The sequence below is a fragment of the Oncorhynchus kisutch genome, linkage group LG15, assembly GCF_002021735.2.
Source record: "Oncorhynchus kisutch isolate 150728-3 linkage group LG15, Okis_V2, whole genome shotgun sequence".
In the NCBI taxonomy this organism is placed as follows: Eukaryota; Metazoa; Chordata; class Actinopteri; order Salmoniformes; family Salmonidae; genus Oncorhynchus; species Oncorhynchus kisutch.
In genome coordinates, this window is record NC_034188.2 from 64,688,063 (window position 1) to 64,823,811 (window position 135,749).

General features: G+C 42.7%; 6 protein-coding genes across 16 annotated transcripts; 3 read left to right on the forward strand and 3 right to left on the reverse strand.

Moving 5' to 3' along the window:
- Positions 1 to 11,893: 11,893 nt before the first annotated feature.
- On the reverse strand, positions 11,894 to 22,302 carry LOC109905688 (P2X purinoceptor 5-like). The gene is made up of 13 exons (XM_020503207.2): positions 22,171 to 22,302; positions 21,775 to 21,938; positions 21,270 to 21,420; positions 18,964 to 19,035; positions 18,765 to 18,840; positions 18,563 to 18,659; positions 15,039 to 15,134; positions 14,706 to 14,847; positions 14,351 to 14,481; positions 14,132 to 14,225; positions 13,961 to 14,026; positions 13,559 to 13,644; positions 11,894 to 13,445 (listed from the first exon to the last, which is right to left on the reverse strand). Exons 2-13 carry the CDS (start codon positions 21,921 to 21,923, stop codon positions 13,337 to 13,339), a joined length of 1,269 nt encoding a protein of 422 aa, XP_020358796.1. The 5' UTR covers positions 21,924 to 21,938; positions 22,171 to 22,302; the 3' UTR covers positions 11,894 to 13,336.
- A 44-nt stretch (positions 22,303 to 22,346) lies between these two features.
- LOC109905689 (uncharacterized) lies at positions 22,347 to 45,951 on the forward strand. 8 transcript variants are annotated; one of them, XM_020503209.2, is made up of 12 exons: positions 22,347 to 22,676; positions 41,587 to 41,727; positions 41,922 to 42,096; positions 43,779 to 43,868; positions 44,335 to 44,385; positions 44,532 to 44,600; positions 44,819 to 44,845; positions 44,963 to 45,169; positions 45,304 to 45,351; positions 45,443 to 45,556; positions 45,649 to 45,678; positions 45,752 to 45,951. In XM_020503209.2, the coding sequence occupies exons 1-12, from the start codon at positions 22,500 to 22,502 to the stop codon at positions 45,805 to 45,807; spliced, it is 1,185 nt and encodes a 394-aa protein (XP_020358798.1). In that variant the 5' UTR covers positions 22,347 to 22,499; the 3' UTR covers positions 45,808 to 45,951. The 8 variants fall into 8 exon arrangements, 5 of the variants coding, with proteins under 5 accessions (XP_020358798.1, XP_020358799.1, XP_020358801.1 ...); XM_020503210.2 differs by having other exon boundaries at positions 22,361 to 22,676; positions 41,543 to 41,727; XM_020503211.2 differs by lacking the exon at positions 22,347 to 22,676 and adding an exon at positions 40,360 to 41,248 and having other exon boundaries at positions 41,543 to 41,727.
- A 1,493-nt stretch (positions 45,952 to 47,444) lies between these two features.
- On the forward strand, positions 47,445 to 54,139 carry dhx40 (DEAH (Asp-Glu-Ala-His) box polypeptide 40). Its single transcript, XM_020503213.2, has 18 exons — positions 47,445 to 47,611; positions 48,629 to 48,828; positions 48,976 to 49,121; positions 49,325 to 49,444; positions 49,601 to 49,837; positions 50,309 to 50,375; positions 50,464 to 50,595; positions 50,786 to 50,885; positions 50,981 to 51,067; positions 51,154 to 51,336; positions 51,453 to 51,533; positions 51,758 to 51,915; positions 52,031 to 52,145; positions 52,257 to 52,365; positions 52,482 to 52,576; positions 52,656 to 52,725; positions 52,845 to 53,073; positions 53,349 to 54,139. The coding sequence occupies exons 2-18, from the start codon at positions 48,651 to 48,653 to the stop codon at positions 53,468 to 53,470; spliced, it is 2,229 nt and encodes a 742-aa protein (XP_020358802.1). The 5' UTR covers positions 47,445 to 47,611; positions 48,629 to 48,650; the 3' UTR covers positions 53,471 to 54,139.
- A 74-nt stretch (positions 54,140 to 54,213) lies between these two features.
- Positions 54,214 to 59,024, forward strand: rrp8 (ribosomal RNA processing 8). 2 transcript variants are annotated; one of them, XM_020503214.2, is made up of 8 exons: positions 54,214 to 54,396; positions 54,644 to 54,766; positions 54,925 to 55,216; positions 55,307 to 56,231; positions 56,392 to 56,521; positions 56,634 to 56,740; positions 58,319 to 58,415; positions 58,504 to 59,024. In XM_020503214.2, exons 2-8 carry the CDS (start codon positions 54,662 to 54,664, stop codon positions 58,618 to 58,620), a joined length of 1,773 nt encoding a protein of 590 aa, XP_020358803.1. In that variant the 5' UTR covers positions 54,214 to 54,396; positions 54,644 to 54,661; the 3' UTR covers positions 58,621 to 59,024. The 2 variants fall into 2 exon arrangements, with proteins under 2 accessions (XP_020358803.1, XP_031646677.1); XM_031790817.1 differs by lacking the exon at positions 54,214 to 54,396 and adding an exon at positions 54,417 to 54,468.
- A 97-nt stretch (positions 59,025 to 59,121) lies between these two features.
- Positions 59,122 to 105,917, reverse strand: dnhd1 (dynein heavy chain domain 1). Its single transcript, XM_031791428.1, has 43 exons — positions 105,371 to 105,917; positions 105,052 to 105,240; positions 104,727 to 104,930; positions 104,410 to 104,520; positions 103,951 to 104,107; positions 103,507 to 103,758; positions 103,162 to 103,305; positions 102,841 to 102,973; positions 102,392 to 102,627; positions 102,019 to 102,262; positions 101,612 to 101,769; positions 101,368 to 101,493; positions 100,921 to 101,197; positions 100,706 to 100,833; positions 96,619 to 96,817; positions 95,992 to 96,083; positions 95,643 to 95,871; positions 90,117 to 90,242; positions 89,800 to 89,897; positions 86,374 to 89,689; positions 86,094 to 86,223; positions 85,805 to 85,997; positions 84,461 to 84,743; positions 82,358 to 84,191; positions 79,421 to 79,659; positions 78,995 to 79,184; positions 78,604 to 78,706; positions 75,131 to 75,280; positions 74,708 to 74,899; positions 74,248 to 74,498; positions 69,571 to 69,835; positions 68,965 to 69,391; positions 64,884 to 64,994; positions 64,335 to 64,511; positions 63,956 to 64,134; positions 62,703 to 63,740; positions 62,411 to 62,582; positions 62,200 to 62,322; positions 61,400 to 61,625; positions 60,896 to 60,987; positions 60,473 to 60,622; positions 59,639 to 60,261; positions 59,122 to 59,528 (listed from the first exon to the last, which is right to left on the reverse strand). Exons 1-43 carry the CDS (start codon positions 105,778 to 105,780, stop codon positions 59,148 to 59,150), a joined length of 14,358 nt encoding a protein of 4,785 aa, XP_031647288.1. The 5' UTR covers positions 105,781 to 105,917; the 3' UTR covers positions 59,122 to 59,147.
- Positions 105,918 to 108,195: 2,278 nt separating this feature from the next.
- si:ch211-149e23.4 (uncharacterized) lies at positions 108,196 to 120,946 on the reverse strand. 3 transcript variants are annotated; one of them, XM_031790818.1, is made up of 15 exons: positions 120,774 to 120,946; positions 118,366 to 118,695; positions 117,658 to 117,966; positions 116,384 to 116,677; positions 116,098 to 116,254; positions 114,122 to 114,291; positions 113,516 to 113,803; positions 113,217 to 113,369; positions 112,925 to 113,089; positions 112,325 to 112,609; positions 111,674 to 111,836; positions 110,757 to 110,917; positions 110,480 to 110,555; positions 109,169 to 109,202; positions 108,196 to 108,975 (listed from the first exon to the last, which is right to left on the reverse strand). In XM_031790818.1, exons 1-15 carry the CDS (start codon positions 120,838 to 120,840, stop codon positions 108,814 to 108,816), a joined length of 2,814 nt encoding a protein of 937 aa, XP_031646678.1. In that variant the 5' UTR covers positions 120,841 to 120,946; the 3' UTR covers positions 108,196 to 108,813. The 3 variants fall into 3 exon arrangements, with proteins under 3 accessions (XP_031646678.1, XP_020358805.1, XP_020358804.1); XM_020503216.2 differs by having other exon boundaries at positions 112,925 to 113,084; positions 113,206 to 113,369; XM_020503215.2 differs by having other exon boundaries at positions 112,925 to 113,087; positions 113,206 to 113,369; positions 120,774 to 120,945.
- Between the last annotated feature and the right edge of the window lie 14,803 nt (positions 120,947 to 135,749).

Genomic DNA, 135,749 nt, shown 5'->3' on the forward strand with positions numbered 1-135,749 from the left:
TTACATACCACAATGATTCCAGACAATGTTGGGAGTCTGAACGGCTGCTGCTGAATCACTGACCAAACTCACCAAGCCTTCCCCTCAATCATAATCACCATGGCCCAAAGCCTAGTTACATTCTATGTCTGAAATGGCATCCTATTCACTACATAGTGTACGACTTGACCTAGGGTCATAGTCAAAAGTGGTGCACTATTTCGAAAGTAGTGTGCCATTTTTAATGCTAACATTCTTTCGCCATGTTGGTTTGTATTAGTTTTAAAGAATCATGCTATTTTAAGGTTGTGACAAAATAGTGGTCTGCTGCCCTCTAGACAGTTGTAGGAACAGAATGTGGGACTGTGATGTTAATGGTGCTGGTGAGTGTTTTTGCTCCACATAAGTGGAAATGTGAGATGAATGGCAGTGGTGTTATTCCAGCTTACCTATCCTTGAACTATGCTTTGCACTAACATTCCCCCCTAACCAAAATAAAGTTTGCATTTGCAAAACTGATACCTTTTTATTTTCAGTTTATTTTATTTGTAACAGCAAGGCTTGAGATGTCTATGAAACGGGATTTTCAAAGGATATAAAAACATTTCAAATAGTCATTCTTCTATGTCAATTCATGGATGGAATGAAGTTAAACACTTCCAATTGTTTATCATTCCCAAACATCGATTATACATTTATGGATTTGTTGACAGTCTAGAAATAATATCCAATAGTCATATGGTTGGTGTTCTAATGTAAGATTTGACAGACACCAATGCAAACATGTCAGAAATCACCATCTAGGGTGTGTGAGGTTAGGTAGGATGAACTCAAGACTCCAGAGCTCATTGATGTGGAGCTGCGGCGAGTGGACAAGCTAAACCTTTTCAGGATAGAGCCATCTCCCTGCAAATACAAATGTCAGCTTGAGTGGATATGGTTCTGCTAATCATTGTTGCCTCATACTGGCACCTTCTGTAGCATACTGGACAACACCTCTTTATATGTATATTAATGTATCGAATAAAAGGCCAATACAAATATAGTAAGTATTCAAAAAATGAATAGTTCAGATTTATTCGTTTGAATAATGGACTTGAGCAGATGAGGAATAACCTCCGTTAGCTCTACAGATCTGTTTGTCACCATACATAGGTGTTATGGTGTGGTCTGATGGCACACGAGGGTGTGGTCTGATTATGTCACAGTTACCAGGATCCTCCTTGACTATACCCAGGTCTGTGTCATTTTTCCCAATTTACTTCCTCAACTCTAAACATGTATAAAAATACTTAAGGTCACACCTGCAACAATAGAACCACTGTAGTCATTGCCTAATTAAGTGATAATGCCAGAGAAGCTGGTGTTTGAAGGATATATTGGCACAGTTGTTGTTACCAGCAAACCGTGCCAATATATCCTCCAAACACCAGCTTCAAGGGCATTATCACTTTTATACAAAGGGTTTCCAACATATTCAAATAATGACTGACATATTTTCATTGAAAACGTTATTTGTATTATTTTATTCATACTATTTCATTCATAAGATATAGTCCGGACACAAATCTAGGGTTGCTACCCAAGCCGGCTGGTCGTTCGTTCTATTGGTTCGGTTGCCAGAGACGCGACCCAGACTTTAATTATTTTTGTTCTGTATCTATGGACAGGACCCAGTCGTTTGTTCTGAATGTTCCATTGTCATACTGGCAACGTCCTTATCGCTGGAGATCAAGTTTAACAATTGCTGGGCTGGTGAGACAGTGGATTGCGCAGTCAGATGGAACAGAGTAAATAGGCATTTTAACGTCATAGATTTAGCCTGTGGTAATTTGTGGGATAGACACTGGCTGGAATGCGGTTTTAACCAATCAGCGTGCAGGATTAGACCCACCTGTTGTATAATCTCACATACAATACCGGTCAAACGTTTGGACACCTACTTATTCAAGGGTATTTCTTTATTTGTACTATTTTCTACAATGTAGAATAACAGTGAAGACATCAAAACTAGGAAATAACACACACGGAATCATGTAGTAACCAAAAAATTGTTAAACAAATCCAAATATATTTTATATTTGAGATTCTTCAAAGTAGCCATCCTTTGCCTTGATGACAGCTTTGCACAATCTTGGCATTCTCTCAACCAGCTTTATTCACCTGGAATCCGTTTCAATTAACAGGTGTGCCTTGTTAAAAGTTCATTTGTGGAATTTATTTCCTTTGTAATACATTTGAGCCAATCAGCTATGTTGTGACCAGGTACAGGTGGTATACAAAATATATATACTTTTTTAACCTTTTATTTAGCAAGGCAAGTCAGTTAAGAACAAATTCTTATTTTCAATGACAGCCTAGGAACAGTAGGTTAACTGCCTTGTTCAGGGGCAGAACGACAGATTTTTACCTTGTCGGCTCAGAGATTTGATCTCGCAAACGTTCGGTTGCTAGTCCAACACTCTAACCACTAGGCTACCTGCCGCCCTAATCCACTGTTTCATCAGCCCAGCAATAGATAGCCCTGTTTGGTAAAAGTCCATAATATGGCAAGAACAGCTCAAATAAGCAAAGAAAAACGACAGTCTATCATTAAGACATGAAGGTCAGTCAATATGGAAAATTTCAAAAACCTTAAAAAAAATTCAAGTGCAATCGCAAAAACCACCAAGCGCTATGATGATCCTGGCTCTCGTGAGGACTGCCACAGGAAAGGAAGACCCAAAGTTATGTCTGCTGCAGAGGATACGTTCATTAGAGTTAACAGCCTCAGAAATTGCAGCCCAAATAAATGCTTCACGGAGTTCAAGTAACAGGCACATGTTCAGAGGAGACTGCATGAATCAGGCCTTCATGGTCGAATTGCTGCAAAGAAACCACTACTAAAGGACACAAATAAGAAGAAGAGACTTGCTTGGGCCAAGAAACACGAACAATGGACATTAGACCGGTGGAAATCTGTCCTTTGGTCTGATGAGTCCAAATTAGAGATTTTTGGTTCTAACCGATGTGTCTTTCTGAGACACAGAGTAGGTGAGCAGATGATCTCTGCATATGTGTTTCCCACCGTGAGGCGTGGAGGAGGATGTGTGATGGTGTGGGGGTGCTTTGCTCGTGACACTGTCAGTGATTTATTTAGAATTTAAGGCAAACTTCACTATCATGGCTACCACAGCATTCTGAAGCGATACGCTATCCCATCTGGTTTGCGATTCGTGGGACTATCATCTGTTTTTCAACAGGACAATGACCCAGCACATCTCCAGGCTGTGTAAGGGCTATTTGACCAAGAATTAGAGTGATGGAGTGCTGCCTCAGATTGCCTGGCCTCCACAATCACCCCACCTCAACCCAATTGAGATGGTTTGGGATGAGTTGGACTGCAGAGTGAAGGAAAAGCAGCCAACAAGTGCTCAGCATATGTGGGAACTTCTTCAAGACTGTTGGAATAGCATTCTAGGTGAATCTGGCTGAGAGAATTCCAATAGTGTGCAAAGCTGTCCTCAAGGCAAAGTGTGGCTACTTTGAAGAATCTCAAATATATATATATATAAAAACACTTTTTTTGGTTACTACATGATTCCATGTGTTATTTCATAGTTTTGATGTCTTCACTATTATTCTACAATGTAGAAAATAGTAAAACGAAAGAAAAATAACATTTGTTTACCTGCAGTTGCTAGATCCTTTTGCTCTCTGGAAATATTTTCCGCTGTCTTTCCCATGAGGGTGATAAGCATGGTGGCCATAGGTGAGCACAATGTAGGATATGAGTAGAATCTAAAACAGTATAAGTATATAAGACGCAAAGGTTAAATTCAATCAGAGTACTACACACCTTACTCGGGGAAAAAATTAAATAACACATAAAATGAGCACATACCCTGCTCTTTACCCCAGAGCCAGAAAAATCTAATTAAAGTCTCACTATCAAAATAAAGGTCTCACAATACAGATCCCATGTACACACCTCTTTGTACTGGACCTGCTCCATGAACTCCAGGTCTCCTATGCCAATGGTGAACTTGAACAGTTCCATTGTGGTGTCATGACTGTCATATGAGTATCACAATGGATCAGATCAGCTTGGCAATGGCTGACAATAACCAGACCTTCTCTCACCGTAAATTAAGCAGGAGAGGACTTTCTCTCTACCCTCCAGTAATTGGCTTAAGGAATGTCCCTTTGTCTCCAGAGACATTTGCCCGCCCAAAACTCTCTAACGTCCAAAAAGTGGATAATGGAACAATAATTCTAACATAAAGAATGTGGGGAATGGTCAGTGGGGAGATGTAGAAAACTAATGTCATATTGTTCTTCATTTTGTGATGTCATTGAAACTGTATGGATGAAATACTGTAACTTGGAAAGGATACCCCCTTTATCTGTCAAATTTCCATCCAATATGTTGTGCATATGATATGAACAATGATGAAAGTATTATTGTTAAGATATGACTGTGATTTTAGGAGTCATAAGAGATAACTTCTAATCATATCCTTTACACATTAAGTAGCCACACCCCGAGTGAGGTCAGAAGGGTATGTCAGATGAACAGAGCCGTCCCTTAAGGCCAGAGTGCATAAAATGTCTTGGTAACGAAATTAACATTAGACCAGAAATGCGTAGGGTGGGAAGGTACATGTCTGAAATGGTTGGAACTTTGAACCTCAACATGAGGTGGTGAATTAAACTCACCTTTCTTTGAACCAGGAAAGACAGGGAGCTGCAGCCCATGTCTGAAGTGGTCTAAATCCTGACTATCAACATGAGGAGGAAGAGGCGACAAACTCCCCTCTCAGACAATCACTGATACAGCTGATTAGCTGTCCTGAGTCAAATATCTCACACTCTTCAAACCATCCCATCCTGCTACGAGTCTCAAGTCACCGTACGCTACTCTCTTCACCCCACTGGAACCATCGGTACAGCTGGCTTATCTTCAAATAAGCAGCTTCAGAAGCGAATGGAAGAGTGAACTCTGTAGTTCTGTTCAGAACTACACGACGAACAAGGGCACTCACAAGTAAATACATTAACCTTTTATAACTAGGGGGCAGTATTTTAATTTTTGGATCAAAAACGTTCCCGTTTAAAATTTTGTCACGACAAGATGCTCGACTATGCATATAATTGACAGCTTTGGATAGAAAACACTTTCCAAAACTGCAAAGATATTGTCTGTGAGTGCAACAGAACTGATGTTACAGGTGAAACCCAGATAAAAATCCAATCAGGAAGTGCCGCATTTTTTGAAACCGCCTCATGCCAATTACTCCTTATATGGCTGTGAATGAGCTACGAATGAGCTTACGTTTTCTACGTATTCCCCAAGGTGTCTAAAGCATTGTGACGTCTTTTTACACATTTATGTTGAAGAATAGCCGTAAGGGACCACATTTAGCAAGTGGTCACATGATGGCTCCGGCAGAAAATCTTGCGTAAAGTACACAAGTAGCCATTTTTCCAATCACTTCTTATGAGAAACCAATTGTCCCGACGGATATTTTACCGAATAGATATGTGGAAAACACCTTGAGGATTGATTCTAAACAACGTTTGCCATGTTTCTGTCGATATTATGAAGCTGATTTGGAAAAAAGTTCGGTGTTGTAGTGTCTCAGCCAAACGTGAAGAACAAACGGAGCTATTTCGCCTACAAAAGTAGTCTTTTTGAACATTTGCTATCTAACTGGGAGTCTCCTGAGTGAAAACATCTGAAGTTCTTCAAAGGTAAATAATTTAATTTGGTTGCTTTTCTTATTTTTGTGAAAATGTTGCCTGCTGCCAGCAGAGCCTAGCATAGCATTATGCCATGATAAACTTACACAAATGCTTGTCTAGCGTTGGCTTATTTTGAAAATCTGAGATGACAGTGTGATTAACAAAAGGCTAAGCTTTGTGTTTGAATATATTTCATTTGCGATTTTCATGAATAGGAAAAGTTTCTAGGGGTATTTATGTCCGCTGCGTTATGCTAATTCGTTTGAGGCTATGATTACGCTCCCGGATCCGGGATTGCTAGTCGCAAGAAGTTAACAAAAATACTGAGTGGAGGGGGAGTCAGGCCATTTAGGATCTTGAATACAAGACATGCGTCGGTGTATTGCAAAAGATTTTCCCAACTCAGGAGCTCATGCTTTCTGAGGATGTAACAGTGATGATGGCTATTGGGCTTCCTATCAAGCACTTTGAGAGCCTGTTTGTAGACAGACTGAATTGGTTTTAATGTTGTACTGCAAGCTTGGGCCCAACTAGTCAAGCAGTATGTTAAGTGGGGGAGTATCATAGATTTGAAGGACAGTTTTGCTACCTCTGTAGTCAAACAATTTCGTATAAATCGAAATATGCTAGGTTGAATTTGGTTATCTGAATTACCTTTTTCACATGCTTTTAAAAAGAGCGATTGGAATCAAGTATGATGCCAAGGTACTTAAAATCAGATACCACCTGGAGCTTCTCCCCTGACACGTAGACATCTGGCTTAGTAGCATCTGTTGCCCTCTTTGTGAAGAACAGTTTTTTTCACATTGAGATGCAAACACTGAGACACTTTGTAACCTGGACCTTTACAGTAGTGAGTTCTTGTGCAGCTTGTTGTTTGCTCTTTGCATGCACATATATCACTGTATCATCTGCATACATTTGAACTTCAGACCCAGTACAGACAGGAGGCAGATCATTAATGTACAAGATGGGGGCCCTAGTATTGACCTTCGGGGCATGCCCACATCATAGCTAAGAGTGGGCGACAGCTCATTGCTCACTGAGTTCTGCCTTCAAGGTATGATTTCATCCATCTCTAGGCATCGGGGGAAAAGTTTAACTTGGACAATTTTGTGATGAGAATATCATGGTTAACAGTATCAAAAGCCTTCCTTAGGTCCAGAAACACAGTCCCAACAACGGCCCCTTTGTCCATCTTAGACTTCACATTTTCCAGAAGAAAGCAGTTGGCCGTTTCTGTGGAGTGTTTCGCTCTGAAGCCAAACTGCATGGAGTGTAATGTGAAAGGGCTGTTGTTGAGGTGGGCAATCAGTTGTTCTGCTACACACTTTTCAACAACCTTTGACACCACAGGTAGTATACTAATGGGCCTGTAGTTACTCACATCAGCAGGGTCGCCCGATTTAAAGATGGCCGTTATTATGGCCGACTTCCATACCCTTGGCAACACCGAGACCAATAAATTTGTTGGTGACCTTAGTAATGGGGCCAATGAGTGACTCTTTGTAGTTTTTAAGAAAGTCCAGCCCAAACACATCTTTGGCTTTAGAGTTCTTTAGTGAGCTAATCACCTTGTTCACCTTTGACTCAGAAACCTCCCTTAGGTTGAGCGTCATTCACTAGCACTGAGCCCAAGAAACCAGTGGAGGTGTTCTGTGACAGTACCCTGACAGAGTCAATAAAGTAGGAATTGAAGGCTATTGCTATTTCAACTGCATCCTGTGCTAGGTTGTTATTCACCATGATTTCTAGTCTTTTTGCAGTGTTACTATGGTCTTTCCCTGTTAACTTTTTTAGATTCTCCCAGATCAATTTATAATTTCCCTTTGCTTCACCAATTATGTTCATAAAAAAGTTTGCCTTGGCCTGTCTGATTTCTTTCATCACCTTATTTCTCAATATGGTAAACCTACGTCTGTCATGCTCTAATTTGGATTTTAGAGCTATTTTTAGAGCATAATCTCGTTCTTTCATCAATTTCCAGATTTCTCCATTTAGCCAAGGAAGAGTGCTCTTTTGGCCAGGTTTGGATTTTCTTTTCTTTAGGAAACCATTTATTGTAGTCTGGATTGTGGATAGAAAAACTTGACTATCAGCTTCCACGTCTGTATAGGACAAGAGATCATTCCAATTAATTCCCTTAATTGCGTTTTCAAAATAGTTTAATTCACTCTTAGGTATTCTTAGTTGGTCCGGCTTTCTAACAGTAGAGAGGTTAAACCTGCTCTTAGACAGATTTCTGACTATAAGTGTCAGATTATGATCAGATAGTCCAGTAACCATATTGAATGATTTAGTCACTCTCTCTGGTTTATTACTGAACACCAAATCAATCTGTGTTTTAGAGCAACAAGTCACCCTGGTTGGCCCTCTAACTAGCTGTGTAAGGTCAAAGGTATTAGTGATCCGTTTGAGGGTTTTCCTACAAGACTAGATTCAAGGCATAATGTACAGACAAGGGTATGGTAGGATGTGAGTACAGTGGAGGTAAACCTAGGCATTGAGTGACGATGAGAGAGGTTTTGTCTCTAGATGCACCATTGAATCCTGGTGAGGTCACTGCATGTGTGGGGGGTGGAACAAAAGGGCTAGCTAAGGCATATTGAGCAGGGCTGGAGGCTCTACAGTGAAATAAGATCAGCCGTGATGGATCGGCTGGGCTCCGTGTCATCAGTAATAGGGTCCAGGCCAATTGGCAAAATAAGTATTGTAGCCCAAGAATTGGCTGATGGACCTCTTCGGCTAGCCGGGAGATGGGCCTAGCTCCAGGCTAGCTCCAGGCTAACTGGTGCTTGCTTCGGAACAGAGACGTTAGCCAGGAGTAGCTACTCCGGTAGCAGCTAGCTAGCTGCGATGATCCGGTGTAAAGGTTCTGGGTTGATATCGCGCTGTGCAGACTGGCAGGAATTGACCGGGCTGAGGCTGGCTGATGTCCGAGTTAACGGTGATGACCGCTAGCAGTGGCTAACTGACTACTAGCTAGTAACTAGTTAGCTGGCTAGCTTCTGATGGGGGTTCCGGTTCTAAAGTGTAAAAAAATAGCAGATCCGTACCACTTTGGGTGAGGCGGGTTGTTCAGTCCGTAGATGGAAATTGAGATAAAAAATATATACTAAATATATACGAAGAAAACGATATATACATGGGACGGGGCGGGACAAGACAAAACAGACGTCCGACTGCTACGCCATCTTGGAACCGAAATCGGGTGGAGCGAAAGTACAGACATGAGTAGGGATAGTGTTTGTGATTCAAAAAACTTGCTTTGTCTCAAACCTAACTAAAACCAAAGCAAACAAATGTTGACTTATTACTTAGTACTAACCAAAATAGAGTCCCAGCCTTCTATGGAGCTGGAAGAAGTCTCCACTGGCTTTGGCCTGAACATCTGTTCTTTTCTGTACCAGCAGCTCCCCAAAGTCAAAGCTCTTTCTCTCTATGGCCACATGCAGGGCTGTCTGATCTGCAGAGAAATGCCAATCAATCAAGCAATCAATAAATCAGTTATGAACAATAAATACCGGCCGTATTTAATGGGTAGTTCTAACATTTGCCCTTGAGCATTGTTAGATTTCTGACCAAGAATGAAAATGAGACACTCACTCTCTCTCTGACTCACATTTGAGACATCAGTGAGATTATTGGTAACTTCAAGATACTGTAGTAGCCCATTTAGTCTGGTTTCGTCTCCTTTTGAAGCTGCCGCAAACAAACTTTTCATGTCAAATGTCTTTGTTTCTTCCAAATTCTGGTCTTTAGTGAATATCAGAAGTCCATCTGTATTTTTTCTGAAATACAGTATATAGCACCAAAATTACACGTTATAAACAGCTTTGCTTTGAATCCTTAATTAGAGCGGATGAGCCTACTGAATTAATGTCATTACAGCAGGATGCATTTCTGGAATGTGTTTCGACTGTTCTTGTCTATTAATGTTCTGTACTGTGTAACACTTCAAGTTTTGTGTGGCCCAGGAAGAGTTGCTGCTGCTTTTGCAACAGCTAATGGGGATCCTAATAAAATGCCAAGAATACCAAAAAAGTCCTTCACAGGCAGCGTTGGCTGAAACACTCTTTGAAATTTGAGTCAAAACGTGTTGCAGTAATACATCCTGGTGTAATGTAATTGAATAGGGTGATCTACTCTGATTAATATATACATGTGCACTGTAAAATAATTATCCAGGTGATCAGTAAATTATACTTGAAAATATAATTAATTATTTTGACATCTTTACTTGAATATAATTAGTACTTTACTCTACTTCACTTGTTCAATCAACACCCCCCCCCCCCAAAAATGAATTCAACATCAGATAAATGTATAATCTAAACAACTATTTGTGTGTAAAAACAACAAGGAAAATTGTGTTTAACTTAACTCTATTTTCATAATATTTTCAAACAACTTAAGAATTTTAAGTTCTTCCAACAACTTGCCATGTGGCTCTGTTTTCAAAGAATTGTGGGTAATTGTGTTTTTTTTTACAATACTTTTACTCAATGTTGTATGCATGTTTGAAGAATGAAAAGCACATTTCTATATTAGTATCGAACTGTTTGTTATGCTATGAGGTGCAATGGATCATGATAAACGGATATCAAAACCATCCGGAAAATGTACTTTCAATAATGAGACCACCCATTCTCACCTATGTGAGAATGCTGTTCATTGACTACAGCTCAGCGTTCAACACCATAGTGCCCACGAAGCTCATCACTAAGCTAATGACCCTGGGACTAAACACCTCCCTCTGCAACTGGATCCTGGACTTCCTGACGGGTCGCCCCAGGTGGTAAGGGTAGGAAACAACATGTCTGCCAACGCTGATCCTCAACACTGGGACCCCTCAAGGGTGTGTACTTAGTCCCCTCCTGTACTCCCTGTTCACCCATGACTGCGTGGCCAAACACGACTCCAACATCATCATTAAGTTTGCTGACGACACAACGGTGGTAGGCCTGATGACCGACAACAATGAGACAGCCTATAGGGAGGAGGTCAGAGACCTGGCAGTGGTGCCAGGACAATAACCGCTGTCTCAATGTGAGCAAGACAAAGGAGCTGATCATGGACTACAGGAAAAGGCAGGCCAAACAGGCCCCCATTAACATCAACGGGGCTGTAGTGGAGCGGGTCGAGAGTTTCAAGTTCCTTGGTGTCCACATCACCAATGAATTTTCATGGTCCAAGACAGTCGTAAAGAGGGCATGACAACACCTATTCCCCCTCAGGAGACTGAAAAGATTTGGCATGAGTCTCAAGATCCTCAAAAAGTTATACAGATGCACCATTGAGAGCATCCTGACCGGTTGCATCACTGCCTGGTATGGCAACTGCTCAGCATCTGACCGTAAGGCGCTACAGAGGGTAGTGCGTATGGTCCAGTACATCACTGGGGCCAAGCTTCTTGCCATCCAGGACCTATATAATAGACGGTGTCAGATGAAAGCCCAAAAATGGTCAGAGACTCCAGTCACCCAAGTCATAGACAGTTTTCTCTGCTACCGCACGGCAAGCGTTACCGGAGTGCCAAGTCTAGCACCAAAAGGCTACTTAACAGCTTCTACCCCCAAGCCATAAGACTGCTAAACAATGAATCGGACAATTTACATTGACACCCCCCCTAATTGTTTTGTACACTGCTGCTACCCGCTGATTATTATCTATGCATAGTCATTTCACCCCTACCTACATGTACAAATGACTTCAATTAACCTGTACCCCCACACATTGACTCGGTACCGGTACCCCATGTATATGTGCTTGTTATTGTTATTTTATCCTGTAACTTTTTATAATTTTTTACTTTAGTTTATTTGGTAAATATTTTCTTAACTCTTTTTGAACTGCACTGTTGGTTAAGGGCTTGTAAGTAAGCATTTCACGGTTAAGTTTACACTTGTTGTATTCAGCGCATGTGACTAATCAAGTTTGATTTGATTTGATTAGTTAGCACCTGCGCGCCACTCTTGACAGAGTCATAAACATCAAGCTACAATGCTTGCAGCTTAACCTCCAGTTAGTGGAATGAGCACTGTGCTCAACAATTCCTGTTAAAGTGGATAGAAATGTAAAGTGATAAATACATAAAGCCATGTTTAACACTAAGACCTGATCAATGAAAGTAACTAAACAGAAAGATTAACAGTTCTGGATTTGATCAAATTAAGTTGGATCTTAGACATTTTTTATACAGGACTTAACTTTTAGTGTTTCACAAACAGTAAAATATGAAGTATATAATACTTAAAAATACATCAATACAGCAAATATTTGCCACATTTTTTAAAGTGGAACTTGCATAATATTTTTTACAGTATGTTTTTGTATCCAACTGGTCTCCTTTTTGTCTTCTTTTTGGATGACCTGCCATTTAGACGCCTAACTTCCACGGACCTTATCACAACATTGTCACATTGTTAAAGAGACGTTAAGTTAATTACTTACAGTATTATGTTGCTCTTGTGTATGAGTCTGTAAGAAATGAGTACCAAAATGTAGCACCTCTCTTCAAGAGGGCACATCAACTTATGTGGTAGACTCCTTATCAGGACTTGTCTCGCTGACAAGTGGTTGGTCCAGTTCATTTGGGTGTCCATTGGGGTCCAGTCCTTTGGGTGTGGTACACTGTTGTTAGGCTTGGGGTTAGATAAAGAGGAGAAAGATGTTGTCTGTCCTGCTCCTCCCACTCACTCACTAGACAAGATGGATGGCATTGCTGTTGTTCTGGAAAAATAAAAATACAAAATAAAACATTCAAGTTCATCCTATCCTAATTTAAATAGCTTAATATTGATACCTGAAATGTTACGTGAATATCTTAATGTAACACTATATCTTCATATGTAGTCTATTGGTATGCCATCATCGTTAACTAATTCAGATAAAATAATGATATCTGAGATTTGAACTCACCCAGAAAGTACGTCTTAAGGTGTTACCTCACAAGTGATCAGTGACCAGACAAAGACAGTATAAAATACCAGTTTGCTCATTCACTCATTTCTTGTCTAGTCTTGATTCTAGATAGATAGAGTAAGCATGCATGGCAAAACTGTCAAGTTCATTAACATATGATACTTTATGGTGTTATGTACTGTACCTTTATGTACAGTACCAGTCAAAAATGTGGACACACCTACTCATTCAAAGGTTTTTCTTTATTTGGACTATTTTCTACATTGTAAAATAATAGTGAAGACATCAAAACGATGAAATAACACATATGCAATCATGTAGTAACCAAAAGTGTTAAACAAATTCAAATGTATGTTATATTTGAGATTCCTCAAAGTAGCCACCCTTTGCCTTGATGACAGCTTTGCACACTCTTGGCATTCTCTCAACCAGCTTCTTTAGGTACGGCTAAGTGAGCTACTGTTTAAAAAATATTTTAAAAATGTACCTTTATTTAAGCAAGTCAGTTAAGAATAAATTCTTATTTACAACGACAGCCTAGGAACAGTGGGTTAACTGCCTTGTTCAGGGGCAGAATGACAAATTCATACCTTGTCAGCTAGTGGATTCGAACTTGCAACCTTAGCCCAACGCTCTAACCACAAGGCTACCCTGCCGCCCTGTCATGATTAAACCTCTGGTGATAGGTCAGTGAGCTGCTGCCATGGTGTTAAACCTCAGGTGATTGGTCAGTGAGCTGCTGCTCTTCTGGGATTTGTTTTGTATCCTCTGTTGTACCGTTATAGTGTTCTGTGATGTTAGACGCGTTTCTGTCTTTCCTGTAGAAGGGGGAGTGTGAATGAACATTACATTTTATAACAAGAGTGTCTTAATCTCTGTTACCAGGATTATTTTTTTTAACTCAGGCAAATATTTATTGTAAATGCCATACTTCTTGACGTTTTCAAACTTCCAGTCCTTATAGAACTCCCTCTTTTTCATCAGGTAGAGAAGAATCCAGTCACAGAGCCAGGTCCCCTGCAATAAAACGAGGCCCATGAACATATACAAAATAAAATAATATTATACAATAAAATATACTATATACCTATATTGCAGAGGAGGCTGGTGGGAGACGCTAGAAAAGGACGGGCACTTTGGAATGGCTGTAATGGAATACATGGAACGGCTACCATTCCGTTTCTACCATTACAGACATTACAGACCACCAGCCTCTTCTGTGAAATTGATATGTATAGTCTCAATATGAATGTCATCTTTTCAAAAAACAAGTTGATCTGAAAGTATTGTTTTGACTGTACAGGTATGTGCAGGTCTGTTGAATAATACTTACACCACCAATACAAGCTAGTCCTGAGCCTATATTGATAACGGTGGGAATGATACAGAACTTTCCAGCCTGTAGTAGAAAATAGAAGAAAGTAACAATAAGGGAGTCAAAACATCAGGAAACAAAATAGATGCATTCATCCTGAAAAGCCATATAATAAGAAATATTTCATACCTTTCCATGCACCATGATGTTGATGCGTATGCCATACACTTTGAATTGTGTTCGGTAGACTTCTCCAGACTCATTTTTGTAATACCGAGCATGTCTGTTATGAGAGTACCAAAAATGTGGAAGATTGAAGTATGACTTCAAATGAAGTAGTATTTGTCAACTTCTTGAGTGTGTGTGAGTGTGCACGTGATTGTGTGTGTGTGCGCAAATGTGTGTCACCTGAAGTTGAATCCTGTGGACTCTCTGGATGCATTAATGTCAATGCGAGTAAAGTTGTACCGTGGCTTGCATTCTGAGTGATCTCTGTCAAGGTCACACTTCCACTTAATCAGAATTCCAATTGAACCACCCTGGAGAGAGAGAGAGAGAGAGAGAGTATTGATAGTGAAATGCTCTATTATTTACATTATTTTTATGTACAAGTATTTTGTTGGTGGCTTACTCTTGGATGGTATGCACATCTTACAGAGTCTACATTTAACTGCTTAAAGTAATTGAAAAAAAACATCCTCATCCTTATCAACGTCATCATCAATAACAACCACAAATACACTTTTTAATTGTGAAAACTGACCCTCAAAACCATGTCCTGAAAGCTGTGTCCAGTCCGGTAAACAATGTCTCCCAGACTAAATATGGGGCAGTAGGGTTCAAGGAGCTCATCATAGTGACATTTCTTCAGATGGTATTTGTCAGCTGTGTCCTGAACATTGGCCCTCATAATTGGGTGAAACGTTTCAAAGATAAATGTTTTTATATCAAATTGCAGAAAGCTCTCTGAAATACTTCATATTAACCGATTAAAAGACTCCAGCTCTAGTTTATACATTTAAACATTTGAAGAAAACTCTGTCAGAAATCCACCAGTCTGTCTATTTTGTATGTGTTTTTAACATAGATAACTTACTTTGAGAAACTGAATTTGGGAAATCTGATGAAATTCTTTATGAAGATTGTGAAGTTTTCAGCTTCTCTTAAAATAGACATGTGTTTATGTCCATCCCTGAAGAGATGAAAGGGAAGGAAGATTACTACTGTGTACACATGCTCATGTGTGTGTGTGTGTGTGTGTGTGTGTATGTGCGTATGTGTCTGTGTGTGTATGTGCGTGCATGCGTGTATGTGTGTGCGTGTATGTGCCTGTGTGTGTAGGATACGGACCCTTGTAAAGGTAAGGGGTGGCGGTTGGGTGAGGGGTGGAAGAGGATACGAACCCGGATTAGGAGAAGGGTAGGTGGTAGGGGGAAGGGTTAGATATCTCTAAATTGAATAGAACAAGAAAAAAATATAAACTGTAATTGTATATTTAAAAAGAAAATGTATGTATAAAATAACATATGGTAATGTCTGATTGGAGTCAGTTGTGCACGGCTATGTCGGGATAGTGGAATATGTTGGGTCAGTTTCAACCTTGGAGCATTCTGGACATGGGTGTGTCTGGTCCATTTGGCCTCTTCCACAGCTTCCTTCAGTAATGGGTTATGCATGGCTCTGTTGATGAACTTCTGACCAATGATTGACTGAGTCCAGATATGTTGTGGGTGTAATGATTACTGGTGTACCTTGGTAGTCTGTAGGGCATTGTTATTGCTATGTTTTGGATTGTCAGTAGCCAATTCATCTGCTGTGGTGAGGCTGTTATCCAGGCTGGTAGGGTGTATTTAAAGAGAGATCGGATGTAGCTGAAATAGACTTTAAACACTGTCTGAGGTGATTTTCTATATTTTCTTCCGCACATTGTTTTTAAGTGGTTGAGTCTTTTTTCTTACTCTCTTTATGTTCGCGATATGTGTTGTCCAGTGCATGTTTTTCTGAAAGGTGATGCCAAGGAATTTAGCCACTTTTTCTACATTTATTAATTTGCCATAAAGCTTGATTTCAATGGGTTTCTTTGTTTTTTGGATGGTGCGTCTTGTAAAGAGAACACATTAAGTATTTTCGTGGGTTCAGCTTTACGCACCACATGTTAGACCATGTCTCTAGCTCAAGTTTTTTGGCAGCAAGTTGAGGACATCTGGACCAGTAGAAGAGGTTGTCAGCAAACTGTGAAACTTGACCTATGGTGGATGGGGGTTAATAGATGTCTAATATATATAGCAGGAATGCCATAGGACTGCCCCCTTTGGGACACCTGCTTCAGGGGTAAATGGTGGGGATATTGCTGTGGAAGCCTTTACTTTATTTGTGCAGTTGTGGAGGAAGCTGGTGTTGATGTTTGCAAGTCGATAGCACAACTCATTATGCCACATCTTGTCGAATCCCTTTTCTATATCTAAGAAGACGGCCAGGGTAAAAAATGTTTTCTTGAAATTTTGGAGAATTTCTTCTGAAAGTCTTATCTGTAGTTGAACTTGTTTTTCTGAAGCCAGCCTGATGGACTCCAAGAAGGCCCATTTCCTCAGTGTGGCTGCTCAGTCTTTGGATGAGTACTCTCTCAAACAGCTTTCTAACATGGCTGAGGAGGCTGACTGGTCTGTAGCTTGTGATGTATGGGTCTTTATCAGGTTTGTGAATCATTATAACAACTGCAGATTTCCAAGGCAGAAGGAAGTGGTGTAGGTATTCATTGGGTGCTTGTTTATTGAGTGTGCTGTCAATGTTGTCTACCCCAGATGTTTAGATTATTTTTTAAAGTTTCTTCGACAGTGGATCGGGGTGGATTCTTCTATTTATTTAAACTTTATATAACTAGGCAAGTCAGTTTAGAATAAATTCTTATTTACAATACGGCCTACCAAAAGGCAAAAGGCCTCCTGCGGGGACAGAGGCTGGGATTAATAATAAAAATATAGGATAAAATACACATCACGACGAGAGACACCAAAACACTACATAAAGACAGACCTAAGACAACAACATAGCATGGCAGCAACACATGACAACACAGCATGGTAACAACACCACATGACAACATTGTAGCAACACAACATGGCAGCAGCACAATATGGTAGCAGCACAAAACATGGTACAAACATTACTGGGCACAGACAACAGCACAAAGGCAATAATGTAGAGACAACAATACATCATACAAAGCAGCCACAACTGTCAGTAAGAGTGTCCATGATTGAGATTTTGAATGATGAGATGGAGATAAAACTGTCCAGTTTGAGTGTTTTTAACAGCTCGTCCCAGTCGCTAGCTGCAGCGAACTGAAAAGAGGAGCGACCCAGGGATGTGCGTGTTTTGGGGGCATTTAACAAAATGTAACTAGCAGAACGGGTGTTGTATGTGGAGGATGAGGGCTGCAGTATGTACTGTATCTCAGATAGGGGGGAGTGCGGCCTAAGAGGGTTTTATAAATAAGCATCAACCAGTAGGTCTTGCACCGGGTATCCAGAGATGACCAGTTAACAGAGGAGTATAGAGTGCAGTGATGTGTCCTATAAGGAGCATTGGTGGCAAATCTGATGGGCGAATGGTAAAAAAAAATGTGTCGCCTGAGAGCACCCTTTCCTATAAATTAAGTCTCCGTATTCTAGCATGGATAGGATGGTCATCTGAATCAGGGTTAGTTTGGCAGCTGGGTTGAAACTGGAGCGATTACGATAGAAGAAACCAAGTCTAGATTTAGCTTTAGCCTGCAGCTTTGATATGTGCTGAGTGAAGGACAGTGGTGACTACCTCAAGCTCTAAACCCTCAGAGGTAGTAATCACACCAGTGGGAGAGGGGCATTCTTCTTACCAAACCACATGACCTTTGTTCTGGAGGTGTTAAGAACAAGGTTAAGGGCAGAGAAAGCTTGGTGGACACTAAGAAAGCTTTGTTGTAGAGCGTTTAAGGGGCCAGCTGAGTATAAGACTTTATCATCTGCATATAAATGAATGAGAGAGCTTCCTACTGCCTGAGCTATGTTGTTGATGTAAATTGAGAAAAGCGTGGGGCCTAGGATCGAGCCTACTGGTCTACTGGTGTCGGGAGAGAGGTAAGTGTCAGGTGTGAGGTAAATATTGTTTTCTGTACTTCTCTATCAACAAGGTCAAAGTGAGGGTCATTGCGGCAAGAGTGGACATTGTGTAGGTGTTTTCTGAATAGTATTGCTTTTGCTTTGTTATCTTCTAGTTGGTCTTGGGACTTCAACACAGGTATGATATTGTTAGTTTTGTCTCCGTTAATACTTTTGGATTTTTCTGCCCCCATGCAGCTTCTGCAAGGCCTTAACTACAGGCTTCAATCTGCAGTGAACCAATGGGAATATTTGCATTCTCTCAAGGGGGGGTGACAATCAGACTCGAGATGCTCTGTTTTTTCCCCTTTGTTACACTCCAGTGATCATCGGCAATGCTCCTATGAAGCCCTCGGTGACACTCCAAAACAAAACTTAAGGGAAATTACACACAATACACACATGAAAAAGACTGAGAGCAAGCCATTTCCTGGTAGAATGCAAAACATTTTCATTAGATTTTGTCATATCATGACATACTTACTGTGGTTGGTGGCAACTCTCAATGGGGCACCAGCTATATATCTCACACGTACCACTGGATTTCCCATTGTCTCTCAAGCAGCGGCCTGTCCTAAATCCTACAGAAAATTATATTTTATGTTTGTGAAGAGTAAAGGAGACATTATATATAATTTCTTGTTTCAATTTGTTTCAATTCAATTTGAGTCTTCAAAAATTGCTACCATGGCCAGTTTTCACTGACTCTCCCATTGCACAGTCTTTATCTCCCTTACAGTGGCCATCCGGCACATCAGGGCTCTGTGAAACAATACCAAACAAACTGGTATGGTTTAACAAATACAGACCAAATACAGTGTATATTGCACTTTTAAAAGGTGATTAAAGGTGACAACACAAAGCAAAGAAAGGGAATTTCCTTACCTCAGCACAGTTGCCCAACTTCTGGTTTGGTGTCTCTATAAAATTGGTAACAATGAAAAAAACTGCATCACCCTATAGGAAAAGATTAAAGAGTGTTAAACCAGCCTGGTATCAACTGATAAGCGTCAGTGTGGCACACATTTGCAGAAGAATATAGATCACGAGACACGACACATAAGTCAATACATGTCACGCCCTGGTCGAAGTATTTTGTGTTTATCTTCATTTATTTGGTCAGGCCAGGGTGTGGCATGGGTTTTTGTATGTGGTGTGTATGTATTGGGATTGTGAGTGGGCATTCTATGTTTCATTGTCTAGTTTGTCTATTTCTATTTCTGGCCTGATATGGTTCTCAATCAGAGGCAGGTGTTAGTCATTGTCTCTGATTGGGAACCATACTTAGGTAGCCTGGGTTTCACTGTGTGTTTGTGGGTGATTGTTCCTGTCTCTGTGTTTGCACCAGATAGGACTGTTTAGGTTTTCGTTACGTTCTTTGTTTTGTAGTGTTTGTATTGATTCGTGTTTTACGTTTGTTTATTAAACATGGATCGCAATCTACACGCCGCATTTTGGTCCGACTCTCCTTCACCACAAGAGAACCGTTACAATACATTATATTCAAAGCGAAAAGATATGCATCAAAGTATTGATGCATTAATCAATGCATTGCATTCAAGGCAAGAAAGTTAGTGATAAAGCTGCAATGGGTATATTGGTGAAATACTCTGCCTGCCTGTCTGTCCGAGTCTTTCATCAATATACCCATTGCAGCTTTATCACCAACTTTTTGGCCTTGAATGCAATGTATTGACTTATCTGTGTGTCAATCTACTTAACGCATATACACATACACCTCGCTCTACTCTCTCCCACCTCCACAGACAGGATATTGAAGCATAGATAGGCATCAGGGTATAAGTGAATACATTGCATTCAAAAAAAAAAAAATCATTGGGGATCCACAATTGGATAATTGGGGGAAAACTCAAACTCTGTGAGTGGATAAGTCTGTCTGTCTGTGTCTGTCTGAGTCTTTTACCCATTGCAGCTTTATCACCAACTTTATTGCCTTGAATGCAGTGTATTGATGTATGCATCAATATCCTATCTGGAGAGGTGGGAAAGAGTGAGGAGGGAGATAGATGAGAAGAGGGGGTGTGAGGGAAATAAGGACAGAGAGAATGGATATGGGAGGAAGCAGAGAGAGAGTGCAGGACTGCAGGAGGGAGGGAGGGAGGGAGAGAGAGAGAGAGAAGGAGGGAGAGGGTGAAGTGGGTGAAAGAGAGAGAGGGGGGATAAAGAGGCAGGCAAAGAGATGCATACAGAAGGAAGGTGGGAGGGAGAGAGAGAAGAGAGAGATGGAGATTAGTGAATAGAGAGAGAGGGAAACATGCCTGTCTGTGAGTTTATATGTCTGTCTGCCTGTGTTCCTGTCTGAGTATTTTTTTTATTGATTTACCCATTGCAGCTTTACCAACTATTTTGCCTTGAATGCAATGTTTTGACTTACAGTATCTTTGTTCATCAATCTACTTGAAATATATACAGTTATATGAAACATATACAGTATATTCATCAATGAATATATTGTGGCAAAATTATACCAGACCGATGCTATTCAAAAATATAATGCTGGATGGAAGGATCTTCATGATAGCTAAAAATCTCAAGCTTCATAACTTCCTATCAAGAAGATCTAAATGCATATTCTCATTAAATTAATTGAGATAAAATATTGTCATGCAGATGCTGTATAGACGTTTCACCATTCATGATTAACAGTGAGAAAATTGAAGGGAGAGTGACCACAAAAATGTGTGCATAAAGGTAAACAAACACATTCAACAGATGTGATACAGAGTTTTTTCTCTGACGATGAGGCTTCCGGGGGGAGGGACGGGGTGGAACGGGCGGTTACCATTGGAACCGCAGGAGGTGCAGGAGGTGAGATATATGGCCAATATTCCACAACTAAGGGCTGTTCTTACGCACACTGCAACCCGGAGTGCCTGAATGCAGCCATTAGCAGTGGTATGTTGGCTATATACCACAAACCCCCGAGGTGCCTTATTGCTATTATAAACTGGTTACACCAATGTATTTAGAACAGTAAAAATAAATATTTTGTCATACCGTGGTATACGGTCTGTTATTCAGTACCAAGGCTTTCAGCCAAGCTGCATTCAGGGCTCAAACCACCCAGTTTATAATTATATTTATTCTAGCAGTCAAGCACAGTGGATGAGATAGAAATAAGACCAAACATTAACATCAAAGGACTTAAATGGGATTGTAGTTAGTCTGACCTGGGGTGGAATGACATAGTCCACAGGCTCCCACACCATCCGTCCGGACTCTGCGGTGTTGGTGACCGCCACTCCCTTCAGTTTGGTAATCACAGCGCTCTGGATAGATTCCTCCTTGGCCTGGTAGGACTTCTTGCTCAGGAATACATACCTGTGTAGACCAGGAGGACAATATAGCTATCTCAATGAGGATTTTAAAAAATCTGCTTAAGTTTAGAATTATACCAGGCTGACGCTTATCAAAAATATAATGCTGGATGGAAGGATCTTCATGATAGCTAAAAATCTTAACCTTCATAAGTTCCTATCAAGAAGATCTAAATGCAGGTTGGAGCTTACTAGGGGTTTAAAATATTGATTGGAATATATTTTACACGTTACGTTTATGTGAACTAACAAATATATGGACTAGATTGTATTTGATTAATAACATTTAATATGCCCTTATATCATTATAAGGGGATACATCTTGAAAATGTGGAAATTAATTTGTTGAGTTCCTTACCCAACAAGGTATCCAATGATGGATAATTGTATAACTCTGTACAAAGTGCCGATTCTCTTGCTTTCTGCAATGATGAATTTTCCAGTCTTGTAGTTAAGACAGGAAAGAACATTTGAAAGAATTTTGCTTTTACAGCTATTGGAAGCCATTCCCCGGCCGTGATACTGTAAATTTGAACACAACAGTCGGTTATACAGCTACTGCAACCCTTGAACCCACAGAAGCCATCACAGTCCATAACTTGTTCATGGGTTCCAAAATGACCAGATGAAAATGAACTACATTGGGAATCGTTCCGATGTTGATTTCATAGTATAACACTCATTATAGTGAAAATATACATTAAAACTCACATAAAAAAATATAATGAAATGAGATCATAGTTTAGTTTCTTACCCTGGTCTCCGAGATGAATTAAATCTGGATACAAATTAAAATCTTCTCTCTACCCATCAGCTTTCATACTACAAACAATGTAATGATGACATCATTTCCTTAGATCATATATCTATTCATCCAATGAGTTTCAAGGGGCACACTGTAGAGCAGCGTGATTTAAAAGAAATTAGTGGCAGATGTAAGAAACAAGTCACAGGATGCAGATGTTCACAGGTGCAAGTTGTCGCAACATTTTTCCACAGCCTACGATGTTCTGTACAAAACAACAGTACGCACTGGAATGTAACTGATATCCACTTTTGCATGAGACCAACGTTTTGAAAGGCATGGATGCTTTTGTTGTTGGTTTTAGAGGTGAAATGGAGGGGAAACGTGTCAGAACAGTAAGCCCATGTGTGGTTTTCAATCTGAGGCATAGATGTCAAAGCTGTCAATGGTTTGCAAGATGTCAAAAGTTCGAAGTAAAGTATGTAACTTCACTCCACAACAAGGTTTCTTGTCAGGTAGGTTATTTCCGTTTTGAATATAGTGAAGATAAGCCTTACTAACCAACTAACTCTATAACTCTATGTTCTCACTCATCAGGCTCAAAATAAAACATACACTTTAGCAGCAGCTCAGACTTTATTTGACCTTTTACAAAGCATGTTGAAATTTATAACAGGAAAATCATGTTTCACTTTACAGATTTTTAATTTAATATTTTTATTTAGTTCTTTGGAGCAAACATTTTAAAACAAAATGCTGAGGCAATTCACACCTATGTAAACGTAAATATACAGTAGACATATGAGTAATATTTTATAGTAAACCTTACAGTGTAAGTCAATTATCTCCATATGTAGAAATATACAATATGGAACAAAATAATTAACAATTCAAAACAAAGTGGCTCATGAATCACATAGCTTTGTTATATTTCAAAGTTCTCATAATACAAAATTCAAAAGAAACCCGCAAATCTGAGATATCTTTGTTGCAGGTGCATGGTAACAGTTGAATAAGATGAGAAAAAATAATTAACCTGCACACTGCTCTTGCTATTATGACTGCTCTATATTTAAGCAATATGGCATGAGGGGGTGTGGTATATGGCCAATATACCACGGCTAAGGGCTGTTCTTATGCACGACGCAACGTGCTTAAGAACAGCCCTTAGCTGTGGAAGTGCCTTATTGCTATTATAAATTGGTTACGAATGCTATTAGACGCTATTAGAGCAGTAAAAATAAATGTTTACCACAACTTTCAGGCAATCAGCATTCAGAGCTCAAACCACCCAGTGTCACGTTCTGACCTTAGTTCTTTTGTTATGTCTTTGTTATAGTATGGTCAGGGTGAGAGTTGGGTGGGTTGTCTATGTTAGTTTTTCTATGATTTGCTATTTCTGTGTTTGGCCTGGTATTGTTCTCAATCAGAGGCAGCTGTCAATCGTTGTCCCTGATTGAGAACCATATTTAGGGAACCTGTTTTCTATTGTGTTTTGTGGGTGATTGTTTTCTGTTGTGTGTCTGCACTAGCCAGAACTGTTTTCGGTCGTTTTGCGTTGTTATTTTTGTTATTTCCGTGTTCATTTGAATAAATATGGACACATACCACGCTGCACCTTGGTCCTCACCTTCTTCCACCAACAACGGCCGTTACACCCAGTTTATTTAACGGCCTCAAGGCCTTCGTCAGAACTTTTGTGAGTGTTTATAATTTGCACCAAATATAACAATGTATAAGTATTCTAATGAAGTGTGTAAATAAAACACATAAAAACAAGTTTGTAAAACCACAATGAGGACATCGACCTATCAAGTAGGTTTTCATACAGTGCAAGAAAAAATATCAGAGTTATCTGAAGTGGTGGCAATAATTAATGTTCACATTTACAACATAACATGTATGGGCATTTTATCATTAAGACCTTTAGGGAATAATGTCTGGAGGGTTAAAATCCCAAAACATTCTCTTTTGCTCAGAGTATTATTTATGTCACCTCCCCTGTCTGATATCTTGACTTTCTCTATACCACCAAATCTAAAGGTAGAAATGTCATGTTTTTGGTCATTAAAATGTACTGCGACTGGATAATCCCTGTCCTTTCTCCTGATTGAAATTTCATATTCGCTAATTCTCTGCTTGAGAGAACCATGTCACATTACAGTAGATGTCGAGAGTCTATATAACAGCATTCCCCATATGGGTGCTGTCAGCCCTATCTCACTATTTGAGAGCCCGAGATACTAACAAATACCCAAAACTGTCTGAAAATGTTTTGACGTAACTATTTCAGGTTTGATGATGAATACTACCTCCAAGCGAATGGAACATTGATGGGCTCCACATTCGCTCCAAGCTATGCTAACTTTTATGTGGGTAATTTTGGAGAAAAAAATGAAGTCTATTTTTCAATAAAATCCTGACGTGGTGTCTATATTGACAAAATTATTTGCATATGGGGAGGAACGGGAGAAGAGCTGTCAGACATTATGGCAATTCTTAATGACATTGAGCCCAACCTCAAATTCACTATTGAATGTGACACTAAATTTGTACATAAACTTGTACATGTGGATTAAGAAATCAAATGGAACCCTGTTTACAACTCTGTACAGAAAAGAAATGGACAGAAATACTATATTATAGAGGGACAGCTTCCACCCCGAACATTAAAAAGAGGACTTCCAATAAGCCAGTTTTTTAAACTGCGCCATATACAGTGGGGCAAAAAAGTATTTAGTCAGCCACCAATTGTGCAAGTTCTCCCACTTAAAAAGATGAGAGAGGCCTGTAATCATCATAGGTACACTTCAACTATGACAGACAAAATGAGGGAAAAAAATACAGAAAATCACATTGTAGGATTTATAATGAATTTATTTGCAAATGATGGTGGAAAATAAGTATTTGGTCACCTACAAACAAGCAAGATTTCTGGCTCTCACAGACCTGTAACTTCTTCTTTAAGAGGCTCCTCTGTCCTCCACTCGTTACCTGTATTAATGGCACCTGTTTGAACTTGTTATCAGTATAAAAGACACCTGTCCACAACCTCAAACAGTCCCACTCCAAACTCCACTATGGCCAAGACCAAAGAGCTGTCAAAGGACACCAGAAACAAAATTGTAGACCTGCACCAGGCTGGGAAGACTGAATCTGCAATAGGTAAGCAGCTTAGTTTGAAGAAATCAACTGTGGGAGCAATTATTAGGAAATGGAAGACATACAAGACCACTGATAATCTCTCTCGATCTGGGGCTCCACGCAAGATCTCACCCTGTGGGGTCAAAATGATCACAAGAACGGTGAGCAAAAATCCCAGAGCCACACGGGGGGACCTAGTGAATGACCTGCAGAGAGCTGGGACCAAAGTAACAAAGTCTACCATCAGTAACACACAACGCCGCCAGGGACTCAAATCCTGCAGTGCCAGACGTGTCCCCCTGCTTAAGCCAGTACATGTCCAGGCCCGTCTGAAGTTTGCTAGAGAGCATTTGGATGATCCAGAAGAAGATTGGGAGAATGTCATATGGTCAGATGAAACCAAAATATAACTTTTTGGTAAAAACTCAACTCATCGTGTTTGGAGGACAAAGAATGCTGAGTTGCATCCAAAGAACACCATACCTACTGTGAAGCATGGGGGTGGAAACATCAAGCCTAAAAGTCCTGTTTACTCTAACTGTTGTTGTGTAATTTACTTATTGGCACAAAGGCCTACTGCAATATTGTGCATATCATCACACAGCATACAAGTCATCCATGTCGTTAAATACAGTCAAGCATTTTAATTATAAAATGAAACAAAAGGAGCCTTGAATAATTAAACAATGAATAAACTGCAACAAGCGATTTAATTCACGAATGCATTTGACTGTTTTTAATATTGGCAGTACTAGAGCTTAAATAAATTGATGTTTTTTCTTGCTCTGTACCCAATGATTTATGAAAACTAAGTTGATCATTGTAGTTTTACAAACTTGTTTTTTGCATTTTATGTACACACTTCATTAGAATACATATGAAATGCACATTGTTATATTTGGTAACACTTGCTTATTTTCCCTCAACTCCAAACCCATTCGATGCATTGAACAGATGTGGATGGAGCAATGTCTATATAAGTGTACAAATTATAAACACTCACAGCAGCTCTGATGAAGGCCATGAGGCCGATACATAAAGGTAATTTATAAATATATAAAAGCAACATGCAACAATTTAAAAGATTGTTCTGAGTTACAGTTCATATAAGGAAATCAGTCGATTTAAATAAAATTCATTGGGTCCTAATCTATGGATTTCACAAGACTGGGAATACAGATGGTCACAGATACCTTAAAAAAAAGGTAGGGGCGTGGATCAGAAAACCAGTCTGGTGTGACCACCATTTGCCTCATACAGCGTGGCATCTCCATCGCAGAGAGTTGATCAGGCTGTTGATTGTGGTCTGTGGAATGTTCTCCCACTCCTCTTCAATTGTTTTGTGAAGTTGCTGGATATTGGCAGGAACTGGAACACACTCTTGTACACGTCGATTCAGACCATCCCAAACACGCTCAATGCTTCTTGATATGCCACACCTGTCAGGTGGATGGATTATTTTGGCAAAGGAGAAATGCAAAGAAATTTGTGCACAACATTTGAGAGAAAAAGTTTTTGTGCGTATAGAACATTTCTGGGATCTTTTATTTCAGCTCATGACAAATGGGACCAACACTTTAAATGTTGCCTTTATATTTGTGTTCAGTATAATATGACCCTATGGAAAGGGGAGACTCTCCAAAACACAATACTGTTCTCCGTTTTGCTGTACGGCCTCCACAAGTGTCACGGGACTCATCTGAACGTATCACATAAAAACAAATGGAAGTATGGAGGTTTTGCCCCCCAAAAATAAGGGGTTAAATATGTCCAAAAACATTTCCTGAGTTTTTTTTGTGTTTTTTTTCAAGGATAGATCAGCATTAATATTGCATATAAATTGTAGGTTCCATCAATGTAATTGTCTGCATCACTTCCAATCCCCCATATATTTCTTTGCAAATATATACAGTTTATACATACCCACCCAGTCCAGGGTTCCTCCTCATTCCCACCACTCTCCACACAGCAGAACAACAGTGAAGATATCAAAACCACGAAACACATATGGAATCGTTGCAGTAAACAAAAAAGTGCCAAACAAATCAAAATATTCTCCATACTTGAGTCTCCTCAAAGCAGCCACCCCCTGCCCCGATGACAGACCCGCACACTCCCGGCATTACCACAAACAGCCTCATGAGGTACTCACCTGGAATGCATCTAAATTAACAGATGTGCCCTGTTAAAAGTACATTTTTGGGATGATATACAGAAGATAGCCCTATTTGGTAAAAGACCAAGTCTATATTATGGCAAGAACATCTCAAATAAGCAAAGAGAAACGACAGTCCATCATTACTTTAAGACAATGCGAAAAATGTCAAGAACTTTGAAAGTTTCTTCAAGTGCAGTCACAAAAAACATCAAGAGCTATGATGAAACTATCTCTAATGAGGACCGCCACAGGAAAGGAAGACCTAGAGTTACCTCTGCTGCAGAGGATAAGTTCATTAGAGTTACCAGCCTCAGAAATTGCAGCCCAAATGAATGCTTCGCAGAGTTCAAAAAACAGACACATCTCAACATCAACTGTTCAGATGATACCGTGTGAATCAGGCCTTCATGGTTGAATTGCTGCAAAGAAACCACTACTAAAGGACACCAATAATAAGAAGGAACTTGCTTGGGCCAAGAAACACCAGCAATGGACATTAGACTGGTGGAAACCTGTCCTTTGGTCTGATAAGTCCAAATTTTAGATTTTTGGCTCCATGTCTTTGTGAGACGTAGAGTAGGTGTGCGGAAGATCTCTGCATGTGTGGTTCCCGCCGTGAAGCGTGGAGGAAGAGGGGTGATGGTGTGGGGGTGCTTTGCTGGTGACACTGTTGGTGATTTATTTAGAATTCAAGGCATACTTAACCACCATAACTACCACAGCATTCTGCAGCGATACGCCATCCCATCTGGTTTGCTCTTAGTGGGACTATCATTTGTTGTTCATCAGGACAATGGCCCAACACGCCTCCAGGCTGTGTAAGGGCTATTTGACCAAGATGAAGAGGGATAGAGTGCTGCATCAGATGACCTGGCCTCCACAATCACCCGACCTCAACACAATTGAGATGGTTTGGAATGAGTTGGACCACAGATTGAAGGAAAAGCAGCCAAGTGCTCAACCTATATGGGAACTCCTTCAAGTGTGTTGGAAAAGCATTCCAGGTGAAGCTGGTTGAGACAATGCCAAGAGTATGCAAAGCTGCCACCAAAGCAAAGGTCGGCCACCCCCCCAAAAAACAAATACAAAACACACTTAGATCCGTTCAACACCCCTCTAGGTCACTACATGATTCCATATGTGTCACTTCAGTTGCGATGTCCACAATACGTAAAGGTTAATAAAGAGCAGTGATACTATTAAGGGCTTTGTGCGGGTTTTTTCATTTTTCTCAGTTCTCATAATACAAATCTGAGTAAAATTGAAAAAGTGTGCTATATTTGAAATTAGTAATACAGTATTTTATAAAACGTTACAATAGCAAATATTTTAAAACACAGTCATCACAGTAGGCTATAAGTCAATTATCTGAATACGTAGAAATGTACAATACTCAAAAGAATACAAAAAAATATTGAAGAAAATACTCAAAACAAAGCATCTATTGGATCACGTGGCTTTGTCAAATTTCAAAGTTCTCATTAAATCAGTCAACAATTCAAATACCTTACGGGTATTTTGGCTGCCATGGCTAAAGTTCAGTAGAACACCATGCAGATCCAGCGTGCAGTTTGAATGTTTATTTATGGTCAAATGCCCCAAGTTACACAAGACTCCAGCTTTCAAAAGGCTCATTTAGCATTTAGCACTAATCTTACCAGCGACAGAGCGCCACTCATTATCCACTGCTTTATCTTCTTGATGACATCGTTTGAAAAAGCCACACTGCAAATTCAAAAAGGAAAGATTAGAACAGTGATGCATTGATACTTTGATCAAATTGATGTACTGTACACACATTGCAGTCAGACGTGTTCAAATAAAACTTGAAATCTTTCAAATATTTTGGGTGTTTGATTTAACCTGTCTTGAGTGCCAGATTGACAGGGTTTGCACTTCCACGACTATTCTATTGGTTCCATTACCACATACAAGCTCAATCAAGCCCAGCTAAAGTAGTTGTGTTTGATATACAAAAACTTCCAAAAGATTCATTATTACCTTAATAAGTATGACAATGATTATGGCTAGGAATATAAAGTCTCCAATGGAGCCTTCTATGATGGCAGGCAATGATTTCTCCACTGCCAGTTTCATTATCATCACCTCCACCTAAGAAGCAGAACCACAAAACAGAACAGACAGAGCAAGACAGTTAAACTTTTCCAATAACGTAGGACAATTAATAAATACATTTTTTGGAACTATCTATTCTATTATTTAAATTGGACATCTCTATTATTGAACGTTTAACCCACAGATTCCAGCGATCTCAAATCCAGTGCTTCGAATCGATCTTCATCAAATCCCAGAGTGGCATTAGCTGTAATCTTCTCAGATGAACCTGTAATGATTGATGATGGATGGTCACAACAAAACATTTTGGACATAAAAATCATAAAATGGGCATGGATCACCTCAATATTGCAGAGGAAGTCAATAAAAGTGCATCTACCAACCTGAACTTCTCTGATTGAAGTTTCAGCCTCAACCATGATTTCCTGTACATCTGTGACTGCATACTGAATGAGATACTCTCCAAAGGCCTGGAGGAATATCACATATTTACTACTCTAAAGGCAACATACTCTCATTAAGTCAAAATAGTGACATTTAACCATTGTAGATATACATCACATGACTAAAACTATGTGGACACCTGCTTCTCGAACATCTCATACCAAAATCATGGGAATTAATATTCCTTTGCTGCTATAACAGCCTCCACTCTTCTAGGAAGGGTTTCCACAAGATCTTGTAACATTGCATTGGGGACTTGCTTCCATTCAGCCACAAGAGCATTTAGTGAGCTCGGGTACTGATGTTGGGCGATTAGGCCTGGCTCGCAGTCTGCGTTCCAATTCATTCCAAAGGTGTTTGATGCGGTTCAGGTCAGGGCTCTGTGCAGACCAGTCAAGTTCTTCCACACCAATCTCGACAAACCATTTCTGTATGGACCTCGCTTGGTGTACAGGGGTATTGTCATGCTGAAACAGGAAACGACCTTCCCCAAACTGTTGCCACAAAGTTAGAAGCATAGAATGTAGAATGTCATCTAGAATGTCATTGTATGCTGTAGAGTTAAGATTTATTTTCACTGGAACAAAGGAGCATTGCCAGATCCATGAAAATCAGCCCCAGACCATTATTCCTCGTCCACCAAACCTTACAGTTGGCACTATACATTTGGGCAGGTAGCATTCTCCTGGCATCCACCAAACCCAGATTCACCCTTTGAACTGCCAGATGGTGAAGAGTGATTCATCACTCCAGAGAATGCATTTCCACTGCTCCAGAGTCCAATGGCGCAAGCTTTACACCACTCCAGCCGACACTTGGTATTGCTCATGGTGATCCATGGCTGCTCGGCCATGGAAACCCAATTCATGAAGCTCCTGAAGAACAGTTGTTGTGCTGACATTGCTTCCAGAGACAGTTTGGAACTCAGTAGTGACTGTTGCAACCGAGGATAGAAGATTTTTACGTGCAACGCGCCTCAGCGGTCTCTTTCTGTGAGCTTGTGTGGCCTACCACTTCGTGGATGAGCTGTTGTTGCTCCTAGATGTTTCCACTTCGCAATAACAGCACTTACAGTTGACCAGGGCGGCTCTAGCAGGGCAGAAATTTTACGAACTGACTTGGCATCCTATGACATTGCCATCATAGGTGGTATCCTATGATGGTGCCACGGTGAAAGTCACTGAGATTTTCAGTAAGCCATTCTACTGCCAGTGTTTGTCTATGGAGATTGCATGGCTTTGTGCTTGATCTTAAGCACCTGTCAGCAACAGGTGTGGCTAAAATAGCTGAATCCACTCATTTGAAGGGATGTCTACACTTTTGTATATACAGTGCATTTGGAAAGTATTCAGACCCTTTGACTTTTCCACATTTTGTTACGTTGCAGCCTTATTCTAAAACGGATTAAATTGTTTTCCCCCCTCATCAATATACACACAATACCCAATAATGACAAAGCAAAAACTGTTTATTTTTTATTTTTGCAAAACAAAGTACAAAATTATATGAAATATCACATTTACATAAGTATTCAGACCATTTACTCAGTACTTTGAAGCACCTTGGGCAGCTATTACAGCCTCGAGTCTTCTTGGGTATGTTGCTACAAGCTTGGAACTGTATTTATATTTGTATCTGTATTTGGGGAGTTTCTCCCATTCTTCTCTGCAAATCCTCTCAAGCTCTGTCAGGTTGGATGGGGATCGTTGCTGCACAGCTATTTTCAGGTCTCTCCAGAGATGTTCGATCGTGTTCAAGATGTTCAATCGGGCTCTGGCTGGGCTCAATGAGACTTGTCCCGAAGCCACTCCTGCGTTGTCTTGGCTGTGTGCTTAGGTTCCTGTTGGAAGGTGAACATTCGCCCAGTCTGAAGTCTTGAGCACTCTGGATCAAGTTTTGTCATCAAGGATCTCTTTGTACTTTGCTCCGTTCATCTTTGCCTCGATCCTGACTAGTCTCCCAGTCCCTGCCGCTAAAGAACATCCCCACAGCATGATGCTGCCACCACCATGCTTCACCGTAGGGATGGTGCCAGGTAACCTCCAGATGTGACGCTTGGCATGCAGGCCAAAGAGTTCAATCTTGGTTTCATCAGACCAGAGAATCTTGTTTCTCATGGTCTGAGAGTCCTTTAGGTGCCTTTTGGCAAACTCCAAGCAGGCCGTCAAGTGCCTTTTACTGAGGAGTGGTTTCCGTCTGGCATATCTACCAAAAAGGCCTGATTGGTTGAGTGCTGCAGAAATTGTTGTCCATCTGGAAGGTTCTCCAATCTCTACAGATTGGGTTCCTGGTCACCTTCCTGACCAAGACCTTTCTCCCCCGATTGCTCAATTTGGCCAGGCGGCCAGCTCTAGGAAAAGTTTTGGTGGTTCCAAACTTCTTCCATTTAGGAATGATGGAGGCCACTGTGTTCTTGGGGACCTTCAATGCTGCAGAAATGTTTTGGTACCCATCCCCAGATCGGTGCCTCGGCACAATCCTGTCTTCGAGCTCTAGGGACAATTCTGTCAACCTAATGGCTTGGTTTTTGCTCTGACACACACTGTCAACTGTGGGACCTTATATTGACAGCCATGTGCCTTTCCGAATCATGTCCAATCAATTTAATTTACCACAGGTGGACTACAATCAAATAGTAGCAACATCTGAAAGATGATCAATGGAAACAGGATGCACCTGAGCTCAATTCCGAGTCTCATAGCAAAGGATCTGAATACTTACGTAAAAAGGTATTTCTGTTGAATAATTTTTTGTAAATTAGCTACAATTTCTAAAAACATGTTTTCACTTTGTCATTATGGAGTATTGTGTGCAGACTGATCTGGATTTTCATCCATTTTAGAATAAGACTGTAACTTAACAAAATGTGGAAAAAGTCAAGGGTTCTGAATACTTTCCGCATGCAATGTATAGTATAAGTTACTTTGACTAATATATTTCTTAAATGTCATTTTTGCTGACATTTTAAGAGAAATATGCTGTTTTATATGTTGATTTCATGAATCCTTTCACATTATAGGTGTAATGAGAAAGGATTAGAACTCACTTTTACTTCTGCATTCAGGGATTAGACATCTCTCCTGGAATCCAAACCAAATGATTATGTCAGGGACCTAACACTGGCTACTAAATATTACGAAAATAGAAATGTAAGATTTTTTTTACATAACTTAGGTGTAGTACTCTTGATTGTCATTTTGGCGTGATGCGCCTGTGGTGTTATTGTAACGTTAACGTATATAATAGTTTAGTTGTGTTTGTGCTCACCGTGAAGCTGAAAGGAAGAAAATATATGTAGAAAGATACTAGAAAAGTACATTTCCTAAAGAAAATGTGTGTGCTTGCTAGCTTGTATTGACGGATACATTTTATTGATAGGTTAGGATAGACTTAACATGTGAAAGTTGGTTTTGTGTCTCTAGCTTGAACAATTCAACACCACTGTGTTCTTATGGTTGACATTTAAACCATTATGCTGTATGCTAATTAATGCAAATATGGATATGGTACCCAAAGTATAAATAGCATAACAAATATTTAATAGGTTGGAACAGTCTGGACATTATAATGTTTTTTGATGTTGATAACTTATAGGTGGTTAAACTAGAGTGGGTGGAATAATAATATGTATTGTAACGACCCTGGGTTTATAAGCGCGGAAATCGACACTGCCGTACGAGCACGCTTTTGCTGCACAGTCGATAGTGCGCAGGACCTCGGGCTAGAAGGTCTTTGAAAGGAGGGAGTAGTGTAACGACCCTGGGTTTATAAGCGCGGAAATCGACTCTGCCGCACGAGCAGGCTGGAAGATAGAGGGTTCGAGACCTGCTCCCTGCTGTTTCATTACAGTATGTGTAGAGTAGTCTTGCTTTCAGCAAGCACATTAAAGATGCAAACATAACACATTATAGAAAGACGTCAACATAAGGAAACATAGCAAGCATTAAAAAAACCTGTAAGCAAATAATTTTAAAGCGAGAGCAAAACTTTATGACAAATGATAAAAAAATATATATATTTGAAAACTAATGCAAAAATCGTTTTCGGTTTAACTTTCCCAGCAACCAATCATATTGAATAAATTTTGCCAACGCTTTTGCCCCGCATGTACTACCCTTTGGTTACACTACTCTTATCTTTTGCTTTCGATGTCTGTTTCTTAGAGGGAGGAGTATACAATGAGTCTCCATTGGTCCACTAGTTTTGGAGTGACGGTTGTCTTAACCCAATCAAGGAACATGATAGGCAGACGTTTTTTCTATTGCCTACTTAAGTAGACGGTCTGACATCACCTCGTTTTAGGGTTTTAAACATACTTCAAAATTGTCAGTCACGGGTCAGTAATGTACTGATATTAGAAGCATGTCTATCTAATACATTTAATGACAAACCATCTAACTACTTAGGTAAACGTTTTGCAACAGGTAATTCATATTATTTCACCCGTCCTCGAAAATATGTTAACATTCTCAAGTTTATTTTTCATGTTCACGATTTATTTTATTTTGAATCTAATACATATGGCGTGAGATTGTGCACAATACTAAAATGTCAAACATTATATTTGATTCCTGGAGCTTTTAATATCCCATGCTTTCTTTTATAACTTATTAAAAACTGTCAATGAATGGCTGCAAAAATACATATAATACATTTTCAAAACACACAAGTAGGCATATCAGATTTTAAATATGTGATTACTCTGGCAAAATTGGGAAGAAGTGGAATAATAAAATAAGTGTGGGGAATAACAGTAGTGTTCTTGCTGACCAGCACAGTAATTACCCTATATTTTAGCCCATTGTTAATAATGACAATTCTTACACTGATCAGGCTAAATAAAGTAAATAGATAATAACATCTCTCAAAGACAAGATTACATAAATCTCCCCCTGCACCCTAACCAAATGACTAGAATCAAATTGACACTTTTGGGTTCAAAATCTGTTTGTCAAAATGATTTTCAGTTACAGATCAGGTCACCCTAACAAACATCCCTGCTTAAAATATACTGTAGATCAGTCTGCTGCCTTTTCGTTGTTACAGCCAAAATGCCCATCACCAAACGAGGGGACTAATGCAAGTGGGGATTAAATCAATTTTACTACATGATGTCAAAAGGCTGCATTCTGCAATACGGACAGGAGTAACAGCAACCTAATTTAGTTGACAACATTATACATTAAACAGCGCTACCGTTTAATGTATAAACTCAGCGGAGAACGTTCTATCTCTCCATTCAGTTCCACTCTAACCTTGAGGGGAGTTTCTTTTAAACATGCATCCAATCTCCTTGAACCCTTATATAACTAGACCAATCATATGCTTCAATGTGCCGCGGTTGACAGTGCTGTGGCAAGCAAGACAGGACAATGATAGAGATTACGCTCGGGATGTTAAATTGCAGGTGCAGATGCTCCGATTTCAAAACGGTTTGGAGCACAGTTGAACATTTAATAACACGCTGATTATATAATGGATTTCTAAGAAAAAGAAATGCAGTACTTTTCAATGCGTGAGTATAAGAGGTGTGGCGTGAGAAGAGGGCCAAATGCTTGTGTCTCATGGCCAATGTGTGAGAGTTGGCAGCTCTGACCTTCAGTTATGGCCTTGGGATGAGGATGAACAATACCAAACAAAAACCTTCAAAAACTTTGTGTGTGAAATTGCATGTCCCATAATCTCTCGTGGACAGATTACATTTTGCGATGATTTTACTTCTGGGTAACAGTGATTTCATGTCCCATAATTTACCTAAGTAGGAGAACCTTGACTCTGAGGAAGATCCATTTAAGAAGGTGACTTTATTCTCCTTGGGGTGTTATAAGATCACTCCTCCACTCCAGTCATTGGCCCCCACAGCGCCGAACATTAAGGACCCCTAGGAAGAGGAGAAAATGGATGTTACTTGCCAGAAGCCAATAAAAATGAGATAAATCTGAGGCAAGCGGATAGAGATACTATTATGATCCTAAAACTGCATCTCAGATATAGTCACTGTCTCCATCTAATAGGAACAGTACACGTTGGACCATGGCACCCCAGACGGCAGACTCTGGCCTTAACTAGAAAACCAGAGTGTAAAAAACAAGGTTGAAAACCTAACAACTTACATCAAGTGTAATGTGATTGCTGAATCCAGCCTCTGCGAGTTGAAATTGAAAGCCATCCCCCTGCTTCAATGCTGGTTTATAAATCAGAGTGACACAAACATTTTGTTATAAAGTGAGTCAGAAATAATATTTCTGATGGGGTAGGATGTAAAATGCACATCACAGCCTGTCTGTGTTAGGCTACACTCAACCTCCTACATTAAATTGCACACATACAGTATGTGACGATAATGGGACACAATGTAAAGGTTAAAGATTCCTTTGATGATACTGGTCTCTAGCTTGGAGAGGATGCTCTCCAAGCTTTTATTGTCACCAACCAAGAACAGGTTACTCTCACTGGCGCTAATATTCTTGATCTCTTCTATTTTGATTTCATTACCAACCTGTGATTCATAAATGTACAGAGAAAATCTATGTCTTGATATACAGTTGAAGTCGGAAGTTTACATACACTTAGGTTGGAGTCATTAAAACTCATTTTTCAACCATACCACAAATTTCTTGTTAACAAACTATAGTTTTGGCAAGTCGGTTAGGACATCTACTTTGTGCATGACACAAGTCATTTTTCCAACAATTGTTTACAGACACATTATTTCACTTAAAATTCACTGTATCACAATTCCAGTGGGTCAGAAGTTTATATACACTAAGTTGACTGTGCCTTTAAACAGCTTGGAAAATTCCAGAAAATGATGTCATGGCTCTAGAAGCTTCTGACAGTCTAATTGACATAATTGGAGTCAATTGGGTGTACCTGTGGATGTATTTCAAGGCCTACCTTCAAACTCAGTGCCTCTTTGTTTGACATCATGGGAATATCAAAAGAAATCAGCCAAGACTTCAGAAAATAGGAGCAATTTTGGGAGCAATTTTCAAACGCCTGAAGGTACCACGTTCATCTGTACAAACAATAGTACGCAAGTATAAACACCATGGGACCATGCGGCCGTCATACTGCTCAGGAATCAGACGCGTTCTGTCTCCTAGAGATGAACATACTTTGGTGCGAAAAGTGTAAATCAACCCCAGAACAACAGCAAAGGACCTTGTGAAGATGCTGGAGGAATCAGTATCAGTATCTATATCTAATCAGTATCTATATCAGTATCTATATCTACAGTGAAACGAGTCCTATATCGACATAACCTGAAAGGCCGCTCAGCAAGGAAGAAGCCACTGCTCCAAAACCGCCATTTAAAAGCCAGACTACGATTTGCAACTGCACATGGGGACAAAGATCGTACTTTTTGGAGAAATGTACTCTGGTCTGATGAAACAAAAATAGAACTGTTTGGCCATAATGACTATCGTTATGTTTGGAGGGAAAAGGGGAGGCTTGCAAGCCGAAGAATACCATCCCAACCATGAAGCACGGGGTGGCAGCATCATGTTGTGGGTGTGCTTTGCTGCAGGGGGGACTGGTGCACTTCACAAAATAGATGGCATCACGAGGCAGGAAAATGATGTGGATATATTGAGGCAACATCTCAAGACATCAGTCAGGAAGTACTTGGCACCACACGTCCCGCTAGGGCACCTCCCCCCACTGCTCAACTGACACAGTAGCACACAGAACGCAAAAAATATTCTTAGAAATATTTAACCTCCACACATTAACAAGTCCAATAGCTCAAATGAAAGATAAACACCTTGTTCATCTAGCCACCAAGTCAGATTTCTAAAATGTTTTACGGCGAAAACATAGCACATATTTATGTCAAACCACCACCAAAGATAGGCTAATTTACATAGCCATTTTGTAGAACAATAGATGCAATCACAAAAGCCTGATTAAAAGTAAAATAATTCACTAACCTTTTGAAAATCTTCATCAGATGACAGGAATAGGACATGTTATACAGTACATTTGTGTTTTTTTCAATAATATGCTAATTATATCCATAAATCACGGTTTACATAGAAGGTCATGGCTAAAAAATGCTACAACAATGCCTGGAGAAATTATGGTAACTCTGCCAGATAACAGAAATACACATCATAAACGTTGACTAAATATACATGTTCTACATATACTTAGAAAGATACACTTCTTCTTAATAAAACAGCTGTGTTACATTTATTTTTAACTTTACAGATTTCGTTCACTAGGCTATAATGTGAGTCGGCGCTCAGGAATTAGCATTTTGGCTCCTCCACAGAAACCCAAATTTAACACATAAATGTTCCCTTACCTTTGCTGTTCTTCCATCAGAAGACCTGGAAGGGTTTATACTTACCAAAAACAGCTTTAGTTTTGAAGTCTGTGTCTTTCGGTTATCAAACACGACATATTTCGGTTGAAATGCAGCCAAAAAGTAAAGTTAGTTCGCACCAAAACGTCGAAATTACATATTATATGTCGACTAAACTTGTCAAACTTGGTTCAGAACACAGCGTTAGCATGCTATATAGCTTCACCGCAATTCTCAGGACAAAGAGAAACACACGCATCGTTTAATCAATCTTGAAAGAAAGACACCACAGGCGCAGAATGCGTGAGAGTAACCTGTTTTCCCCGCGCGACCGAAAGGATTCGGCCCCGTCATTAATCTCGTGAGCCCGCGATTCACACAATGAGAAGCCCCATTGAAAGCGGACACCGCGCTGAAGGCATAGGAACTGTTCCCAGGACTGTAGGTGCTTGGGAAGGGTGGGGGCGATGACGTCAAAGTTGGGCCAACTTTTTGGATGACAAGAGAGAGTTTGGGAGAATGAGTGCCCTGAGAGTTCTGCTTTACTTACAGACATAATTTAAACGGTTTTAGAAGCTTTAGAGTGTTTTCTATTCAATAATATTTATTATATGCATATATTAGCAATTTAAAAAAAGTTTACTATGGGCACGCATTTCACAAACGGGGGCAGTATTCTGCCCTAGCCTTAACAGGCTTTAGCTTGGTCGCAAAGGGGTCTTCAAATGGACAATGACCCCAAGCATACTTCCACAGTTGTGGCAAATGGCTTAAGGACAACAAAGTCAAGGTATTAGAGTGGCCATCACAAAGCCCTAACCTCAATCCCATAGAAGATTTGTGGCCAGAACTGAAAAAGTGTGTGCGAGCAAGGAGGCCTACAAACCTGATTCAGTTACACCATCTCTGTCAAGAGAAATGGGCCAAAATTCACCCAACTTATTGTGGGAAGCTTGTGGAAGGCTACCCGAAACTTTTGAACCAAGTTAAACAATTTAAAGGCAATGCTACCAAATACTAATTGAGTGTATGTAAACGTCTGACCCACTGGGAATGTAATGAAAGAAATCAAAGCTGAAATAAATCATTCACTCTACAATTATTCTGAAGTTTCACATTCTTAAAATAAAGTGGTGATCCTAACTGACCTAAGACAGGGAATTTTTATTCGGATTAAATGTCAGGAATTGTGAAAAACTGAGTTTAAACGTATTTGGCTAGGGTGTATGTAAACTTCTGACTTCAACTGTATATAGGGCAGCAGCATGTTAGGTGCAGGGTTAAGTAACCGGGTGGTAGCCGGCTAGTGATGGCTATTTAACAGTCTGATGGCCTTCAGAGAGAAGCTGTTTTTCAGTCTCTCTGTCCCAGCTTTAATGCACCTGCACTGATCTTCTGGATGGTAGAGGGGTGAACAGGCCCGGTGGATGATGTGGTTGATGATCACATACCTTAGTTACAAAAACTATAGTGACAAAGAGAGAATCTGAATCAGTTTTGATCAACTCTCACATCCTCTCCTCTGTCCTCTCCTTGCCTGCTTTTGAAAAAGGTCAAAGGTAATCGAGGAGTGGAGGCAAGGAGAGAAAACGTGGAAACAAATGCGCTTGATTGAAATGAGACTCTCCTTCTCCACTCATATGCCATTAGGCAAATTACGTTTAGAGGGGTGGAAACCCAAAATAAGTGTGTGAAGTAGGAAAACCAATTTAACTAGTTGTATGCAAGACATGTTATTGATAAAAGGATAAGTAGCGTATCGTTTTTAAATGTGTGCATGCTCTCCTTCGAGAAAACAAAAGGCTGATTCAAAGGGGGTGTGACAGATTTAAAACACTTCCGTGCTAGACGCTGAGAGGATACTCTTGTGCGTCACTTATCATATTCTGGTTCATGCAGGAGGCGGATGGAGGAATCAATTGAAAATCTCCCAAAGACCCACATAATAACAGAATAAAATAATTCTAATAAATAGTAATAAATATAATCTCATGGTTGATTTTAGTATAATTTCTGCCTCTTTTATTTCCATGATCAGTATTTATAATATTAATTTGTACACATTTATTTTGTCTACCTTTTTTAGTCAACATTGTGTAGCACACGGATTCATATTGGAGTAGTGTTCATTACAACCTCTACTTTCTTGTCAAAAGTCATGTTAACATGAGGGCGAAAACAAAAAAATACTTTGACGCAAATGTTCATCTACATATGTTTTTGCTCACTCTTGACTGTCAACCCACTACCACCCCCCCACTGCATTCACCCAACAGACAGAGGCCTAGTTAGAGAGTGTGTTTTACCAGGAAGCTACTGTGGTCTTCTGAGTAAGATTGCTTACTTCCTCTCACCTCATTTGTGCTACTGCTCAGAACTCTGTTCTATTGGCTGCAGTTGCAAATAGTATTAGGGTTAAGTAAAATAAGTAAAATAAGCATTTATGCACCGAAAGTAACTGTATGTGTCAGGCACATAAACCAGGTTATTTTAGTGCATGAATATGCCTAATAGTTGTTGATAATCACAGAGAGAGAAAAAACAAGACCTGCTGTATACATGCACATAATCCAAGTACTTGAGATTGTTATAACATGTAAATAACATGTAATAACATTGTTAAACATGTTATAATATATCAAATGAATCAAGAACCAGTTCAAATGTAACACTATATTAAATATTTTCAGATATGTATAAAAAGAAAGGGGACGATTAGAAACAGGCACAGCTGCTCAAACAGGAAGTGACCTAATCGATTGCCTCTGTGCGCGAACTTAGTTGTAGAGGTTTGCCCTTTAACTTGTAGCTACTGGATATATGTGCTGGGTACTTCCACTTACATTTCAGGTACCGCTCACTGACATACATTAAAATAGAGAAAATGCTCTTGGTCAAAACTGAAGTCAGTTTTTTTGGGATGGTATTATGTTATACCTCTTTTGCTTCAATGGGTAAGTGCTTAATAAGATAATGATAATATAGATACAGCATTTTATGTAGAGCTATGAGAGAATAAATGTAGAGTTGGAGAGTAGAAATTTAAGAGAAGCTTCCTGTCATGTGAATGTATTGTGCATCAGGATAAAAATTGTGTAATTTTTTAAACCCTATTTTTAATTTACATCAGGAAAATGTGTGTATGCTGCTGAGAATTTACCATAAAATGGCTGTGTATTTTAACCATTACATTGCAACATTTTATCTATGAGCCTGATAACCGTCCAAACCCAACACTCCTCCTCTAGGTAACAAACATTGCCATGACTCCTGTAACACATCCACCCTCCAGGCTCCACTAGGCTCTGCGGTGCTCCTTTCATGCAGCTTTGGGTCCACCTCTCTGGGCATTAGCCCTGGCCATGGCTGGGTGGTGTGGAACCAGGGCTCTGGTTCTGGTGCCAGCCTGGTCAACATCACATCCTCTGGGAAGGTTGTTGCCTCTTTCAGTTGTCTGTGTAGCATGTACAATACTAGCCTTCTTTTTTGTTTTGAGATTTTAGCCTTTTAAAAGCCTTTTTAACCATATTTCTTATGTGCAGCTTTGTAATTTCTGCATGTAATGAAAAACCCTCTTCAAATAATATATATGAATTTATAAATAAAATATGAATTTATTATTATCAGGTGGACTTTCTGGACCCCAGGCAGGGCAGAGTGAAGGCTTTCCCCAATCAGGGAGGTCTGGGGAACTTCTCCATCCTAATCGATGCCCTTCAGGCCTCAGACTTGGGCTCCTACTGTTGTGAGCTGCAGAGTCATGACCAGTGCCATCGAGTGGAAGTTGAGGAACTTGAAGAAGGTAACACTATGCTAGTATCTACAGTAATATGTTGTTCCAACGGCTCAGTTGGTTGGAGAATGGTGCTTGTAACAACACCTGAGTTGTAGATTTGATTCCTTCTTGCAACCTCAACAGAATATGTGGATCAAGAGAAAGTCCCTTTATTGTTACATGAGAACAATAATCTCTTATACTGTTGTATCTGAAGATATAGGACCCTTTCAAGTCACCAGTAATGAGTCAAAATAATTGGTGAAGGTTTCATACAGGACAGTGCTTTTGGAAAGTATTCAGACCCCTTGACTTTTTCCAAATTTTGTTAGGTAACAGCCTTGTTCTAAAATTACCCCATAATGACAAAGAAAAAACTGTTTTTTAGAAATGTTTGCTAATTTATAAAAAATGAAAAACAGAAATATAACATTTACATACTGTAACTATTCAGACCCTTTACTCAGTACTTTGTTGAAGCACTTTTGGCAGCAATTACAGCCTCGGGTCTTCTTGGATATGACGCTACAAGCTCGGCACACCTGTATTTGAGGAGTTTCTCCCCTTCCAAAGAGTTGAACCTTGGTTTCATCAAACTAGAGAATCTAGTTTCTCATGGTCTGAGAGTCTTTAGGTGCCTTTTGGCAAACTCCAAGCTGGCTGTCATGTGTCTTTTACTGAGGAGTGGCTTCTGTCTGGCCAGTCTACCATAAAGGCCTGATTGGTGAAGTGCTGCAGAGATGGTTGTCCTTCTGGAAGATTCTCCCATCTCCACAGAGGAACTCTGGCCAGGGTCTGAATACTTATGTAAATAATGTATTTCAGCAGTGGTGTAAAGTGCTTAAGTAAAAATACTTTAAAGTACTACTTAAGTAGTTTTTTGGGGTATCTGTACTTAACTTTACCATTTATATTTTTTACAACTTTTACAAAAAGTACTTTTTACTCTGTACATTTTCCCTGACACCCAAAAGTACTCGTTACATTTTGAATGCTTAGCAGGACAGAAAACATCAAATTCATGCACTTATCAAGAGAACATTCCTGGTCATCTCTACTACCTCTGATCTGGCAACTCACTAAACACAAATGCTTTGTTTCTGAATGATGTCTGAGTGTTAGAGTGTCCCCCTGGCTATCTGTAAATTTATAAAACATGAACAATTGCCATCTGGTTTGCTTAATATAAGGAATTTGAAATGATTTATACTTTTAATACTTAAGTACATTTTTGCAATTACATTTACTTTTGATACTTAAGTATATTTAAAACCAAATACTTTTGGACTTATACTCAAGTAGTATTTTACTCGGTGCCTTTCACTTTTACTTGAGTCATTTCCTATTAAGGTATCTTTACTTTTACTCAAGTATGACAATTGGGTACTTTTTCCACAACTATGTCAGTTTATATTATTTTAGAAATGAGCTAAAATTTCTCAAAATCAGTTTTTTCTTTGTCATTATGGGGTATTGTGTGTAGATTGCTGAGGTGTTTTTTAAAACAATTTCATCCATTTTAGAATACGGCTGTAACGTAACCAAACGTGGAAAAAGTCAAGCATGTGGTCGGTTTTTCCTTCCAGGGTTACTTTCTGTAAAGGCAAACACATTTCTGGTCGGTTTAGACTCAGCAGCTCTCTCGCTTATTGTTTCCTGTAAGATACAGGAATGTGAATAAAACCACCTCTTCCTCTTTACTCGTCTAGGTTCACACATCGTGTTGTTTTTCAGCGTCGGCAGTTTGGCCATCCTCCTAGTGCTCCTAAGTGGCTGTTTCTGCTGGGTGAAATGGACACGTGAGCACCCCCATTGTTCCATCTGACTCACTCAGTTTTACTTCTGCATTGGAATGATATGGATGAAGCAGCTAGCACGGCATGCACAGTATAGAGTATGCTTCATTGAGTACAGCAACAGTTATTTGGGCTAATCCGAACCTTCCTATGAGCATTAAGCAGCATCCTTTCTTTCTGATGTAAATGTTATTATGTTGATTGTGCAACTTTGCAAGCTGCTTCCATGTCAGTTAAGTAGCTACATATCCCACTGAAAATATGCACATTGCACAGTTTAAACAGGCCTGTAGGCATGTCTTAATGCCACCCAGTATACGCTTTAGAAAGAGGAACTGCAAGGATGCAGTGGTAGAACATTTCAAAGTAGCCTAATATTTTTGTGAAATGTGATGTACTTGTTCTTCCAAAATATACATTACCCCTTGAAAAAGTGATAATCTTATAGAAGTGCCCTTTCTTGTTTTAGGAGTTTCTACTGAAAGAACACCAGACTATGTCAACACCCATTTCTGTGCAGGTTGGGCCTCTATGCTCTTGTTCTAATCCTCAATGTTAATTTTAATTTTTTGAGAAAGAGAATGTATTACTGCTATGGCATTTGAGCACCACTTTCAAATCTGATTGAAACATGAAATTAGTGTAGAATTCTGTATAATATCACAGGATCCAGTGCACCTCCTGAGGATGTTGCATGTAGTGACAATGTCGGGAGAGATGTGGTACAGGAGAGAGGTAAAAGACGTACACACGTAGGCTAAAACAGCATGTGCTCACACTCAAACACACACACGCGCATGCACGTGCACACACACACAGTGTTTTATTATGTCTATGTGGTTAAGATTCTTCAACATTACAGCATCACTCTATATTTACTAAACAAGACCACAGTACAAAGTCATTTTGCATTTGCAGACTGATGCTCACATCTGGTTTTTGTCTTAATTTAGGAGTCGGCAATGAGCGACCGATCTATGGTAAGTTTACGCTTCTAGATTTCCCATTTTCTTTAAATGCACTGGAATGGAATTGTAAAGTTGTTTTCTTTTCTACATGGACCTAGTTTGAACTGTTCTCTTCCCACCTTTCAATAGAAAACAATGAACATGATCCGACCAGAATTCACCATGATCCGACCACAATTCAGCACGATCCCACCACAATTCAGCACGATCTGTCCAGAATTCAGCATGATCCCACCACAATTCAACATGAAGCACAAAGAAACCAGCACGAACCAGTTAGATACAAAAATAAATTGAGAGATTCGAGTGAGAACAGAAGACAGGGGTTTCATGGAGGTGAGCTATTTGTAACATACCATAGACATTCTATAACCATTATTCCTTGTTCAATGATACCAATATTTTCATCCCCGCTTGGTATGCATGTTGAATTCAGAAGTAACTAAACTTTATGGACTTTCCTTCCCCAGAACTCATGAGCAGATTGCGCCAATCAAGTCTCGGACAGCGTTACTATGGTAAAGTCAGAACTTTGTAATGATCAATTTACAGTATAGGCTTGCGGTGATCCTTTAATGAATTACATTGACTTGTTGTGAACTCTGACAGCAAACCAAGCCGAGATCAACCAGCAAACCAGAGTTCAGATGGACAACCACCAAAGAGCAAACGAAGCAAAGACCAACCAGGATGGCAGATCCCAAATGGACAACTGCCAAAGAGGTGTCCTACATACTATGCTTTACAGTAATCTCTGAAACAAATCAATATGCACTCTAGCATTTTGTTATTAAAGCATTGTCTCCTCATTGCAGGAAGCTTTTGGAGAAAGAAACCCAAAGAGCGTAAGTAGCTTTTTTTTTATACACAACATACTGTATAATCATAATAATTTATATTAAGACCTCTCTCTCCCAGAATGTGAATATGAAAACCCAATCTATAACAGTGTAGTCCAACTCCACAAACTATAGACGAGGATGAAGAGGATACTGGGTCTCAACTCCTTGGTCTCAATTTTGTTTAGGTTGTATTTGATAATTTTTTGTAAATAAAGTACATTACATTGTCTTGAAAGTGAAACAAATATGAAATAAAGTTAAATCATTTTAAAATTGGTTTATGATTCTTTCATGCATTGTATTATCCAATGTGAATCAGAAAAGTCTCTAATCAAGACAATTAACCCTAATAACCCCCAGCTGTGTCACCCTACCAGTGGATGGTCACCCAGGCCCATTGTTTGCTGACCATCAGAGATGAAGAGGTACTCTTCTGTTGATGTAATGATTCTTCGTTATTATTACCCTAACCTGCACAGAGCTAGAGGGATATAATCCATACATTCAACCGCACTGACAGTCTGAAAGGTAGGAAATAGAACTGCAGTTTACGAAGACATAAATTACATGAATCCAGTTTCCATTCAACATTACTGTATGTCCAATGTAATGTGGCAGACCAGGGGGTTTTATCAAGACGTTCACACAGATAAGACACGGACACCTCAGTTTCAAGAGTGTTTAATTAAAACAAAAAGAAAAGAAATCGATCTCCTCCAGGAAACCTCTTCCGGGTTACCACCTTCTGGGCTCTGGAGTAGACCACCAAGCCGCTCGGGTCTAGCAGACCGTGAGGACATCTGTCCGGTAGCAACCTCTCACTACCTCCAACTCTCCCGTGTGCTGCCCTCCTGGCAGCTTTATGGGCCTTGTAAAGGCTGACGTTATCATCACTTTTATTCCAATGTGCCAGGGAGATATTAACAGTGGTCATCAAGGCTATGGTCGATGAGGGCCAAGTTGAGATCACCAAGAGATTGCCTCTCATCTTTAAAATGCCAACTGGCATCCTGAAAGGTAAGAAAATATTTGCCTTAATGTGATATAATACAAAAGTTGCATTGTGGAAAGAATGTATTCAGCAGCATTATAGTGTGAAATTATATCAGTTATCAACAGTCTGTAAACATTCCCTTCAGAGGAAATCAGCAAAGTTGACAATCCACCATCGAGAAGTTCCCCTTGGGCACTGAGACAAGGGTTCATCATCATAATTTTCCAACTGCCTAGCCAGTTGTAGCTCAATCTTGGTTGCAATGATCATGTTCCCGCACTGACTGACTGTGTGGAGGCTCATTGATTTAACGTTACGTTAGCCTACATGATACACTAGTAAAGTAATAAAATAAATAGCTGCCGGCAATATTAGCCACAACTTCTTCAAATGTCAAACGAAGTTGGAAATTGTTGCGCCTCCATCTATAATTTTCTTCCTGCATGTTTTGCAAGTTGCAATCCATTTTTTGTTGATACAGCGTTGTATTTATATTAAAAAAAAATTTGGGGGGGGTATCATCTTTCCAAGGGCTCCATCTGAATTCACCCGCTGACGTTCCTCTGCACTGCCACGCTCAACTGTTTCTCAGCTGGCACAATTTGATTGGCTGCTGTCCGATTCAAACTGTAATCCATTAAATGAAGAGTTGATGCGTTGCACACTTTTTTTAATAGCATCATTATTTATATTTGGGCTTGGGGAGGGTATCAAGTCAAGTCAGGCTCAAGTCAAGTCACGAGTCATTGGTGTTAAAGTGAAAGTCGAGTCCAAGTCATCATATTTGTGACTCGAGTCCAAGTCATGTGACTTGAGTCCACACCTCTGTTGAACAGTGTGTGAGAACTCAGCATGGAGACCCAAAAAGAGCAAAGGAGGATTACCCACTACCAGCACTAAAGAGTGAGGGAATTCTACAGGCTGAGCTGAGGTTTGCCAAAGGTAATGTGAATTTGTTGATGCAAGGACATCAGTTATTTGTCATGTTTTAATACAAAAACATGAATTGTGTATTTCCAGTGCACACACATTAAAACTATTTAATAGGTTCAGCCAATTGCTATATATTGTGAGCAATTTGGCTCTTGGTTGTGTTCTCTTGGTTGTGTTCAAAATAATGTGTTATAAAGTGATGAAAATGTGACATGTTGCAATTGTGGTGGGAACCGTGAAACCACGTCTTTTGAATGCCCCACAAGGGTGAAAGAAAATGTGGTGGCCAAAGTCAGGGCTGTCCAGAGCATTTCATATGCAGCAGCTGTTAAAAGGTTTGAGTTTGAATGGTGCTCCTGAAGAGTCCATGGTGGTGGATAAGCCTTCACTGCAGGCTGCAGGGGTTGCCTTTCACCAGCAGGACCCTGATATTTTAAAGGTTAAGAGGGTGGATTTTGTGGCTTTGTTGATTAATGGCACTGCCAAAGTGGAGAAAAGGTCCAGGAATATATAGTTATTTGGAAAATTCTCACAAGCTGTACCACCCTCTCAGACCCTAAAGCCTGATAAGGCACATATGGAGATTTGAAAGAAGGAAGAAGTGTAAGTTTTGTTTTTGTCAATATACTATTTTTATTTGGGTTAATTTTTACCTCTTTTTTTTCAACCCGTCCAGCTGGTTGCGGCAATACACCTTTTGGGGTTGTAGTCCGCCATAAAACCCATAGAAGAAGAATAATACTTTTTCAGATTTGGGGAAGCGGCTTAAAATATAACGTCAGGGTAATTTGCCAACGACAGGGACCAATGAAAACTCAGAATGCATTGCGTCCGGAAGTTGCTGTGTTTCGTCGTTTTGCTGACGGAAACGTGTGTAACTTAGAATCTTTACGACCTAAAAGTTAGAATATTGTGTCGGAGAGTCAACTCTATATAAGTGAGCAGTTATGTGTTTACTCTTTGTTAGTGTATGCGTGTAATATACGCTATTTGAACCAGCTTTTGTCATCATTCTCCTTCGTGTAGTTGAACAACAATAGAGTCCATCATGTCGAAAAGGACGAAGTGGGATACCAAGGGAGATTTAGACGAATCAAAGAACCTGCCGATCTATCAACACAAGGCCACACTTCAGCAGGCTGTCAAAGATAATTCATTCTTGGTTGTCACTGGCGAGACTGGCAGTGGGAAAACGACTCAACTTCCCCAGTACTTGCATCAAGCAGGTACGTTTGTACGATGGGACCTGTGTCTACAGAATAGAAAATTGACTCGAAAGCTCTATACCCTTTATTATAGCCTCCGTGTATGAGCTGTCCTTATAGAGAGGTCTGAAAGGTTTGGGTAGGTGTTAAGTTGTATTTCTTGTGTAGGATTTTGGAGTAATGGCAAGATTGGCATCACCCAGCCTCGGAGAGTAGCAGCCATCACTGTAGCCCAGAGGGTATCACAGGAGATGCACTGCAGTCTGGGTAGGGAGGTCGGATACCAAGTGCGCTTCGATGACTGCACGACACAGGTGAGAGAGCTCCATGACACCTACCTAGTTGTCTGCTTAAATTGATACTTCACATAAATTATTAGATACGCTTATATTTTAGGCACCCTGAAAGTGTTCTATGGGGTCTACATATTGTCACTTGAATGTAAAGATAATTAGATTGTAGTGTATATAAGCAAATGTGTGTCCCTGAAAGGAGATTTGTGTTTGTGTTTTGTCAGGACACGGTGGTGAAGTACATGACGGATGGCTGTCTGCTGAGAGAGATCCTGGCAGACCCAGTTCTGTCTCAGTACAGTGTGGTCATTTTGGATGAAGCCCATGAGAGGAGCCTTAACACTGTCAGTAATAGAGCCAACTACTTGAAAACAGTCATCTGATTATATCCCCAGCTCCATCCCTCAGTTGTATACCAAAACAAGTGGTGGGGCTGCTGTTTTTTCTGAAAAACAAATACCAAATTATTAAACAGTTGTGTACTATGTGCTTTACTGCAGGACATTTTGCTGGGTCTGTTGAAGCAGACCCTCTCCAGTCCAGATAAGGCCTCTAAGGGTCGCTGTGTCCCCCTGAAGGTGGTGGTAATGTCAGCCACACTGGAGACAGACAAGCTCTCTGTGTTCCTGGGAGGCTGTCCTGTCTTCACCATCCCTGGAAGAACCTTTCCCGTCACCTCCAAGTTTAGCTGTGCCATAGGACCAAAAGATACAGAGAGCTCTGTTTACGTTAAAGAGGTAGGGAGTGAGCTTGCTTATACTGACGTAGGCCTACTGTTAGTATAGTGTATAGTATAGTGTATGATAATGAAATTCAGTGATTGTATCACCCCAGGATTTAGCTAATTTAAACTCTGCCATCAACACCATTTAAGACTGCATACTCCTTGCTTTACATTTACATTTTAGTCATTTAGCAGATGCTCTTATCCAGAGCAGCATATAGTTAGTGCATTCATCTTAAGATAGCTAGGTTGGACAACCACATCTTAGTCGTTGTAAGTACATTTTTCTTCAATTAAGTAGCTATCAGAGAAGTCATTGCTTGTAGAAAAAATAAAAAAGTAAAGCTGTGAGTGTTAGTTCACAAAAGGCAAAGTTGTTTATTTGATTATATATTTTTTGCTCAATGTAGATTGTCTCTACTAAAATGTCTGTAAACAAATATGGGGGAAAACCTTGAGTATGAACAAACCTCATCTGTGACAGGTTGTCAAGGTGGCATTGGATGTGCACACCAGTGAGATGGCTGGGGATATCCTTGTGTTTTTAACAGGTAACCTAATGATAATCTACACATTATCTCCAGAATATGAATGTACTGATTACGGTTTAAAAATGTTCAATACAACTGTTTATAACAGGACAGTCTGAGATTGAGAAGGCCTGTGACATGCTGTATGAGAAGGCTGAATCCATAGACTACCGTTACGATGTGCAGGACCATAAAGTGGAGGGGCTGCTGATCCTGCCCCTGTACGGATCTATGCCCACTGGTAGGGTTTGGTGCACTGTCCGAGTACCCCTCACTGTGACATTCACACATAGAAAGACAAATTGAGTTCCCTTTCACACCCAAGTGGACACAGTTTATCATGCCATTGGCTTGCTTAATCAAAAGTATAAAGTTATGACTCATTTAAACTCCTTTTTAAATAATATGAATGATTTGTGTCCTTCTCACAGATCAGCAGAAGCAGATCTTCCAGCCTCCCCCTCCAGGTATAAGGAAATGTGTGGTGGCCACCAACATTGCAGCAACGTCCCTCACCATCAATGGAATAAAGTGAGTCACCATAAGGCTTATCAAAGCAGCATAGAGCAATATTTATCCACAGAATGGCAAGGCCTCAAATTTCATGACTCATTTGTTCACTGCAGGTATATTGTTGACAGTGGGTTTGTGAAGCAACTCAACCACAACTCACGGGTTGGTATGGACATCCTCGAAGTGGTTCCAATTTCAAAGTAAGTCCCAGGAAGTCCCTGTTTCAGTCTGCTTCCTTTTGTTTCATGCCTAATGAATAGGACTGTAATGTTGTGTGGTGTTGTAGGAGCGAGGCCCTGCAGAGAGCGGGCCGGGCAGGGAGAACCTCCGCCGGGAAGTGCTTCCGGATCTACAGTCCGGCGTTCTGGGAGAAGTGCATGCCGGAGTACACAGTTCCAGAGATCCAGAGGACCAGTCTCACTGCTGTCATCCTCACACTCAAGTGCCTGGGAGTTCATGATGTCATCAGGTAGGTACAGCTCCACTTTCTCAAGTGCTCAGAGAAACCAGTGTTTGTTTTTGAGACTGTTGATAATACAATCCAACAAGTAATTTGAGGCCATTGTTGCTTGGTGTCTCTCTAAGGTTCCCTTACCTGGACCGTCCAGAGGAGAGGTTCATCCTAGAAGCATTGAAACAGCTTTACCAATGTGACGCCATCGACAGGTGAGAGATATAGACATACTGTATATCCGTGTACATCTGTCATTGTTTATACTAATCTTCACCAGATACATCTACAGCCACATAGGGATACAACTCTGCTGTTTTCACCATCAATAACAGGGGAACCTACCACATACAGTACTGGCAGTTCTTCATGACTATCATAACTCAATCTTTAATAGCACTGGTTATCTTCTATCAATATCCCACTCCCCTGTCTGTAGGAGAGGTAAAGTGACCCGGCTTGGTGAGCTGATGGTAGAGTTCCCCCTGCCCCCAGGGCTGACCCGGGCCTTGCTCCAGGCTGCCTCCCTGGGCTGTGAGGACCTCCTGCTGCCTGTAGCTGCCATGCTGTCTGTGGAGAACATTTTCATCAGGCCAGGTGGACAATAGCGGCCTGAGGTGTTGGTTTAATCAATGAAGATGTGGTTATGTCAGAAATACATATGTATGCATCATGGTTCTAATCTAAATGTTTGACATTGCTCTCTCTGCAGGCCATCCAGAGAAGCAGAAGGAGGCAGATAAGAAGCACAGGCAGTTGGGTGTGCAGGCGGGCAGCTGTAATGACTTCACCATGCTGCTCAGTGTGTTTGAGAAGTGCAAGGCCAGGTATACAATATTAACTCCTCTTAATGTATTTAATAGGCTCAATTATATGTTCACTGCATTCATGTTCATGGGTCTCCATCTAACGTGAGCTTGTTTTGCTGCCTACTGTAGTGATGCCCCTTCAGCATGGTGTAAAGACAACTATATACACTGGAGGGCGTTAAAGTCAGCCTTCAGTGTGGAGACCCAGCTCAGAGAGATCCTCCTAAGACTACAAAAGGTCAGTTTGTTGCTTGTTTACATATCTTATTAGTTTTGGTGTGGCTAAAACTATGATGTGAAGCTCTGACCATTATATGTACAGATTTATAATCAGGGTATGTGTGTCGTTTCCAGAAGAGAGATTTCCCTATGGAGAAGTTTGATGGAAATAAGAGTGAGCTGTTCAGGAGATGTCTATGCACTGGTTACTTCACCAATGTGGCAAGAAGGTACGGCTTGTTTAAAACAAAATCCCAGTTATGTTAAAAAGTCAAGAAAGATAACCACAACATTTTTGAGTTCTCTCAGGTCAGTTGGGAAGGTGTTTTGCACAATGGATGGGCATGGATCCATGGTTCACATTCATCCATCATCAACGGTAAAAACTTCCAGGACTATATTCTGATCAATTCAGAACACTCCATAAAATCCCCAAAATGCATATTACACATCAGTCCCCATCGCTCTGTGTGATAACCTGATTCCCCCTCCCCATAGCTCTTTGACCAGGAGGCCCAGCTGGACTGGGTGATCTTCCATGATTTGCTGGTCACTTCGCGGATTTACATCCGGACGGTGTGCCCCATCCGCTATGACTGGGTGAAGGACCTGCTTCCTAAGCTCCATGAGGTGGATGTGTACGAGCTGAGCAGCGTGGCCAGAGAGGAGGTGACGGACGAGGAGGTGGCCAAGTGGGTGACCAAGGAAGCAGCTAAAAGACAAACTGGTGGGTGATGGACTCTGGTGATGAGTATGAATTCACTGGTATAGAAAAAATTGTATGACATTTGATGTTTCTGTAGCTGCTCCTTTATCATTCAAAATCCTCTAATTGGAGCAAAGATTTTTTAAATGGAAAATGTAATGAGCATTCCTATTGGACAAGCTAAGTTACTGTAGTGCCTCTTCTGTTCCTTCCAGGCCCCCCAGGTGATCTGTATGCTTGTTGTGTCAGCTTGACAATCTAATAGAGGTTATTCTGTGTGTTTGGTTTATTTCCAGAGGGGTCTGCTGAAGACGTGTTCAAGAAATTGGAGAAACGGAACGATGAAAGCTCTGTGAGGGATGCCCGTGCTCGCTACCTACAGAGAAAACAGGAGCGGCAACAAGGCAAAGCATCGTGAGAGAGGAGGAGGACATTGGACACTTATCCTCAGGGGAAGAAAGACTCAGTTATTGGACTGACCAGGATAGAATAATCTCCACTCAGGGGTTAAAAGCCTGTCTGTTATAATAAACTGCACAGGTGTTGTTCTGAACAATGTTTTACAACACAGAAATTTGAGGGTTCAGGGTCAAACATGGTCCTTGGTAGCTCAGCTGGTAGAGCATGGTGCTTGTAACACCAGGGTAGTGGGTTTGATTCCTGGGACCACCCATATGCAAAATGTATGCATGCATGACTGTAAGTCACTTTGGATAGAAGTGTCTGCTAAATGGCATTTATTATTATTATATTTAAACATACATCAATAATGGACTAGGTGCAGATAATGAATTATTGTAGTCATATCAAATGTCTAATGCAGATGTTTTATGCTATGTTTTCTTTTAGTGGTATATTTATCTTTTAGTTTCATACTTATCAACGTTTTTGTCTTGAGTAAATATTGCTAGTGGAGGGCCTCTGCAACCGTTCTCTACTGGTTTTAGGACAGTTACAGAATCACATACAGTTTTCAATATGTCACCAACAGTGTTGTCAAATCAGCACATTAGAGAACAGGATAACCACGGGCCATTTATTTTGTACAACTCTGCCTCTTATGTAATAAAGGTTCATTTCGTATTTCCATTGCTTCATTATTATTATTAACGTATTTTCGTGTGCTCCATTTATAGTCATAAAAACCCCCAGATAAGACTCATATACCATCAACCATTGCGGAGAAACTTGCGTCATTCACATGCGCCTGTTTTGGACCGGCCACGCGCGAACCTAACGTGGCTAAACTAAATTGGCAATATCCACCGATTACCTTCTAAACATACACATTGGATCGATTCAATTAAGTCCAGTAACATCTCGTTTTGATAAGTAATCTGACAGGTGAGTGAAGTTGTCTTCTCTGCATCGCAATGAACGTTGGTAACAGTTTTGACGTATGGCTGCCAAAATAAGGTAGTCTGACATAACGCTAGCGAAGGCTAGCTAGTACAATATAAGCAGGTTAGCGTTGTCAGCTTTTCTGGAATCTACTGCCAGTACTGAAAAACAAATCACACAAGTCTAGAGACCATTTATTCTAATACACGTGCTTTCTTGTTTACTTGCTCACTGTGCATTACCGTTTTAGTTACAGTGCTGGTGAAGCATGTTGTTTGCAGAGGAGGATGAGTGGAACGATGACCCAGAAGCCAAAGTTCTGACCAAGACGGTCATCAGCAGTTTCAAACTGTCTGAAAGGACCAATATCACGGTTAGATGCCATCTCAATCTTCTTTATAATTAAATGTACCTATGTAAGCCAAGCCAGGCATAACTCACTCTGCCAGTGACCACATATTCAAATAGAGGGTTACATTTAGGTTTACACTGGTATTCGGTTTGACACTGTCATTATGCTTTTCCGAACAGACAAAAAGTATTGGGAAGAAAAAGAGTTTGTTACGGACCCTCCAAACACTGGGGTCAGTACCAAACTGGAACAAGAGCAATAGTGCCCCTCATGAAGCAGGCAGTGACAGTGAAATAGAGGACATACTGACACCACACACCAAGAGGAAGAAGAAAAGAAGCAAAAGAGGACGCAATAAAGTAGCCACTTCAGGAGAAGAGGCAGAGGTCATTGGAGATCTGGGTGCCAAGGAGAAGGCTGCAGTGCCTGTTGTTAAGAAGCTAATAAAAGCAAAGAAACCACTAAAAGCAGGTGAGTTGTTTCACAAACAACTGTCAATTGAGTAAACAGGATTGTCTTAAGTTGAAAAGATGTTTGAGGTTGTCTTTCTCTATTTCCTAGAGTTCAAAAAGGTAAAGAATACAGAGTCCATTCAGGGCGGTAGTAAACAAGATTCAAAATCTATCAAGGATGAAGAAAAAGCTGCAGCAGATGCTGAGATTGAAAGACTAAACCGAAAGCAATGGAAAAACAAGATGAAGAACAAGAAGAAATGTAAAAACAAGTTCAAAATTCAAAATGGAGAGAATACCACTCACCCAGAGACCTCTGTGCAAAAGGACACAGAAGATGGACCAAAAGCAGCATCTGATGTGAACAGGGAAACAGCGGTTGTCCAGACACCGCAACGCCAGACAAAGAAAAGCAAACCGCAGAAAGAGGGTGAGCGTAAAACACAGAAAAGTAAAAAGGTTCCTGAGGGAAAAGAGATGACCTTCACTGAGACTGCTTCCACTCCAGGCACAGTAACAGTCCAAAACAATAAGAACTTTTCAGAGAAAAAGAGCAAGGGGGGCAGTCAAGTAAAAGCAGTGCCACTAGGTAACTCTAAACCCCCAGGTGAAGAGGAGAAACTTCAGATGGTTAGGAAGGAACAGAACCCAGAGCTGCATGGCAGTAAGAGAAGGAAACAGGAGGAGAGCAAAGAGCAGGACCGCAGGAGAGAGAAGCTCAGGAAAATGCTCCATGGCCAGAGCCTGGAAAAGAAAACGCTACCTGCAGAGCAGGAGGAGACACTCACCATAGAGGTGAAAGAGGCTTCTGCAGACCGCTCGGCTGCTCTGAGGTCCCGCATGGAGCAGCGTTTGGAGTCAGCGCGGTTCCGTTATATTAACGAGGTTCTGTACACCACGTCTAGTGGGGAGGCTAAACGCATGTTCAGACAGGATCCCGAGGCCTTCGGCATCTACCACAAGGGCTTCACGGCACAGGTCCAGCGCTGGCCAGCTAATCCTGTTGACGCCATAATCTCCTACATACGCCAAAAGTGAGTTGTGTTATGCCTCTCGGACTCTAACATACTTGCAGTATTTGCAATAAGTCTGTTTGCATACTTTTTGTATTTTTCTTGTCTTGGTTCTGGGGTGGGGGATCCACATTGAAATAGTGTGTGGCTTTCTTTGTAAGACCATTTGTGTTGATTCTAGGCCTGCCTCTTTGGTGGTGGCAGATTTTGGCTGCGGCGACTGCAAAATTGCTCTGAGCGTGAAGAACGAAGTGCACAGTTTTGACTTGGCACTTATCAGTGACCGTGTAACTGTCTGTGACATGGCTAATGTGAGTCCAACTTTACCTTGATGCTGAATGTGTTCTTTCATCCATGCCTGTTTTCCTATGCAGTCTGTGTTCTTTCTGTAATCATGTCTATTGTTTTCCCACCTGTCTGCAGGTACCTCTCAAGGATGGCACTGTGGACATAGCTGTATTCTGTCTCTCTCTTATGGGGACCAACCTTGGGGATTTCCTAGTTGAGGCTAACCGTGTGCTGGTGATGGGGTAAGCGATATTATGCAGAAAAACAGCTATGTCGGGGTAGAAGGTGTTCCCACTTATTTTCCGTATTTATACAGTACCAGTCAACACTTGACACACCTACTCATTCAATGGTTTTTCTTTGTCTTCTATTATTCTACAATGTAGAATAATAGAAGACAAACTGAAATAACACATGGAATCATGTAGTAAGAAAAGAAAGTGTTAATTCAAAATGTATTTTTAGATTCTTCAAAGTAGCCACCCTTTGCCTTGACAACATCTTTGCACACTGTTGGCATTCTCTCAACCAGCTTCATGAGGAATGCTTTTCCAAACGTCTTGAAGGAGTTTCCACACATGCTGAACACTTTGATGGCTGCTTTTCCTTCACTCTGCAGTCTAACTCATCCCAAACCATCTCAATTGGGTTGAGGTCTGGTGATTGTGGAGGCCAGGTCATCTGATGCAGCACTCCATTACTCTCCTTTTTGGTCAAATAGCCCTTAGACAGCCTGGAGGGGTGTGTCGGGTCATTGTCCTGTTGAAAAACAAATGATAGTCCCACTAAGCGCAAACCAGATGGGAAGGTGTATCGCTGCAGAATGCTGTGGTATCCATGCTGGTTAAGTGTGCCTTGAATTCTAAACAAATCACTGACCGTGTCACCAGCAAAGCACCATCACACCACCTCCATGTTTCTCGGTGGGAACCACACATGCAGAGAATCCGTTCACCTAGTTTGTGTCTCCCAAAGAAAGACACGGCGGTTGGAACCCAAAATCTCAAATTTGGACTCAATCTACCAAAGGATAGATTTCCACCGGTCTGTCTTCAATTGCTTGTGTTTCTTGGCCCAAGCAAGTCTCTTCTTCTTATTGGTGTCCTTTAGTAGTGGTTTCTTTGCAGGAATTTGACCATGAAGGCCTGATTCACGTAGTCTCCTCTGAACAGTTGATGTTGAGATGTGTCTGTTACTTGAACTCTGAAGCATTTATTTGGGCTGCAATCTGAGGTGCAGTTAACTCTAATGAACGTATCCTCTGCAGCAGAGGTAACTCTGGGTCTTCCTTTCCTGAGAGCCAGTTTAATCATAGCGCTTGTTTTTTTTGCTGGTTCAAAGTTATTGACGTATTCCGGATTGACCATGTCTTGAAGCAATGCTTTTCTTGCCATAATATGGACATCTTCTGTATTACCCCCCCCCCCCCCCCCCAGCCCCTTGTCACAACACAACTGATTGGCTCAAACGCATTAAGATGGAAAGAAATTCCACAAAATACATTTTAAGAAGGCACACCTTTTAAATGAAATGCATTCCAGGTGACTACCTCATGAAGCTGGTTGAGAGAATGCCAAGTGTGCAAAGCTGTCATCAAGGTGGCTACTTTAAAGAATCTCAAATATAAAATATATTTAGATTTGTTTAACACTTGGTTACTACATGATTCCATGTGTTAGTTCATAGTTTGATGTCTTCACTATTATTCTACAATGTAGAAAATAGTAAAAATAAAGAGAAACCCTGGAATGAGTAGGTGTCAAAACCTTTGACTGGTACTGTATGTTTTAGTCATCAACACTTTGGGTCTTTTTTTGCAGGGGTATCCTGAAAATAGCAGAGGTGGCAAGCAGATTTGAGAATGTGCGGAACTTCATGGGTGCTTTGTCCAGCCTGGGATTCAAGTTGGTCACAAAGGTAAGGCAGTAATCATAGTAAACAGCGATGGCGCATGTTTTATGTGATATATTGTTACAATACCCTATTCATTTTGCTCCCTCCTTAGGACACAGAGAGTAGCTACTTTTACTCCTTTGAGTTTGAGAAGATCGCAGAAGCTCCAGAGAGGATAAAGAAGGCAGGAGGACTGGAGCTGAGGCCTTGTGTGTACAAGAAACGATGAGGGCAACATTGGAGAAACAGTTCCAAACGTACATGCCAAATAGCACTCTTCCCTTTATACTGCACTGCTTTTGACCAGTGCCCATAGTTCTCTGGTCAAAAGTAGTGCACTATATAGGGAATAGGGTGCCGTTTGGTACATACGCCCGGTAGAGAAGTCAGTGACGAGGCAAGCAGGATGGACAGTAACATAAAAGGGCTCTTCTGCTGGTTGTTACTGTAAATATGAAAATAACTGTCATAGATGAGCTGGTAGTTTTGACCCCCAAACAATGTTTCAAGGGTTGTTGATATTCTCAAACCTTTTATGGGCTTTCAAATGTCTGTTTCAAAGACAAAACATGTTCAAAAGTTGTTGACATTGGTATATTTTTTAATAAATCAAAATAAATGTATTGCATTAAGTCTTATGCACAATTTCAGATTTAAAAAGCAAGAGGAATTATTTAAGTCTGTTGTAAAAACCTTGTCTGTGTCTAGAAATAAGTACGTCAGTATAATCGCAGCATTGAATTCTGCAGTCTAGTCTCACAGGGTACTCACAAGCCTCACTCTTCTTAGTGTACATAGCACAGGATCTAGCTTTGCCAATAGAGGGACACGAGTGATAATGTTATTCTCAGCCAGTTCCCAGTATCTACTGTCCCCATGCTCTCTGTCCAGATAGAGGGGACAGTGGTAGAGGGGCAGGGAGGAGGTGTTGCAGGGGGGGCTGTCTGGGGCTCGGACAGTGTCTGTGTTCCTCACCCGTGCTCTGACCCAGAGGAGGGGGAGCAGGCAGGGCTGGGGGGAGAGCGTGTCCTGCAGGGCTCCTAGCCGCGTATCCCACAGTGCCCCTCTCAGTTCTAGTCCACAGAGATATACACCGCTCAGGGGAAGAGAGGCTGGGGATGTTGTAGCACTGAGCACCTAGCAAGACAAAGTAAAAGCAATAAATGGAATATCATTTTTAGTAGGTCTAATCCAATAAAAATGAGTGGTACTTGTAGCTTTGGGAGGCAGTTTAGAGATTATTGTACTTGGAAATGAAGAGAGATGTTGCTGATGTCCCTCTGCTTAGCATGGGCAGCCTCCCTGATTAACGCGCCCAGAAAGCCCCTGGCGTTGGAGAAGGCAGACAGGCGGTACGCATTGGAAGGACCACTGGTGGCCTTATCACATAGGTACGCCTTGAGCAGCTCTGCTCTCCTTTCTAAGCGGAACAGGCTTGAGACGGTCAGGAGAGAGGAGACAGTAGGCTTGCTGTTTCGCATGGGCTGGTTAAGCTCAGAATGCAGGGAGGAAACCACATCAACCAGTCCGTCCCACTCTGCTTGGAGGAAGTAGCGTAGGGGTCCCAGGGATGGAGCTCCAACACTCACAACCCTGATGTCATCCTTGCGTCCCAGACTTTCCTTTAGGGCTAGTAGTCGGTCCCTGGCCTGGGTGAAGTCTGGCAGCAGAGCAGGGTGGGTCAGCTTGTTGGTGCTCCAGACCCTGCCAAAGGGCTTCTGGGAGTCTTGAAGCAGGGTGTTCAGGGTGTGGCTGTGAACCTTCACCAGCTCTTCTGCCAAACCAGCACTAAAGCCCAACACCAAGGGGTCGCTGGTGTTGGCCAAAGCCTGAACACGTTGCTCCAGACTTTGCAGCAGGCCTGATAAGTCTGCAGAGATGGCAAAAGAAATGTTCCTAATTTACTCAGAAGAACAGTTTCCTATGACTGACTGCTGAAGATTGAACATGTAAGTAGGGTAATGTACTTCAAATTCATAGGATATGAGTTAGTCTTTTAATATAGTACATATATTTTGTTAGTGATGTAAGTAGGGTCTGTTGTGGAATTGAAGCTGGTTAATAGTGAAGTGTTACAGTACCACAGCGGCTAGGTATGTGGATGATATCGGAGAGAGTGTGAGGCCCACTGCCCCAGAGAGGAGGTGCTGCTCTGAGACAGGCCCTAGACACACTCTCCACTGCCTCCAGGTCTGCCAGGTCTGCCACATGGCCTCCATACACCAGGTTGGCTATCAACAAACCAGAGCACAAAGGTCAAAATCAAATCTTTGTCCCAAATGGCTCCCTATTTAGTGCACTACTTTTGATGAGGGCTCTGGTCAAAAGTAGTACACTATGTAGGGAATACGGTGCTATTTGGGATGCATGTATTTTCACAGAATATGAACAGTATGTTTACCATTGACAAATCCATTTCAATTTATGGAATGGTTCTTCATTTAATTAGTTACCAGGGAGTCCTCAACTGTTACATTAGGTCTAAGTAGAGAAAGCAACGTTACCTGCTATGTACTCCAGCGCCCCAGTTGGGTTGCCACAGACTTTGGCGATACGGACTTGAGCATCCACCAGCGCCAGCAGGTCCTCCTGAGTCCTTGAGAAAAAAAATAAAAACATCCTTAACAGGCATATAACCAATGTTGTGGTAATAATAATATGTCCTATTCATCATCTATCATGAGAGTAAGTAAGCTTTGTCAGAGCCAGAATGGCCCATAGGGCATGAGCTGTTTCTCCAGTTTCTGTAGCGTGAGGCAGCTTGATGTACAGTACAGGAGGTTGGTGGGACCTTCATTTTGGAGAACGGGCTCGTGGTAATGATGGGAGTGGAATGGTATCAAAACACATGGTTTCCAGGTGTTTGATGACATTCCATTAGATCTGTTCCGGCCATTATTATGAGCCTCAGCAGCCTCCTGTGATGTACACCCCCTTAACAGGACACTAGCCTGTCGCAGGGCTTTGTATCATCTGTCATCATGATAACCAATATATAGTCATCTCACCAGTGATAGATGTTTCCCTGGCCTAGGTGTTTGTATGCCTGTCGTTGCAGCAGGACAGAGTGCAGGATGGCAGCGCGCAGCATGGGTTCCATGGTGCAGGCTGTGACACCAGAGGTTGGGGCAGACGAAGTGACAGACACAACCTGACGCAGAGAAGAGCACAGCTCCTCCTTCACATCCCAAGGAGAGTCACAGACCAGACGCAGCGCACACACTCTCATTGACGCTGCCAGGGGGAGAGGACAATTAGTTTCAAATGGCACCCTATACAGTCTATATAGTATTTATGCCTTGGCCATGCATCCCAAATAGCATCCCCACCCCCCAGGGGTAATGGTTAGAGATTCGAGCCAGTAACCAGAGATTTGCCAGTTTGAATCCTGGGTCTGGTGGAAAAAAATCTGACGTGAAGTGAGCTGGCATCCGGAGTGTTGCTGGTATCAAAGCCTAGATGCCATTGCCTGCCGTTGTGACCTTGAGCCCCCCCAACAACTGCCCCACAGGTGCCCAGTGTGATAGAAATGGAAAGGTAATTTCCGATTGACCCGACATGCAGCGTTTACCGTGAATGCAATCTCCGCCAATGTGGGAACATTCCCTTTAAATTTCAATTGGGCTTATGTGCAGAAATTCTGCGACACCGATTGAATAGAGCCATTAATCTTTGACCAAGGCGCCCATAGAGCTCTGGTCAAAAGTAGTTCACAATATATTTTGAATTGGGTGGCATTTGGGAAGTATCCTAAGACTTAAAAGTCATAGAAAAATAGATGTCTGTGATAGTATGTTCTATTGAGTACCTGGGATGGAGAGTGGGTTGTATCCTCGTGTGATAAACCAAAGTCTGAAGCGTGGGTGGACCCGACTACCTGCACACAGCCCAACTGGAATGAGGCCCTCTGTCTCCACATCTGTTTGGTGCCCTGGAATTTATAATAGGATTATATATGAGATTACATATTGAGATTACACAGGGTGGATAAGATTGGTGATTATTATTGTGATTCTCACCTTTGGCTGCACAGGATATCAACTGATTGAGTTGACACACCACTTCGTCATCCCATTGGTCTAACAGATGACAGTTGTTAAAGACCAGCCAATTGCCATCACGAACAGCTATCTTCAGTGCTGAGAGGATGACCTCCTTCTGGCATTTAGCTCCAAATGATATGACTTTCACCTGAAATCAACAGTCATTTAGAAGATTATTACACAAAACTGGAATGCTGGATATAATGGCAATCTGATTTAAATTGAACACAAAAGGTATGTTTGTGTGTAAGTAAGACATAAGCATTACCCCTCTTTTGTCTGTTTGGTACTGGGACACTTGTTTCAGCCAGTGAAGTGGTTGGATGCTAGCCCAACCATCTCTGCTTGGGCCTGGGAGTGTGACTATGACTGGCCCATTGTGTTTGTTCAGGAAGCGGGAGAGGGCCTCTGGGGAGCCGGTGTGAGGGGCCCCAGCTACCGCTGACCGCACGGGCTGGCCCAGATGACAGGCAGCCAGGTCCTCAGCCACAGCAGCCAGGCAGTGGGGCAGCATGGTCTTCCAGAGGAGAGCCCTCTGCAGAGTGGACAGGTGGGAGTGAGAGCGACAGGGGACAGGCCCCACCACTGTGGAGGAGGGGAAGCGCAGGTACTCCTGCCACTGGCTGGGAGAGGTGGCCAGGGATGAGAGCAGCCCTGTGAAGGCTGGGATGTTGTGTAGCCGGAGGACCTCTGTGTGGGTGTGAGGAGGCACCCAGCTGGGGAGCACATGATGCTGAGATGGAGAGGTAGATGGTGGAGGTGAGGTTGGTGTGGAAGCATCTACTGGGAGGTCCATATCTCCTAGGCCCCTGAGGAATGCCAACCGCTCCACCTCCGAGCAGTCCTCATTGTGCAGAAACAGAGCCACAGACACCAGGAGCCTCAGGAGCGTTGCATGGCTCTGGAACAGGCAGGGCCGGTACTGGGCCAACAGGTGAGATACCATCCTGTGTGTGATCTCTGCCATGACCGCCCCTGTCACTACCTCTCCACTAAAGGTAACATCAGGTCGGCCCTTCAGGACTAACGTCCCCCTCACAGCGAACAGGAAGTTCCTCAGGGGGAACAAGTAGAAGGGGGAGAGGCGTGCCACCTCCTGCAGGGCCTGGTAGAGGGCTGTGGCCAGCCCTGCCACTCTGTGGAAGTCAGCCAGGAGGGGCTTGTGGCGCTCCAGCTCCAGGCTCAGCTCCATAATCTCAGCCTGCAGCTTCTGGGAGGCTGTCTGACAGGCTGACACCCGGGGGAGGAACTCAGGGTCCTGCAGCAGAGGGGTGAAGGACTGGAGGATGTACTCCATTAGAGAGACCTGGGAGGGAATAAAGGGAATAAATCCTTTGCTATAAACCCATATTGTGATTCCCAAATGGCACCCTATTCCTTATAGTGTACAGGACTCTGGTTAAAAGTTGTGCACTATATAGGGAATAGGGTGTCATTTGGGATGCACGATATAGTATAGCACAGAGTAATATACTATATTCTAAAGCCAGAGAAATATAGGTCTCATTCTTATTGGGTCACCTCTTCCTGGCACAGTTTGTCTTGCAGTGCCTTCTTGTCGGTGTTGACGAGACAGTGCTGAACCCACAGCTCCAGACACTCGGACTGCACCAGCTCTGTCAACATGAGCTCCTGCACCTCAGTGGAGCTCAGAGAGAGGTCAATGACATACACCTCAGACAGGATAGACGGGTGGATCTCTGTGGGGACACAATGGAGAATTAATGTAGTAACCTAGTACTTTCATTGGGTCCTGTCCAGGGAGGTGGTGTACTTGTACATCAAGCTGCCTCACGCTATAGAAACAGGATATAGGCTCCTGCCCTATAGGCCGTTCTGGCTCAGACTACTACTTTCATGAGCAGAAAGAAAAGTATGTACTGGTATATATATTTCCTACCATTGAGTATGAGTCTGACTGGTAGTGGAGTGCTGAGGAACAGGCAAAACTCTGGATGGGCTGTCTGAACAGGTCGTCTCAGACCAGGAGAATGGCTCCCTGCCGGCCGCATCAACACCTCCAGGAACTCTGGGCTGGGGACTGCTCGCTCCACGTGGGTAACCAACACCCTCAATCCTGCGTGGAAACAAAATGATAGCCTTAGTCTGTCTGTTCCATAATTTCACTCATGTCATGTTGACTGTGACAAATGTTGTTTGCAAGAGCACACACAGCTAATATATGCCATTTTATCCAAAGCGAATTACAGTTATGCTTGCATATATTTTACGTATGGTTGGCCCCAAGAATCGAACCCACAACCTTGGCGGTGCAAGCACCATGCTCTACCAACTGAACCATACTGGACCACATCTGGGACCACCAGGCTCACAACATGATGTGAGTGAGGGACAAAGAGTAAAGCCCCTCAAGGAAAGGAACCAGTATCAGTCTCACAAACATCAAAATGTTCCTCCAGCACAATATGTACTAACTCCATTCGCTCACCTTTCTCTGAACCCTGCCGGACTTTGTCCAGTAGGTCTGGGTCATCAGCACTGACCACAAGCTCATACTCTCCCTCCCTCTGAGCTGTGGTGTCATCACCTGGAAGATGCCCTGATGGGGAAGCAACATACACAATCAGCATTTCTCAAACACAAAAGGGACAAATCAGTTTTTGTTTGACCTTAACTGTGACGTTTCCCCTAGGTCAGTGGTTCCCAAACGTTTTATAGTCCCGTACCCCTTCTAACATTCAACCTACAGCTGCGGACCCCCTCTAGCACCATGGTCAGCGCATTCACAAATGTTGTTTTTTGCCATCATTGTAAGCCTGCCACACACACTATACAATACATTTATTAAACATAACAATGAGTGTGTGTTGTCGTCACAACCCGGCTCGTGGAAAGTGACAAAGAGATCTTATAGGACCAGGGCACAAATAATAATATAATCAATAATTTTGCTCATTATTTAACCATCTTACATATAAATCCTTGTTTGTTCATCAACAATTGTAAATAACTCACCACAGGTTAATGAGAACGGTGTGATTGAAAGGATGCACATAACTGCAATGTTGGGTTGTAATGGAGAGTCTCAGTCTTAAATAATTGTCCACAATTGGCCAAGAATCCACTCTCACATAGGTACGTGGTTGCAAAAGGCATCAGTGTCTTAACAGCACGATTTGCAAAGGCAGGATACTCTGACTGCAGCCCAATCCAGAAATCTGGCAGTGGCTTTTGATTAAATGTAATTTTCACAGAACCGCTTGTTGTAATTTCGATGAGGCTCTCTTGTTCAGATATCGGTAAGTGGACTGGAGGCAGGGCATGAAAGGGATAATGAATCCAGTTGTTTGTGTCATCCGTTTCGGGAAAGTACCTGCGTTATTACGCACCCAACTCACTCAGGTGCTTCGCTATATCACATTTAACATTGTAGATAAAGCTTGTTAATTTGCACACAAAAAAAAATCATACAATGATGGAAAGACCTGTGTGTTGTTAATGCAGAGAAGAGCTCCAACTTCTTAATCATAGCCACAATTGTGTCACGCACATTGAATATAGTTGTGGAGAGTCCCTGTAATACTAGATTCAGATCATTAAGGCGAGAAAAAAACATATCCCAGATAGGCCAGTTGTGTGAGAATCTCGTCATCATGCAAGTGGTCAGACAAGTCAAAATTATGGTCAGTAAAAGAAAACTTTAAGCTTGTCTCTCAATTAAAAAATACGTGTCAACACTTTGCCCAGCGCACTTCTGTATGTTGTAAAAGCGTTATATGGTCGCTGCCCATATTGCATAGTGTAGGAAATACGAGAGTTCAGGGGCATTGCTTTAACAAAGTTAACCATTTTCACTAGTGTCCAAAGTCTTTCAAACGGTCAGGCATTCCCTTGGCAGCAAGAGCTTCTCGGTGGATGCTGCAGTGTGCCCAAGTGATGTTGGGAGCAACTGCTTGCACACGTGTTACCACTCCACTATGTCTCCCTGTCATGGTTTTTGCGCCATCAGTACAGATACCAACACATCTTGACCACCAAAGTCCATTTGATGTCACAAAGCTCAAATCAAATCCAATTTTATTTGTCACATACACATGGTTAGCAGATGTTAATGCGAGTGTAGCGAAATGCTTGTGCTTCTAGTTCCGACAATGCAGTAATAACCAACAAGTAATCTAACTAACAATTCCAAAACTACTGTCTTATACACACAAGTGTAAGGGGAAAAAGAATATGTACATAAAGATATATGAATGAGTGATGGTACAGAGCGGCATAGGCAAGATGCAGTAGATGGTATCGAGTACAGTATATACATATGTGATGAGTATGTAAACAAAGTGGCATAGTTAAAGTGGATAGTGATACATGTATTACATAAAGATGCAGTAGATGATATAGAGTACAGTATATACGTATACATATGAGATGAATAATGTAGGGTATGTAAACATTATATTAGGTAGCATTGTTTAAAGTGGCTAGTGATATATTTTACATAATGTCCAGTACTTTAAAAAAGATCCTCTCCTGTTGTACTGGTTTGCAGGAGGTCTTCCTTAAATTGACCTCCCATAAACATAATGGACATATACCAGGAGCTGTGCCAGGCCCACCACGTCTGTTGACTCATCCAACTGTAACGCATAGAATTTACTGGCTTGGATGCGAAGCAGTTGTTTCAAAACATCTCTTGCCATGTCACTGATGCGTCATGAAACAGTGTTGTTTGATGAAGGCATTGTCTGTATAGTGTTTTTGGTCTTTTCCCCCAGCATTGTCACAGCCATAACAGCTGCAGCAGGAAGATTTAAGTCCTCCACAATTGTATGGGGCTTGCTTTGTCCAAGCCACTCGGTAGCAAAGACGCTTCTAGCCCCTTCTTATTAATGGTATCTGTTGCTTTTATACATGTCTTGCTACTCAAAAGTCGTCTTAATTCTCGCTCCAAAAAAATCCTGTGGCTTATTTTTAAATGGGCATGTTTTGTTTCTAAATGTCTGCGCAAGAGTGAATGTTTCGTCGACTTGTGAGATAGTACTTTTGCACATATAACACACTGTGGATAAAGAAAGGCACTACTCTCAATATAAGTGAACCCCAAATCAATGTAGTTCTCATCATATTTGCGCCTCTTCGATGGTCCAACTGTTCGGTGCTTTCCGGGTAAGGGGGCAGTAGCTCTTCGGCTGCATCAGATTCACAACTGTGTCCATGCTAGCTAAGTTAACAACACATGTAGAATTACTGATGCTAGCATTGAATGTGCTCGTGGAAGCAGAACAACTTGTGTCGTCAACAGATGCAGGTGTAGTACTGCTGGTAGTAGAGCTGGTATCTGTCTCTATGGACGCGGGCCTTACTTTTTCTAACCATTCATCCATTTTCGAGCAAACGGAATGAGCAGCAGCTACTTCCGGCTACATACGGGCCAGTAATGGAATTCCCGCGAAACAGTGTTGCCAACTCCTCAGTAAGTAAAGTAGATATTGGCTGTCCTAAAAGTCGCTAAATGACTGCATCACCTAATTTTCATAATTGGCCATGTGCACGTAATTGTGACGGGCGCTGTAGGAGAGAGGAATAACTTCTTCGGAGAGACAAAAGGTGAGTAAAAACACCCTTAAATATATGTTTAGAACCTCAAATTAACTTTCTTCTGTCGATTTTTTTATTTTTTTTATGTCACAATTCCAACCCTTTATCCCGGCTTGGGACCGGCTAAAGTGACCCAAAAGAGACACGCGGAGTTACTTAGTTAAACATTTTAGTTAAAAGTTACTTAGTTAAACATTTTTTTTTTACTTTCACATCCCGCCCTATGTATGCCAGGGCGGGATCAGCCAGCAGCGGCTTCCCGCATGCGCGATTCATTTGCACTCTGGACGCGGAGGGGTTAACATCTCCTCCTGCAGCTGGGAGGGACTGCTGCGCGAGGATGGGCCGTCTGAGTGCTTTGGGACGGGAGTGGGGCCCACGGTAGCACCCGCTGCTCGTTGAGAAGAGTAAGAACGATACGTGCATTCACATCAGTCTCCAATAACACCAGAAAAAGCAGCTAGATTTGTCGCGAGTCGCTTTTTGGAAAATGTGTAGCTAGAGGGTTCTGAATACTCGCTAAATATAGCGGCGAAGTTGGCAACACTGGCCGCGAGCGAGTAACGGTTAATGTTATTGGATGTTAATTATTTGATTAGGCTACCTGTATTTGACATTGTTGTGTTATATCGCTGAACACAATGGTTTCATTTTATTTTTTTGGCAGTGAAACGAAGCTACTCGGAGAGGAAAAAACCTCACCCAAATGTATAGATAGCCCCGTTGGAAAATATAAATGGACTGTTTGAAAATGTGAATTAAAAAAAAAAGTATTTTTTTTATGTGAATCACAATTTTATATTTTGCATATCCCCAATGGAATTTAGTTTTTTTTTCTTCCAGTTTGGGAATACCTGCCCTAGGTAAAGATCTAGGATCAGCTTCCTCTCCCTCAATCCTAACATTAACCATTAGTGAGGAAAACACAAAACCTACTTAAGATCAGCTCCTAGGGGCTCCTAGTTGCTCACCTGTCAGCAGCATGGCCTGGGCACTCATCTCATGTTGCTGAGCGTCTGCCAGCAGGGGCCAGTGTTGAGCCCAGGGGCCTCTGTATCCCCACAGCAGCAGCTTGAGCACCAGCCTGGGAGGCACCCCGAGCACCTGGCGATGGTCCACCCCTACAGCCCTAGCCAGGGCCATCTGCAGCTCTGCTCCCATAGGGATGGGGACATGGAGAGGGGCCTCAAGGGGCCCAGGGGCTACGGAGGCAGGGTTAGGGAGTAGAGAGGTCCTAGGGTCCTCAGGGTTGATGTTAATGTGTCCAGACAGACACAGCTCTCTCCACTTCCCCAATAGTACCATCCGTACATCTGGCAAAAATGGACCCAGGTAGGTGATTGTGGCAGCCAGGAGCAGAGCGTCCCCTGATATGGTCTGGTTATTCATTTCTGTCTCCTACAGAAGAGGAGTGGAGCATGTTATGGTTCTTTATTCTCTAGAATAAAAACAAAATTGCATTAGTTAAGAAATAAATACAAAAATAAAAAATATGATTAAAATGTAAATAAATTACTGTAGGTAAAATATAGCAGTAAGAGTTGTAATGTAACTATTCCCAATATAGTGCACTACTTTTGACCAGGGCCCAAGTAGTGCACTATATAGGGAATAGGGTTCCATTTGGGACATATCCATTGGTATGTATGAGTGTTACTTCCCTTTGCTGCAGCAGTCCAGTCAGTGATGTGACACTGGACCTGCTGTACTGCAGCAGCAGCCTTTCTTTCCAGGGTCTCAGCCTTACGCAGCTGGGTGGTCAGCTCTTCCAGGTCCATTCTGAGGAACTGCTGCTGTCTCTCCATGTCCTCCAGCTGCTCCCGGGCCTCCTCCTCCTGCAGCCTGGTGTAGTATCGCAATACCTAGATGTTTGTTATTTATTAAAGGCCACCTACTCCCATGCTTACAATCTTCAAACTTTCCTACTTCTTATATCTAGTTTGACGATGGGAAGGTAAAGACAACGCAATAATTCTATATGGAAGTGTTAGAAAATACACAAATTCATGGGACCAGCGCCATTGCTGGATTCTACAGGATTAGCATTGAAAACATGATCAGTGGAAGGGATATCCAGTAATTAAGTGGCTGCAGATACTTTTAAAAACGTCTAAATGACTAATGACAGTAAAGCAGTTATGGCATTTGTCTGTTGAGTACCTTGCTGAAATTCACTACGATTGTGTTTATTTTTCACTTTGATGGCAAACTTTGTGCTGCTATCACTGACTCCCAGTCATTCCGAATGAGGAAGTTTAGTCCCTTGTTGAATAGTGGCACTAAGAGTTATGGTATATTTGAATGCTCTTGTCTTAACTGGCATATTTTTTACCTAGTCCTTTATACAGTGCATTTGGAAAGTATTCAGACCCCTTGACCTTTTCCACATTTTGTTGCATTACAGCCTTATTCTAAAATTGATTAAATTATTTTTCCCAATCTACACACAATACCCCATAATGACAAAGCAAAAACAAGTTTAGATATTTTTGTAAATGTATAAAAAAAATAACACACTGAAATCACATTTACATAAGTAATCAGACCTTTCACTCAGTACTTTGTTGAGGCACCTTTGGCAGCGATTCAAGCATCGAGTCTTCTTGGGTATGAGGCTACAAACTTGGCACACCCTTATTTGGGGAGTTTCTCCCATTCTTCTCTGCAGATCCTCTCAAGCTCTGTCAGGTCAGATGGGGAGGTTTGCCGCATAGCTATTTTCAGGTCTCTTCAGAGATGTTCTATCGGGTTAGAGTCCAGGCTATTGTTAGGCCACTCAAGGACATTGAGACTTGTCCTGAAGCCACTCCTGCCCTGTCTGGCTGTGTGTTTAGGGTTGTTGTCCTGTTGGAAGGTGATCCTTCGTCCTAGTCTGAGGTCATGAGAACTCTGGAGCAGGTTTTCATCAAGGATCTCTCTGTACTTTGCTCCATTAATCTTTCCCTCGATCCTGACTAGTCTTCCAGTCCCTGCCGCTGGAAAAACATCCCCACAGCATGATACTGCCACCACCATGCTTCACTGTAGGGATGGTGCCAGGTTTCCTCCAGACATGACGCTTGGCATTCAGGCCAAAGAGTTCAATCTTTGTTTCATCAGACCAGAGAATCTTGTTTCTCATGGTCTGAGATTCTTTAGGTGCCTTATGGCAAACTCTAAGTGGGCTGTCATGTGCTTATTACTGAGGGGTAGCTTCTGTCTGGCCACTCTATCATAAAAGCCTGATTGGTGGAGTGCTGCAGAGATGGTTGTCCTTCTGGAAGATTCTCCGATCTCCACAGAAGAATTCTGGAGCTTGGTCAGAGTGACCATCGGGTTCTTGGTCAGGCCCTTCTCCGATTGCTCAGTTTGGCCGAGCGGACAGCTCTAGGAAGAGTCTTGGTTGTTCCAAACTCTCTTACATTTAAGAATGATGGAGGCCTCTGTCTTCTTGGGGACCTTCAATGCTGCAGACATTTTTTGGTACCGTTACCCAGATCTGTGCCCCGACACAGTCCTGTCTCGGAGCTCTACGAACAATGGCTTGGTTTTTGCTCTGACTTGCACTGTGAACTGTGGGACCTTTATATAGACAGCTGTGTGCCTTTCCAATCAATTGAATTTATCACAGGTAGACTCCAATAAAGTTGTAGAAACATCTCAAGGATGATCAATGGAAACAGGATGCACCTGAGCTCAATTGAGTCTCATAGCAGAGTCTGAATACTTATGTAAATAAGGTAATTCTGTTTTTTATAAAATTGCCAACATTTCTAAAATCCTGTTTTTGCTTTGTCATTATGGGGTATTGTGTGTAGGATTTAATAATGTTTTATCCATTTTAGAATAAGGCTGTAACGTAACAAAATGTGGAACAATAAAAAAAAGTTAGTGGGTCTCCATCACTCTCCTTCTTGGTCAAATAGCCCTTACACAGCCTTGGATCACTGTCCTGTTGAAAAACAAATGATAGTCCCAATAAGCACAAACCAGATGGGATGGCGTATCGCTGCAGAATGTTGTGGTACCCATGCTTGTTAAGTGTGCCTTGAATTCCAAATAAATCACTGACAGTGTCAACAGAAAAGCACCCCTACACCACACATCCAGAGATCATCCATTCACCTACGGCGCGTCTCACAAAGACACGGCGGTTGGAACCAAAAATAAAACATTTGGACTCATCAGACCAAAGGACAGATTTCCACAAGTCTAATGTCCATTGCTCATGTTTCTTGGCCAAAGCAATTATCTTCTTCTTATTGGTGTGATTTGGTTTATTTGCAGCAATTTGACCATGAAGACCATGATTCACGCAGTCTCCTCTGAGCAGTTGATGTTGAGATGTGTCTGTTACTTGAACTCTGAAGCATTTATTTGGGCTGCAATTTCTGAGGCTGGTAACTCTAATGAACTTATCGTCTGCAGCAGAGGTAACTCTGGGTCTTCCTTTCTTGTGATGGTCCTCATGAGAGCCAGTTTCATCATAGCGCTTGATGGTTTTTGCGATTGCACAGGATTAACTGACTTCCATGTCTTGATGTAATGATGGGCTGTCGATCCTCTGTGCTTATTTGAGCTGTTCTTGTCATAATATGGACTTGGTCTTTTACCAAATAGGGCTATCTTCTGTATACCACCCCTACCTTGTCACAACACAACTGATTGGCTCAAACGCATTAAGAAGGAAAGAAATTCCACAAATTAACTTTTAACAAGGCACACCTTGAAATGAATTGAAATGCACTCCAGGTGACTTCCTCATGAAGCTGGTTGAGAGAAGCCAAGAATGTGCAATGCTGTCATCAAGGCAAAGGGTGCCTACTTTGAAGAATCTCAAATACATTTTGATTTGTTTAACACTGTTTTTGGTTAGTACATGATTCCATATGTGTTATTTCAGAGTTGTGATGTCTACACTATTATTCTACAATGTAGAAAATAGTAAAAATAAAGAAAAACCCTTGAATGAGTAGGTAAACCAAGTTAACAAACAGATCACCGACCATTTCAAATCCTACCGTACCTTCTCCGCTATGCAATCTGGTTTCCGAGCTGGTCATGTGTGCACCTCAGCCACGCTCAAGGTCCTAAACGATATCATAACCGCCATCAATAAAAGACAATACCGGGCAGTCGTCTTCATCGACCTGGCCAAGGCTTTCAACTCTGTGTATCACCGCATCTGTGTATGCTAGCATCTCTACTCTGGACGGTTCTGACTTAGAATATGTGGACAACTACAAATACCTAGGTGTCTGGTTAGACTAAACTCTCCTTCCAGACACATATTAAGCATCTCCAATTCAAAATTAAATATAGAATCGTCTTCCTATTTCACAACAAAGCCTCCTTCACTCATGCTGCCAAACATACCCTCGTAAAACTGACTATCCTACCGATCCGTGACTTCAGTGATGTCATTTACAAAATAGCCTCCAACTCTACTCCGCAAACTGGATGTAGTCTATCACAGTGTCATCCGTTTTGTCAACAGAGCCCCATATACTACCCACCACTCTCGTTGGCTGGCCCTCGCTACATATTTGTCGCCAAACGCACTGTCTTCAGGTTATCAAAAAGTCTTTGCTAGGCAAAGCCCTGCCTTATCTTAGCTCATTGGTCACCATAGCAGCACCCACTCGTAGCACGCACTCCAGCAGGTATATTTCACTGGTCCTCCCGGAAGCCAACTCCTCCTTTGGCTGCCTTTCCTTCAAGTTCTCTGCTGCCAATGACTGGAACGAATTTCAAAAATCACTGAAGCTGGAGTCTTATCTCCCTCACTAACTTTAAGCATCAGCTGTCAGAGCAGCTTACCGATCATTGCACCTGTACACAGCCCATCTGTAAATAGCCCACCCAACTCCCTCATCCCCATATTGCTATTTATTCTTTTGCTCTTTTGCACCACAGTATCTCTACTTGCACATTCATCTTCTCCACATCTATCACTCCAGTGATAATGCTAAATTGTAATTATTTTGCCACTATTTATTGCCTTACCTCCCTAATCTTACTACATTTGCACACACTGTATAAAGATTTTTCTACTGTGTTATTGACTGTATGTTTGTTCATCCCATGTGTAACTCTGTTTGTGTCGCACTGCTTTGCTTTATCTTGGCCAGGTCACAGTTGTAAATGAGAACTTGTTCTCAACTGGCCTACCTGGTTAATTAAAGGTGACAAAAAAGGTATCCAAACTTTTGACTGGTACTGTATATCACACACACGCTACTGTCCTTCAACCAAATTACAACAGGACTTCACACCTGGCCACACGCAGCCGGGCACGGCTCTCCGCCATGCGCACTTCCAGCTGTTTCTTCCGGGCCTCCTGGGGGGCCATGTGGCGCTGGACACAAGCATACTGGTACACTGCCCTCACCCAGCGGCACAGGGACTCACACGCCCGGCTCACACCTCGCACAGACTCTGGTAAGAATGCTCGTTGCGGCACTATCTGGCCCAACTGACGGAACAGGTCGTCGCTCAACATGGAGCGGTCAAAGAACTCCAACTCCTAAGAAAAAACAGACAAGACATCTATTATCTTATGATAGGAGATAATCCTTGAACTTTGATGTAGGTCACTGCAAACTCGCTGTGCATATTACAAAGAGTATCCCTTCAAAATAAAAATAAAAAGGATAGGTAAGTTCGTAACTTTCTTAATTCCTCTTATATATTCTACCAATAGAAAATGATGCCTCATCCCGTTTGACCCCTGACCTGGAAGAAGTTGGACTGTCCCAGCAGCTGTTTGCTGCTCTCCCAGTTGCGTGGGCGGTTGAATAACAGGCATATGGCATCCATAACGATTATCACTCCGTCTGGGGGAAATCTGTAGCGTCGCACCTCAACCAGGTCTGACGTGCTCAGAGACTGAAGAGCATCAAGTGCAGTCTGGTACAGAGGACTCACCTAGGTAGGTCCAAGGAAACATAACATACAGTATTAGGAACATAAGACAAACATCAAAATGTCCCCCTTTTCCCTACATAGTCCACTATTTTTGATCAGGTCCCTGGTCAAAAGTAGTGCACTATACAGGGAATAGGCAGGCGTAGTGTGCTAATGTGATAAGTACGATGATTGCAGAGAGGAGACTGGAACCATATAGATTGAGAGGCTGATATTATCTATGAGTAGGACCTCCTTGAAGGCGTCCTCTGCCTGCTGTTGGGCCTGATGAGTCTGTTCCTCCAGGTGAGATAGTCTGTTCTCCTCCAGTAGACAGTGCTGCCGGGCACGCTCACACAGCGTTCGCTCTGTGTCTGTCACACGCTGCAGCGGGTACAAGCACTGGAACACAAACAAACAGGCAAACCCATTGATAGGGTGCCATTTGGGAGGTTTCCCATATTTCTAATGTAGTGCACTACTTTTGACCCGGTCCATAGGGCTCTGGTCAAAAGTAGCGCACCATGAAGGAATAAGGATGCCATTTGGGACACAGATATTTGATTTTCAAAGGTACAGTACAGATCATGTTGAACACTGAAGAGAAGCAACACATACAGTCGTGGCCAAAAGTTTTGAGAATGACACAAATATTAATTTTCACAAAGTCTGCTGCCTCAGTTTGTATGATGGCAATTTGCATATACTCCAGAATGTTATGAAGAGTGATCAGATGAATTGCAATTAATTGCAAAGTCCCTCTTTGCCATGCAAATGAACTGAATCCCCCAAAAAACAATTTCAGCCCTGCCACAAAAGGACCAGCGGCTTCACCAGTACAGAGCTTGCTCAGGAATGGCAGCAGGCAGGTGTGCGCGAACACTTTTGGAGGATGGCCTGGTGTCAAGGGCAGCAAAGAAGCCACTTCTCTCCAGGAAAAACTTCAGGGACAGACTGATATTCTGCTAAAGGTACAGGGATTGGACTGCTGAGGACTGGGGTAAAGTCATTTTCTCTGATGAATCCCCTTTCCAATTGATTGGGGCATCTGGAAAAAAGCTTGTCCGGAGAAGACAAGGTGAGTGCTACCATCAGTCCTGTGTCATGCCAACAGGAAAAAAATCCTGAGACCATTCATGTGTGGGGTTGCTTCTCAGCGAGGGGAGTAGGCTCACTCACAATTTTGCCGAAGAACACAGCCATGAATAAAGAATGGTACCAACACATCCTCTGACAGCAACTTCTCCCAACCATCCAGGAAGTTTGGTGACAAACAATGACTTTTCCAGCATGATGGAGCACTTTGCCATAAGGCAAAAGTGATAACTAAGTGGCTCGGGGAACAAAACATCGATATTTTGGGTCCATGGCCAGGAAACTCCCCAGACCTTAATCCCATTGAGAACTTGTGGTCAATCCTCAAGAGGCGGGTGGACAAACAAAAACCCACAAATTCTGACAAACTTCAAGCATTGATTATGCAAGAATGGGCTGCCATCAGTCAGGATGTGGCCCAGAAGTTAATTGACAGCATGCCAGGGCAGATTGCAGAGGTCTTGGAAAAAGAAGGGTCAACGCAGAAAATATTGCATCAACTTCATGTAATTGTCAATAAGAGCCTTTGACACTTATGAAATGATTATATTTCAGTATTCCATAGTAACATCTGCCAAAAATATCTAAAGATACTGAAGCAGCAAACTTTGAAAATGAATATTTGTCATTCTTAACTTTTGGCCACGACTGTACAGTAATAGTCAAAGGTTTGGACACCTACTCATTCAAGGGTTTTTCTTTATTTTGACTATTTTCTACATTGTAGAATAATAGTTTAGACATCAAAACTATGAAATAACACATGGAATCATGTAGTAACTAAAGTGTTAAACAAATCAAAATATATTTTAGATTTTTCAAAGTAGCTACCCTTTGCCTTGACAGCTTTGCACACTCTTGGCATTCGCTCAACCAGCTTCACCTGGAATGCATTTCCAACCGTCTTGAAGGAGTTCCCATAAATGCTGAGCCCTTTTGGCTGCTTTTCATTCACTCTGCGGTCCAACTAATCCCAAACCATCTCAATTGGGTTGAGGTCGGGTGATTGTGGAGGCCAGGTCATCTGATGCAGCACTCCATCACTCTCCTTGGTCAAATAGCCCTTATACAGCCTGGAGGTGTACTGGGTCATTGTCCTGTTGAAAAACAAATGAGTCCCCTGCTCTGACATGCACTGTCAATTGTGGGACCCTATATAGACAGCTTTGTGCTTTTCCAAATCATGTCCAATCAAATGAATTCACCACAGGTAAACTACAATAAAGTTGTAGAAACATCTCAAGGATGATCAATGGAAACAAGATGCACTTGGTCAATTTCGAGTCTCATAGCAATGAGTCTGAATACTTATGTAAGTAAGGTATCTGTTTTTAATTTTTTATAAATTTGCAAACATAAAAATAAAATAAAAATAGCTTTGTCATTATGGGGTATTGTGTGTAGATTGCTGAGGATTTACATTTTTTAAATCAATTTTAGAATAAGGCTGTAACGTAACAAAATTTGGAAAAAGTTAAGTCAGTGGGTCTCCATCACTCTCCTTCTTAGTCAAATAGCCATTACACAGCCTGGAGGTGTGTTGGGTGTTGGTGAAAAACAAATGATAGTCCCACTAAGCGCAAACCAGATAGGATGGCATATCGCTGCAGAATGTTGTGGTAGTCATGCTGGTTAAGTGTGCCTTGAATTCTAAATAAATCTGAGTGTCAACAGAAAAGCACCGTCACACCTCCACCTTCAATGGTTCACAGTGGGAACCACACATGCAGAGACAATCCATAAAAATTTGGACTCATCAGACCAAAGGAAAGATTTCCACCGGTCTAATGTCCATTGCTCGTGTTTCTTGGCCAAAGCAAGTCTCTTCTTCTTATTGGTGTCCTTGAGTAGTGGTTTCATGCAGCAATTCGCCCATGAAGGCCTGATTCACGCAGTCTACTCTGAACAGTTGATGTTGAGATGTGTCTGTTACTTGAACTCTGTAAAACATTTATTTTGGCTGCAATCTGAGGCTAGTAACTCTAATGAACTTATCCTCTGCAGCAGAGGTAACTCTGGGTCTTCCTTTCCTGTGTCGGTCCTCATGAGAGCCAGTTTCATCATAGTGCTTGATGGTTTTTGCGACTGCACTTGAAGAAACTTGACCTTCATGTCTTGAAGTAATGATGGACTGTCGTTTCTCTTTGCTTATTTGAGCTGATCTTGCCATAATATGGACTTGGTCTTTTACCAAATAGGGCTATCTTCTATATACCCCCATTACCTTGTCACAACACAACCGATTGGCTCAAACGCATTCAGGAAAGAAATTCAAAAAATGTACTTTTTAACAAGACACACCTGTTAATTGAAATGCATTCCAGGTGACTACCTCATGAAGCTGGTTGAAATAATGCCAAGAGTGTGCAAAGCTGTCATCAAGGTGGCTACTTTGAAGAATCACAAATATAAAATATATTTGATTTGTTTAACACTTTTCTTTGGTGACTACATGATTCCATATGTGTTATTTCATAGTTTTGATGTCTTCACTATTATTGTAAAATGTAGAAAATAGTAAAAATAAAGAAAAACTTTAATGAATAGGTTTGTCCAAACATTTGACTGGTACTGTAACTCAGTGCTCTCCTTAGAGCCAGACATGTACGTTAGTTTTTCCAGTTGGTTACCTTTTGTGTTTCTGCAATCTTCCTCTTCAGTCTGACAACTTCCTGGCTGTTCTGCTCAGCTGTGTCTGTCATGTCTTTCACACGGGCCAAGATTGTTGACACTCTGAGGTAGCAAGATGGATACATGTAAGTTTGACACATTTTGACAGCTCATTTTCTACAACACAAAATAGAACTAAACATTACTGTTACGGGCTTTACAGTCTTAGACAAACCAATTTTCCAGGTATTTGTGTCTGATTGTTAACAGATACAAAGGAAGTCCCTGGTTGTGTACTGAATGGCACCCTATTCCATATATAGTGCACTAATATGTGAGCTCTGGTCAAAAGTTGTGTAGTATGTAGGGAATAGGGTGCCATTTGGCACACAAGCCATACGTCCTCCTCACCTGTTAGCCTGGCCCCGGCCCTGTTCACAGAGGTGGCTGCAGAGGTGGAAGAAGTGAGCGATCAGCTCCAAAAATGTCTGGGGGCTGAAAGGCTGGAGGTCCGGGTGGAGGATGGAGGCATATTTACAGGCAGACTGGTGGATCCCTGCCATGGCCTCAGAAATACTGCCCACTAAGACATCTCTGTCCACTACGGAAGGTACATAACAGCAACATTAGATAAATGTATAAATTCTTTATTAATTTGTGTTAACAGAGACATGATGTAAATGTTATGTTGGAAATACATCATGGATCATTCTCAAATGGCATCCTATTCCCACCATTGGGCTCTGGTCAAAAATAGTGCACTATGAACCCTGATCAAAAGTAGTGCACTATATAGGGAATAGGATGACATTTGGGACAAACTCAAGATAAACCAACCTTTGCTTTCTGTGTCGGGTATCTGCAAGCTCTCTCTGAGGCGACAAAAGGCTGCCTCAACAAGGGACTGGGTGGACCAAGGCTGGTATACCTCCACACAGCAGCAGAGGCTGAGAGCCTTGGTCATGTGCGCCACTGCCAGGGTTACTGAGGCGTTCTCAGGAAGCATCTCACTGGTGTCTGGGGAGAAGGGCAGCAGCAGGAACACATGCACATTCCTCTGGGTCTGTCTGAAATACCTGCATCAAAAATCACAATGGTCTTTCAAATAATGACATTTAAGAAAGGGAATCTCATATTACACACATTAAAAAATGTCACATTTTAGTAGATATGTGCATCTTTCCTTACAAGCACGATTCGATACGCATCTAGATACATGGGCTCCGATACAATACTTTTAGTTTGAAACGATTCAGTGCGATTCGATTTGATTAGTGGTACAAATCGGTGCGATTCTGTTCGATATTATTCAATATTACTAACAAGTGTTGCATGAACATTCATTTTCCATTCTAAATTAATATTTGATACTGATGGAGCTCAGGGGTCGGATTCACAAAACATTACTTACGAAAAAACTTAAGGTTTTGTGAATCCGGCCCCAGGAGTTGAGCTGGATCTGTCTGAGCTGACTCCTCTGAGCTAAAGTGCCCTGTGTGTGTGTGTTTGTTTAACTATACTTGTGGGGACCACAAATACACCCCCATTTTTTTTTTTTTTTAAATAAAAGGTTCGGTTTAGGGAAAATTGGATTTTGAATGGGAATCAATTGTGTCCCCACAAGATTAGTATAGTATTAGTAAAAAAGTTATATTAAAAAAACATTAGTGAACTGGCGACTCGCAATGTTTTAATCTTTTTTTCTTACTGATGCATGCTTCATCTGGATCGGTTTGGGCTACTCATTAAAGGGCTTTTCTTTATTTGTACTATTGTCTACATTATAGAATAATAGTGAAGACATCAAAACTATGAAATAACACATATGGAATCATGTGGTAAGAGAAAAAAGTGTGAAACAAAATATATTTTATATTCAAAGATAGCTTTGCACACGCTTGGTATTCTCTCAACCAGCTTCATGAGGTAGTCACCTGGAATGCATTTCAATTAACAGGTGTGCCTCGTTGAAAGTTCCTTTGTGAAATTTCTTTCCTTCTTAATACGTTTGAGCCAATCAGTTGTGTTGTGAAGAGGTGGGCAAGAACAGCTCAAATAAGCAAAGACAAACGACAGTCCATCACTACTTTAAGACATGAAGGTCAGTCAATTCGGGAAAATTTCTTCAAGTGCAGTCGCAAAAACCATCAAGCACTATGATGAAACTGGCTCTCATGAGGACCACCACAGGAATGGAAGACCCAGAGTTACCATTGCTGCAGAGAATAAGTTCATTAGAGTTACCAGCCTCAGGAATGGCAGCCAAAATAAATGCTTCAGAGTTCAAGTAACAGACATCTCAACATCAACTGTTCAGAGGAGACTGTGTGAATCAGGCCTTCAGAATTTCTGCAAAGAACCCACTACTAAAGGACACCAATAAGAAGAGACTTGCTTGTGCCAAGAAACATGAACAATGGACATTAGACCGGTAGAAATGTGTCCTTTGGTCTGGAGTTTTTGGTTCCAAACGCTGTGTATTTTTGAGACGTGATGTTGGTGAATGGATGATCTATGCATGTGTATTTCTCACCGTAAAGCATAGAGGAGGAGGTGTTATGGTGTGGCGGTGCTTTGCTGGTGACACTGATTTATTTAGAATTCAAGACACACTTAACCACCATGGCTACCACAACATTCTGCTGCAAAACGCCATCCCATCTCGTTTGGGCTTACACGGAACCCAAACCACCAAGCATGTGCCATCGTGCATAAATGTATTTTGTCCCCCTACAACAAACACGATCACGAAACGCAGGTTAAAATATCAAAACAAACTCTGAAATAATGACATTAATTTGGGGACAGGTCGAAAAGCATTAAACATGTATGGCAATTTAGCTAGTTAGCTTGCTGTTGCTAGCTAATTTGTCCTGGGATATAAACATTGAGTTGTTATTTTACCTGAAATGCACAAGGTCCTCTACTCTGACAATTAATCCACACATAAAACAGCCAACCAAATCATTTCTAGTCATCTTTCCTCCTTCCAGGCTTTTTCATCTTTGAACTTATATGGTGATCGCATCTAAACTTTCATAGTATTACCACGACAACCGGCAAAAGTCTTTCAATCACCCACGTGGGTATAACCAATGAGGAGATGGCATGTGGGTACCTGCTTCTATAAACCAATGAGAAGATGGGAGAGGCAGGACTTTCAGCGCGATCTACGTCAGAAATAGAAAGGAGTTCTATTTTAGCCCTTGGCATCGCAGACGCTCGTTGGCGTGCACGCAATAATTGAATAACATGGATTTCTAATTTTATTTTGCGATGCTCGCGCATGCGACGTGTCTGGTCTGGTCAGCATGTGAGTCTAACTATCATTTGTTTTCCAACAGGACAATGGCCCAACACACCTCCAGGCTGTGTAAGGGCTTTTGACCAAGAAGGAGAGTGATGGAGTGCTGCATCAGATGACCTGGCCTCCACAATCCCCCGACCTCAACCCAATTGAGATGGTTTGGGATGAGTCGGACCGCAGAGTGAAGGAAAAGCAGCCAACAAGTGCTTAGCATATGTGGGAACTCCTTCAAGACTGTTGGAAAAGCATTCCAGGTGAAGCTGGTTGAGAGAATGCCAAGAGTGTGCAAAGCTGTCATCAAGGCAAAGGGTGGCTAATTGAAGAATCTCAAATATAAAATACATTTAGATTTGTTTAACACTTTTTTGGTTACTACATGATTCCATATGTGGTATTTCATAGTTGTGATGGCTTCACTATTAGTAGTGTATACAGAAAGTAATTTGTAGAAACACCTATTTTCTTACTTCTCAAGGGCCTGGTCATCTCGTAGGCGATTGCGTGAGTTCTTGATGAGAGCGTTGATTCTCAGCACCAGATTCTTCAGCTCCTCGTCAGAGTAGAGCCCTGGGAAGGTCCCGTCAGCCATCACCACTATCAGTTCATCTCTGGCAGCTTGACTGGTCTCCTCGTGGACAAGTATCACCACATTGCCACCGTGCACGCCTGCCTGGCCACCTGCCTCCCGCAGCATTTCACGCAACTGACTCTCATTCCCAGGATGCACCTCTATCAACTGATAGCCAGTGAGATAGGCAGCTAAACGCACTGTGGTCTTTCGGCCTGTGCCTCTCACAGCCCCAAACAGAGCCCCATGCCCGCCAGGTATGAGCAGAGCCCTGAGGACGTGCACCAGCTGACATACCCTCTGCCTGTGCACAGTGTAACTAGAGGTGCTCCTGTAGTTATCATCAAACTCCTCTTCTTCCTCCTCCCCTTTGCTTTTGACTGTGAAAGCCAGCTGCTGAACTAGTAACCCCAGGTCTCTTTCCAGGTAGGCAGAGTTGCGTTTGAAATTGTGCTGCTGAGACATGGAAGGGAGCGGCTCCAATAGCTCTACACTAAAGACAACATGTTGAATAGTCGTCTCCATGTCCTGCAGGAGTTGTAAAGGCACAAGGGGCCTGGCTGGGCTGGGCTCAGTCTGTGGGGTCTGTTCACACAGCTTATGGCTCCTCTTCCAGTCTGACTGATTGACTGGTTTAGGTCCTTTTGGAGGAGAGGGATCCAGTGCTTGATGTGAGCTTGATATGAGCTGTGTCGGTTGAAAAAGAGAGACATCTTTCTTGAGGGGTTTCTTCACATGCTTTTTCTTGTCATTTTCTTGTTTTTGGGGGTAGATCTCACCAAATAAATCATCCTCACTACTGCCCCATGAGCTGGAGTCTGAGCTGCTCACCCTGTCAGAACACTCTGCTTGCTCCTCCTGTTCTGTATGTGTTTCAGCCTTAATAGGTAATGGGGACTTGGCAGGCTGATTTGGAGTGGATGGTCGCTGATGGCTTGTCTTCTGGTAGTCTGTTGGTGTAGGAGGGGGTATATGTGTGCTAGGCCTAGTTGATGCAGCACATGGGGTGTCCTCTGCTCTTGCAGTCTGGGGTTTAACTGTCATCCTGCTGCTGTAGTGTCTCTCTGACACCTTGGCTATCAGTGACACCAGCGCTTGGCCCTCATCCTCTGAGCACAGCCGGTCTCCAAATGTGCGCAGACACTCATGCATCCACAGACGAGCTATGTTGAGCATGTTGGCTGCAGGGCCCAGTGTGGCTGGAGCAAAGCAAGGAAGGGCAGAGGAAGAGTGAAGAACCCTGAGGCTAATCTTCTTCTGGAGTGATTGTCTGTTGGAGTTGCGCGGTGCCCATAAGCATATGCCATGAAACACCTTCTGCAGGTCATGCATGGAGAAGAGGAAGTGTGGCCTGTGGACGTTGGGTTGGAACTGCTCACACACGGCATAATACAGGTCTAAGGTTGCAGTGATGATACATCGTGCCATATCCATGTACCTGGGCATGCATGGGAACTCTTTGAGCCAGTTCTGTAGCTGTGGAGAGTGGATGGAGAATAAAACATCTACAGACAAGCTGGGCAGCACCAAGATGGAGAAGTGACGGGAGAGGCGGGAGGAGATCCGATTGCAATCTGACTGGTTGCCCACTCCTGATGTGCGGCAGGTACCCAAGTAGCTGATAGCTCCGGAACTAAACAGCTTGAAATGATAACCATCTGAAGTTAGAACGCCGCCCCGAGAAATGCACTGCCGCAGTGTTTCCAGAGCCATGGACGTCTTTCCAAAAGCATCTACAGTAAAGAGAAGAGCAGAGTTTGGGTTACCATTAGATTTATCTTTGATAATGAAAAATATCCACAAAAACAAATCTTCAAAAATCCTAAAAAGAATATGGGCCCCGGGTAAAAAGTAGCAAAGGTAGAGCACGGTATAGGGAGTAGGATTCCATTTGGGATGCAAACTAGATTTATCTTTAAATTCAATTCATTTAGAAAAATATTCACAAATATATTAAAATAAAAAAAACTCATTCACAAACGCAGGGTTCCTACTAACTCACCACAGGGAGCTTCATGGAGGTCATCCACAAACAGGAGCAGTCCAGGCTGTTTGATCATAGTACCCATGGTTCCTAGCCGGGTCTTCTGGCAGCCCATGCTCTCCAGCACGTTGCGCAGGTCAGTGGATCTCAGGCGTGGGCTGGCAGGCAGGCGGATGTGTGCCCTGTCCTGACTTAATAGAGAATGACACAGCATGGTCTTCCCTGAGCCTGCCTCTCCCACCAGCATCGCTGGCTGTTTGGCCTCCAACATCAGGTCCAGCAGGTAGGCATATTTCTCATACTGAGTGAATAAGGACAGCATGGATGTATGTGAAAATAGACAGTGTGATATGAATACAATCAGGGAATGGAACCGGTTAAGGGAATAGAACCAACAACTGGAAAATAATGACATTTTTCGAGGAACAGAATCAAAACCGGGAACGAAAGTGATCTATACTGTTCTGGAACAGAAGCGTTATTTTAAAAGCATGGGAACCGGTTAATTACGTTATTTTACGTTCCAGGGATTTATTTTCCATTCACACAAAAAAACACAACAAAGTGCAAAGCCTTTACTCTTATTCCAGTGTCTGCCTGCCTGCCAGATTAAAATTTTAGCCACTGTGTGTGCGTGTAGGCTATCTGCCCCTCCCCTTCCGAAGTGTAGTCTACTAGCCTACTACTGACATTACAAGCTTGATACAGAAATTAGGATGAGAGATGCTTTTTCAATGCTATTAAAGGACACTATAGTTATCAGGTTTCACATTGGATTTATTAACTACAAAAAGGTAAGATGTGTTATTATTTAAATTCTGGTGGTGCTCTGCACACACAAGCTTGTTAGCTAGCTAGCTAGTTTTGGTCCAACGTTAAACCAACTCTCTGAAGTTCAAAGACATTAAAAGTTCCTTCATAGAAGCTGGTCCTCCGTAGGCATAATTCTGTGGGCCTAATTCAGATAATGCATGTCATAGCAACGAGATGCCCAGAGCGTTCAAAGCAAGCAGCTTCCTCCACCCTCTCTTGCTTTCTCCTCACCGGCAAAATTTAAATTGCATCTCGCGCCCTATACTTGTCTAATGAATGCATGCAAATAGCTACAGCTTTTGCCCACACCATTGCAAGCTGTTCTATCCGATGTGATTGGTGAAGTCATTTAATGTTGAGTTAAATGTAAAAAAAAATATTTCTGTGGTTTAAGGTTTAAAAAGGAACAGAAAGAAAGTGGAACATAATGAGAAAAAAATGCTTCTGTTCAGAACGAAACAATTACAAAATAATTTTGGTTCCAACCTCTAGATACAATAAAATCAGTAAAACCACACATTTGGACAGTTGGAAGATTGGGGGGCTAACCTGGGGGACAGTTGTGTAGACCATCTGTGGGCTCTTGCTCCTGGAACAGTTGATGGGGTTGCTAGTGTCTCCCATCATCCCCTCACTCAGGTTAAAAAAGTGTTCAAAGACCGTCCCCTCAGAGGGAACCTCCACTCTGTACCGGCTCTCAAATAGTGCCTCACGAGCTAGCAGGTCAAACTGGGGCCAGTGTCTGAAATATAGAAATCATATTTTGTATTATCAAGTCCTGTACAGTTGTGAGATTATAAGACTTGACTGAAAATAAAACAGAATAACAGTGTCTGACCTGGGATGCAGGTGTCCGCCAAAGCCCCAGATATAAGCCACTAGAAAGAGGTTCCTGGCTTGAATCTCTTGCTGAGTTGAAGGGATCAGGGCATCTGTGCATGTCGGGTGAGCTCCAACTGGGTTCATTTCTTACAGCATTAGGAGAGAGGCAACTATCTGTTAATATGTGACTAAATTAAACTAAGAAATCATAATATGAACATGCACTGTACAGTTTATAGTTATTTGTACTCTGATAATTTATATTCATGAACATAGTATGCTGCTATTTACAACACCTCTTTTGTCTGTCATCCTTGGTGTAGCTTTTAACCCCCGTCCTTTCCCAAACTGCTCCAGGAGGGCATGTAGAATCCTAATGAATGAATTCACTTCTTGCAGTCCATAAGTGATGCCTTTACTGAATTTACTGGATCCATCTCCCTCGCTGTGCATGACAGGTGTGAGGGCCTTGTGCCTAATGAAAGTGAGTGTGCTGGAGAAAATGTCCTCAGCCAAACGGTTCCACATCTTCAGGGTCCCCTGATCCAGACTGTGCTCTCTGTAGAGAGCATCCATTTCGACCTTCCACACAGCCTTCCACAGGTCCTTCCCAGAGAGATACACCAGGTTGCAGCGGGTCACTGCAGAAGGGGCTGCATCTCCCAGGTCTGTGACCTCTGCCAATAGTTTCAGCTCCTTGTGGGATGGCCGAACCTTCTCTCCTGAGGAGAGGCACAGGAAGGGATCCTCAGGATTGCAGAGGGTGCTGAAGGAGTCCAACCAACCAGGCTGCCCCAACGGCTCTCCATCCATCACCAGCCACTTCCCCTTCCTCGTCTGACCCCCCGTCTTCTTCTTTTTAGAGGTGGTGGTGGCTGACAAGTCATGCTGCTCTGAGCCTCTCAGTACTTTTGTGAAAGCACCATCCCACCAGGACCCCTGCTGTTCATAGCAGCCCCCAAAGAGCTCCTCGTGGGACAAAGCATTGGGGAATAAGACCACAGTGTCAACAGAGCTCCAGTTTGAAGTAGAGGACTGGTAATCAGTTTCCATACCATCTCCTTCACAGGTGAGATCCTCATCAAATTCGGCCTCCTCTGCCCTAGCTGCCAGTCTACGCAGTGCTCCGGCCAGGGCACGGTAGCAGGTTGTCTTTCCACTCCCAGCAGGGCCAACCAGAAGAACTGCTCTGGAGAGCTTCATAGCCTGATAGAGGGTGAGTGCATTGCGCAGCACTTTGGTATCAGCATGGAACCCCGTTTGTTGCAGCTCCTCTGTAACTGCTGTCTTCAGGATGTTCTGTTCCCCTTCCTCCTCAATGTACTGTTGGAGAATAGGGTGGGAGCGCGCCACTGGAAAGATCTCTTCAAATATGGTGCGGAACTGTGAGGCTTTCTTCTGCTCAAAGATAGCCGATAGTAGGATTGACAAAACACTGTTGACAACAGCCTGCTCCTCCAACACAGCTTGCATGAGGGCAGCAGACTGGTTGGCACTCTTGTAGTGGGTAGACTGGGGACATTTGTCTCCTCCATCTGTCTCAGGGGGGTTGAGGATCCCATCCAGAGGAAGCCTAGGAGCGTCAGGTTCCTCCCTCAACACTTTCTCCATATGCACATCCAGCCGGCTGTTGCTGCGGAGATGTGTCCCAGAGGCAGCAATGACGTTTCTGAGAAGAACCATCCAGGATGTCTGCTCACCACTGACAGAATCAGGGAGACAGAGGGAGTCTTTGGCCAGGCTAAAAAGGGAGATCAGCCGTCGACTTATAGACACAGCATCTGAGAAGCCCAGGGAGACTAGCATGACCTCTGTGATGATCCTGTAGTCAGGGTGGGCCAACGAAATTGGCCTGGTCGCCACTCGCAGATTCTCTGGGACCTCTGTTGTGTATCCTCGTGATGAAATGATTACACAGCCATAGCTCAGTTTGGCAAATATGTTTTCCCCAGAAAAAGATATCTGGCACTCAAGCTCATTAGACTTCCTGCACTCTTTCCAAATGTCGCCATGGCTGTCTCTTGGTGAAACTGTACCATCTCCGTCTGGGTTGGAGAAACTGGATAAAGGCTTGGTATGGGTCTCAAAGCCTTTCTGCTGAGTATTTCTCTGCAGGATGGACAGGGATTGGTGAATGTCTGAAAGATGCTGCCCTAGTTGGGAAAGCACTCCCTGGGTCATCAGGTCTACACAGTCCAGGACCAGCCAGGCCCCGGTCTGAAGGGCACCAAACAGCATCTGCTGGACGACAGAGGGACTCGTATTGACACAACACTGTAAGGAGATGACCTGACGTCCCAGTGCTCTTCCTAACTGAACCACAGTCTTCCTCTTTCCAGACATGCAAGGTCCACTTACAAAGCCACACCTGTAGCTGGTCAGAGCCAAGAGGATACCCAGTATTGCTCTATCTGTGGAGGGGGTGTTTACTAATATCCAATGCTCTGGGCCAAGGTATTCGTAACCATAGGGCAGCTGGGTGCCCAAGATTTCAACATAGCACAAATCATGGTGTCCCTCTTGTGTTGTTGACTCATTCTGAGTGTCTGTAATCAAATGGTACTTCATCAAACTCTGCCACTCAAAAGACGACTCGAGGTCACACTTTACCTCCATGAGCCTAGATAACTGTTGCGAGTGGTTCATGGTGAGTAACACCAGAGCATGCAGCACTGTCACCATGCGCTGGGTGGTCATTGATTTGTCAATATCACCCGTGATGCCGTCTTGTATGGCTTGGCACAAGCTCTGGAGTTTGGAAGCATTTTGTGCCTTGATGCGGGACCACTTGACCGGAGCTGAGGCCTTGTAAGCCGTCCGAACTTCACTGCACCATAAAGCCTCTTCAGTCACTAACAGGCATTGCAGTGGGTAGTCAGAGAGTATACTCCACATAGAAGGCAAATCGTTCACTCCTTTTGCTTCTTTACCCTCTTCCTTTCTGAGGGAGCTTGATGGGCTGGTGTAGCGAAACGGGTCATGTGACAGGGAGTCCCCAACTTTCTTCTCCCATTCCGGGTCCGGTTCCAACAGCTCGAACTGGTGTCGTGCCACAGCACACTGCTTCATGAGCTGCTTCATGGCCTGTTGAAGCTGCAGCTCCAGGAGACATAGCCACACCAGGGGGTTGAGGTTTGGCTCCAGGGGGCAGAGGAAGGGCACGTGCTCCCTGACACTACCATACACCCCTCGTACACACATCTGGGTGTCAGAGAGATCTAAGCCACTGCTCAGATCTGTCACATCAGAGGGCATGTCAGTTTTGCTGTCCACCTCCAGCCAGCGTACCCCTCGGAAACACTTACGCACCAGAGGGAGTAGAGCGGAGGGCGTGGGGTGCAGAGAGAGGAGTTTGATGACCTCCCCATCGCTCAGGAAGCAGAGGCGAGGGAACTCCCTGCGGGGAGAGCCCAGGAGGTACAGCAGCTGGTTAGAGATACCCTCCATGGTGGACAGACCCTCTATGAGGAGAACACGGAGGCTGTGTCCATGGAAGCAGCAAGTCAACTCTGTTGTCTTCCTGAGCCGCACTATGTTCAGCACATGGGGGTCCCTTAGTGTAGTTTGGATAATCTCCTTGAAAGTCTTATCCACAGGAAGGAACCTGTTCAACTGTGGTCAAAGACCAAGACAACATTATCATTTAGTTATCCTGCATCACCCTCCAAAACAATCTATAATTGTGGCAGTTGTGGCAGAGGCATAAGAGACCCTGAACTCACCAGTTCTGCCTTCTGAACACTGACCGTTGTCTCGTAGAACATTTTGCTAAGGAAGACCCACTTCTGCTGGTACCTTTCAAAGAAATCAAGCAGTTCCTCTACATATTGCAAGTAGAGGAAAATATGGAAGTAAATCACAGTTGATAAAAAGTAGTATAAAGACGTCACAATAGGAGGACATTGTTAAACAGTATGGTCTTGAAAACAGTCATATTTATGTAAAGAAAGATCTATCTTCCCAAGCTTTTTGATTACTAGGGGTCTGGTCAAAAGTAGTGCACTTTGACATTTTGGGGGTGTAGCCTAGTTTACATTACCCAGTTCTTGCAACAGCTGCACCCAGTGTTCCACCTCCAGCCTGAACTCAGCAACGTGAGGAGAGAGCAGCATGTTGGACAGAGTCATTACACTGTCCTGTGTCTGAGCCAGGAGTGTCTCCAGACCTACAGTAAGAGATCAATACGTGTTTACGTGTTGCTGTGCATTTTGTTGCAAACCTTACTTTGCTAACTGACAACTTTACGTTTTTTTCTTTTTAATTACCGTTTATATTTTTAGTTTTTCCCTCACTCAACTTCTTTTCATTAAACTTTTTCACTCCGGACGCTTTATCTGGACATGGTTCGTCAGGACCTCCAACAGCCGAAGCTAAGTAATAACATTACCATGATGCCTTCTAATTGCAGTCGCTGTACTCATAATATACAGGAGAACGATCGCCTTACGGCGAGGATAGCTGTGCTGCAGGCCCAGCTTCAGACGCAATCGTTAGGCAAGGGTAATTTCAGTGTAGGAAAGGATGAAACAGCGTCTGTGCCACCAGTAAGTACAGATGGTAACGTTAGTATAAATCCCCTCGCACGGTCCCCGCAGCCGGACAACTTTCTCATGGCTTCTGGAGGGAAATGCTGTAGGAATGCTCAACCGGTGTCGCTCATTCAGCCGACAGAAACTTTCAACCGGTTTTCCCCATTAAGCAGCGAGTCGGAGTCAGAGGCCGAGCCTTCTCTGGTCTCTACTCCTCCCGTTACGGGGTCTTCTCTTGTATCTACTCCTCCCGTTACGGGGTCTTTTCTTGTATCTACTCCTCCCGTTACGGGGTCTTTTCTTGTCTCTACTCCTCCCGTTACGGGGTCTTTTCTTGTCTCTACTCCTCCCGTTACGGGGTCTGAGACGCCTAAGCTTCCCACCATTAGCTCTGACAAATTGAAAACTCTAGTCATTGGCGACTCCATTACCCGCAGTATTAGACTTAAAAAGAATCATCCAGCGATCATACACTGTTTACCAGGGGGCAGGGCTACCGACGTTAAGGCTAATCTGAAGATGGTGCTCCCCTCCCAGTTAGGGGGAGTGATGAGCTCTACAGCAGAGTCTCACAACTCAATCGCTAGTTGAAAACTGTTTTCTACCCCTCCCAAAAGATAGAATTTGTAATTGGCCCTCTTTCTGGGACTCACCCACAAACAGGACCAAGCCTGGCCTGCTGAGGAGTGACGGACTCCATCATAGCTGGAGGGGTGCTCTCATCTCATCTGCCAACATAGACAGGGCTCTAAGTCCTCTAGCTCCACAATGAAATAGGGTGCAGGCCAGGCAGCAGGCTGTTAGCCAGCCTGCCAGCTTAGTGGAGTCTGCCACTAGCACAGTCAGTGTAGTCAGCTCAGCTATCCCCATTGAGACCGTGTCTGTGCCTCGACCTAGTTTGGGCAAAACTAAACATGGTGGTGTTCGCCTTAGCAATCTCACTAGGACAAAGACCTATTCCATTCCTGCCATTATTGAAAGAGATCGTGATACCTTACATCTCAAAATAGGGCTACTTAATGTTACTTCAAAGGCAGTTATAGTCAATGAACTAATCACTGATCATAATCTTGATGTGATTGGCCTGACTGAAACATGGCTTAAGCCTGATGAATTTACTGTGTTAAATGAGGCCTCACCTCCTGGTTACACTAGTGACCATATCCCCTGTGCATCCCGCAAAGGCATTGCTAACCTGTGTTGCTAACATTTACGATAGCAAATTTCAATTTACAAAAAAATAAGACATTTTCGTCTTTTGAGCTTCTAGTCATGAAATCTATGCAGCCTACTCAATCACTTTTTATAGCTACTGTTTACAGGCCTCCTGGGACATATACAGCGTTCCTCACTGAGTTCGCTGCATTCCTATCGGACCTTGTAGTCATAGCAGATAGCATTCTAATTTTTGGTGATTTTAATATTCACATGGAAAAGTCCACAGACCCACTCCAAAAGGCTTTTGGAGCCATCATCGACTCAGTGGGTTTTGTCCAACATGTCTCTGGACCTACTCATTGTCACAGTCATACTCTGGACCTAGTTTTGTCCCATGGAATAAATGTTGTGGATCTTATATTTTCCTCATAATCCTGGACTATCGGACCACGATTTTATTACATTTGCAATCGCAACAAATAATCTGCTCAGGAGGAGCATCAAAAGGCGTTCTATAAATTCTCAGACAACACAAAGATTCCTTGATGCCCTTCCAGACTCCCTCTGCATAACAAGGACGTCAGAGGACAAAAATCTTAATCACCTAACTGTGGAACTCAATTTAACCTTGCACAATACCCTAGATGCAGTTGCACCCCTAAAAACAAAAATGATTTGTCATGAGAAACTAGCTCCATGGTATACAGAAAATACCCGAGCTCTGAAGCAAGCTTCCAGACAATTGGAACGGAAATGGCGCCACACCAAACTGGACATCTTCCGACTAGCTTGGAAAGACCGTACAGTGCAGTATCGAAGAGCCCTCACTGCTGCTTGATCATCCTATTTTTCCAACTTAATTGAGGAAAATAAGAACAATCCTAAATTTATTTTTGATACTGTCGCAAAGCTAACTAAAAAGCAGCATTCCCCAAGTGAGGATGGTTTTCACTTCAGCAGTAATAGATTCATGAACTTCTTTTAGGAACAGATCATGATCATTAGAAAGCAAATTACGGACGACTCTTTAAATCTGCATATTCCTTCAAAGCTCAGTTGTCCTGAGTCTGCACAACTCTGCAAGGACCTAGGATCAAGGGAGACACTCAAGTGTTTTAGTACTATATCTCTTGACACAATGATGAAAATAATCATGGCCTCTAAACCTTCAAGCTGCATACTGGACCCTATTCCAACTAAACTACTGAAAGAGCTGCTTCCTGTGCTTGGCCCTCCTATGTTGAACATAATAAACAGCTCCACCGGATGTGTACCAAACTCACTGGCAGTAATAAAACCTCTCTTGAAAAAGCCAAACCTTGACCCAGAAAATATTTTTTGAAACTATCGGCCTATATCAAATCTTCCATTTCTCTCAAAATGTTTTGAAAAAGATGTTGCGCAGCATCTCACTGCCTTCCTGAAGACAAACAATGTATACGAAATGCTTCAGTCTGGTTTTAGACCCCATCATAGCACTGAGACTGCACTTGTGAAGGTGGTAAATGACCTTTTAATGGCGTCAGACCAAGGCTCTGCATCTGTCCTCGTGCTCCTAGACCTTAGTGCTGCTTTTGATACCATCGATCACCACATTCTTTTGGAGAGATTGGAAACCCAAATTGGTCTACACGGACAAGTTCTGGCCTGGTTTAGATCTTATCTGTCGGAAAGATATCAGTTTGTCTCTGTGAATGGTTTGTCCTCTGACAAATCAACTGTAAATTTCGGTGTTCCTCAAGGTTGCGTTTTAGGACCACTATTGTTTTCACTATATTTTACCTCTTGGGGATGTCATTCGAAAACATAATGTTAACTTTCACTGCTATGCGGATGACACACAGCTGTTTATTTCAATGAAACATGGTGAAGCCCCAAAATTGCCCTCGCTAGAAGCCTGTGTTTCAGACATAAGGAAGTGGATGGCTGCTCTACTTTTAAACTCGGACAAAACAGAGATGCTTGTTTAGGTCCCAAGAAACAAAGAGGCTTTTTGTTCTTCTGTTCTTCTGTTGAATCTGACAATTAATCTTAATGGTTGTACAGTCGTCTCAAATAAAACTGTGAAGGACCTTGGCGTTACTCTGGACCCTGATCTCTCTTTTGACGAATATATCAAGACTGTTTTAAGGACAACTTTGTCCAAAAATGCTGCATAAAAATGTATCCATGCTTTTGTTACTTCTAGGTTAGACTACTGCAATGCTTTACTTTCCGGCTACCCGGATAAAGCACTAAATAAACTTCAGTTAGTGCTAAATACGGATGCTAGAATCCTGACTAGAACAAAAAAATGTGATCATATTACTCCAGTGCTAACCTCCCTACACTGACTTCCTGTTAAGTCAAAGGGCTGATTTCAAGGTTTTACTGCTAACCTACAAAGCATTACATGGGCTTGCTCCTACCTATCTTTCTGATTTGGTCCTGCCGTACATACCTACACATAACGTACGCTATGGTCACAAGATGCAGGCCTCCTAATTGTCCCTAGAATTTCTAAGCAAACAGCTGGAGGCAAGGCTTTCTCCGATAGAGCTCCATTTTTATGGAATGGTCTGCCTACCTATGTGAGAGACACAGACTTGGTCTCAACCTTTAAGTCTTTACTGAAGACTCATCTCTTCAGTAGGTCCTATGATTGAGTGTAGTCTGGCCCAGCAGTGTGAAGGTGAACAAAGGCTCCCCTCTCTCTACTTGGATTCTCTGCCTCTAACCCTATTACAGGGGCTGAGTCACTGGCTTACTGGTGCTCTTTCATGCCGTCCCTAGGAGGGGTGCATCACTTGAGTGGGTTGAGTCACTGACGTAATCTTCCTGACTGGGTTGGCGCCCCCCCTTGGGTTCAGCCGTGGCGGAGATCTTAGTGGGCTATACTCGGCCTTGTCTCAGGATGGTAAGTTGGTGGTTGAAGATATCTCTCTAGTGGTGTGGGGGCTGTGCTTTGGCAAAGTGGGTGGGGTTATATCCTTCCTGTTTGGCCCTGTCCGGGGGTATCATCGGATGGGGCCACAGTGTCTCCTGACCCCTCCTGTCTCAGCCTCCAGTATTTATGTTGCAGTAGTGTGTGTCAGGGTGCTAGGGTCAGTTTGTTATATCTGGAGTACTTCTCCTGTCTTATCTGGTGTCCTGTGTGAATTTAAGTATGCTCTCTCTATCTTTCTCTCTCTTGGAGGACCTGAGCCCTAGGACCATGCCTCAGGACTACCTGGCATGATGACTCCTTGCTGTCCCCAGCCCACCTGGCCGTGCTGCTGCTCCAGTTTCAACTGTTCTGCCTGCGGCTATAGAACCCTGACCTGTTCACCGGATGTGCTACCTGTCCCAGACCTGCTGTTTTCAACTCTCTAGAGACAGCAGGAGCGGTAGAGATACTCTTAATGATTGGCTATGAAAAGCCAACAGACATTTACTCCTGAGGTGTTGACTTGCTGTACGCTCGACAACTACTGTGATATTATTATTTGACCATGCTGGTCATTTATGAACATTTGAACATCTTGGCCATGTTCTGTTCCCACCCGGCACAGCCAGAAGAGGACTGGCCACCCCTCATAGCCTGGTTCCTCCCTAGGTTTCTTCCTAGGTTTTGGCCTTTCTAGGGATTTTTTCCTAGCCACCGTGCTTCTACACCTGCATTGCTTGCTGTTTGGGGTTTTAGGCTGGGTTTCTGTACAGCACTTTGAGATATCAGCTGATGTATGAAGGGCTATATAAATAAATTTGATTTGAACTTGACTTATTCTTTTAACAGCAACAATGACAATATCTGAAACAAAGGTGATTTAAATGAGAAAATATAATATAAAAAGGTGGTCTCAGAAATGTTACTTATTATTAACACAAAAAAACACTCCTTTCTCCCCGTTCAATCTCACCAATGATGGTGAAGGTGCCACTGTCACGAGAGTGCTGTATGGGTGTTTGGTAGTTTGAGACCAGGCCATTAGTGGGCTTCTTTCTCCGTGTGGCACCAAGCTGTGGTTTATCTTCCTGCCAAACAGTAACAATGAACTTGGCCAGTCGGAACAGTGCCCCCTCCCAGCGTCTCTGAAGCTTCCTGAAGGCCTGCTCCATGTCCGCCTCTGCCTTAGCCTCCTGGCAAATCTGACAAAGTCCCAAAGAGAGAGTTAAGTTACCCTGGAGTAAGACTGCATCCCAAATGGCACCCTATTCCCTATATAATGCCCTTCTTTTGAATGTGCTAAATGGATTTTCTGTTTTCACCTTGCTGATTTTATTCTGGTGCTCTCTCAGCTTCTTGGACATCAGGTCAGCTACAGTGAGGTTCCACTCTGGTGCATAAAGTAACCCCATACCTAGAAGAGGAGACAGAAGTATGGTATGTAAATCATGTTGTAAAGATGATTGCTTTTCATCATGTGTCATTCATCATTGTGTCTCAAATAGCACCAGTTTTGACCAGAGCCTTTAGGGCTTTAGGCTCTAGTCAAAAGTAATGCGCTACACTGAATGTACACTAGAAGGTGTTCCACAGGGATGCTGACCCATGTTGACTCAGTGAGGCTTTTCAAATTCAGGAACTCTGCTGAGCTTCCAACTTACTCTTGAAAGTACAATTTTGACATTGGGTAGTTTATCAGTAGTTTTCCTGTCATGTCAGTCATTTCAGACCTTAGAGCTATTTATAACTTGCCAGCAATGTCCAGTTGATCAACTAGCCCATGTCTGGTAATGTTTAGCTAGATTGTTTTGTCCATTGATTTTGTTGTAATGTTTGAGTCACTCAAATCACAACTGCAGGAAATGAGCTTTAAAACCTGCGGAGGTCCCATGGGTCCCGAGGTGGGGATTTGTTACTACACCACACTACTGCAGAAGCACTGGTCTAACCTTTGAAGATGTTCCTCCAGTGTTTGTGTTTGAGTGTGGGGCTGCTGAGTTTGGCCAGCACAGGGAGCTGCTGGTTGAAACGCTCAAGGATCCCCAGGGTCTCCTGCAGCACAGCATCTCGGGAAGGGATGGTCCTGGCCAGGGATACCGCCTGCTGCAGCCACTCATCCACCTTCTCCTGGGCTCTCGACACAACAAACTGACACCAAACATTTATATTTTTACATTTTTGTCATTTAGCAGATGCTCTTATTCAGATCTAATTAGTCAGTGTATTCAGCTAAGTTTAGTAGGAAAAAACTAACACATCACAATTCTTGCAAGTAGACTCACATTAACATCAAATTAACAGTAGGTGAAAATATTAGTCTTTCCCATATCAGATTCATATAAAATGTTATTGGTCACATACATGTGTTTAGCAGATGTTATTGTGGGTGTAGAGAAATGCTTGCGTTTCTAGCTCCAACAGTGCAGTAATATCTATCAAGTAATATCTAACAATTTCACAACAATACAAGCAAAACTAAAGTGAAGGAATGGAATTAACAATATATAAATATTTGGATGAGCAATGTCAAAGTGGCATAGAGTAAGATACAGTAGATGCATATGCATATGAGATAAGCAATGCAAAATATGTAAACACTATTAAAGTGGCCAGTGATTGCAAGTCTATGTTGTGGCAGATGGCAGGGAGAGGTGAGGGGGGTGGTAATTGAGGAAAGATATCTTGCAGGTAGCTGGCTCCACCCCAAGCCTTATATGGACTTCCTGTCCAAACGAGGCAACACTGGGAATCGTTAAGCCAGGGATTGCTTGGGGATAAAGGAGGAAGCAGCCTGCACAAAAGGGCGGGCAGGCAGGCAAATGAAACATACATTTATTTTTTTTAAATACCCAAATTACATGACCAGCCATGTTGCCAGGGAGATGCTATTGAGTGAAACTGACCCTACAGAAGCCCTGCCAAGACATCTGTGTGGTATGGATATAGAGGAAGTTGAATGTCCAGAAGATGATATGAACAGCCTAGTTACCATCACGCCTTGAGGGACTTGACATGACATTGACTGACTCTGACATTAACAAATCTCTGGTTGACTGTGTGTTGAGGAGGAAGTAGAATGTCCAGATGGAGACGGCCATGTTGCTTTTGCCAACACCCAGGAAAGTCTAGAAAATGTGACATTGTGTGACAGACTTTCAAGAACCTGACCAACTGTCTGTTACAGAGATCCAGGATTGTGATAACATACATGAACTCAAGTCCTTGGGTGGTTGTTGTCCTTGATGATCTTTTTGGCCTTCCTGTGACATCGGGTGCTGTAGGTGTCCTGTAGGGCATGTAGTTTGCCCCCGGTGATACGTTGGACAGACCGTACCACCCTCTGGGGAGCCCTGCGGTTGCGAGCAGTGCAGTTGCCATTACCAGGCGGTGATACAGTCGGACAGGATGCTCTTAATTGTGCATCTGTAAAAGTTTGAGGGTTAAGTTGCCAAGCCAAATTTCTTCAGCCTCCTGAGGTTGAAGAGGCGCTGTTGCGCCTTCTTCGCCACACAGTGTGCGGGACCATTTCAGTTTGTCAGTGATGTGTACGCCGAGGAACTTGAAGCTTCACACTTTCTCCACTGCGGTCCTGTCGATGTGGATAGGGAGGTGCTCCCTCTAACTGTTTCCTGAAGTCTGTTGACTTTGAGTGGAAGGTTATTTTCCTGGCACCACACTCCCAGGGCCTTCACCTCCTTCCTGTAGGCTGTCTCGTCATTGTTGGTAATCAAGCCTACTACTGTTTTGTCATCTGCAAACTTGATGATTGAGTTGGAGGTGTGCTTGGCCACGCAGTCATGGGTGAACAGGGAGTGCAGGAGGGGGCTGAGCAGGCACCCTTGTGGGGCCCCAGTGTTGAGGATCAGTGAAGGGGAAGTGTTGTTTCCTACCTTCACCACCTGGGGGGGGGGGCAGCCCGTCGAAGTCCAGGACCCAGTTGCACAGGGCGGGGTTCAGACCCAGGGCCTCAAGCTTAATGATGATCTTGGAGGGTACTATGGTGTTGAATGCTGAGTAGTCAATGAACATCATTCTTACATAGGTATTCTTCTTGTCCAGATGGGATAGGGCAGTGTGCAGTGCGATGGCAATTGCATCGTCTGTCGCTCTATTGGGGTTGTAAGAAAATTGAAGTGGGTCTACGGTGTTAGGTAAGATAGAGGTGATTTGATCCTTAACTAGTCTCTCAAAGCACTTCATGATGACAGAAGTGAGTGCTATGGGACAATAGTCATCTAGTTTAGTTACCTTTGTTTTCTTGGGTACAGGAAAAATTGTGTCCATCTTGAAGCATGTGGGGACAGCAGACTGAGAAAGGGAGAGATTGAATATGTCCGTAAACACTCCAGCCAGCTGATCTGTGCATGCCTTGCATGGTTAACACTCTTAAATGTCTTACTCATGTCGGTCACGGAGAAGGAGAGCCCACAGTCCTTGGTAGCGGGCCATGTCGGTGGCACTGTGTTATCCTCAAAGCGAGTGAAGAAGGTGTTTAGCTTGTCCGAAAGAAAGACATCGGTGTCTGCGACATGGCTGGTTTTCCCTCTGTAGTCCATGATTGTCTGTATACCCTGCAACATACATCTCGTGTCTAAGCTATTGAATTGCAACTCCTTTGTCTCTATACTGATGTTTTGCCTGTTTGATTGCCTTACAAAAGGAAATAACTACACTGTATTCTGCAATATTCCCAGTCACCTTGCAATGGATAAATGCTGTGGTTCGCATTTTCAGTTTTGCGCAAATGCTATCATCAATCCACGGTTTCTGGTTAGGGTAGGTTTTAATATTAACAGTGGGTACAACATTTCCTATACACTTCCTGTTAAACTTAGTCACCGTATCAGTGTATTCGTCAATGTTATTCTCTTAGGCTACCCGGAACATATCCCAGTCCGCGTGATCAAAACAATCTTGAAGCATGGATTCCGATTGGTCAGACCAGCATTGAATAGTCCTTAGCATGAGTACTTCCTGTTTGAGTTTCTGCCTATAGGATGGGAGGAGCAAAATGGAGTCGTGATCAGATTCGCCGAAGGGAGGGCGGGGGAGGGCCTTGTAGGCATCCCGGAAGTTGGAGTAGCAGTAGTCGAGTGTTTTAGTAGCGAGAGTACTACAGTCAGTGTTGATAGCAAATTTGAGGAAAACGCTACCAAAGTTCTATGTTAAAATCCCATGCTACAATTAAATGAGGCCTGAGGATATGTGGTTTCCAGTTTGCATAAAGTCCCGTGAAATTATTTGAGGGCCATTGTGGTAATGGCTTGAGGAGGAATATACACGACTGTGACTATAACTGAAGAGAATTTTCTTGGGAGGTAATATGGTTGGCATTTGATTGTGATAACATACATGAAGTATTTTTGTTCACCCAACCTAGAATACCTCACAATCACACCATGAGTAGTTAATCATGAAACATACACCTCCGCCCTTCTTCTTCCCGGAGAGATATTTATTCCTGTCTGCGCGATGAACTGAGAACCCAACTGGTTGGACGGACACATAGACAGTATATCCCGAGAGAGCCATGTTTCTGTGAAACAGTATGTTACAATCCCTGATGTCTCTCTGGAAGGAAATCTTCGCCCTGAGCTCGTCAACTTTATTATCCAGGGACTGAACATTAGCGAGTAATATACTCAGAAGCAGTGGGTGGTGTGTGCGCCTCCTGAGTCGGTCTATAAGTCCTCTCCGAATACCTCTTCTCCGCCAGCTGTGTTTGGATCAGCCTCTGGAATCAGTTCAATTGCCCTCGGGCGTACGAACAAAGGATCCGATTCGGGAGAGTCGTATTCCTGGTCGTAATACTGGTGAGTTACCGCCACTCTGATATGCAAAAGCTATTCCCGGCTGTATGTAATAACAAAAAAACAATACTGCAAAGTTGCCTAGGGTCTAGAAGCACGGCTGTCCTATATCGGCGCCATTTTCTATTTCAATAAGCATACTAGATTCCTGCTATCACTTATTATTAGTATTAGTATGTTGTTAATCAACCTAGAGGCTATTAGAATAGAGCAACCAGACAGACACCTTGCTGAAGAGCAGCAGCCTCCACTCTTGGATCTGGGAGGTGGATACAGTCATCAGCTCCCACAGTCCTTTGCGAGCTTCCATCTTCTGCTTGGCTGTGGTTACAAAAGTCAAATCCAGAGGGTTTCCTACAGAGGGAACACAGATAAGAGAGTGAGGAAGGAGCGATGTAAACACAAGGCAGGCACCATCCTTCAGTCCCTCTCTCATCTCACCTCTGAGACTTTTACTTGTCCTGCTGAGCTCTGTCAGGCGAGCAGAGACAGCATACACCTGTCTGCACATGATCTTGAGCTTGTTGAGCATCTGAGCAGCATTCTGAGTGGGGTCCAGATATGGTCCAGAGGTGGCTTTGGTCACCATCTCGTCCAGGTCGTGGGCCAGGGAGGAGAAGGTGTTGTCCAGGGTGTCAGCCATGGAGGGAAGACGCTGGCACACTGTATCTGCTCCCTGCTTCAGGAGAGGAACAAAAATGTCCCACAGGTCCAGCATCTAAATACAGGGGGAGGGGTGGATAAACACACAACATTTGGAAATGCACTGCGATATCTATATGAATAAAGCAATAAAAACAACAGTATCTGTAGGTAGCTCTTCTTGTGATGACTCAAAATAGGTACAAGGAAATGATTCAGACATATCAAAAGCTATGTGTTTAAAACCTGTTCCTCCAACAACAGCTCATCTGGTGTCATCTGTCTGTAGTTGGTTCGAACGGTTTCCTGGAGAGAGTGTAGGTACTCTAGTTGATGTTGCATGTCATCAGACATTTTCGCACAGCGTTTCACCTGAGGGAAGAAATCCAATGGGGTCGATAAAATATACACTATTGATTAAAGGAAGAAAATAATTATTAGATGACTATGCACAGTAATAACTACAGAAAGGTGCATGTGTAGGCAATACCATGCTGGCATAGTGGGTGAAGTCGTTGAAATCTGTGGGTTCGACCCTAAGACCTTCCACAGCTCTCTTCAGTTCTAATATCAAGTTCTCTGAGCGCAGCTTCAGCTCCTCATTCAACAGAGTCAACACATCCTCCTCTATGGAGTTCAACAGAGGCCCTGCGTGGAGAAACAAAACCACACATTCAGGATTCTTCCCAAATGGCACCCTATTCAGGGCAATACTTTGACTAGGGCCGATGTGCAGGGCCTCACAATCATAACAAAAGGTCCCCAGTCATACCAGTAAAACACCGTCACACACTCGTACGCACATCACACACATGCAGTAACTAAGTTGGCCTAAAGTCACACAGCACATGCAACCAAAAAACACCAGCACACCCACAAACAACCACACCCACACACCTATCTTCTCCTGGATGTGGGAGCAGGTGACAATGAGCAGCTTGTTGGAGGTAGTGAGAGAGGGGGGCACTGTGCGCACCCTGTCAGTCCAGAAGCGCACCTTCTGAATGTGCTCCTCGTAGCGTAAGGCAGGCATGCCCCTCATGGTCTCCAGAGAAGCTGGACTCCATTGGCTGGTAAACAGATGAATGTCAACCAACCAGGAGAGTCCCTCACACAGCTGCTGGATCTCAAGCCCAGCCTCCTGTGGGTCAAGGGAGAATCAACAAACAATCCATTATTCAGAAACCAAACATGATGAAAGGATAGTGAGTGCATCATTGTAGAGCTTTTCAGGGATCCATTCAGATGGATGGCAAAAAGTGTGAATGACCTGTGAGATCCTGGCTTGCTCTTTCTGGACCTCCTTAGCCCCAGCATTGAGGCTGAGCTGCCATTCCAGCTGTTTACTGGACAGGGGGTAGTACTGCCCTCTCAGCCTCTGGCCCTGGACCATCAGAGGGGTCAGCTTGGGCAGCACCAGCCTGGGAGCTGATAGAACACAATGAGGCTCCCGCTTGGAGGAGAAGCTGCTGACACCAGTCGGCTCACTGTCCTTCTCCCCAAAAGCTGAGAACCATGCACATACAAACACAGGCGATGAGCATAAGAAAATATATATCTCTGCCTGTTTTTTGTTTTTGTGCTTCAACTTGTGTTTACCATGAATTAGACATTTTTCCTGGGTAAGCCCTGTTATAGGATGAACAACATATTTTATCAAATGATGGACTGTGGTACAACTGGGAAGATAAAATAATCTCCTTTCCTGTTCAGCATTACCTGTGATACAATTACTTCCACTGGTACAGGTCAGGCTCAGGTCAGGGCTTAGCTCCTGAGCAGCACTGGTGAGGGAGGTGCTGGCAGACACACTCTCCTTGGCATCAAGACAGTAACTACAAGTGTCAAATACCTACAAGAGCAAAACCACATTAGTATGTAAGACTCGCTGGGACACATAACTGGGAATTCTGTGCCGAGTTAATCACAACCTTGACCTAATTGAATGTCTGCATCCCAAATGGCACCCTATTCCCTATATAGTGCACCACTTTTGACCAGAGCCCATCCTTCAGTGTGTGGTTAATTGAGTGATCTCACCTGAAGGGCAGAGTTTGCGACTGACAGCAGTGCCCCTCGCAGCACCTCCTGGAACAAGTGCATGGGTGGGAACAAAGTTGGCTGACCGTCTGCTCCGAATATCAGCTCTGCTTGGAACAGACTCCCCTGCTGTGGCTGCACTCTCTATCGAGAAACATGGAATCAATACCATTACCGGCAAACCTGTCATTAACATGATGATGCGAATCCCAAATGTCACCATATTCCCTACATGATCCACTACTTGTACCATGGGCCCTAGTCAAAGGTAGTGCACTATATATGGAAAACGGTGCCATTTGGGATGCAACCATTGTGTTATTTCATGTTCTTCTTTCTCTTCACCTTCATGACGTTGTTGAGGAAAGAAGTGACCTCTCGGTGGGCGATTGTGACGATACCCTGCACGATCATATGATCGGCCAGGGCGGCCATATTTCCCAGCTGCTGCAGGACGTACTCTGCCCGGCCCAGCTCCTTCCTCAGGTCCCTCAGATGAGCCAGCTGGAGGTACAGGGGCTGGCTGCGCTGGCTAAGCTGGGAGTGTTCAACAAGTAACTGCAGCTCCTGGTGAGCCCCATAGCTGTCCTCCTGGACCTGGAAGAAGGTCTTTTATTAATCTATATGAGATGGAAATGTGTCTTCTGCTGTACCCAACCCCTCTGATATCCACACACAAACACACTTTAGAGAGAGGGATGGAGGCCAACAGGCCAAGCTCTTGGCTGTGTCAGGCCTAGCAGTCAATTTGCGTTCCTCTGTCTAAGGATAAGAATAGTAGTTACAAACCATGTTGAGGATGAGAGCACGATACTGCAAGAATATCTCAAGAAGCCTGCGGCACTCCTGGTTCTTTTTCATGAGGGCATTCTGGAAGTCCAGAAGGGTGTAGGTCTTGCATTCATCCTGTGGCAACCAATGAACCCCTTTCAGTTCTTCAATCAGTCTGAAAACAGCAAGAAAAAAGTATTTAACACGGTGTGCATTTCAACATAAATAAAAAAACAATTTCAATGTTAATCATGGACCAAAATGAACAATAAGGTCCCATGTGCATGTGACTGTAAAGTTGATGTACAACACTATTGTCTGCATCCCAAATGGCACCCTATTCCTATATAGTGCATTTATTTTGACCAGAGCCATGGGCTCTGCCATGGGCTCTGCCATGGGCACTGGTCAAAAGTAGTGCACGAAATAGGGAATAGGATGTCATTTGGGATGCAACAATAATGTGATGCAGAATACCTGGAGAATTGAAAGAGAGCGTCTCTGAACTGGGGTACAGCCATGAGTAGCAGGCCCTGCAGTACTTCACCCTTCCTCTGCAGAGTGATCTTACACACGCTTCTATGCCACCTGTGACACGCAACAGCAACATAAAGTTGACAAAGAAAATAGTTTTAATGAAGGGAGAGAATTGCAACTCGCCAAAAAAGTGACATGATACAATACATGTGGACAGTTAAGATGTGTTCCAAAGTCTGTCCCCTATGAGCCTTGGTCAAAAGTAGTGCACTGAAGGGAGGGAATAGGGTGCCATATGGAATGCAATCGTAGCCTACCTGATGAATGCCTTACGAAGTAAATAGTCCCTGAAAAATGGGATATCCTGCAAGGCTCTCCACAGTATGGCCTCCCGATGCCACTCTGCCAGAGAAAGGAGCCCAGCACTGCATCCATCCTGCACATGCAGCACAGAGGAGGGGGAGAAGATGAAGTGCTCAGTGCCTGCTCTATTGGGGGGGACCACACGAAGGTCATACGGTCTACAAAAAAAAAGAAAACACATCCAATGAACAAATTGTATCTGCAAAATAGTGTGAATGCTACAGAAGACTGGCAAAGCCACTGTTATTACACTATGACCTTGGCTATGGTGTTCACTACCTGAATGGGCCATTGTTCACAGCTTGCAAGTGGAAAAACTGAAGCTTTCCCAGATGTCTTTTCTTCGCAAAGATTTCCACCACCTCTGTGCCAGTCAGAGGCTCTCTGTGCTTGGCATCTTTTCTGTCTTCTGTCTCCTTGTCTTGATCAGCCATCTTTACCTGGGACACGTCTCCATGATCTGTAAAGCTGAATCAACAATAGACACACTACTAAATGTGCTATCTGAATGTGCTTTTTATTTTTTGGAAAGACCAATGTCACATTTGAACACGAGTGAAATGAAGCAGCAAACACACATGCTCACTGCTTAACCTACCTGTCCAAAGCAGATTCCTCAAATGACACCTGAGTAGCTTTGACAGGGATATCAGTCCCCAGCGCTGAAGCGATCAGACAAGGTCCCTCCATCCACAGTGACTCCCTCATGGCCAGCTCAGGACCCACCTCTGCCACGAGGTGAGGGAGCTCCACCATGGACAAAGGAGTGGGAGCAGGGGAGAGGTTTCCAGTGCTAAGGGCTCGACCTGGCTGGGGCTCATACATGAAGGCTGGTGAGGAGGCATGGTGCTCCTGAGACTCCAGTGGTGGCAGTGAGAGAACAGAGGCCACATTTGCTGCTGGGATAGAGTCATGTTTCCTCTCTCTGTGATCCAGGGAACCATCCCTTGGCCTTGCTATGCCTCTTGCACGGGTCCTGTGTTGACTATCTCTTTTTGGAGCAGGCATAATTGTAGGTTTATATCATTAGTTCTGCCACAAAACTCCAAGCTTTAGCGACTATTTGCTGAGATCATCTTCATATTCCTATGTTGAGCCCAACTCGGGGAAAAAAACTCCCAAGAATTCCTGCCATAAATGAGGAAAAGAGCACAACCTCTCATTTAAAGGGATGCCAGATTGTGCAGATAAAATATAGTTAAGGCTAGAAACTTAGTCGTGGCCTCCATTATCTTTGACAGCTGAACTTTTTGGGGGGCACGATAAGATATTAGAGAAGATACAAAAACAGGAAATACCTCTTGACAGCATTGCTACCTGTTAGCAAGCGTTACCGTTAGCGAATGCAAAAAAATCAATGCGTGTAAAAGTTGATTTTATGGGGGGAAAAGTTGGAAGGTAGCTAGCAATCTAAGATACCTTGCATGTATATATACGTGTACATTTAGATAGGAAAAGGGCTAACTAGCATTATTAACTATGTAACTTTTCAAACGTTCTCACCTGTACGGTGAAATTGATCCACTGCAAAATATCAGCAGGTCTCGTTCCCATAGTTACATGAGACGCAACGTCAACGTTTATGGCCCATATTGTGGGATTACGTATGTTCCACAAGGGAGCGCTAGAAGATGCAACATTAGTTATTGGAGAAACTGCCAGGAGTGTGACATTTTGTTTTTGTCCATACATTAATAAATGCTCATAATAGACACAGGAAAACCTGGCTCCCTGTAGATGAAAGGCTGTGTAACCACAGCACCACAGCAGAACCTGAGACAGAGCTGCAGTTCATGAGAAAAAACACACAAAAAGCAATTAGAGAGTGTTATTTCCCCAAAATTTCAAAGACTTCTCTGATGAGAATATGCTACCCATCCTGTTGGGGGATAATGCAGAGAGCTGTGGGTTGGCAGCGCACTACATTGCTGCCTGCAATAAAATGAGGGACAGTGTCTGACAGACCAACCAACCTGCACATGTCCTCTATACTTATTGTTATTGGTCAATCTATGGTAGTCCCATTGACAATATTGATTATTTTAATTATGTTAATATTGTAAATCTCCAAAGTAAGCTTTGGCAATATGTACACCACATTTCAAAAGTTTGGGGTCCTTGTTTTTGAAAGAAAAGCACATTTTTTGTCCATAAAAATAACATAAATTGATCAGAAATACAGTGTAGACAGTGTTAGTGTTGTAAATGGCTATTGTAGCTGGAAAAGGCGGATGGAATATTTCTATGGAATATCTATATAGTCGTACAGAGGCCCATTATCAGCAACCATTACTCCTGTGTTTCAACGGCACGTTGTGTTAGCTAATCCAAGTTTATCATTTTAAAAGGCTAATTGATCATTAGAAAACCCTTTTGCATAGCAGAAAACTCTATTTCTGATTAAAGAAGCAATAAAACTGGCCAACAGACATGTTGAGTATCTGGAGCATCAGCATTTGTGGGTTCGATTACAGGCTCTAAGTGACCCAAAACATTTGAACAGTAGTGTACATTGTTACATCATGCCAATAAAGCAAATTGAATTGGAGAGAGAGAGAGCGAGAGTCAGAAATATTTGTGATGCTTTCATAATCCAAGTTTGTGCAGACTTTGATAACTAATGTTGAACTCACAGGACAAAAAGGGCCCACTGGTTTTTATATCATACATAACCTGGCAGGAACTATAATAAGGACGTACACATTTGAATTAACTTCAATTTACACAATTTAACATGGACTAACCCTGTACCAGAATTTAAAATGCATTATTCACTAAGAGTAGTATAACCCTAGGGCAATTGAGTTAATTGCCACAGTTTTGGTTAAGAAAAATACACTAATTCCTTACTAGCATCAGTATGAAGAAAATTGCCACATCACACATTTATATTAAATTCATTACAGCAAGGTGCAGTCTGTATTAAAATGTTGCAAAACCTGATCCAACCTGATTTACTTTTTTCTCTCGGGTGAGAATACATTTTCCTGCTCTTCTGCAAGTGATGAGGTGAGCTCTATTAGTAGTGTCTTATTTCCATGACACAATCAGGGTTAGTGGGAAGAAATTCATTCTGTGTGTGTGTCTGGACATGTTTAACTATACTTGTGCGGACCAGAAGTCCCCATAAGAATAGTAAACAACCAAAAATGTACCAACTAGGGGACATTTTGTTAGTCCCCATATGGTCAAATGCTATTTCTAGGGGTTTTAGGGTTACGGTTAGAGTTAGGTTCAGGAGCTAGATTAGGTTTTGGGGTAAAGGTTAAAGTTTAGGGGTTCTAGAAAATAGGACTTTGAGTGGGACTGAAGTGTGACCACACAAGTTTAGTTATACAAGAATGTGTGTGTATGTACGTGCACACACTTGTGTCAATTAATTTAGTCTTAAACCTGTAAAACAAAGCAGGTTTAACAACAAGATACACATTTACACTACTTTTATTGATAATGCTCCAGATTTTACAACATTAGATAACCAAAATGAATAACCTTTTTAAAGTTCAGCATAATACAAAACAGTCAAACAAATAGAAGCTACGCTCAACATAATTTCTATGAGTTTGACAACACATTACAATTATTTAACACACCAATGCATGAAATACACCAATAAACAAAACAAAAAATTCACAAAATAATGCATTTGAATGACTTGGCATGAGGAGAAGCTGCATCATGCACCACGTAAGAGCGATGCAGGATACTGTAGCGTGGACTCCAACATGTAGTAGAAGCCTGTGGTTGTGTCTAAAGTCAAAATCTGGCTAATGATCGAGAAATTGAAAAAAGAAAAAAATGATCCATGTCATGAGTCCATCTATATCTATGTAATGTTGTAATGTTTTTGCACCATGGAATTTAGGGACCAAAAGTCTCTGATATCCCGGTCAAGTTCTTAAAATGCATGTACTGTGAGTATGTCTTTTTTTAACTGGCAAATAAAATAATTCAGTCTCAAATGGCACCCTATTCCATATACCGTGCACAAGTAGTGCTCTATAGAGGTAATAGTGTGCCAGTAGGGACACACCCTGTCATTTACACAGTGGATCTGGCATCAATGACAATAGAGTAGCTGAGCAGCTGGTTGTACTCCTGGCCTCGTCCTCCTGGTACTGTCACTGCTGTCTTTCCTTTCCTCAGCTCTGGAGAGCACAGTTCCTGGGTCAGAGAGGTCAAGGGTGCCAGCGACTCCCGCTTCTTACAGGAGTTCAGTGACCAGAGAAGATAGTAGACAGGGGTACAAAGCACATTCAAATGTTGAATAAAGACCTATGGATAGAAGCTACCTGAATAGATGAATGAAGGCAAGAGGACCATTCTCAATAATTCAAAGAATGCATAATGTTTTTTTGAGAGCTCGAGAGAAATTGTAAGAAAGATTGACACTAACCTTAGATGCTAGGCGGTCTCCTCCTTTTATTTTGCTGCAAAACAAATTAACAATTAATTTTCAGTTGTGTTGCAGTGGCAGACAGACAGCATTTAAAATTGTCAAATTATTTTTATGTTTTTATATAGTTGGGTATCATCCTCACTAAGAAAGTTGTACAGCCAAACTTACCTGTATGGCCAAACTGCACCCCTTGTATGAGTGAACAGACTTCCACTGAGCCACTGAGTGTGTGAACTGTGAATGCATTATGTGACAGGAATATATAAGCAGAATGATGGTGACATCATCCTTGATCTCTCTAATGTTAGAAGCAGTAGCTCTCCTCACCCATCATGATCCCTATGACACCAACCAGGCCAATGAAAACCTGCTCCTTTCAAAAAGTGTTCCTAGAGTTTGCGACCGGGAAGATGCAAATCCTGGAATAGCTATTCTCCTGGGGAGTCAGGTTCTCTGTGTACGTCTGTCGACTGACTGACCTTCCCAAATTAGCCTGACGGGACCTTCCCATAGGAACCATGGAGAATGGGACAGTGATGCTCATCGCACCAATGGCACCTTGACCAAATGTACTGACCAAAGACACAATGAATCAGCCTCTGAACTAACACGGAAGTGGAGTCTGTGTGTCTGTGTCTATATATTTACCACCCCTTTTCACACGAGTCCAGACAAAAAGGAACTTAGTCTGCATCCCAAATGGTACCCTAATCCCTACACAATGCACTACTTTTGACCAGAGCCCTGTGGGAGAGTTATCAGATGATTTTAGAGACATTTGGGATCCCAAAGTGTATCCAAACACTGTGGTATTGACACACCTGTCTAATTATCTGATCCGATCCAATCTAATGACAGAAACAAGAGATGACTGCTTTATGCAGTTCTCATTCCAAGCATTGTGACTGGGGTTGAATTACAATATAAATTCTCCAGCTGTGAAGTTTTTGAATAGCTTTTATTACTTCCAGAGTAGTCACTCAGAGTTAAGCCCTATGATAACTTAAACCAAAAATAAATCTGTTGTCTTAACCACAGAGACAGAAAGAATCAGACTGTGTGAGTTGTGTGGCAGAGCTGTGGTGGCAGATGTACCCGTCTGCTCCAGCCACAGAGCATTCTGTTTGTGAATAGCTCTGTGCTACTTTAGTCATGCTAAGCTGTAGTAACCAGACGCACAGACCTGGTTTCCTGTTTGTCATCTGCCAACATGATGGTTGCCGGAGTACTACCTGTAAACATGTCACCTGCTGAGTTGCTGTTTGTCTGTCTGTCACCTGCAGGAGGCCTTCGTACTGATCAACTCACCAGAAAACACACAGAGTGACGATGAGGAGGATCGTGATGGCTGCAGCCGAGGAGAAACAGACGATGAAGACAATCACTGCACAAACACACAGGAGAAAGACATCAGGTAACACAAAATGGAAGTAAATGGAATGGAACACCTGTTGTAAATGGAAGTAAATCCAAATAATGGCAAAATTATAGTATGCCAATCCTTTTTGGATGTTCACCAGTAAGCATTGAAATATCTTACATATTGTTGTTTCACTGATGCATGATAAGGTGAGTGTACACTCACTGAGCTGTTTATCTTCACTGGTGACCTCCACTTGAATGAGGACCGAGGCCTGATGGTGGTAGAAAGAGGCTTGGCAGGTGTAGAGGCCCGCCTCCTGCTCCGTGACCTCTGAATGGAACAACAGAGCCCGACCATCCATCTGGACCAATGTGCCGTCATTTCTTCAACACGCAGCAGGACACAGAAAGTCATTACATAGTACACACGTTTGTCTGATCTGTTTATCATCTAAGTGGCAAAGATGACAGTCATGAAGAGAGAATAAGATAAGCGTGGAAGGTAGAAAATGGCTACCACAACACTTTTTGGTCATTCAAAAAAAAAAACTGCTACATTGAGAGATAAAAATCTAATGAGACATTGTATTTCGTATATATACTTAGGTGTATACCTAAGTAACTATCATCCACCTTAGCAGAAATGAACACAGCTTTACCCAGAATAGCTTGACAGAATAACTCCTAACACAATTTATACGAGTCTGAGCATGGGGGAGCTGGAGAGTGTCAGGACCTCTGAAGATATACTGCTTCATAAGTCACTCATTGTCCCTGATAAAAGGGTTCTTTAGTGGAACCTACCGCATGGCCTGCCAGTCAGGACAACCGTCCCCAGGCCCCACAGCACAGAAGTCCTGATAGTATTTTAATAAGACATAATAGCAGCTTTACGACACTGCACGTATTTGACTATCTAGTTAAAAGCTCTCATAAAACAATACAAATGAGAACTTCCATCTGGACGAGAACAATGTTCGTACAAATGACCGCCCCTGTGTAGTGGTAATATTATCACAGACAGGGCCCTGCCTACTCTGTCTTCCATCCTTCTGTAGCTCTCTCACTCAACCTCCACAGTTTAGAAGTTGTAGGAATGGAACATAGTAGTAAAAGAGAGTCTAGCAAAGAGTCTACTACCTCTGACAGGTAAGGCTATAAGTTGGCACACTGCCATAGACTTTGAGCAGGATCCTCTGGTTGTGGAAATTCTCCTTTAGGGACATTCGATGTATAACGGACTCGTCTCCATATGGTTTGTACAGGGGAGTGGTTTGATTGAGTACTCTGACAGATGAGATGTCTAAGAAGGGGAAGGAGAAGTGGTCAACAGGGGGCAAAAAACAAATCACTCCCTAGATACATACAGTCAATAGACAGGTAGTTGCAGTTAAATGTTGAACAGGAGGTTGGAGCTTGGCATGCCTGGTAAGTACTGTACCTCAAAGAATGTCATGACATAATTGTATACTCGTAGAAAAAAAAAAGGTGCCATCTAGAACCTAAAATATTTATTTACTGTCCCCATAGGAGAACCCTTTGAAGAACCCTTTTGGTTCCAGGTAAAAATAAACTTTGGGTTCCATGAACAAACCTTTCCAGAGAAACCAAAAAGACTACCTGGAATAAAATAAAATAAAGGCTTCTCCTATGGTGACAGCTGAAGAACCCTTTTGGAACTCTTTTCTCTAAGAGTATACAGAATGTATGTGTAGTATGACAAGTATATCATTTGTGGTGTTGGGTGCTTTATATAATCATCTCGGTCTATCTATTCCCTATTACACTTACAGTATTTGGGGACATGGACTGTCCTCCTCTCCTTTAGTCCATGGTGATTTTGAATGAGACAGATCAGGTCCTGTCCCTCATGGAGGGCCAGTGAAAACTCATAGGTGAGGTTGGTTATCACTCTCACTCCTTCATACCCAGAGCGGAAGGAGATGTGGCCTGTGGCGTTGTCAGGTAGAACCCAAGAGAGGTGTGCTCCGAGCCTGTCCCCTCTGTACTCACATACAGCCAGCCACAGAGGAGATCCCCTCTGCCTCCCAACAAAAACACGCATCACAGGGGACTCTGAGGGAGGGACGGAGAGAGAGTGACAGTGTGTGGAGGTTGGATACAATGGATGCGTCCCTAAATGGCACCCTATTCCCTTTATAGTGCATTACTTTGACCAGGGCCTAGAGGGGGAATAGGGTGTCATTGGGGACGCATAACTTATTGTGTAGATCAGTGGAGGTGATGACGGCTCATAATAATGTCTGGAATGTTATCAACCACATGCTTGATGTGTTTGATACCATTCCAGACATTATTATGAGCCATCATCCCCTCAGCAGCCTCTACTGGTGGAGATACATGGTAGCTACAAGTCATAAAGTAAATTACCCAGTCCACGCAGCAGTATCCCTGTTCTCTCTGGCTTCTCAAGACCCAGGTGATCCACCACACAGGTGACATTCTGACCAGAGAACATGGAAGTGGGGAACCTCAACACACTACGGACCGTCACAGAGCCATTGGCATGGAGCTCAGGCTGCCTGTGAACCTGCTAGCGAAACATATGACAGAGCGTGCAAATAATATCCAAATGAGTGCCGGAATTTTACATTTTTTGCTGTATTTATTTCACGGTTCCAAGCACCCTTTCATTTGTTTTCTCCCTTTACCTGCTCCTGCACCTCCATGAGCTGACTGGTACTATTGTCACTGTCCCCAAGACTCCAGGAGATGGTGGCAGCAGGTCCAACATTGTCCACAGTGCACTGCACCAGTGTGTATGCTACATCTTCCTCCCACTCAGAGCTGGACTGGATGGTGATGTTAGGAGGAGCTGCATGTAGATAGAACAGCAATATAGGATACATGCTCTCAATGTAAATAAATTAAGCGCAATATAGGATACATGTTCTCAATGTAAATATTTTATTTTAACACTAGCGCTTTAATTGATGGTGTTTGATGATTTGTTGAACATACCACACACAGGGAGTGTTATCTGTCTTCTCTCTGGCAACACAAACACAGTATGATCTATCACACACTCCATATTGAGCTCCTGGGCTGAGCAGGCAGGCAGTACTAACACACTGCTGACAGAATAGGTTCCATTATGGGATGTGAGACTGGACCAGGAGGGCCCAGACACACCCTCAGGTAGAACCCAGGACACATTGGCAACAGGGACGGAGTCCGCAGCCAGGCACTCAATGAATCTGTCACCCAGTCTGTCCTGGACATCAATCCTTATGCTGGGAGGAACAGTCACTGGCACACAGAGGGGAGAAAGGGCTGTAAACATGCTAATCACTTAACTTTACAGTTTGCAGGAAAAGAAAAACTGATTTATACTAACAATGTTTATGATAGAAGTCACTTGTATTAACATATGCTGGCTCGCTACAAATTGCAGACTGACAGATATGGCTACCAGTTGTCAAATTATGAAGATGATATTTAGGCTGCATACCAAATTATATGTAGTCTACATCCCAAACATTTTACCAGGGCCCATAGGCACTATATCAGGAACAGGGTGCCATTTGGGACGTAACCTATGATATGTAGACAAGGCTCTGCTCGTACCAGGCTGCTTGACATGTGGGTTAACGGTAATGTCCAGCAGTACAGATGCCCTGTGGCTGTAGTAGGAGGCCTCACACTCATACAGCCCTGCATGGTAGAGCTCGACAGGACCCTGCAGGGTTAGAGCACTGCCAAATACTGCCACACCCTCAGGGAGAGACTGCTCTTCTCTAGGAGACAACACAAGACAACACACTGTTAGCCACTCTCCAAAGGCAGAAGAGCAGCAGCTCGAAGAGCTTTGGTTCTCAGATAGTTAGATCCGGGGATAATGTCACCAACTTGGTGATTGTTGCTATTGTTTAATCCTGCGTTAAACTTCTTCACAACAGTATCTCGGACCTGCCTGGTGTGTTCCTTGTTCTTCATGATGCTCTCTGCGCTTTTAACAGACCTCTGAGACTATCACAGTGCAGGTGCATTTATACGGAGACTTGATTACACACAGGTGGATTGTATTTATCATCATTAGTCATTTAGGTCAACATTGGATCATTCAGAGATCCTCACTGAACTTCTGGAGAGAGTTTGCTGCACTGAAAGTAAAGGGGCTGAATAATTTTGCACGCCCAATTTTTCAGTTTTTGATTTGTTAAAAAAGTTTGAAATATCCAATAAATGTCGTTCCACTTCATGATTGTGTCCCACTTGTTGTTGATTCTTTACAAAAAAATACAGTTTTATATCTTTATGTTTGAAGTCTGAAATGTGGCAAAAGGTCGCAAAGTTCAAGGGGGCCGAATACTTTCGCAAGGCACTGTAGGTACTACCTAACTAACGTGTACTAGCTAGCTAGCTAGCTACATAAGCAACAGTGGTCAACATAAAGACCAGGACAATAGTCCAAACACTTAAAAGTAACACCCTATCCCCTCAAATTAAGTGGACACTTCTGATGACGTCTGACGAATACACACTTGCAGGGCGAGGAAGGACTTTTAAATGGACCGCCCTTGCCCGGAAATGTAACACTCGTTCATCCCTCGATGATTGCGTTTTCAGCCACCGGTCGCTAGCTTGTGGGTGCTTTATATGCGCTACAGTCAATTATTATTGCATGTCTACTTACATTAAATATATCATTATTAATATACGCCTACTGTATGATAGCAACTAAATAAATTAGCCAAATAACGTTAGCCTGCTTAACTAGCTACAATTTCCAAAAGCTAACCAAACAAAAACATTACTTTTACGAGACCTGTTTGTGCCGTCATGTGCATTAGTAGCACAATTGTTTAACTTGTTTACATTTGTTTTTACACTTGTATATTGACTCCATATTGTCGTGGAGGCTTTCATTTTTGGCAGACTTCTTAGTGGATGTACAGTCTTGGCGAATTGAATTATGGGGAGTTTCAGGTCCCGAAGTGAACATAATTGTACACTCGCAAACTCGACTAAAAACAAGGGCTGAGGGGCTTACGTTGCAAACTTCCCTTGCTTGGCTAATCATTTGGACCGCCCGCCAAGATGGCGATTCCCCCAAGGGCATACAACGTGTCTTTTAAGTGTTCGGACCTCTGCCCCTGAGCTAGTTTTCCTACAACAAACGTCTAGTTACAGGTTGCACTTGCGCATAACATTTGCGACGCGTGCGCTTTGAGGTTCGCACAACTCGCGGTGTCAACCCGCACAATCTGCAGCTGGATGCTTCTAAACAAATGTGCAGGATGTGTGTCTAGTGCCTGTCTATCTTTCAACCGAACCTCACACCACAGCTGCCAGACACAATGTCACCCCTGTGTTAGTGATGCAAACACTAGTATAGTAAGAATAGCATAAATTTATGAAATTGCTAGAAAGCAAAACCTAATAGCAAACATTGTTTTTGTAACTGTACCCTGACCAATAAGATTATCACAGCAGTTCCTTCATGGTAATGTTGTCCTTTAAATGAGATGAACAGAAGTTACAATCAAGAGAGATCAACAGACATATTGTCTGTATTATGATAGTAATACAGGTATTCTTACTTGGTGCATACTATACTGTAACGTGGTACATCCCCAACGACCTCTAGCCCGATGGTGGTTTTGCTCTGTCCTTCCTCCAGAACCACTGACTCTACAGCCTGGCTCTTATTGCTGCTGTCGGCCAACCCTGGGTTCTGCAGCCGAACAGCAGACAGAGCTACACAATAGGAAGTTAAAACACAAGATCCAACACAGAGTCTGTTATTAAGTAGAGTAAATGAAAAGCATTCTCCTAAAACCATACTTTTGGCTCCAAGTCCTCAATTATAACTTGTGAAGTACTCACAGAATGCCGGCAAAGTGACGGTCCGAAGTTCTCCGTTTGGGAACTTGGGGTGGTCAAACATGCAGGTGATGTTTTCCCCTTCATGAAGCTCAGCTGGGAAGCGGTATGACCTGACCCATGTGTCTGCTGCATCCATGACAACCTCCTTCTGTAGCATGGAACTGACCTCCTGATTGGTCAGCACCAGGGTGATGTCAGCTCGGGGTCGCCCTCTGGCCGCACCACAGGCGACCACCCAGAACTTCTCCCCTTCCTCTAGAACCAGGTATGTCTCAATGGTCACATTGGGAGCCACTGCAGGCAGAGAGAAATTATACTTTTACATGAGCAGGTGGGAATGATCCATCAGTACAACAACAGTCCTAAATCAAATGTCTGGGCCTCTAGGGCTGTGCTTTATATTTTTGAGAAGGCTGAAGTGAAAGGATAGATTTATGAAAGATAAACACAATGCTGCCATTATGTTTTAGGAGGAGAGTGCTAACTCTTCTCACCTGTTCCATCTGTTCAGCAGACCACAGCTGAGAGGACTACTGTATGTTTGCATCCCAAATGGCACCCTGTAGGGCGCCATTTGGGCTCTGGTTAAAAGTAGTGCACTATATAGGGAATAGGGTGCCATTTGGGACATTGCAGCACCCTATATCACGCATCTCAGTACAGACTGACTGCGCATATAGAAAAACATCACTCTAATGCCGAAGACACTTTGATACTACCGCATATGGATAAGGGAGGACATTTCTGTCATATGATAATCTTTGACATATGGATACAGGCTGTATAAAAAAATGTGTCTCCTAATGTGGTGGGGAGGGATATCTAAATGTGATGAGAATTAATTTACAGTGCAGTGTGATATGATGTATGATCTGTCTCTGATGCCACAGCTGATTGCGAGGGCTGACTCTTACAGGAAACACAGCCTTGGCGAGAGACACAACACCTGGTACATGGTGGGGAGTGGGGAGGTGAACACGTGGAACAACAGGCTGGGAGAAAGTAAAGGAAACATCTGTGCCAGTAAGCTATGAGCTCAAGGTGGTGCCAGTCCCAGCATGATGCAATATCTCCCGATCATTCTCAGACCTTGATTCTTAGCATCACATGTCAAATCCTTGCCCACAAAAGTGAGAATGCCAAGTACTGTACAGACAAACATACACATCAACGATGTGTCCCAAATCTTGTCACCCTTCCTGGTCAAAAGGGGTGCACTATAAAGGGAATAGGGTACCATTTAGGATGCAGTGTACGTGAGCTGGCAGGCTTACCGAAGGTCTCCACCCTCACTGTGACATGTGTGGTGGGGTCAGGCAGGGTTGGGTGCTGGACCACACAGGTCACCCTGTCCTGGTCCTGTAGGTGGGTGGGGAAGCGGAGTAAGCTGGTCATAGTGGCAGTGCCATTGGTATAACTGGTGTTCCTCATCTCCACAGAGGAGTCGTCAGTAGGAGGGCTGCCGTTGATCTCCCAGCGAATCAGAGCCACAGGTTTACCATTGGTAGCTGAGCATGTGACTGACTGGTAGTGGGTAGCGTTGTCTGTGTCCTCTGTCACCACTGTGTAGATATCAGGTCGAGCTTCAAAACAAAAACATTAAAAGACATGAAGAGGATGATGCTGGTACGAGAAACATTTATGCAATGGATGTTTGTATGATTCTGTCTCTGTGATGACATTGCAGGTACAGTAAGGTAACAACAGGATACAACAGGCAATTATAATGTCACATATTTTATCCAACCCCCCCTAATGGCATCATGAGGTCATGTATTATTTTGTTTCTCCTCTCTCTACTCTTAAAATGCATCCTTCCTTCCTCACTTCCTTGAATTAATCAATGATCTGACATGACATAATTGGTCAGAGCAATGCAATGGAAAGCTTGCTTACACCAATCTTGTAATCTCAAGAAGGGAATAAGGAAGGATGCATTTTAAGAGTATTCGAATTGGGCCATGTTCTTCAGTCAGGCTTACCCAGAACAGTGAGAAACATGCTGTTAGTGATCTCCTCTTCATCGGTGGCGAACACACATGTGTACTCCCCCTGGACCTCCAGAGTAGACACCCTCATCTTCACAGTCAGATTGGTGGGAGAGGCTGGGGCGGAGAAGTCTGGGTCTTTGCTGAAAGCCTTGTTGTTCTTGTAGCCTGTTAATTTCTTCATCGATCGTTTCATTCTAGAGTCTGGGCGTTTCCATGAGGCTTCTGTGATGTCATTCGGTCCCAGGTACTGACAGCGGAGGAAGACATCCTCTCCAAGGATCCCAGTGACGTTACGGTCAATCTCCATGTCCTCCTCCATATCTGTGAGAAAAAAACATTATGATCGGCATAAATTACTAGTAATTCAGTTATTTTGCGTCCCAAAGGGGCACCCTGTTCTCTATACAGTGCACTACTTCTGACCGAAGCCATATGGGCCCTGTTCAAAAGTAGTGCACCATATAGGGCATAGGGTTCCATTTGGGATGCATCCTTAGCCACTCATATCTCAGTGGGATGCACTTTGGTTAATTGATGAGAAATTCCATAGATGTTGCTAAAAACAAACAACAGCAAATGTGATTTCTGTTGAGACTTCTATAAAAAGGGTTCCCTGTCTCTGAGTGTCCATCCCAAGCAGCTACTTGTGTACCAAATGGCACCATTTTACCTTTGGGCCCTGGTCAAAAGTAGTGCACTGTAAGGAATAGGGTGCCATTTAGGACGTAGCTACAGTCTGTCTCTAAGACATCAGTCACGATTAGGGGATGTTTCAGTGAAGGGGACATTTAATAAAGCAGCCTGACAGGTTTGAGTGTTGATAACAGCATGCAGAGTCCAATGCATACCAACTCACTCCTCTCTCTGGTCTCTCTATTATGGAACACTTAAGGACAACGTTTTTATCTATTAGCCAGTGGAAACAGGAGGCAAATTGAACTTGTATGACTCCTGAGCCGCCTAAGTACTGAATGATGACAGATGAGTACATTGGGTAAATGGGACACTCAATGGAAACCCAGTCTAATACCTCACATCAACAATCCTGTAAAATATTGTCCTGTTAAGACACTTTGATGAGGACAACACTTATGTCTCCAACTATAAATACTCTGGCCTCCATCTTCGACCAAATAAATTCAGAGAACAGCAAGTGGTGGTGTGTTGTACATAACAACATATGGAAACAAACACAAAGTTGAAAACATCCCAAAATGGCACTTATTCATTTGTCAAATAAACTTTATTAAGTCATGTAAGGATTGCGTGCATGTGTTTGTGAGAGAGAGGAAGAGGGAAAGAGAGAGAGATGGAGAGAGAGAGCGAGAGAGAGAGAAAGAGTGAGAAAGAGAGGGACAGCTCCACACAAATATATCTTGTCTTGTGGGTTTATGGTTCATAAAAATGGAAAAGGCATTACAAAGATTGCATATCTGAGGCACACTTAAAGGATGCACTGCAAATAATCACATAGCAACAGCCTAAAATACAAAATAATGTCCATTAGCACTTTTTCTGTGGCCCTAAGGCACTGACAACTGTCTCTGTTTACGGGTTGGGGTGCTTTATGTAGTTTAGGCTACCCATGTACCATATAGGGCCAGTATATCGTAGCATAGTCATATGAAACTGCTGCGGTTTCATCTGGGCTTCTACCCAACAGCAGGCGTTCACGTACATGAATGCTTACAGATGATTCAATGTTCAGAGGGTAGCAAGACAACTGAAAATGTGTCACTTATATAGACAAAGAACTGCTTTTGATTCAACAAATAGATCAGTGTGGTGATGTAACTAATGCATTGTATGATGATGTGCTAGTGGAGAGATCTGGGGATGGAAAGTCATACTGTTGGTGCAGTGGTTCTAACCTACAGACCTATTTATTCCTCAGAGACGCTCATTCATCTACCATTTGAAAATACACTGAAGTTCCTAAGTTCAGATCAAACTGTGATGTCTTTCTGACTAACAGAAAATATTGTCGACTAACAACACATAGGGATTTCCCCAAACACACTCAGTGGAGCCATTGCAATACTATTAATGGTATCATTAAAGGTCATAAATTGCATTTAAAAAGTCATTAAAGCAACCAAAAGGGTTTTAATAGCTGACACCATTGGACAATAATAGCAGACTAACAGACAATATTGTAGTACAACATATGTCAGAAATAAAGCTATAGTCAAGATGCATTCAGAATATTTCAAATGGATTTTGCTCTTGGGTTTATTGCTTGTAAGCCTTTATAATTAGACGAATCAGGCAGCAACACTATTGCACCTCTGTTCAGTGTAAAATTCCACAGGTTAATAAACAAGTCTTTAAGGGCTAGTAAACTCAACCCATAAACAGAACGGCACACTCACAGATGGATTATAACTCCTCAGACTTACCCAACATGTCCAAGCAGTGAGACACACTTAGGACAAAGCCCAAAATCAACAGCCCTGAGCATCCCATGGTGGTATCATTGAGAGTGAGGACTCAATTTGACTACAGCAAGTCTTCCTATGAGGGTATTTAAATGTGTGTGTTGTGTGTGTGTGTGTGTGTGAGTGAGTGCAAGAGAAGCTGTCAGAATCAGCTGTAGAGGGTGTGTGCTCCAAACCTCTGAGCAGAGCTGTTTTTTAACAAACACACACCACACATACACAGTGTAGGGCTATGTTGTTTAGAACCACTTTACTCTCCTAGTGCCCTATATGTTATTATGAGCACACATCTGTTTGAACAGGACTGCTTCTTCTATGGAGTAGTAGTTATTTCACTTCTCACTTAGTTGAAAACCAGCGTTTTGACTTCTTAGTAGTAGAAGCTGAATGTCATACTGCAGGATGTGTCTGTTCATCTCCTCGGTCACCTCATATAACAACGTTTCCCCGTTGCTCGCGACGATGCCATGCATCATTCAGCCCAGCTCATCTCTGCAGGAGTCCTCAGAGACAGACACAGCATATCTACACTGAAGTCAACTCACTGTTTCTCACCTGCTGCTCTGGAAATCCCTCACAAAGGCATTGTTTTACAACACAATATTTCCCACTAATTCACTTCATGGTTGTGTTTTCCTTTTAGTCAGACTTAGGAATTTACTAAACATAGTTTGTCATTAGAAATGTTCTGCAAGGAAAATCACAATTGGAAACAAATATGGAGGAATACTATACACGTAAAAAAGACTTCAGTTCTCCAGCTGGCTACAGAATGTTTTACAAAAGCTGTGCTGCTGTACCTCAGGAACAAGTGTCTTTCAGAGTATGTGAATCATGCAGCAGAACGTGAATGAAGTAAGACCCTCTTTACACAATAGGCCAACTGGGAATCCTCCTCAGATTCAACAGCCTTCTTCCTTCCTCAGTGTCTCCTTTTGCTAACTTTAATGTTACACCAATTTTCCAAGGATCATTCTGAGATTTGATGAGCCCAGAAAAGCAAAATGTACAAAGACTTGACTACTTTGAAATTGTAAACATGTGGTCAACTGTTGGGCACTATGTAATGTAAGCTAATACAAAAGACACATCTTAGATGCTGCTACAGATCGATGAGTATTGTAGGCTTTGTTTATTTCACTAGCATTCCATCACGTCTTTAGTAGTATGTTTCCTTTTTGCATTGTGGACTACACAATCAGCATCTTAGTAAATGTGTTTCCTGTCAAAGCTGCTGAACTTTTACTCACCTTCTGTGCTAGTATTGGAGTATATCATAGTAATCTATTTGCAATGACACAAAATGAAATTACTTGAGTAAAAAAATCTGTTGAGTCATCAGATAGTTTGTGTGGTTTGTTTGTAACGACATTTTGACTCATTCAGAGAGATAGAAAACAATTTCACCCCACACAGCTGGTACTGACTGTAAGGTTGTAGCAGAAGCATCCTCTGGTTGTGTCAATGGACTATAACTTCATCTGGAAGACATCAGAAAATACATTGCACTTTGCATTGTCAGATAAGTATTCTCTCCCTCTCTCTCACTCAATCATTCAAATACACACACGCACACGCACACACACTGGCAGATTCTGCAGTAAACAGGAAGACTTCATGTCAAGCAATAACCTTACTGTGTTTCCTGTTCATCAGGGTGACAGAGACTAGCAACAGCAGCAGGGCATGATGAAAATATACTATAATCCATATTGTGCATATTTTGATATGATATGTTTCTACACTACAGTAAATCAGTTTAATCAATACTATGACTTGTATATAACTGCTCTGTATCTAGTAATACATCCATATCTGATGATTCTATCATTTACTGTCACTGCTGCAGCCATGATTTACAGGCAGAGGATAAAACACTGATGATTTTATGACCCAATAGTAAATCATATTCGACATCATGAGATACCAATTTCAAAAACGTAATTGAATTACATGGGGCATTAGTTTTTAATAGCAAACACTTAACATGGAGTTAGCTCGTCTCTCTCTCTTCCCTGACTTAATGTGAATAATCACATGAGCATAACGCCTGCAAGCTGTTTTTCTACCTAATGAAAATACCTTCAATGGTATTCCTGAAATCTGGAGAGAGGTGTTTAGCAGTGGGAACAATCAGGAATTGTTACGTCTCCTCATTGCCATGTACAACCTACGGTCTGCGTACTGTCTGAAACCTTCTGTAATTCACTAGCGATAAAACATGTATTATTTGTGATATTTATGAACTTCACAGATGTACTGTTGGCATCCATCTATCGCAATAAGTGTAGTTACACCCTTCTCTCTCAGACATACACGTACGCAAGCACACTCAAATGCACACTGTGTCTTTGGAAAAGAGAGTGGAAAAGGTGGCTGATGATCAGGCCAGTAATGATGTTTATAGGACAGATCATTGAGATGGGTCTCTTTAGGGCTGTGATGAGCCACTTAACCCGATGGAAAAAAGAAAATCATAATTCTTTCCAAAAGTGGGAAAGAATATTTTACGATTCCTCTCTATTCTTCTGCACTCTCCTGTTCTTAATATGAACCCTCCCTCCCAACCTACGTTCCCTTCCCAGACATGGTTCTATGATAGATTCCACATTGACTCCAGACTTGATTGATACACTATTACCCAGTAAGCAATCTGAGATATGTGGAAGAGTTAAGGCATATGAGATTTCTGTGCAGCAGGCCAAACGTTATTATTTTATTTTTTATTGAACCTATATTTAATTAGGCAAGTAACTTAAGAACAAAATCATTTTCACAATGACGGCCAAACCCTAACACGGAGGATGCTGGGCCAATTGTGCGCCGCCCTATGGTACTCCCAATCACAGCCGGTTGAGATACAGCCTGGAATCGAACCAGGGTCTGTAGTGACGCCTCTAGCACTGAGATGCAGTGGCTTAGACCGCCTCCACCACTCGGGAGCCCATAAAACTGAGAGGGGAAAGACGTCTGCGTCCCACATGGCACTTTATTCCCTTTATAGTGCACTACTTTTGACCTGGGCACATAGTGCATGTCCTAAGATGTCATTCTCCACAGCATGGACACCTCACAAAATGACAACACTGGGATGGGCTGTGCAGATGCACGGCTCCGGACCGGGGACCGTCGCTGGAGACTCCGGACCGCGGATCAATGCTGGAGGCTTCGTGCCATGGATCTTCACTGCAGGCTCTGGGCCATGGATCATCACTGGAGGCTTCGTGCCATGAATCATCAATGGAGGCTTCGTTCCATGGATCATCACTTGAGGCTTCATGCCATGGATCATCACTGGAGGCTTCGTGCCATGAATCATCACTGGAGGCCATCCGTCCTGGCTGGATGCCCACTCTAGCCCGTCCAATGCGGGGAGCTGGAATGTAGACCACCGGGCTGTGAAAACGCACTTTAGACACTGTGCACTCCACCGCATAATACAGTGCCTGACCAGTACCACACTCCCTACGGTAAGCACGAGGAGTTGGCTCAGGTCTGAACCCTGACTCTGCCACACTCCCCGTGTGCCCCAACCCCCCCAAAAAATTGGGAGTTGCCTCTCGTGCTTGACTCGTTGACTCCTGGTATCGCCGCCGCTCTTCCCTTGCTGTTTCCATGGCAGGGTCTTGTCCCCTGCCATAACCTCCTCTCATGTCCATGAGGTCCTCCACTCCCTCTTCTCCCGGGCTAAGGATCCCTGCTCCTCCTGGCCATGCTGCTTGGTCCTTTGGTGGTGGGTAGTTCTGTTACGCCTGTCGTCGGAAGGAGTGGACCAAGGCACAGTGTGGTAAGTGTTCATGATTTTATTTGATCACAAAACACTCGAACAAAATCAACAAGAGGGAAAACCAAAACAGTTCTGTAAGGTGCATAAACTATACAGAAAACAACTACCCACAAAACACAGGTGGGAAAAAGGTTGCCTAAGTATGATTCCCAATCAGAGATAATGATAGACAGCTGTCCCTGATTGAGAACCATACCCGGCCAAAACAGAGAAATAAAGAAACTAAAATGCCCACCCTAGTCACACCCTGGCCTAACCAAAATAGAGAATAAAAGCCTCTCTATGGCCAGGGCGTGACATTTTCAAGCCACCTGTTCAGAGTCCATGCCTACAAAACAAAAGCTGGGGGAGGGAAGTGATTGTGGTGTTATAAATAATTTCCTTTATGTTTTATGAAAGAAACATTTCACTCTTTACTGAGCAAGGCACAGACCATTCATGCATTGTATTGAATTCTCCTCCTCTGAACATTACTTTTTACTTATGCTTAGAGCATGCTGAAAGGCTGAGTGCTTGATGGCTGTTGAGTGGAGGGAAATGTCTCCTAGACTGGAGTGCACAGCAGCAGATTGTGTTGACTAAGTAGTGGTAGCGCTAATAGGGATGGCTGTTTATGGTAAATGGCCACCTGCATACTGTATGTGAGCTACTCCTGCAGTATCAAGTAATTTAATACAGTGGGTGGTGGCTAGGCTGCATTTCACTGGGAGCACTGTACCCAGGTGTCATTTTGAAACACAGTGCAGTGAAGTGCAGTCTGCATTTCAAAAATAACTCACAGTATCAATTTGTATCACATAATTCTATCTGACAGAAAACTTTACAACCCCCATATATAAAAGCAGAGATCTTACCATAGGGAACGGGCTGTGCTGCATTGCCAGTTGATGGAATAGGGACTGGACACTCAGAGTAGATTCAGGTGGCTGCTGTGGTGTGTAGGTGGGTGGGGGATGAGGACTGTTGGCAGGGAGAGTATCAAGAGAGCACAGTAGTGAAAATGGACAGCAGATGGTTCTGGTTTGGGTACCAGCTGTACTGTATGCGCCTGGTTGGTTCTGGCTGGTCCTGGCTAGGCCAGTGAAATCCAAGGTGGAGCCCACCATGCCTGGCACCACTCCTGGTATCCCCTGCTGCATGGATCTTTCTAGAGTATAGGCAAAGAGCACCTTCCAGTGCCAACCAACCCTACATGTCCCAAGTATGGGGGAGGTGACTCATAATATTAGCCCATCATCCAAGAGCTGATGTCATGGGCCCTGGTCAAAAGCAGAGCCCAATGAAGAGAGCATAGTGCCATTTGGGAGGCATACATGGACATAAACTTTATTCACAACCAAGACCCTAGGCAGTTTGTGGTTTATAGTCTTTCATAGACAAAAAATGTCTGTGATCGTTGTTTCTGTAGGTACACTACCAGTAGCTAGAATGCTCACAGTACAGAGGAAATGCATTTTTTTAACCACAACGCTTTAAGCAGCAAAGCAGGAGGGCCACACCTTAAACAGTTACTCTCAGGGTGAATAGGTCATTTATGTTGACAGTCAACAACAAAACATCATGAACAAACCATTGAATAGCACAAGAGAGCTGCATGCTGTACATCCTGTGGCCCCCATTCTCCTACTGTACCCTCAGCCACAAAATCTCTACTCTCTGCTTGAGTAAATTATCTTAAGAGTGGTATCGTGAAAGACCGAGGGGCACACATACTTCTTTGCTGATCTTGATAAATGTGCCCATTACAGTTTGGAGATGTCCGGTAACTATGGGCAATAAACGAGTTAAAGATGTTGCTTTCCTAGGCAATGAGCTCTTAATTAAAAGCAGTGTAATTAGAGTTCCACCTCCTCTGAAGCGAACAAGCAGCACTACTGCATGTGCTGCTGGCTGCACCCAGCTCAGCTGACACAACAGAAAATTCACATGCAACCTTAGACCTGGGGGACAAATTATCCCGACACTGGCCAGGATGGGGGCTGTGGAGTGGAGTGAGGGAAGCAGCAAATCAATATGGCTTTATAGGCCTGAATCATACATAAATGTTCCCTCTTAGCAGGGCTATTTTCAGTCATGTTTGATCTAGTCTCTCCAGGGGAGGACTGAGAGGAGGTATGGGGAGGGTCCCACATGCAGGCTGGCTGGTGGGGTAATAGAGAACATTAAGGCTCTGTCCCCGATGGCACACTATCCCTTATATAGTGCTCTTCTTTTGACCAGAGCAAATGGCACTCTATTCCCTTTATAGTGCTGCGATGGCACACTATCCCCTATATAGTGCCCTTCTTTTGACCAGAGCAAATGTCAATCTATTCCCTTTATAGTGCAGTACTATAGACTAGGGCCCTATGGCCCAATGGGACACAACCTAGGACGGTTAGTTTTCCTTTCCATTAGCCTTCCTCAACACTGTCTGTTTCAAAACCTGCCATGCACCCACACACACTCAATATTCATCTTTAAAAGGACATTAAGTAAAACCTGAGCAAGGCTATTCATTTAATTAACCCACATTTCTCCTTTAAATTGCTCTAGATAAGTGTGTCTGCTAAATGACAAAAAATGAATGGGACTGGATCAATTTAACCACTCTCAAATTCATAGACAGAGCTAGAATGCAAGGACTGACCATCCATGATATCAAAATTATAGTTTTAATCATGTTTTGATGCTTTATAGTGTTTGATTACATTTACTTTGTTTCCAAACATTGGAATGAAATAAGCTTATATTTTGGGTTCTGATGGGGTAAGACAGTTGAAATAAGCGTGTAAGGCATTTCTAAGTTATTCTTCAAGAATCAATGGGTACATACACTGCATGACCAAAAGTATGTGGACACCTGCTAGTCAAACATATCATTCCAAAATCATGGCCATTAAAATGGAGTTGGTCCCCCCTTTGCTGCTATAACAGCCTTCACTCTTTTAGGAAGGCTTTCCACTAGATGTTGGAACATTGCTGGGGGGACTTGCTTCAATTCAGCCACGAGCATTAGTGAGGTCAGGCATTGATGTTGGGTGATTAGGCCTGGCTCGCAGTCAGCGTTCCAATTCATCTTAAAGGTGTTCCATGGGGTTGAGGTCAGGGCTCTGTGGAGGCCAGTCAAGTTCTTCCACACCAATCTCGAAAAACCATTTCTTTATGGACCTCGCTTTGTGCACGGGGACATTGTCACGCTGAAACAAGAAAGGGCCTTCCCCAAACTCTTGTAGGCACAGAATCGTTGGTGTAACGTGTGCGCTGAGAGTCGGGAAGCAAGTTCAGGGAGTGAGTGGTTTAATAAATAAACATAACGTAATACAAAACAAGAAAACACAAACAACGCACAGACATAACACAGATACAGAAACAATAACGCCTAGGGAAGGAACCAAAGGGAGTGACATATATAGGGAAGGTAATCAGGGAGGTGATGGAGTCCAGGTGAGTCTGAAGACGAGCAGGTGTGCGTAACGATGGTGACAGGTGTGCGCCATAACGAGCAGCCTGGTGACCTAGAGGCCAGAGAGGGAGCACACGTGACAGTTGGAAGCACAGAATCGTCTAGAATGTCATTGTATGCTGTAGCATTAACATTTCCATTCACTGGAACTAAGGGACCGTAACAATGAAAAACAGCCCCAGACCATTATTCCCCTCCACCAAACTTTACAGTTGGCACTATGCATTAGGTCAGGTAGCATTCTCCTGGCATCCACCAAACCCAGATGGTGAAGCATGATTCACCACTCCAGAGAACGCGTTTCCACTGTTCCAGAGTCGATTGGCAGCGAGCTTTACATCACTCCAGCCACTGACATTGCACCACTGACATTGAGTATTCTGGTCTTAGGCTTGTGTGCGGCTGCTCGGCCATGGAAACCCATTTCATGAAGCTCCCAACGAATAATTGTTGTGCTGACATTGCTTCCAGAGGGAGTTTGTAACTCGGTAGTGAGTGTTGCAACCAAGTTTTACGCGCTACGCGTTTCAGCACTCAGCAGTCCTGTTCTGTGATTATGTGTGGCCTACCACTTGGCGGCTGAGCCATTGTTGCTCCTAGACGTTTCCACTTCACAATAACAGCACTTACAGTTGACCTGGGCAGCTCTAGCAGGGTAGAAATTTGAAAAACTGACTTGTTGGAAAGGTAGCATCCTATGACAGTGCCACGTTGAAAGTCCCTGAGCTCTTTAATAAGGCCATTCTACTTCCTATGTTTGTCTACAGAGATTGCATAGCTAGCTATGTGCTTAATTGTATACACCTGTCAGCAATGGGTGTGGCTGACATAGCTGAATCCACTCATTTGAAGGGTTGTTCACATTCTTTTGTATATCTATTGTATCATTAATTGTATGTAGCAACTGCTTATTGCCCCTTCAAATCAGGCCAGCATGCAATGGAGGATACATATGTCAAAGCTCTTGCTTAAGACAATGACAACCTATTCCCCATATACGTAGTTCACTACTTCTGACCAGAGCCCTAAGGGGCCCATTTGTAGCTCAGTTGGTAGAGCATGGTGCTTGTAACACCAGGGTATTGGGTTTGATTCCTGGGACCACCCACACATAAAATGTATACATGGATGCAGAGTGTTGGTCCAGGCAGGGTGACCAGGGAGGATCCAAAGGTCTGAGCAAAAAATACACATGGGGTGGCAGGGTAGCCTAGTGGTTAGAGCGTTGGACTAGTAACCGAAAGGTTGCAAGTTCAAATCCCCGAGCTGACAAGGTACAAATCTGTCATTCTACCCCTGAACAGGCAGTTAACCCACTGTTCCTAGGCTGTCATTGAAAATAAGAATTTGTTCTTAACTGACTTGCCTAATTAAATAAATGTTTAAAAAATTGTTTTTAAATGCATGGATGACGAGAGCAGAGCTCCCCAGAATCACTCATGGCGCCTCTATATGTATTCACTGACCGTCGGACCAACGCATTCCTGTTACACACTCTACTGTAGGTTGGAGGCCTAGCTGTGTTGATACAGGAATCGCCATAATCACAACTGGATCTGTAGAGACAGACTCTCTCTGTCCAATTAACCTTTAGACTTGCAGCAGCAATAGACCCGATCACCGCTGTCATGCCTGGCCTGATCAATATATAACCATTCACACAATGCCTTTCACATAGGCATCCAAATGGAGAGATATCTCTTGTTGAATAATTTTTTCCCTATTTTCTTTGCCTTATTGAACTTCACCTGTGCTGAGTTAGCGTTCACACCGATGTTCACACAGTCCTGATGTCTATCTACGAGTGTGATCTATGGTGCTGATTGCTGATGATAGTCCACTAAAGGTTTGAGAGGCAATAGTTCAAACCCCAGCCCTACCTCTCCACTCCCCATCCTCCTCTCTCCAGGCCTGAGCCTACAAGCCTCATCCACCATGGATCATTGTTGATGGAGCCATTGATCCTCTTAACGGGCCAAAGTTAATTAAAAGCAATTAGTCATGTCCTGCACTTATTGTATATTGTAGGGAGTAACCTATAGTCAACTCTTATCTATGCCCGAGGCTCTGATCCTATTGAAATATATTCTGATACTTCATATAATATATGCACACACGCATATTAACATAAAATCTAACATAATAAATAATAACTATGGTATGTAAAATATGAAAGATGTTGCCAAACTATGGTAATACTGTATGTTTTGTTTATATATTAGATATTATACAGTGCTAATGTATGATATGATTTCTCATATTCAGCATGAGACAGGACAACAAGGGAAGTCCCTTTATATACATGTAATGAAAAGAGCAGTCAGTCAGTCAGCCCTTCCCTGGACCCTGTGGATGGTCTCTCACCTGAATGTCAGGCAAAATGTCACAGACTGTGAGCTTTGGCGCTACATCAGAGGCAGGTCTGTGTAGGCAGAGCACACCCACGCCACACTCCTCTTAATCCACACATAAACTCTGTTATTCCCCAGGCCCACCACACCATCAAAGATAAGTCAAAACAATGCATTCAAAACAACCTTAACAGCCCTAGAAAGGTCACAATAGTTTCTTCTTACAAAGAACATCTGTTGTCACTGTTAATTAGATTTAGGTTCCTGCATGAGAGAGAAATGTTTGGGGCTCATGTTGTCCTTGAGACACGCTAAGTCAATGTAGGAAATTAGGTTAATAATGTTTCAGTGACTCAGTGCCTGGCAAAAACGTTTAAACTGAAATAATAACCTTCAGTGAATTTTACGGCTTGGGTTTCTTTAGTATACAGTAGATTGGATAGTGAAATGCCTGCCGCAGTTTTATAAACTGGGAGATGATCTTTATGATACAGTTCATGAGATTTAGTCCAGTGGCATTGGATTGCAACTAAATCCTCTCCAACAACTTGAAAACCATTTAAATGTGAAACAGGAAATTGTACTTAATCAAAAAATTTTTTACAAACAAATGGATACCAATAAAAAAGAGCTATGTTTTATTGTACTTGAGAAACTCATAAAAGAAAACATCAACAGAAGACGTTGTGCTAGTGCTGACTATTAACTAAAGGCTTTGAATTATTCCCATAACAATTTCGAACCACGAATTACTGTAAAAGACTGGTGTAAATGGATAATTCACTAGAAACAAAAAACAGCTACGTTCATAGCTATAAAATAGGGGCAAAAAGTGATGGCGGGCTTTAAAGCTAGAATCCTTAGTTGCTACATCCATTGTTGGACTTATAAATTAATATATACCCATTGATTCTTGAAGAATATCATTTACAAATGCCTCCTGAGCTTAGTTCAACTGGCTTACCCCATAAAGAACCCCAAAAATTGTTTTACTCCAATGTTTGTAAACATATTAAATGTAAACCAACACTGTACGGCCTCTAAACATTATTTAAACTCAAATGGATCATGGATGGTTAGTCCATGCCTCCATAGCTCTGTCTATGAATTTGAGAGTGGTTAAGTTTCTCCAGGTTTTTACCAAAACAGAGGTTTAGAGACCCTTTGTTTTTGTTTAAATCAAGGATTCTAGCTTTAATTCGGTTATAACTAAAGACTGAAGTCCTTGTGATATCAAATCTTCATTCATATGGAGGTAAAATGACAAGGCACTCAAAAGAATCATGTTGAGGAGGAATCCCCACCCCTCCCCCAGCTCTGAACAAACAGCAGACATTCTCACAGTTGGGTGGCCCTGCCTGGCCTGGCACCCCAACCTCCTCTGGCTAATCTGGCTTTACTTGACCGCTGTGTCCACACTTCCACACACCTCTCTCTCCCCCTAACAACACATAAAAATAACTCCACAAACTTTTAAGAGATAACAATAAGACTGCACTCAGACACCCATATGCACAAAGCCTGTTCTCTATTGTAGTGTTTCCCAAACTTGGTCCTGGGGCCCCCCTGGGTGCACTTTTATTTTCTTCCCTAGCACTACACAGCTGATTCAAATAATCATAGCTTGATGATGAGCTGGTTATTTGAATCAGCTGTGTAGTGCTAGGGCAAAGGACCAAGTTTTGGAAACCCTCCTCTATTGGCCAACATAAATATAAAGAAAGACTGGGATGACCTGTGTAACAGAGCAACAGAGTTACTGGAGTCTTGGTTTGGTACAGTAGACATGTAGAAACTCATTAAAACACATAGTCTGCATCCGAAATGGCTCCCTATTTCCTTACGTAGTACACTACTGACCAGGGCCCATAAGGCTCTGTTCAAAAGTAGTGCACTTTTTAGGGAATAGGGTGCCATTTGGGACACACAGAGGACTTTCTCTCCTCTATAATTAGTGACTCACTCCTGTCCAATGTCTGCTTAATGACGTCCAACATCTCAAGTAAAAAGAGAAAAAAAATGGCACTAAAAAGTCACATTTTAGCCACATATTCCACCTAATAATCTTAGGGGCTCAACATTTTCAGTCAATAAAAAAGGTCTGGAGCCAGACATGGTGGCCAGACGGTTTTATTGCATTCTGGGATATACAAGCCAGGCTGAAAAATGAAAGTGTATCGTCACGGTTACCAGCTAGTTACCAGTCCTCTTTTCCTCATTGCCGGAGTGGCAAAAATTCATGACCCCTCCTCTCCAGGTAGCACAGCCATGGGTGAATTGAATAACAGAGCCATGGGTCCAAACGGCAGCATGGAGCTGCCACATAGCATTTGTTCTGACGTCACAACTAGAGTCACTTGGAGATTGAGCTAATTTAAAGAGCTCAATAACTTTATGATGTTTGTCACCCTTGAAGGCATCCAAAACCTGCGAGTTAGTTTAAGTTGAGGCATAACCAAAAAGGATTTGTTGTTTTTTACTCTATGCACAGTAACTAACGGTAACAGTCACCTAAGTAATCTCTCAATAGGCATTATTACACCATATGAATCTGTCTTATTTGATATTCTTGGATCATGTGAATATACTCCACAATTGCTTTTTGAAGCTGTGTGATAAAAACAAACACTAACTGGTCTAAAAGAGGGTTTCAACCCTAACAGCACAGGAAGGGCGGCCAGGGGCCAAGGTTAACAATGTGCAATCTGATTCACATGGTAAACATCCCACCCTCAGGCCTCCTGAGTGGCGCAGTGGTCTAAGACACTGCATCACAGTGGTAGCTGTGCCACTTTAAATTCTGGGTTCGAGTCCAGGCTCTGTTGCAGCCGGCTGCGACCGGGAGACCCATGGAGCAGTGCACAATTGGCCCAGCGTCGTCCGAGTTAGAGGAGGGTTTGGCCGGCAGGGATGTCTTGTTCCATCGTACACTAGCAACTCCTGTGGCAGGCCGGGCACAGTGCACGCTGACACGGTCGCCAGGTGTATGGTGTTTCCTCCGGCACATTGGTGCGGCTGGCTTACGGGTTAAGTGGGCAGTGTGTTTCGGAGGACGCACGGCTCTTGACCTTCGCCTCTCCCTAGTATGTATGGAGTTGTATCGATGAGACAAGACTGTAACTACCAATTAGATAGCATGAAAAAGGGCAAAAATAAAAAACATCCCACGTTCACTCAAACCCAGAATCTCTATAAGGTACTGTGTTATGTATTGCAAGGCTATGCCCCAAATGGCTCCCTATGGGCCCTGGTCAAAAGTTGTGCACTATATAGGGAATGGGGAGCCTGCTATTTGGGACACAGGCACAGTAAGTCTTGACCAGCTCCTTTCTCTCAATCTCTGGTCCTTTTCCAAGTAAATTTTCCTCGCTCATTGTGATCAGCAGGTGGTCCCATGTGATTGGACAGCGGGGAGTCAATTGTGATCATTATTGCAGGTAAACTCAGTGAGCATGAAGGTTCAACCTGACAGGAGTAATGTTGTGAGTGCCTGATTTGATGATGGAATATTCCTCTCTAGTCCTCCCCTCCTCTTTCCTTCAGACTGGTCCAGTCAAGGTAGAATATTGCCTAACCTGATTATACCTAACCTTCCAGACAATGGAACTATATTTTTCCCCTCCATTGGCAGAATAAAGTGGAAACGTCTTGTTATGCCCCAAGTCTCCGACCTGAGAGGCTCCGTCTATCTGCATCCCAAATGACACCGAATTTCCTTTATAGTGCACTACTTTTGACCAGTGCCCATAGGGCTCAGTAGTGCACTATATAGGGAATAGGGTTCCATTGGGGAAACACCCACTGCCTGCAGAAAAAGGGTCAGTCTCCTCTCCTTCCTCCTAGCAGCGGGAGCAGCAGGTCTAAACTCCAGACCAGCGCAGCGTGAGTGCAGCACAGGCCAGTGTTAAGTCCCTGTAATTAGGACTTCACGCTGCTCGCCTTTAAAGGCCTCTAGATGGGGCCTCTCACATCCCCTTCCTTTATATTTCATGCATTTTATTAGCTTTGACATCAGTTGTTTTCACCTCATCTTCCCCTCTGCTGTAAAACACGTTTGTGTTTAGTTGCGGAACAATGGTATTTCTTTGCTCCCTTTGTGTGATTTTTTTCAATCATCTACCATGCTGTATACGGTGCTGGTTGTTTAAATAAGTCAAAAAGTGCTTCTACACCTGCATTGCTTGCGGTTTGGGGTTTTAGGCTGGGTTTCTGTACAGCACTTTGAGATATCAGCTGATGTACGAAGGGCTACATAAATACATTTGATTTGATTTGAAAAAGTGCCTCTGTCTTTCTTACAACGGACAGACCTTAAAACTATTACAATGGATTTAACTTATCTGTAAGGCAAACTATCAGAAAATCTAAAAGTAGTTCTGGAGAGCAAGTCCTTGAGTAGTGAAAGCAGGCATAGAGCACTGTTAGTGCATTAGGGCTTTGAACTAGTATCTGAGACAGCAATCTCAAGTGATGCTCAAACAAAACCTACAACTCTCTTGGCTGTGAGCTTCATCATCAAAGCAGGAGTCATAGGATGTGTGGTGTCACATGTACAAAGGCACAGCTGGTACTAGAGAAGAGCAAGGAGACAATCATAGACAATATGACAAGTGTTCTATAAGAAGACAATACTGTCAGTCTGTGAGCAAACAGACAGCAGAGCACAACGTTTGAGAGTCGGAGGGATGAGACATAAAGTGGGTGGTGTGGTGTCTACTACTGTGGTCACTGTTGCTCCTCAGCTGTCTGTGTCAGGAGGAGGGCCTGTCCTTGAACGACGGACAGCCAGAGGACAGGTGGAATAAACACCACTATAATGCTAAGGATAACAGCAGCAGATCTTTAAAGAACAACAAAATGGCCGACAGACAACCTTTCAGGCAGCCAGGGGAAATCCCTGGACAGGTGGTGCTCTCTGGCACCCTATTACCTATGTAGTGCACTAATTTTGACCAGAGATGGGTCCTGGTCAAAAGTAGAGTGTCGTATGGGATGCAGACTCTATCTCTGACTATTTTGGCTAGTTTGTTACGTCAGTCAGGACAATTATGTCTTATGATATCCGAATGCATTATGTCCTTTTTTGTCCAACACATTACCAAGTCATGTATGGACATTAGATGGTATAACTATAATCAACTTACTCCAGGCCAGTCCTACTACCATAGTAGTACCTAAGCCTCCACCTCCACGTGCTTTCCCTCATTCTGTTGTTTTTTTGTAGGCTACTCCATGAATATTTCCCAGGGACCATTGCATTGTTTGGACCATTGCATTAAAATCCATTATATGTGCTCCAGCATTGGAGAACAATGCCAGGGGATGTGGGGGTCTTGTTTTCACGTCCCAGTGCG

Bases quoted from the DNA above. Each gene is read 5' to 3' on its own strand.
- LOC109905688 (XM_020503207.2), bottom strand. From the start codon at position 21,923: ATGGCTTCCAATAGCTGTAAAAGCAAAATTCTTTCAAATGTTCTTTCC. The intron at 21,421-21,774 runs GTAAGGAACTCA...TGGTCTACACAG, and splicing joins ATCATTGGATACCTTGTTGG to GTATGTATTCCTGAGCAAGA. The intron at 14,027-14,131 runs GTATGAAATATT...TTTCTACTACAG, and splicing joins ACATCATGGTGCATGGAAAG to GCTGGAAAGTTCTGTATCAT.
- LOC109905689 (XM_020503209.2), top strand. From the start codon at position 22,500: ATGGATGCTTTTGTTGTTGGTTTTAGAGGTGAAATGGAGGGGAAACGT. The intron at 44,846-44,962 runs GTAAGTTTACGC...ACCTTTCAATAG, and splicing joins CAATGAGCGACCGATCTATG to AAAACAATGAACATGATCCG. The intron at 45,679-45,751 runs GTAAGTAGCTTT...TCTCTCTCCCAG, and splicing joins GAGAAAGAAACCCAAAGAGC to AATGTGAATATGAAAACCCA.
- dhx40 (XM_020503213.2), top strand. From the start codon at position 48,651: ATGTCGAAAAGGACGAAGTGGGATACCAAGGGAGATTTAGACGAATCA. The intron at 51,534-51,757 runs GTGAGAGATATA...CCCTGTCTGTAG, and splicing joins CAATGTGACGCCATCGACAG to GAGAGGTAAAGTGACCCGGC. The intron at 52,726-52,844 runs GTAAAAACTTCC...CCCTCCCCATAG, and splicing joins ACATTCATCCATCATCAACG to CTCTTTGACCAGGAGGCCCA.
- rrp8 (XM_020503214.2), top strand. From the start codon at position 54,662: ATGTTGTTTGCAGAGGAGGATGAGTGGAACGATGACCCAGAAGCCAAA. The intron at 56,522-56,633 runs GTGAGTCCAACT...ACCTGTCTGCAG, and splicing joins CTGTCTGTGACATGGCTAAT to GTACCTCTCAAGGATGGCAC. The intron at 56,741-58,318 runs GTAAGCGATATT...CTTTTTTTGCAG, and splicing joins AACCGTGTGCTGGTGATGGG to GGGTATCCTGAAAATAGCAG.
- dnhd1 (XM_031791428.1), bottom strand. From the start codon at position 105,780: ATGCCTGCTCCAAAAAGAGATAGTCAACACAGGACCCGTGCAAGAGGC. The intron at 104,108-104,409 runs GTATTCTGCATC...TGCTGTTTTCAG, and splicing joins GCTCTCTTTCAATTCTCCAG to ACTGATTGAAGAACTGAAAG. The intron at 85,998-86,093 runs GTCAGACACTGT...TCTATATTTCAG, and splicing joins GGCGGACACCTGCATCCCAG to ACACTGGCCCCAGTTTGACC.
- si:ch211-149e23.4 (XM_020503215.2), bottom strand. From the start codon at position 120,840: ATGGGATGCTCAGGGCTGTTGATTTTGGGCTTTGTCCTAAGTGTGTCT. The intron at 117,967-118,365 runs GTAAGCCTGACT...TTTGTTTTGAAG, and splicing joins CATGTTTCTCACTGTTCTGG to CTCGACCTGATATCTACACA. The intron at 110,918-111,673 runs GTAGTAGACTCT...TGCGTGTTGAAG, and splicing joins TATAGCCTTACCTGTCAGAG to AAATGACGGCACATTGGTCC.